Source organism: Anomaloglossus baeobatrachus, chromosome 9 (assembly GCF_048569485.1).
Source record: "Anomaloglossus baeobatrachus isolate aAnoBae1 chromosome 9, aAnoBae1.hap1, whole genome shotgun sequence".
Classification (NCBI taxonomy): Eukaryota; Metazoa; Chordata; class Amphibia; order Anura; family Aromobatidae; genus Anomaloglossus; species Anomaloglossus baeobatrachus.
This window is the reverse complement of record NC_134361.1, coordinates 36,152,175-36,296,353: the sequence shown is the minus strand read 5'-3', so window position 1 is coordinate 36,296,353 and position 144,179 is coordinate 36,152,175. Positions and strand designations below refer to the sequence as shown.

Sequence of the window (144,179 nt, the reverse complement as noted above, 5' to 3'; positions counted from 1 at the left end):
TAGCAGGTCAGCGCCCACATCACATTAGTATAACATTATAATGTGCTAGACCGCCAATAGACAACCGTCTTATCTGTAATTATTATAACTTTAATGTTCCTACAAGTAAATACACAAACTGGATGAAGTAGTTAGATGTGCACACACCTAGCAGTCAGCTACAGCCCAATGTACCAGGAATAGGTGTTAATTTAGTGTATACTCTTCATGGACAAATACCACCCATTGATCATATAAAATGGCTTATTCTTTAAGCTTTTATTTTAACCTATTTTCTGGTTGAGGCACGCTTGTGAGGGTTTTATTTTTGTGGTTGTACTTTAATGACTGTGGCACTTAGTCCTGATTTTCTGATGCCGTATTGGATACTTCGGGGTTAAATCTTGGATATTAGGAAGGTGTGTTGAAAGCACAAAAGTACAAAGAAGTACTGTACGTTCCGTAAAGCACTAAATTCCATCGCTGCTGCTCACAACGTTCAGAGATACGTGTTCCTGGTGACGTTTTGTGCATACATCTATAGAGTATGGGCGTCATACCGGGTGGTGGAATTTTTCCATTGCTACATTTAGGTACTCGTGTTTTGCATAAAAGGAAGACGACGTCCTTTCATTGGGAAAATCTATATGTTATTCTGTGATGGGAGCTTTTTTATTCCTAGAAGACTAGTCATGGTGTAGAGAGATTCCAACTTGTGTAACAGGGGCCCCCATACATACAGTATTAGGCTGTGTTCATACCTACACTCACTATTTGTGCTTTTTTCTCAGTTTTAGTTGTTACACTGGCATCGTTGCACTCCTCGGTTTCCCTCCTGCAGGGATGCGCTCTCACTCACTGCTGCATCCGGCTCTCTCCTCGCCGCCCGGCATCCCAACGGTCCCCTGCGTGGCTTCTCCCTACCCCTCCTGGGCCTGTGTGCGCGTCACAGGGGCTCTGGGAGTGATTCTAGGGAGTGCGCGAGCACCACAACCTTTCTCTTCAAGAGCTAGAGCGGCACTCCTAGGAAGTGCCTTTCAGGCTATTGCTGAGAGGCACTGGTTATTAAAGGCATGCACTCACAAGGGGAGGTGCCTGTTCAACACCTTCAGTTCTGTTAGTCAGTTGTTCTCTATCTAGCTAATTGTCAGGTCAACTGCCCATCCAGTCCTGTTAGCCCTGTCTGTCCTGTTCCTGCCAGTACCTGGTCCCAGCCCATCCTGTCCTGTTGGCACCTTGTTCCAGTCCTGTCTCTGCCTGTACCTGGTTCCATCCAGTCCTGCCCTATTAGCTGTTGCTACTAGTGACTGTGTCTGTCCTAGCCGTGCCATTTGCTCCAGCAACTCCGGTGGTCCCAGCCTTGCTAGTGACTCTGTCATTCCGTTCTACCTGTAACTGGCTACCAGTCTGTCCTGTCCTGTTGGTACCTGCTACCTTTCCGTCCTGCCCTGTTGGTGCTGGAGACTCTGGCTGTCCGTCTTGCCTGTGCTGTCTGCTCCTGTGTCTGCCCCTGACCTGGGGGTCAGCTGCTACAGTCCCGGTCTATACCTCACTTAGGGGTAGGTCCAGGATCTCCCTGTGGTCCAGTGGGTACACTTGTGCTCACCACAGTACCATATCCACCGGTGAGCGTTACATTAGGACACAGTACGGAATATACTGTATAAGACTATTGGCTAAGTGTAAATATAGATTTGGTTTTTTTTTTCACCTACATCACTCTCCACTCTTCTAGGAAGACCTCCTTTAACATTTTGGAGAGTTTTGGGCAATTTTGCACTTTCATAAGAGCATTTGTAAGGTTAGGGTTGGCTTGTAATAGGCATTGAGGTTCGGGTTCTGTGGAGCCTTAAACTCGTTCAGCAAATTCTCTACATTCCTGATCCCCAACCTGAAAAGTCCCAGTCAGCAATCAATGGACACCACAATATACCCTTCCTGTTCCTGTCTCTCTGGCTCGGACTCACTATAGCTATCACTTTGTCCTGGCGGCCAGTCACATATCGCGATCCACCCCCGCCTGCTCTGCCATCCGGCTCCCACCTCCTCAACTGAACTGTGCCCTATGGTCTAGAAACTTTTCACATCTTGACTTTATGGAATACTGCTAGAACAGGAAAGAACCTTCCCTGAACTTTTACCATAAGGTTGGAATTAACAATTGTGTTTGTTTGCCGAGCCCCTGCTGTGTTGTGATTCATTCTTCACAGCCATGTAATGCACTTGTGGAGCTTGTACAGTGACCTGTGTGAAAGAGGGAAGTAAGGCATGCTGGGAATATTTTTGGGCATCAAGAATATAGTATGCTGGTCCAAAAACTACAGGTCCCACCCACTGAAAACTGTTGTGGGAGACAAACAACCTGGACAGGTGAGACAAAGGGCGATTTGAGCCGGCAATATGAGACACAGAGCATTTATTTTGGTCACATATGCAAGTGCCATAGTTTTTTATTGCTTTTAACATTGAAAGAAAACACAAGCTCAACGAGTTCAACCTATATCCTAACACGTTGATCCACAGAAAGTTATAAACCCCATGAACCCGGCCTCGATATGTCACGGGCGGAGGAGGGGACGCTGCGCTCTCCCACTGCTCAACTCATCTGCCTGCTTTTCCCGCCTCCAGGACTGTGAACTCCTCGGTAGGCGGGGCCAACCGCCTGGCCCACCCCCCTGGTGTGAACATCAGCCCCTGGAGGAAGACAACAAGGGTTTTTGTCTGACTTTGGTGTGCCTGACCGGGAGTGTGGGGTGTGTAGGTGTTGTTACCTGTGGCCCCTGGCTTGTCCAGGGCGCCACATTCCCCCTTAGTAAAATGCAGACCGTCCGCGGGCTGCCCGTCCATCACCGGTTTTATTTTCACAAACTGGAAAAGATAAACAGTAAAACAGGTTACAATTATAATAACATCTTCCCACATCGGGAGGTACTCTTACTTAAACGTTGCAAAACGGTTACGGCTCCCGCTCTCTCCCACCCAAGTAACCTGGCCCTGATGCTGCCCCTAAGCAAACAGGCAGCACCCCTTGACCCCAGTCCAGCACAAGCTACCCGAGCGGGTTCTGTCCTTTTCAGGGGACCCACGTCCATGGGGAACCCCTAAAACCCCCGGAGGATCGCCACCGGTTGCGGTAGTGGCGGACCTGGGCCATCACTTCCCTCCAGGCCCATCCTCCAAATCAGCCTCTCCGGAGGCGGTAACGGTAAAGCCTTAAAACATATTTTTATTTACAAACCACAAGTTCGTGGTTGCCCTGCTAGTTCTCGGGCTTGTCCGTAGTAGTTTCTACGCATTTGGTAAAGGGGTCCCAGCGGGGACCACAGTGCTTCGTAGCCAACGGGCTACCACAAACAAAACTGTAGGGTCCCAACGGAGACTTGCCGTAGGGTCTCAACGGGGACTGTCAGCTGGGTCCCAGGGGCCATCCACAACACCTGGCTCCGGTACAGCTTCCTCCTGCAGCTTTCCCACAGTCCACCATCGAACAGCACGAGCCCCCAACGCCACCCTCACACAGGGGTGACACTGTCCCACAGGACTCCATTTTCAGCTGCCGATGATGCGGGTACGACTGCTCCTCCAACCGGACTCCTTAGCCTTGAGGGCCGTCTGGAATGTCAGCAGAGTCCCAATGGAAACCGACAGCAAGGTAACCGGGAACCACTACCATGCTCTAACTTTTCTTTCTTAATCAGCAATCCCGCGGCGCAACTGCCTTTGCTGCCGCTCCCGGTGCGGAGCACTTCCTGCTTGCTCCGGTTCAGGCGGTGTGGGGGATACGCCCAGCCAGAGTCCCTCCGTGCCGGCTACGACCGGTACCTTCAGTGATGAGGGACCCCGCTGTGACATGGCCTGCTCTGCCTCCTGGCAGCTGCATCCCCGCCGTGCCTCCGGTGCATCTTTGTTGACAGGCTCAGCCTTCGGCTTCTTCCATGGAAGCGGATCAGGGCGGTCACGGGCTTCGGCTGCAGGTCGGTCCGCCGGGGCGGATTGGCAGGGTACCGCTACCGGTGGTGGTAGCGGGCCTAGTGGCGGGGCAGCAGCAACCAACACGGGTAGCGGGGGAGGTAGCAGGGCGAGCGGGTATGGACCGGGTCCCTCGGCCGCGATGACCAACCCACTAGGGGTACAGGGGCGTGGGTCACTTACCCTCCCTTCCAAGGCTCCCTCCACCTCACGTCTCCGTATGGCCGCCACCACTTCCGCCATGTCGGCCTCCCACTCCTTCAGGAGGAGCTGCATGCGGACCTGCAGATGGCTGCTTAGCTGGACGGTCCGGACTTCCCCCACGCTGCGGTGCCAGGCGCGGGGACCACGGTGTTGTCGGTCGGACTCAGCATCTTTAGCAGTGGCTTCTTCCAGGAACCAGTAAATGGCCGCAGGGTCCTGGCATCCCTGCTTCCATAGCCGCGTGCTACATGCGGCCGGCCGCCATCAGTCCCCCTTAGTCTCTTTCCGGCTCCTCCTCTACAGGGGCGGGGTTTTGGCCTTCGCGCCTCCACTACTTGAGGAGACGCTCGAGCGGGAATTTTTCGCGCCCAAGATGGCGGCTTCTCCAATTTTTCGGCCGTACACCTCCGGCGGTAACAAGGCGCACCTCTGCCAGACGGCAGAGCGGTAAGATCCTGTTCGTGACGCCAAGTTGTCGCGGGCAGAGGAGGGGACGCTGCGTTCTCCCACTGCTCAACTCATCTGCCTGCTTTTCCCGCCTCCAGGACTGTGAACTCCTCGGTGGGCGGGGCCAACCGCCTGGCCCACCCCCCTGGTGTGAACATCAGCCCCTGGAGGAAGGCAACAAGGGTTTTTGTCTGACTTTGGTGTGCCTGACCGGGAGTGTGGGGTGTGTAGGTGTTGTTACCTGTGGCCCCTGGCTTGTCCAGGGCGTCACATATACTATAATATAACTTTTTTAAAAAAGGCATCCAAGGCCCCCTTCAGCTTGGTTAATGAGCCAGCCATTACAACATATTGTTCCAGAGAATTCTATAGTTTCAGTGCTTGTACAGTAAAGAATTCATAGTCTCACTGCTATAGTAAAGAATCAATAGTCTATTTACTTATATAGTAAAGAATCTATAGTCTCACTCATCATACAGTAAATAATTCAGTCTCGCTGCTTGTCAGTGCTTATTCTGAGGAAGAAGTGGGGGTTCACTTCGAAACAAGTTAATGAATCACTTATTCATTTACTAGACGGACTGGATCCTCTATTTATTCCACAGCAGCACAGATTTATTCATGCTTCTCCAGATTCCTTTTGATTTGCTTGTACAGTAAAGAATCTAGTCTCAATGCTCATACAGTAAATATTCCAGAACTTCACTGCTTGTACAGTAAAGAATCCATAGTATCACTGCTCATATAGTAAAGCATCCATAGTCTCACTGCTTATACAGTAAGGCAGGGGTGGGGAACCTCCGGCCCGCGGGCCGTATACGGCCCGTCACGACTTTTTATGCGGCCCCCAGGCACATTCCCAGGGACCGCTGTGCTCTGGCAGCAGCCGCGCTTTTCCCGGCTGCCGGCCCTTTAAATCTCACTGCCTGATGCCTTGAGGGTAGATGCTAGAATGTACGGGCTCTATCCAGATCCTGACTTCCAGGACCTGACTGCAGCCCATACATTCTAGGCTTAACCCCGGCCTGTGCTAGTGTGCTCTCTGCTCTGGTGGGCGGGGTAAGCAGCACGCTGCGATATGTCACGGAAGAGCTGCAGCAGATTTACCAGCCTCCCGGACCTGCTGTCTGCGTGACTCCTCCTCCCCCTCACTGTGAGTACGCAACCCATCGCTGCCGCCCCCCCCGCCTGCTAAGTGCTGTGTACTCCCTCGTGCTGTGTGTACCCCTCAATGCTGTGTACCCCCTCGTGCTGTGTACCCCCTAATGCTGTGTGTATCCCCTAATGCTGTGTGTACCCCCCAGTGCTGTGTGTACCCCCTAATGCTGTGTGTACCCCCTAATGCTGTGGTACCCCCTAATGCTGTGTGTACCCCCTACTGCAGTGTGTACCCCCTAATGTTGAGTACACCCCTAGTACAGTGTGTACCCCTTAGTACTGTGTGTGCTCCACTAGTAATGTCTGTACCCCTTGGGTGATGTCTATGCCCCCCCAGTGCTGTCCGCACCACCTAATGCTGTCCATGCTGCCACCAGTGCTGTCCATGCCACGGTCAGTGCTGTCTGTGCCCCCCTTATGCTGTCCGTGCTCCCCAGTGCTGTGTGCCACCCCTCAGTACTATGTACCCCCCAGTGCTCTGAACTTGCTACTGCTGTCTGTACCCTCCCACTGCTTTCTATGCCCCCCAGTCTGTGCCCTCCTGTTGATGTCTATGCTCCCCCAGACTTCTCTGTGTCTCCCTAGTGCTGCCACCTAGTGCAGTCCGTGCTGCCACCTAGTGCAGTCCGTGCAGCCACCTAGTGTAGTCCGTGCAGCCACCTAGTGCAGTCCGTGCAGCCACCTAGTGCTGTCTGTGCCCCCTTATGCTGTCCGTGCTCCCCAGTGCTGTGTGCCACCCCTCAGTACTATGTACCCCCCAGTGCTCTGAACTTGCTACTGCTGTCTGTACCCTCCCACTGCTTTTTATGCCCCCCAGTCTGTGCCCTCCTGTTGATGTCTATGCTCCCCCAGACTTCTCTCTGTCTCCCTAGTGATGCCACCTAGTGCAGTCCGTGCTGCCACCTAGTGCAGTCCGTGCTGCCACCTAGTGCAGTCCGTGCTGCCACCTAGTGCAGTCCGTGCTGCCACCTAGTGCAGTCTGTGCAGCCACCTAGTGCAGTCCGTGCAGCCACCTAGTGCTTGTCTGTGCCACAGCCAAGGCTGTCCATGCCCCCCTACTGATGTATATGCCCCAGCCCCCTCCTGTGATGCATATGCCCCAGCCCCTCCTGTGATGTGTACTCCCAGTGTCTCCTGTAATTTATGCACCCCAGCCCCTCCTGTGATGTATATGCCCCAGCCCCTCCTGTGATCTATATGCCCCCAGCATCTCCAGACCGAGACAAACCTGGAAAAGCAGCTGTGAGAAACAAGATGATCAATATCACCGAACACACAGTCACACCAAACAGAAGCAGCTCCTGCCTCCACAGTAAGGGTGAGTTAATTAATCGTTTGACCAAATTTTTCAAGTTGATAATGTTGTGCGGCCTCCAAAGGTTAGTAGGAAATTCCAAATGGCCCCCGGCAGTAAAAAGGTTCCCCACCCCTGCAGTAAGGGATCCAAAGTTTCACTACTCGTTCAGTAAAGAATCTATAGTCTCACTGCTTGTACAGTAAAGAATCCATAGTATCACTGCTCATATAGTAAAGCATCCATAGTTTCACTGCTTATACAGTAATGGATCCAAAGTTTCACTACTCGTTTAGTAAAGAATCTATAGTCTCACTGCTTGTACAGTAAAGAATCCATAGTCTCACTGCTTGTACAGTAAAAAATCCATAGTATCACTGCTCATACAGTAAAAAATGTAAAGTATCACTGCTCGTACAGTAAATAATCCATAGTCTCATTGCTCATATAGTAAAGAATCCATAGTCTCACTACTTGTACAGTAAATAATCCATAGTCTCACTGCTCATATGTGACGGCCTGGACCCCAGGGGTTACAGGTAATAACACCTACCACATTACACACACACCCCCACTCCCCTGTGAGGACACACCCGTCACCCGAAAGGGAGACCTGATGCCTCCCTCAGGGCCAGTAGGGCACACGAGGTGGGCGGAGTCAGGCGGAAAGGCACGCCCACCAAGGAGACTACTGCCCTGAGGCAGGAAATACAAAAAGAACGGTTTTGGAGTTGACAGTGAGTGGTAGTGGAGCAGCTGTCAGGGACCCGGGTAGGAGCCTGGGACCCTTGAAACGTCAGGCAGGCAGACGGTGGTGGCTGTCTGCAGGAGTACCGGTACAGCAACCGGCGGACCCGTAGGGACCGGGCCTGGGTTTTGAGCCCGCTGGTCCTGAACCGGGGAGTCAACCGTGTACCGGAGCACCAGAAACCGGGTACTCAGACCCCATCCTAGCTTAGAAGCCACTGAGTTTAGGCAAATTGACTGATTGCTGGCTGGACCTCACGGGTTCATCCACGCCTAAAGTCCCAAAAGAAGGCAAAAGCCCACCAATTCTGGGTGAGTGCCACCACCAAGGGCCAAACACCCGAGGGGCCAGCGCCTACGGGCAACAGAGGGTTCCTCCGGCAGCTCAACGCCGGGGAGCGGGCTACCACTGCCCAGGCAGGGGAGCCGAGAAACCACAACAGGAGGTGCAAGGAAAAGAGGCCACCATCAACCTCACAGGGGACACAAGCAGCCGGCTGCGGGACCCGACCATACCCGAACTTTGGTTTACCAGTGACTCTGAGTGTGAGTGCCATCCGGGCACGACACTGCACCGCAGCACGGCACCCTGCACCCCGACAACAACATCAGCGCTCCAGTCCCCCACCGGGCCCAGGGACACACCGCCCCTACCCACGGAGGGGCTAACATCTAGGCTGCGTCCGCAACACCGATCCCGGACGAGCCCGCCTTCACTCCAGCCGCAGCGGTGGTGCACCCCGTCACCACGACCCGTGGGTGGCGTCACGACCCGTTAGACGACCGCGCGGCCCTCCCCGGCTACGCACCTCCTCCCACCTCACCACCACCCCACTGCCTCCCCTTAACAAAGTGACGTAGCCCCTGGTCCGGAGGCGCTTGTGCCACCGACAACCCGAGCCCGGACCTCGAGCGGCTCGGCCCGAGCAGTGGAGAAAACGGCCGGGCCCCTCTCAGGGCGGTACACATCCAGTAAAACATCAATAGCCCCACTGCTTATAAAGTAAATAATTTATAGTCTCACTGCTCATACAGTAAATAATTGATAGCCTCACTGCTTATAAAGTAAAGAATCCATAGTGTTACTGCTCATACAGTAAATAATCCATAGTCTCATTGCTTGTACAGTAGAGAATCTATAGTCTCAATGTTCATACAGTAAAGAGGCCATACTCTCACTGTTCATACAGTAGAGGATCTCCATCTGTGATGATTATTAAATCCTTTTTTCCTTCTAGATGTAGAGGTTGGCCCTTTGCTGCCATTACTTACAGCAAGATGGACTTCAGTGTGTACATCGCCCAGGCCAAAAACTAGTACTCTACCAGGACAAAGCTAAACCCCCACTAAAGTGGAAGCGTCACAGGTGCAGGAGGAGCAAATCACACACACACCTCCATGGAATGGAGGGGGTCGATTGCTGGATGATAAAACTGCACACTAGTGGCTTGCATAGAGCGCTGTTCACACATGCAGATAACAGTCACAAATCCGCAGCCTATTAGGTGACGCCCATACTATTAGATCAGGCGGGAGCGCGTTTCATACATGTGACTTCCTCAGGGGGTGTGTGTGTGAGGTAAGCAATTCCTCTCCCCCTCCTGAATGCTGCGATCGCACAGATCGCACCATTTAGGGGGTTAAACTGCCGGGCACCGCTTCGGGCAGTGAGGGCTGGAGTACAGCTGTAACATCAGTCGGAGACCAGGCGGCCACCGTGAGGGCACAGCGCCTAAACCCCTGTGATCGCCATGAGTAAAACAAAAAAAAAAACACAAAAAAAGTATATGAAAAAACGTGCAAACTCAATAAAAAATGCACATTTTTTCTGTTGCGTTTTTCGTGCCACATAAAAAAGCAACGTGGGTACAAAAGGCTATCTTCTCTACTACTGTCCAAGATTTTTTTTTCACCAAAACAGCGCCACACCCCAGCGAGCAGTTTGTCTGTTTTTGGCGCTCGTCGTCCTTCCAGGGGGCTGATGCACCAGACCCGGCCCATGGGTGAGAGCGGCGCGGTCTCTATGACAGAACCTGCCCTCCATGTTGTTATTATCACGGGCGTGCCTATGTGTCCTTTCCATGATATTTCTATTGAGTATATCGCAGTCTCTGGGTCTGTGCATAACATAACAGCAGACGCAAGTGAAAGTAATGGAGGGGCGCTGTCTTCTCCCAGATGATTAATTATCACTTCGTCTCTGATTTTTTTGTTTTATGAGAACAAACATAAGAGAACGTTCTGCAATTATTTCCCAATTGCCATCATCCAACAAAGAGCGCATACATCATGGCACTTTATATTGCCTCATACAGGACAGTGCTGGCTCCAGGCCCGGCCGCTCTCCACCAAAGAGTAAACACCTTAAGCCACTGTGACTCTGCTCCTTTCTTTACTTATACTGGAATGCGCACCCTGAAAGTCACCCGAATTAAAGCTCCTCACAAGGCGGAGAGGAGCAGCCAGGTTTCCTTCTTAGGTTTTTTTCGCCTTATCAAAGTGAGCAAACTCCATTTGGAGACCTGAGTGACATCATTCCTGCCTAATACATGGATATTTGGGTCAATATTGACTCGGGTGGAGATAGTGAAGTTGTCCAGAGCTTTCTTCCCTCAGATCAGGTCAGTCCTCGGCGCCAGAGTCCTTCACAGATTGGAAAGGAACTTTCTCGACCTTGTTGGAGGAGCAGATAGACGTTTGATCTTGTTTATACAATTGTCGGATTAGTTGTGCAAACGGCACCCTTTCCTTGCTAGGTCAGCCTCCATATAACTGCACCACGGAGTAGAAATGGAGATCCTACCAAACTTCAAAGGAATATTAAAAAGTGAGATGCTCAACCAAAAGCTAAGGACTAAGGGTACCGTCACACTAAACGACGTACCAGCGATTCCGATCACGATACGACCTGGTTAGGATCGCTGGTACGTCACTACAGGGTCGATAGTGAGCTAACAGTCAGATCTTCCCAACGACGCAGAAACGATACGGCGGTCGCTGGGACCCTGTCACATAGCACGATTCAAATCTTGATTAGTAACATAGGCGTGCATCTACATTGCCTTTTTCGCGCCCCCTCTGCTCCGATTGGTGGTCGTAACTGCGTTGTGACTGGACGGCCTTGCCTTTAGAGAAGGCAACATAATAGCCCTTCCATCCTTCTCCATCCTTGTCCATCCTACAGTCCCGATGCAGAATGGACTGTATTACGATCTGCTGCTACACGCGGTCCGGGACAAGTGAATTCAACCCTCTGAAATGTACTGCAATCTACAAGCCAGAACAGAAGATGAAGCGGCCAATCCGAACGCAGTAGAGATCACCAATCGGGACAGAGAGGGCGCGGAAAACAACGAAGATGCACACCTACGTGAGTCGCGAACGAGGTCGTTGGGTAAGGTGTCAAACACATCCATGTGTGCTGCCCTGCGGGAGCCCGACGACCGAAAAATGAACCAGAGCAGTGTGTAACGATCAGTGATTTCACAGCAGGGGCCAGATCACTGCTTAGTGTCACACACAGCGAGATCGCTGAGGAGGTCACTGGTGCGTCACAAAACCTGGGACTCAGCAGCGATCTCGCTATGTGAGCAGTACCCCTAAGCCCGAGAATACATCCAATGTATGGAAACTGTGATCAGACAAACAAAGATGGCTGCAATGACTAGAATCGGACACATTATCCCTTGGGATTATTGAAGGAAATATGCCACATTTCCTATTAGAGTTGTACTATTATTACTAGTAGATGCTACAGAGATGGAGACTTGTCGATATGTGAATGCAATTGGTTCTGCTGAATGGCCAAGATGTCTTTTGTCTGAGAAACCTCCAATTATACATGTACAGTAGTAGACTATCTGGCATCCTATATTAAAGCTTCCCGATTGGCACTCTGGAGGGAAATATTAAAATAATTTGTATCAATGGTAATAAAACCCTACAAGATAAAAGGATCCTGGATCTCTCCCACATTGTGCAATATAAGATCCTGGATCTCCGCCACACTGTGCAATATAAGATCCTGGATCTCCTCCACACTATGCAATATAAGATCCTGGATCTCCTCCACACTATGCAATATGGGATCCTGGATCTCCTCCACACTATGCAATATAAGATCCTGGATCTGCTCCACACTATGCAATATGGGATCCTGGATCTCCTCCACACTATGCAATATAAGATCCTGGATCTGCTCCACACTATGCAATATGGGATCCTGGATCTCCTCCACACTATGCAATATAAGATCCTGGATCTGCTCCACACTATGCAATATGGGATCCTGGATCTCGTCCACACTATGCAATATAAGATCCTGGATCTTCTCCACACTATGCAATATGGGATCCTGGATCTCGTCCACACTATGCAATATAAGATCCTGGATCTGCTCCACACTATGCAATATGGGATCCTGGATCTCTTCCACACTATGCAATATAAGATCCTGGATCTTCTCCACACTATGCAATATGGGATCCTGGATTTCCCCCACATTGTGCAATACGATATCCTGAATCTCCCCCACACTGTGCAATGCGGGATCCTGGATCTCCTCCACACTGTGCAATGCGGGATCCTGGATCTCCTCCACACTGTGCAATGCGGGATCCTGGATCTCCTCCACACTGTGCAATGCGGGATCCTGGATCTCCTCCACACTGTGCAATATGGAATCCTGGATCTCCTCCACACTATGCAATATTGGATCCTGGGTGTCCTCCACACTGTGCAATATGGGATCCTGGACATCCCCCACATTGTGCAATACAAGATCCTTAAGCCTGCTTTACACGTTACGATTCTGCATACCATATCGTATGCAATCGTAACCGCCCCCATTGTATGTGTGGCACGTTCAATTTGTTGAATGTGCCGAACAAACGATTAACCCCGTCACATGTACTTACCCGTCCATACGACCTCGATGTGGGCGGCGAACGTCCACTTCCTGGAGTGGGAGGGACATTCGGCGTCAAATCGACGTCACACGGCAGCCGGCCAATAGAAGCGGAGGGGCAGAGATGAGTGGGACGTAAACATCCCGCCCACCCCCTTCCTTCCACATTGTCGGCGGGAGCCGCGGACGGAGGTAAGCTGTCGTTCAATGTTCCCGGGGTGTCACACACTGCGATGTGTGCTGCCTCGGGAACATTGCACAACTGCACATTCAATTTTTGAGATATGAACGAAGTGCATGCGATGAACGGATTTTCGTTCAATCGCAATTGCACGGAGGTTTTACACGCTACAATCATACTTACGATGCCGGATGTGCGTCACTTACGACGTGACCCCACCGACACATCGTAAGATTTATTGTAGCGTGTAAAGCGCCCTTTAATCTCCCCCATATTGTGTAGTACGAGATCCTAGATCTCACGCATATTGTGTAGTACAGGATCCTGGATCTCCCCCAGACTGTGCAATACGGGATCCTACATGTTCCCCACACTGTGCAATACATGATCTTGGATGTGTAGCGCCCCACGGGGCAGGTGTTTTAACCTACTCGTTGCCGGGGTTGCAGATCCTCTGCGTCATCACGGGGTGGCATGGCCCAGTTCTGTTGCCCCGAGGCGTACAGCAAGGGGAGGATGGCGGTGGACTGGAGGCAGGAGGGAGAATGAGGGTGGTAATGACAGTTATGAAAGTATTTTTTAAGATCGTGACGCCACCTGTGGTATGCGGCCAGGGATGGGCCGCCACTGCAGTTGCTGCTCTCCGGGGCTGATGGTAATAGTCGCAGCCGGGATGGTATCCCTCCCCACAGGCAGAGTGGGATTACCCCGGGGAGGATGACGGAGTAACGGACGGGGGTGGTGGTAGTCCCCGTTGGCGCCGCAGCGCTGGGCGACAGCGCCCGTAAAGGAGAGGCAGAGACAGGGGCTGCAGTTCCAGGTATTTTTACTCACAGGTAGTTCAGGCGCTGCCCCAGAGTACCGGTCTCTGGCACGATGGGCTCCAGCCGATCCCGGATCCATGAAAGGTCAACTCCGGTGTTTGTATCAGCCTGTGAGCCCTTTCCTGCTTTGCGCTAAGTATCGGACCCCCGTGGCTTGATGCACTTGGGGATCCCGGTGTCAGTAAAGTGTCCCGACCTGTATAGTGATAGCGCTGTTCCGTTGTGAGGCCGGTCCTCAACTCCGGATCATAAATACTATTTGGCTGCATACTTGGTGGGATAGGTCCGGTGACTGTTCTAGCCGTTCCCTGTGGCCCTTGCAGAATTGGTATATAACGTGAAGTATATCTATATCCCAACAGTGCCGGTCATTGTGGAAGCAGCCGCCTGCTTCTCATCAGTGACCATGTTGAACACCTTGGCCCACAGAGCTTCTCACGGCACGTCCGCTCTGCTCTGTGTCTTAAGCTGTTCTCTCCCAGTTTGCTGTAGTTATGTTATGTGTTCCGAGCTGTTGCCTCAGTCGCTGCCATCGGCTGGTTCACTACTCTCACTAGGTCAACCTGCTCTTCCCACTGTGTGCTCCTGACTCACCCTGGTGGTTGCTTCTCCCTGACCCTGAGTCCCCGGTTCCAGTGGATCGGGGGGCCCCTGGTGCGGTGGCGTCCTGTAAACCCACCGCTGTACTGACCCCCTTCTGTGACCCAACCCTGGCCCGGTCCCCATTGGGGAGGGCAACCCAGTGTTACTAGATGTTTATGTGAGTGGAAACCGGTACTGACCTTCCCTGGACCCAGGATAAGTACTACACCCTAATGGAGGTGCATCAGGGGTGCCACAGATGTCCCCCATATTGTGCAATACAGGATCCTGGACCTCCCCCACACTGTGCAATACAGGTTCCCAGATCTCCACAACACTCAGCAATATGGGATCCTGAATCTATACTACACTGTGCAATACGGGATCCTGGATCTCCCCCACACTGTGCAATACAGGGTTCTGGGTCTCCCCCACACTGTGCAATACAGGGTTCTGGGTCTCCCCCACACTGTGCAATACAGGATCCTGGATCCCCCACACTGTACAGTATGGGAATCCAATCTTCTTGACATTCCAATATTGGATCCAATCTCCTCCACGCTATACAATACAGGATCCTAAATTTCTCCAGACTGTACAATAGAGGGTCCACTTTCCTCCACACTGTAAATTAGAGGATCAGTTCTCCCTCACGATGAACAATAAAGGTTCCCGGTTCTCCCTTACTGTACAATACGGGATCTAATGCACATGATAAACATAAGCATTATCACTAACTACATAAACAAGAGTATTTAAAGGGAATCTGTCAGAAAGTTTTTGCGATGTAATCTGAAGACAACATGTTGTAGGGGTTACTACAGAGATTTCAACAATGTCTCTCTTGACACACTGTGTGCTGTTGTTTACCTGCAAAGTTTGTTTTAGCTTCAGAAGATTATCATGGTAGGACTAGGTCAGCTAGTCTGGCACGCCCACTGTTGTGATGAGCAGCTCACTGTCTATAGATATTGTATATAGAGAGCCTGGTGACAGCGGGGGCTAAATCTAAAAACACTGATTGTGTCAGAACAGGTGCACTCAGAAAACTAATACAGGATGGATTAAAGGGGCTCAACCACCAGGATTTTGCTATATGAAGTAAAGGCAGTGCCATACTGGAACAAGGATGCTGTATCCAAGCATACCTGTTGTAGAAAGATCGGATGCTTGGTTGCTTAAATATGTGTAATTAATGTTCCAGAAATACACTGCAGAGCCACTGCCCCCCTCTAGAGCTGTATACCCCCCATTGCTGTATATCCCTTTCCTCAGTATTATGTATGCCCCTCAGTAATGTGTACGTCCCCAACCTCTCCTGTGATGTATATACAGCAGTGTTAGTGTTTTCTATGTGCGGCCATGTCTGTTAGTCACTGCCACCAATTAGCGTGGCACCAACACATGCCCAGGAGGAGCTGGATGGACACAAGCGGGGAGGTGAATGAGGCTGTTGCCAACTTCCCAATATTAGAAATATCTCTAATGTGTCTGTGTGTGCATGTATGATGTGTATCTATGTATTTCAGTGTATATGACTGTGTCTAGATTTATGTCTATATATATGTGTTTTTGTGACTTTCTCTTTAAATATATATGTGTATGTGGCGCCCCTGACCTGGTCAGGCACCACTGAGTGCTGCACCCATGCTGGGGACAGTACAAAACAGGTAATCCAGAAGGCTGACCGGGGTGTGGAACACAGGCGCATAGTGATCAGGTCTCACACATGTACCCATGAGAGGACCCCTGGGGGTCCCAGGAGGGGGCAAAGCCTTGACCTTCACTGGAATAGTGGAGGGGGCCAAAAGCCTCCATCTCCTCTCAAGGGGTGTGGTAAGAGAGTCTGGTTGCTAGGTGGCGTAGGCAAGAACAGGAGAGGAGGAGCAGTGAGTCAGTTAGAGGAGAACTCCATAGGGCTCAGTGAGGAGCAGACCTGTGGGGTTGATGCTGTCTAACAGCGCCCGCGCAGTGGCTACTGACGGGGGAGAACGGTCAACTAGGAGTGCTACCTGAAAGCCAGCTTCAGCTAGAGAGAAAGCACGGAGTGGGAAGTAAGGAGACTGCTAGAGAGCACCAGGCCCAACCGGGCGGCAGATCCCGAAGCGAAGATAGATCCAGCTTTCTTCTGCTAAACCTGCCGGTGTGGGGCTCTCAAAGCCCACGCCACAACACCACAAAAGCCGCAGCCACGTAACCGCAGTGAGGGCCCATAGGTCACAGGAGGCAAGCAGCTGGAGTGGCCTGGTCCGGGGAACAAGCAAACGGCAAACAAAAAGGGGAGAGAGGCTGCAGCATCTTCCCTGGGTGACCCCCATAGGGACTCAAAGTCGGGGTCACCCCAAACCACCAAGGGCTAAGGAAGGCGAGTCAGTAGTCACCCTCATAAAGTCAGCCTGAAGGATACCTGGTTCCCACCTGGTTCATCTCAGCTACGCCCGGGCTACTCACCCTGCCATCAAATGTGAGTAAAGCCCTTGAAAGACATTCTGCCTGTGTGGAGTTATTCTGCGCCTTGTGGTACTACAAACCTACACAGGGCCCTGGGGCTTGCCTCACTCTCAGGAGGCTACTACATCCGACTGCACCCACCATCAGCCCCAGGCGTCCCCTAACCTGCAGTGGCGGTCCCCACTGACCGCAATACTGAGAGTGGCGTCACGATCAAAACCGAAGATTCCTACCTGTGACCAGCACCAGCTACGTGGAGTCCCTGAAGGTAATGCACCGACACTACACCTGTGGGGCTTCACATGTACATATGCCTGTATGTGTATGTATCTGTGCATGTTTATGTGTTGATGGGGCCCACTGAGACTCTTTCGCCCAGGTCCCACAAAAACCTGGAGCCGGCTTCCCACCGTGAAGCATGGTGGAGGAGGTGTGATGGTGTGGGGCTTTACTGGTGACACTGTTGGGGATTTATTCAAAATTGAAGGCATACTGAACCAGCATGGCTACCACAGCATCTTGCAGCGGCGTGCTATTCCATCCGGTTTGCGTTTAGTTGGACCATCATTTATTATTCAACAGGACAATGACCCCAAACACACCTCCAGGCTGTGTAAGGGCTATTTCACTTAGAAGGAGAGTGATGGGGTGCTACACCAGATGACCTGGCCTCCAGTCACCAGACTTGAACGAAATCGAGATGGTTTGGGGTGAGCTGGACCGCAGAGTGAATGCAAAAGGGGCCAACAAGTGCTAAGCATCTCTAGGAACTCCTTCAAGACTGTTAGAAAGCCATTTCCGGTGACTACCTCTGGAAGCTCATCAAGAGAATGCCAAGAGTGTGCAAAGCAGTAATCAAAGCAAAAGGTGGCTATTTTGAAGAACCTAGAATATAAGACATATTTTCAGTTATTTCATACTTTTTTGTTAAGTATTTCATTCCACATGTGCTAATTCATAGTTTTGATGCCTTCAATGTGAATCTACAATTTTCAGAGTCATGAAAATAAAGAAAACTCTTTGAATGAGAAGGTGTGTCCAAACTTTTGGTCTGTACTGTATATATATATATATATATATATATATATATATATATATATATAAATAAAAAACAAAAAAACATTGTTTCTTCAAATGTTTTTTGAACGTGGTGGGATGGTGTGGTTGACATCATACATACTGTGAATATATACACAAAATAAAAATGGAATGTGTGCGATGGGTGAAACATTAATGTATTAAATAAAAGTTGTGTGAATTTTTTTTTTATGATAAATTATATAGTGTTAGTGTAATGTAATACTAATATAAGTGAATGCATGTGCTAAAATAAGTGAGGAGATAATAGTGATGTATCCCAAAGGAATGAAGAGAAAAACTGTGTGGAAATGTGTGAAAGCTCCAAGAGGTCAAGTGAATACATTGTATAGCTAAGAAATCACAGCAAAGCATGTGTATGTGAATCCGGGTCAATGAGCGCACAGGGATCGCAGTTCAGCATATGTCATTTAGGCTATATGACCACGGGAGGAAACACCTGTGGATTTATCTGTGGAAAATCCGCGGATTTTCTGGATTTTCCAAGTACAGACACTCCCCATGTTATCCTATGGGACATGGGGAGTGCTGTGTCCATGCTGCGGATACGTGCGGCTGAGGAACATGCTGAGGATGTCCCGCAGCTGCATGTAATTGCATGTCAATTGTTTCTGCGGAAATACCTGCGGATTCCCCGCCTCTCCACTATGGAGACAGAGGCCGGGACTTCCGCAGGTAAGCCGAATGAATGTCCGCAGGTTTACCACAGATATTTCGCTGGAATCCGGCAGCAATGGATAGCTGCGGTTTCCGGGGAGCAGCTGCAGGAAACCTGCTGACGTACCTGCGGATATATCCACAGGTACAAACTCCCGTGGGCATATAGCCTTATATAATCTATTGTTCTGACTGCAATCTACAATACGTGGGGCGTACTTCTAGACCCCTACGTAGGAGGATTTCAGAGCATATCTATGACATTCAGGACAAGGCCACCTGGAGCCTCTCAGGAGCTTCACACCATTTTCTACGGATCCACTCAGGCTGTCAGCACATTAAGGCTATGTGCGCACAGTGCGTTTTTCGCGGCGTTTTTGCGCGTTTTTTGGGTGCGTTTTTGGCCTCAAAACTGCAGGACTTTGCTTCCCCAGCAAAGTCTATGAGTTTTCATTTTTGCTGTCCGCACACATCTGTTTTTTTACCTGCGTTTTTGAGTTAAAAAAAAAATGGACATGTCAGTTCTTTCCTGCGTTTTTCTGTGTTTTCCGCCCATGCAATGCATTTGAAAAATGCAGCAAAACGCAGAGATCAAAAACGCAGCAAAACGCAACCAAAAACGCACCAAATCGCGGCAAAAACACATGCGTTTTTTATGCGTTTTTTCGACGCAGGTGCGTTTTTGTGCGTTTTTAGCGGCCAAAAACGCAGCGTCAAAAAGACGCAGTGTGCGCACATGGCCTAAGAGTGATTGCATTGGAAAAAGTGAAAGCTCCTAAATGAGGACAGACTATAATCTCTTAAATATAGAGAAGCAAAGTGGATCTTTGAACTAGAATCCAGATCACCGGGAGGCTTGAATTAAATGTCAGATCTGTATTATATATCTTGATACTGTGCTTCTCTTTCCTAGTTATGCCTTCTGTATGTTTATTCTCATATAACAAGGTTTTTGTAATTTGCTCAGGTGATTTTTAATATTAATTCTAATAAAAATCTAATATTTTATCATATATACTTTTTTTGTCAATATTTATTTATGGTGATTTTTCCTACATCCTTTTTAAAGGATTTTTGATTCGTTATGTTTCCTTATAAGTGACCACATATGGAATTTTTGATTCTTCACTTATATCTGTCTCTGGCAAAGCTGAAACCAATATGACCACCATGGCTGTGTTGAGGATAAGAATTAAATAACCAAAATACTTAATTCAGTCATTTCATAGACTCAGGTATATAGTTTAGTAGATGTAAACTAACACACATATTTATGCATGCTTTTGTTTCTTACTAACATATATATATATATATATATATATATATATATATATATAGCATATTCAGTGTTTTTTTCCTTAATACAATATATATATGCATATGTAACTTAAAGATGGCTGCCACATCCTGTCTACACCCAAGATGATGAACAAAGGAGAATTCCTAAAGTTTGGACTGACCAATCCAGCAGAGGCTATGCAAATTCCTATACGTCTTGAGCCCTGACCTGCGATACTTGATTGGACTATACTTTTGTATACACCCTTACTATAAAGCCTTGTCCGAGAAGAATAAAGTTTCAGTTGGAGTGGCTTGCAGGTCGTGAGAGAGTCAAAATTGATTCAATTAATTGTTATTCTTTCTCGCTGTGCACACATGACATTATAATTTGGAACAGCAGAAAGATCCCGAGAGACCGCTTGAGTCTCATCCTCAACAGCTGATGTAACAGGTTGTCATCCAGCTTTTCCAATCTCACAGCAGATCTTCACAGCTCTGCTTCCTGTGCACATTTATTAGCATTACCTTATGGATAAATAAAGCCTCCTGATGTGTCCTTCAATTAGGAGGATGGACAAAACGCGTAGAGGCAGTTAGGGTTGCAGAGGAATCTAGGATCGTATTAGCAGCAGAAACCTGGTGAATGAATCGTGAAAAAATCTTATGAGACTAGGTGGTCACAGCAGTGATAACCATTGAATTAATCTGACAACAGAAAATAACATTGCTGTATTATTGAGTTATAAACAAGTTAGACAAATGTATGATGAAGACAAATAATATAAGCATTTAAAGGGATATGAATATACTACATCTCTGAGAAGTGGTGATAAATAGATATACTAGTGAGCAGGTGTGGAAATCTTACTGAGCCTCGGGAATTTTCTTAAGAAAATTCCTTTTTCAAGTGCCCACAGGGCCTTAGGGGAACTTTGTACGCTGCGACATTGCTAGCCGATGCTAGCGATGCCGAGCGCGATAGTCCCCTCCCCCATTGCTCATGCGATATCTTGTGATAGCTGCCGTAGCGAACATTATCGCTACGGCAGCTTCACACGCACTTACCTGCCCTGCGACGTCGCTCTGGCTGGCGACCCGTCTCCTTCCTAAGGGGGCGGGTCGTGCGGCGTCACTGCGACGTCACACGGCAGGCGGCCAATAGAAGCGGAGGGGCGGAGATGAGCGGGACGTAAACATCCCGCCCACCTCCTTCCTTCCACATGACGGGTGGAGGCAGGTAAGGAGATGTTCCTCGCTTCTGCGGCTTCATACACAGCGATGTGTGCTGCCGCAGGAACGAGGAGCAACATCGTATCTCCTATTGGTGCAACATTATGAAAATGACTGACACTACACAGATCACCGATTTACGACGCTTTTGCGATCATTTATCAGCGCATCTAGGCTTTACGCGTTGCGACGTCGTTACCGACGCTGGATGTGCGTCACTTTCGATTTGATCCCAACGATATCGCAGTAGCGATGTCGCAGAGTGCAAAGTACCCTTAACACTTCATTCAGTAGTTACAGGGGGTTCGGTATTTTACTTTATTCCATATTTTCATATGAAACACTGATTTTTACAGGCACCAATCAGAGCTCAGCTTTCATTTTGTAAACAGCTCTGGTAAAATGAAAGCTGTGCTGTAATTGGTTGCTGCGGGCAACAAAGAACATTTGCAGTTGTAGCTTAGGCCCAAAAAATGTCTTCATATTTAATATCTATAAAGTGAGACCGTACGTTATCGCGGCTGCTCATACTAAACACTATGTCATGGCGGGCTCATTGCTGTATACGGCCCTGCACAAGCTGCGGTTTGGAGCCATATTGTAATTTTATACAGATTTTTCCATATTATTTTGTCTTTTTTTGTCTCATTTTTTCTGGAAAATAATCTGCAGGTTCCCTCAGATGGAATAGGCCTGTGGAGCTTCATTATACGGGCACCATGTGGCGACACGAGCACCAGCTGGCAGCATACCCAGCTCTGCCATTACTTTTCATGTAAGAAACAACAGAAGTTTAAAGAAAAAAGTGAGTAAAGTTTATGGATTCACTTTTAAACCCTAAAAGCTACAAAAACAGAAGAGGCAAAACCCTCAACCTATTTCCTATAAAAGCAACTGCACACTGAACAGCAGCAAAATGGCGTCGTTCTCCTCAGCTTTCCATCTGGAATGTTTCATTCTCAAAGGAGGGGTTAACTGGAACAATCCATTTATCACATCTGCGTATTTCTTATTCTTGATAATGAGACACGTTATTGAAGAATATAATGTACATTCTAAATCGTATAACATACGGCTTCATTACATTTTTTACTGTATTTTTTTTTTCTGTGAGGTGTTGTTAGCACAAGTGTGGAATGGTAGAGTCCGAGTCTCCCCCCTCTTCTGCTGTGTGGTACAGTCCGTGCAGTGACTCATCTCTGTAAAGGAGGTCGGCAGGTGTTTCTGAGTGGTGCAGCTCCCCCTGGTGGTCAGTGGTGGCAGCTGCAGGCTGTATACAATGTCCTCTGCTCCTACTGAGACGGAATCACCTCTGCAATTAGATCCTGTTAGGCTATGTTCACATTTCGTTTGTTTAGGAACAGTAAAAATCCACCGCTCTGATAACGCAATCCGTTTTGGTGGATTCCGTTGTTTCCCATAGACTTGTATGAGCGTCGGATTGTGACTGATGACCCTGCGTTGCATCCGCTGCGCAACGCATCAGTCGTTTAGGCTACTTTCACACTTGCGTTGAACGGCATCCGTTGCATTGCGTTGTGTGACGCATGCAGCGGATGCGTTGCATATAGTGGCACAACGGATGCAACGGATCGTATAAAATAACGCAATCCGTTATAGGTTTTTTTCCTTGACTTTACTGAGCATGCGCAGTTGTGTAAAGATGGTTGCGTTAACGGAATCCATCAAATGACGGATTCTAACGGAATCTGCCACCATAGACGTCCATTATAAAAACAACGGACGCCGACGGAATCCTGCAGGTTGCGTTTTTTTGACACTCCGCCAAGCGCAGAAAAACGCTACATGCAGCGTTCCATCCGCCCGACGGATGCAACGCAGCGTCAGATAACGAATGCAACGCAAGGCCATCCGTTGCTATCTGTAGCTAATAGTAGTCTATGAGGAATCAAACGGTTTCCTGCAACGGTTACCGTAATTCCTCAAGGCGGTGGATAGCAACGGATGCCGTTCAACGCAAGTGTGAAAGTAGCTTTACTGACTGACCGTCGGGCAGGAGGGACGCAGCATGCAACGTTTATTGTTGCGGCAAAAAAAACGCACACAGCAGGATTCCGTTGGAATCCGTCAGGAGGCATAATGTAAGTCTATGATGGAGGATTCCATTATCCTGCGTCACGCAACGGATTCCAGTGCAGGAGCCGTCACGTTTTACTGAGCATGCCCAGCATGTCCAGCAGAACATCCAAATCATGTAAAATCAGTTCCCCTCCCCCCCAGGTTTTAAACTGAAATGATTTCCCGGCGGCCGGCTTTTCATTGCGGTCAGCTGATCTCCTGGTGGGCGGCATTTCAGAGCGATCAGCTGATCTCCCGGTGACTCGCCCACCCCAGGGCTATGGGACACCCGGTGCCGGGCCGGACTAGTCCGGTGATAGTCAGTGGTGGCTGGGCCCGGCTCCGTGGCCCTGGTGGGTGTCAGTAGAATATGTGGCTTGCTTATTAATGGTTGTGTTCGTGACGCCACCTGTGGTATGCGGCTATTAAGCCGCCGCCGCTGTGTGAGGCCTCCGGGATGGTGTTATGGCAGCAATGGTGGTACTGCTCCCCACAGGTGGAGCAATGCCCGGGGCACAGTTGGTGCTTGTGAATGTCTATGCAGCTGAAATAACAGAGACCACTTCAAGGGTGCAGTTCAAGTTCTTTACTCACAGTTCTTGTCACAGCTGTAGGGACCCTTGGACTGCTGGGACCACTGTCAGGGACCTCCGCCGTTTCTGGGTGGTTCTGAGAGTGAAAGCCGGTGCCCTTCTCTTAGTGTCTCTTTCTTCTGCTGTCTTCCTTAGCCTTGCCTTTGTTAGGATGGACCTGGCTTGGCCTCCACTACAGCCTCCAGGCTGGGGGGTCACCTGTCGGCTGATTACCCCTTTTCTGGAAGTCTGCTATGGGTTCTGGCCCTGGGAGTCTACAACGTTCCCTGGGCCTCGGTTTTTACTGTTTGGAGATTGTCTTTGCACTCCTCCAGTCTCTAGGGACCGTCCCCTGTCGCAGCTTGATCACTCCACCGATGTTAATGTGGAACAGGCCACCGCAGCCTACAACTACCCGTGGCGCCTCTAGGCCCTCTCTCCTTGGGACCTCTAGGACTGCTCGTGGTACCTCTAGGACTACCCGTGGCCCTGCGACTCCTTCTGTCCTCTGCGTGGTGTCACCTGGACCTCTGGGTCCCAGGGTCTTCACCAGGAAGCGTCTCCTTCAGTTTCTCTGCTCCTGCCTGACTTGGAGCTTTCTTTCCTTCTTTCTTGTCTTTCTTTTCTCCTCCTTGCCTGCCTCCAGCAGGCCTCCTCCTCCCTCCTGTCTCTCGTTCTTCTTCTCCAACTACATGCTCACTCTCTCACTCCCTGAGGTAACTGACTAAAGTTGACCTTCCTCTCTGTGTCTGCTCTCAGGTGGCTCCTCCCACCTCCCCAGTTGCTAAGCTACCACCCTATGGGAGCAGGGATGGGTCTTACAGCCCCTCTCAGCATGCAGCATGGGAGGGTTGCCTGCCACTTTCCCTGGTCCCAGTATGTACCTAACAATGGGTGTAGTGTGGATTTACCAGGGGACCGGAGTTCACTCTCTTCCTCTCTCAGAATGGGGCATCACACCGCTGGATGGGGTGCAATGACCTGTGGCGACGGAAGCCTCAGGGGCGCCACACTCCCCCACAGCAAATCCCAGCACGTCCTCGGGCTGAAAAACAACAAAAACATGTGAGAGAATTGCAAAACATTTTTGGTATGCAAAACATAAAACAATAAAACATTTCTTCCCTTTATGGGAGGCATAATCACTTTAACGTTGCAAACTTCTTATAAAGAAACTATGTGTGCACTTCCAGTTCATTGCACGGTTTGGGCACATCCCCCATAATTCTGGTAGGGGGCACAACAGGTGCAACTATATACATTGTTGGCTACAACAAGTCCAGTAGCCCGGTAGTTCGTTTCTTTCAATCAACAATGGGACATAATCAACCAGCCATTAAGTCCAATGGCCTGGTTACATAAGACACATACACATTCACCGGGGCCCACATTCCAGTTCAGTGGCCCGGTAACACATAAACATGGGGGTGACACCTTCGAAAAGCATGAGGGGCAGTACAGCAGGAAAAGGTGTCATCTTCGAAAAGAATATTGGGGTAAAACACAAGGGACATCTTCAAAAAGAATAAGGGGCAGACAGGGGCTATGTACAGTTCAGCATCTCTTCATCTTTACTCACGAGGGTAGATGCGAGGGTCCCACTCCGGCATTGCTCCTGGCAGTAGGTACGCTGACGATATCATCGTCTGGGTCCCCTGGGCGCTGGTCCCCGACCTTCTGCGCTGTTCTGCAGCCTGGATTGGAGTGGGACTGCTTGCAGACGTTGCACGGCGTTGCTGCAGAGGGCTGCTTGTCTGCAGGGGGCTGTTGCTGTGGTCTCTAGGGCCCTGCTTTGGCCGGGCTCCCTGCATCACACACGCCATGGAGATCCTGGTCTGCGTCTCCTGGGTGGCTGTCACAGGACCTCTGCTCAGTTCTGTGTCCTGGGTCTGCCTTGAGGCGGTGCTGCTGCCAGGGGAGATGCTGCGCTCTTGCACTGTGCGGCGCCACTCTGGCTCTTCTGGGGCCGCTTCTTCCCGCAGGATATGTACATGCAGCGCGTACCATCCACGGTCCCCCATCAGCCGTATATACTCCACCACATCATCCGTCTTGGCATCGCGCCCTGGGTGGCCTCTGGGCAGGTGCTCCTCGATGTCTCTTCGAGCTACAAACACATCCTTGCCCAGGCCGGGCTCCCTGATGAAGCCCCAGCCACCAACTTGTCTGAAGTCCACTACTAGGCCCCGTCGCACTGGGCCCTCGGATCCCTTCAGGGCCTTCCTGACTTCTTCTTTGGAGGCCAGATTAGCGACTTCTCAGCCCGGCGTTTCTCCTCCCGGAGTTCCCGCTCCCTCTGATACTCGATCACCAGCCTCTGGCACGTTAGTTCGTTGGCCAGGGGGGTCGCCTCAGGGTGCAGCGGCCGCTGCAGCCCCCTGCTTTCAATGGGCGCTGCGTCCCAATTCACTCCCGGGGATGCCATTCCCAGGAGGCTCACAGGGGGACTCGGTAGGGGGCCTGCTAGTTGTTCAGGGTTTACCCCTCCCCAGGCTCCATCTGCGGGGGTCTCAGGCAGGCCTCCGGTGCCCCACCGGGCGTCCGCGGGGTAGGCCAGGAAGGCCAGGGGGTCAGTGAAGGGGCTAAGCGGGGGCGCGTGGCGGGGCCCTGGGTCCGGACTGGACGGGGTGTCTGGTTGCTCACCCTGCTTCCGCTCCGCGGCATCCATCCACCGCTCCAGATCCTCCGGCACCCTCGGCGTTTCTTTCTGCCGCTCCGCTCCCACTTCCACGCTGCTCAGCCTCCGGGCCAGGACTCGCACTTCTTCTCTCAGTAGGTCCAGCTCGGGATCCACTCTTCCGGTCCCTGGTGCACCTTGCTGCAGCTCCTCCGCCATGCTACCGACCTGGGGAATGCTGCCTGGAACACTGCTCGGGTGCTCGACCACGCCACTCGGCTGCACCCTTTCCCTTCTTGGAGGCGGGGCCGGGGGCTGCACTAGCATCTGGCGCCAGACTGGCGCCCAGCCCATCACGACCGGCATCACTCCGTTTGCGATAAGGTACATTTTCTTTATCTGCTGGTCTGGCATTTAGACTCTCTCTGCCAGCCGGCCAGCTTATCTGGTCGCCATTTCTTCTTCTTCCGCCTTCTATGGCGGGCACTACTTCGCGCTCTTTTCTTGGACAAGGGGGCGGGGCTTCTCTTCGCGCCCTTTCTTCTTTCACGCCCCCCTTCTTCCCGCGCTCAGTGACTTCAATGGCGGCAGTTTCTCACAGTATAACACAGGCTATTTCACGATTCTTCAGGCGCACAGTACCCGGTGTGACCGGGCACGAAATCCTGTTCGTGACGCCAAAGTTGACTCGCCCACCGCAGGGCTATGGGACACCCGGTGCCGGGCCGGACTAGTCCGGTGATAGTCAGTGGTGGCTGGGCCCGGCTCCGTGGCCCTGGTGGGTGTCAGTAGAATATGTGGCTTGCTTATTAATGGTTGTGTTCGTGACGCCACCTGTGGTATGCGGCTATTAAGCCGCCGCTGCTGTGTGAGGCCTCCGGGATGGTGTTATGGCAGCAATGGTGGTACTGCTCCCCACAGGTGGAGCAATGCCCGGGGCACAGTTGGTGCTTGTGAATGTCTATGCAGCTGAAATAACAGAGACCACTTCAAGGGTGCAGTTCAAGTTCTTTACTCACAGTTCTTGTCACAGCTGTAGGGACCCTTGGACTGCTGGGACCACTGTCAGGGACCTCCGCCGTTTCTGGGTGGTTCTGAGAGTGAAAGCCGGTGCCCTTCTCTTAGTGTCTCTTTCTTCTGCTGTCTTCCTTAGCCTTGCCTTTGTTAGGATGGACCTGGCTTGGCCTCCACTACAGCCTCCAGGCTGGGGGGTCACCTGTCGGCTGATTACCCCTTTTCTGGAAGTCTGCTATGGGTTCTGGCCCTGGGAGTCTACAACGTTCCCTGGGCCTCGGTTTTTACTGTTTGGAGATTGTCTTTGCACTCCTCCAGTCTCTAGGGACCGTCCCCTGTCGCAGCTTGATCACTCCACCGATGTTAATGTGGAACAGGCCACCGCAGCCTACAACTACCCGTGGCGCCTCTAGGCCCTCTCTCCTTGGGACCTCTAGGACTGCTCGTGGTACCTCTAGGACTACCCGTGGCCCTGCGACTCCTTCTGTCCGCTGCGTGGTGTCACCTGGACCTCTGGGTCCCAGGGTCTTCACCAGGAAGCGTCTCCTTCAGTTTCTCTGCTCCTGCCTGACTTGGAGCTTTCTTTCCTTCTTTCTTGTCTTTCTTTTCTCCTCCTTGCCTGCCTCCAGCAGGCCTCCTCCTCCCTCCTGTCTCTCGTTCTTCTTCTCCAACTACATGCTCACTCTCTCACTCCCTGAGGTAACTGACTAAAGTTGACCTTCCTCTCTGTGTCTGCTCTCAGGTGGCTCCTCCCACCTCCCCAGTTGCTAAGCTACCACCCTATGGGAGCAGGGATGGGTCTTACAGCCCCTCTCAGCATGCAGCATGGGAGGGTTGCCTGCCACTTTCCCTGGTCCCAGTATGTACCTAACAATGGGTGTAGTGTGGATTTACCAGGGGACCGGAGTTCACTCTCTTCCTCTCTCAGAATGGGGCATCACACCGCTGGATGGGGTGCAATGACCTGTGGCGACGGAAGCCTCAGGGGCACCACACCGGCGGCCGGCTTTTCAGAGTGATCAGCTGATCACCCGGCGGCCGGCTTTTCAGAGTAATCAGCTGATCTCTCGGCGGCCGTCTTTTGAGAGCGATCAAGCTGATCTCCCGGCGGCCGGATTTTCAGAGCGATCAGCTGATCTCCCAGCGGCCGGCTTTTCAGAGCGATCAGCTGATCTCCCAGCAGCCGGCTTTTCAGAGCGATCAGCTGATCTCCTGGCGGCCGACTTTTCAGAGCGATCAGCTGATCTCCCGGCGGCCGACTTTTCAGAGCGATCAGCTGATCTCCCGGCGGCCGACTTTTCAGAGCGATCAGCTGATCACCCGGCGGCCGGCTTTTCATTGCGATCAACTGATCATTCTCTCTCTGAACAGAATCTACTTTCTCATGACAAGAAATTCCATTTCTTGTCACCCGTTGTTCAACGCATCAGTCACAAGCGTTAAGCAACGCAGGTGACTAAGGCAAAAAAACGGAAATGTGAACTTAGCCTTATTAAATAGGTTGCTCTGACATTAATGTGATTTCTGCATAAGACCTGCCAGCCCCCTCCCCCCCCCCCCGATATTGTAAAACAAGCATATTCACCACTAAGAAAAAAAAATTGCGAATGCACAATTGTTTTTTTAACTTTTTATTTACCATGTTCACTATATGGCAAAACTGACCAGGTATTATGATTCCCCAGGTCGGAACGAGTTCGTAGATACCAAACATGTATAGTTTTACTTCTATGTAAGTGGTGAAGAAAATTCATAAATTTCTAAAAAAAAAAAATAATTGTGCTTTTGTCGCCCTTTTCTGAGACCCGTAATGTTCTCATTTTTCAGGATCTATGGCTCAGTGACGGCTTATTTTTTGCGTCTGGAGCCGGATTTTAATTATACCATTTTTGGGTGGATGCGATGTTTTGATCGCCTTTACTACAATGTTGCAGCGACCCTCCCCACCCACCCCCCAAAAAAAAATTCTGGCGTTTTAAATATTTTTTCTCACTATGCCCTATACCCATTGGATTAATTTATTTTATATTTTGATAGATCGGGCAATTCTAAAAGCGGCGATACCAAATATGTTTATTTTTTATATATTTTTCTAATTGTTTTATTTTCAATGAGGATGATTTGAGCTTTTCTTTTTTGGGGGTTTTTATTTTGCTTTTAACGTCTTTTTTTTTTTCTTTTACTTTTTTTTTATTGATTTTACTAGTCCTCTTTGGGTACGTGCCCACGATTAGGAATATCAGCGTTTGGTCGCTGAGTGTTTTCGCAACAATTATAAGGCTGGGAGAGGTAGTGTGGAGATGCGATCAGGGGCGCCATGGTGTTTTCATGGTCGCGTGGGGTCAGCGGATGACCCTTGACGCTACCATGATGTATTTACTGTTAGAGCCGACAGAGCGCTGGCAGGAACGCTGCATTTTCATTGATCAGAGCAATGCTGCAGCATCGCTCTGATCAGCACAAGCAATCAGACTGCAGAGTCATAAAGTCAACAACTACTAACTTCAGCCAAAAGGTAGAAAAGGGGAGGAGTTTGAATATACAGAAAAAATTATATCAAATTAATATTTGATACTCTATATATCACCACAGTATAACGTATTAACACCAGTTGGTATAGAAACAACCAATAACAACCAACTCACTCAAAAAAACAACTCAAAAACTCAATAATAGTAGATTTTTATTAAGTATGTAAGGACAAAGGCCCTGTGCTGAAACGCGCGTAGGGAGCTGACGCCATACTAGCAGGCAATTATGTCTACAGGTCTGCCCACTATTTTGATTCATTTATTTTGATGCCCTTTCTATATATTATTTGAACTTCTGAGTGGACATATTTCCATATCCACAGGAATTTCTAGAGCAATTTTGAATTATTTTTGCCCATTTTTACACAATTGCTCTGTCTGTTTGTTACACAGCTATTCTTTGACCTGTTTTTTCCCGCCTGTGGATGTGCATCATCTTGTGTGCCATCAATGTCATTACACCTTAACTGTCCTTTATATACAGTACAGACCAAAAATTTGGACACACCTCCTCATTCAGAGAGTTTTCTTTATTTTCATGACTCTAAAAATTGTAGATTCACATTGAAGGCATCAAAACTATGAATTAACACATGTGGAATGAAATACTTAAATAAGTGTGAAGCAGCTGAAAATATGTCTTATATTCTAGGTTCTTTAAAGTAGCCACCTTTTGCTTTGATTACTGCTTTGCACACTCTTGGCATTCTTATTGATGAGCTTCAAGAGGTAGTCACCGGAAATGATTTTCCAACAGTATTGAAGGAGTTCCCAGAGATGCTTAGCACTTGTTGGCCCTTTTGCCTTCACTCTGCGGTCCAGCTCACCCCAAACCATCTCGATTGGGTTCAGGTCTGGTGACTGTGGAGACCAGGTCATCTGGCGTAGCACCCCATCACTCTCCTTCTTAGTCAAATAGCCCTTACACAGCCTGGAGGTGTGTTTGGGGTCATTTTCCTGTTGAAAAATAAATTATGGTCTAACTAAACGCAAATCGGATGGAATAGCACGCCGCTGCAAGATGCTGTGGTAGCCATGCTTGTTCTGTATGCCTTCAATTTTGAATAAATCCCCTAACTGCACACGATGCGTGAGAGAGGCACACACCATGGGACTGCATGCTGAACACCACTATGGGATGGCGAGGTGAACACCACCATGGGACAGCGAGCTGAACACCACCATGGGACGGCGAGCTGAACACCACCATGGGACGGCGAGCTGAACACCACCATGGGACGGCAAGCTGCACACCACCATAGAACTGAGAGCTGAACACCACCATGGGACGGCGAACCGCACACCACCATGGGACGGCGAGCCGCACACCACCATGGGACGGCGAGCCGCACACCACCATGGGACGGCGAGCCGCACACCACCATGGGATGGCGAGCCGCACACCACCATGGGACAGCGAGCCGCACACCACCATGGGACGGAGAACCGCACACCACCATGGGATGGAGAGCCGCACACCACCATGGGATGGAGAGCCGCACACATGGGACGGCAAGCTGCACACCAAGATGTTTTGTCAATCCTTTACCCATCCTATGTACCCTTGCTTAACCTTAGTTTTCCCTCTTTTTTTTTTTTTTTTTACCTTATTTTACTTTTCCCTTCCTTTATATTTTGTTTCCTCATATTTATCAAAAATTTCAATAAAAACTAGTTGACCAATAAAATTAAAAAATTCAATATATTTTCCAAAGTAGTACTGAGATATGGCCACTAGATGGCGCAAATGTGCAAATAAAATGGAAAGTTCACATCTAGATAAAAAGGATAATTATGCAATGTACAGCTGCATAAAAAAAAAAAGCATGGATGTAAAGTATCAATATGACAAGAGGTTTAGAGGTGATGAAAGAAATAAAGGCATCATCATGGTAAAGAGGCAAGTGCTTTCCCATAAAGTTCAGTGTCCAAATGTGTCAGTAGCTTGATGTGTTTTGCGAAGCCTTCATTGGGTGCATTGACTGTGTGCAAGGCATCGAAAAATCTGAAGATTACCAAAGGATTTTGGGTGGCAATGTAGTGCCCAGTGTCAGAAAGCTGGGGTTGTGTCCTGGGTCAGGGGTCTTCCAGCAGGAAAATGACCCCAAACACTTCAAGAAGCCCCAGAAATGGAGGAAACAAAGCACTAGAGAATTCTGAAGTTTCAGCAATAAGTCCGTCTCTACATCCCATTGACACCTGTGGAGAGATCTTAAAATTGCTGCTGGGAGAAGAGAAGACGCCTTCAAATATGAGAGACCTGGGGCAGATTATAAAGAAGAGTCCAAAATTCCAGATGAGAGGAGGAAGAAGCTTGTGGACGGTTAGGCTTAAGACACACGGCATGAAAATCGGTGCGAGTGGAGTGCGATAAAACATCCCAGTCCACTCGGACCAATATTACTCTATGTGTCAGTGCACATGAGCGATTATTTTCTTGGCCCCAATCGGACCGAGAAAACAATCGCAGCATGCTGCGGGTGTAATGCGAGACTCTTTCTCTCGCACCCATTCAAGTCTATCGGGCGAGAGAAAGATCGCACTGCACTCGCGGTACACCGGTGTACTGCTAGTGCAGGGCGAGAATGGCAATAGCCGGCTACGGAGGAGAGAGGGAGATAAATCCCTCCCTCTCCTCCGCAGCGCCGGCCCGCCCCCTCCTCAGAGCCGGCCCGCCCCCTCCTCAGAGTCGGCTCTCCCCTACTCAGCGCCGGCCCGCCCCTACTCAGCGCCAGCCCGCCCCTACTCAGCGCCGGCCCGTCCCTACTCAGCGCCGGCCCGCCCCTACTCAGCGCCGGCCCGCCTCTACTCAGAGGCGGCCCACCCCTGCTCAGACCGGCCCGCCCCTGCTCAGCACCAGCCCGCCCCTCCTCAGAGCCGACCCCCCCTCCACAGCGCCGGCCTGCCCCTCCTCAGTGCCGGCTCGCCCCTCCTCAGAGCCGGCCCGCCCCTCCTCAGAGCCGACCCTCCGCAGAGCCGGCCCTCCTCAAAACCGGCCCTCCCCTCCTCAGAGCCGGCCCTCCTCTCCTCAGATCCGGCCCGCCCCCTCCTCAGAGCCGGCCCTCCCCTCCGCAGTGCCGGCCTGCCCCTCCTCAGAGCCGACCCTCCCCTCCGCAGCGCCGGCCCGCCCCTCCTCAGAGCCGGCCCTCCCCTCCTCAGAGCCGGCCCTCCTCTCCTTAGAGCCGCCCCGCCCCCTCCTCAGAGCCGACCCTCCCCTCCTCAGCGCCGACACCTCCCCTCCTCAGAGCCGACACCTCCCCTCCTCAGAGCCGGCCCGCCCCTCCTCAGAACCGGCCCACCCCTCCTCAGAGCCGGCCCATCCCCCGCAGCTGGTCTAAATTAACATTTTTGTAGGAAAAAGTTCAATTTTCATTTTTCCTTCCACAATGCTTTAATTCCTGAGAAGCACCTAAAGAGTTAATAAACATCTTGGATGTAGATTTGAGCAGTTTGAGGGGTGCAGTTTTTAGGATCACTTTTGATATTTTCTGTCACATAGGCCCCTCAAAGTCACTTGATATGTAATGTGGTCCCTAAAAAAAAATGGCTTTGTAAATATTGTTGGAAAAACGAGAAATTGGTAATAAATTTCTAACCCTTACAACTTCCTAGAAAAAAAAAATATGTCGCGGGCGGGGAGGGGACGCTGCGTTCACCACGCTCGGGTCCGGCGCTGCTGCTGCTGCTTCGTTTGCTGCTCGGTGGCTTGAGCGGTGGGCTGGATCCGGGGACTCGAGCGGCGCTCATCGCCCGTGAGTGAAAAGGGGAATGGTTTTGGGGATATTGTCCGTGACGCCACCCACGGTTGTGGTGAGGTTGTGACACCACCGCTGCTCTGGACGGGGATCCCGGGAGCGATGACAGGGAGCAGCTTGGATGTTGTTTTTCCCCTCCGTGGGTAGGGGGGTTGGTTGTCCCGGGGCCCGGTGAGGGAGGAATGGCAGGCGGGTTACGGGGCCTGGTGAGGTGCAGGGTCGCGGGGGCAGCGCGGTGCCGCATGGCACAGTGGTACTCACTCAGCCAATGATGTATGCAAAGTCTCCGGTAAAACAAACGGCTGGATGGACGGGTCCCATAGACGGCTGCGGTGGTTCTACTCCCGGTAGGTTGGCGGTGACTGCCTTTCCCTGCACCTGTGTTATGTTCTCGGTTCTGGTGGCTTCCAACTGGTAACCCGCTCCCCAGCTTGGATGGATGCTGAGGGAGCCCCTTTTGCCCGCAGGCTCTGGCCCTGGGAACTGTAGCCTTGGCGGTGACTGTATTTCCCTTCACGGTTTGAGCTGTCGCCTTCAATCGGATCTTGACTGCTGGGAAACCCCGAAGGTTCCCTTCGCTAACGGATTTGACCGGTTTTACGGCGACTCCAAGCCTGGTCGGGGTCCGTAGGCCCTGCCAAAAGATGCTGGCTTCTCTTCCGTCCCCGCTCCTTACGGTTCACGTCAATCAGCCCCTCCTGCAGACGGTCACCACCGTCTGCCAACCTTGCTGTTTGTGCCCGGGCCACGCACCCGGACACCGTCAGTCTGCTCCGCTACCACTTCACTCCTCAACTCCTCAAACTACACTCTCCACTGCACTGACTTCCTTTTCCTGCCTCCAGGACTGTGAACTCCTCGGTGGGTGGATTAAAGAGAAGGGAGAGACATTGCATATGACGCACAACCCACAATAAAGTATACAAAAACCTTTATTAACAGTGCACAAGTGCAATTTAAAAACAATTAAAACATTGTAGAAAAGACAAGATCCTGTACCCACAAGTATACAATAATTATAATAATTCAACAAGGTACAATAATAAAGCCCCGCCACAAGGATCAAGTAAATTGCAAACTAGTGAGGCACCTGCAGGAGTCATAGGGGCTATGACGCCCCTATGACTACACGTGGGTCTACACTGCGTGTCCTGAGGTATTATGGCGTGGTTTAGCCCTATATAAAGCTATCTAAATTGCATGGTACCTGGCTATTGTTTTCCAGGTGTTGATTGTTGTCATTTTTACATCTTTACTGCATGTGATACCCCTGGACCATTTGTCTCCTGCAGGTGCCTCACTAGTTTGCAATTTACTTGATGCTTGTGGCGGGGCTTTATTATTGTACCTTGTTGAATTATTATAATTATTGTATACTTGTGGGTACAGGATCTTGTCTTTTCTACAATGTTTTAATTGTTTTTAAATTGCACTTGTGCACTGTTAATAAAGGTTTTTGTATACTTTATTGTGGGTTGTGCGTCATATGCAATGTCTCTCCCTTCTCTTTAATCCATTACGTGTTCCATTGCATTATCAGCACCCCCCTTTGGTTTATTTTGCTATTGTGGTGCATTCTCTCTCCTTGCTGCTCCTCGGTGGGTGGGGCCAACCGCCTGGCTCCACCCCCTGGTGTGGACATCAGCCCCTGGAGGGAGGCAACAAGGATTTTTGTTTGACCTAGATGTGCCTAGTCGGGGTGTGGGGTGTGTTGTTGCAGTACCTGTGACGTCCTGGCTTGTGTGCACACATAGCCTAACAGCCACATTTACGATGATGAGATTATGTTGTCATGGTAGCCATAGACCTACTGAAGACCCCCGTGTCTGCCATGCTTGTATACCTGAAGCCCAGCTTGAATGTACCTCTGATTGGGCTTTATAAAAGAACAATAATTTTACAATATATACAAAATTACAATATTGCAGTGATGACAAGTCTAAATTAACTATTAAGAGTGTATATATATATAGCTTTGGCAAAAATTAAGAGACCACTGCAAAATGTTCAGTTTTTCAGATTTTTCTCTTTATATTTTTGAGTAAAATGTAAATTGTTCTTTTATTCTATAAACTACTGACGTCTCCGTATTTCCGAATTTATTTTCTGAAAATGAGAAATAGTCAAAATAACAAAAAAATGCATTGCTTTCACACCTCAAATAATGCAAAGAAAACAAGTTCATAATCATTTAGACACAACAATACTAATAATGTTTTACCTCAGGAAGAGTTCAGCAATCAATATTTTGTAGAATAACCATGATTATTAATCCCAGCTTTCATGCGTCTTGGCTGCTTTCCACCAGTCTGTCACACTGCTTTTTGGATGACCTGATGCCACTCCTGGTGCAAAAATGTAAGCAGTTCTTCTTTGTTTGATGGCTTGTGAATATCCATCTTCCTCTTGATTCCAATCCAGAGGTTTTCAATGGGGTCCAGGTCTGGAGATTGGGCTGGCCATGACAGGGTTTTCATGTGGTGGTCCTTCATCCACACATTGATTGACCTAGCTGTGTGGCATGGCGCATTGTCCTGCTGGAAAAAAACAGTCCTCAGAGTTGGGGAACATTGCCTGAGCAGAAGGAAGTAACTGTTTTTCCAGGATAACCTTGTATGCGACTAGATTCATACATCCTTTGCAAAGTTTAATCTGCCCAATTCCAGCCTTGCTGAAGCATCCCCAGATCATCACCGATCCTCCACCAAAGTCATCAGGGCCAGGACAGGAGACAGGGCTACGTTGGAGGCTCGACCCTGACTACCATCTAGTCTACTACCGGTATAAGGGACACCTCAGGGTCCCTAGACTTAGGGTCAGCCTAGAAGCCCTTGAACTATCCATACTACCCTGTGACATGTGTCCAGTTTTGGTCCCCAAGATATAAGAAGGACATAGGTGAACTAGAGCGGGTGCAGAGAAGAGAGACTCAAAGATCCCCACAAACTGGTATCATTTTGTCATCGCTCCCTCCCAAAAAAAACCCAAAAGCCATCACACAGCTCAATCAACAGGAAAATAAGAAAAGCTGTATATACAAAAACTTCTGAATCATTTTTCACCTGGTAAGTGAAAATAATCTATGCAGTATTGGTATCACCGTAATTGTGCTGATCTAGAGGATCATGTTTCTGGGTTATTGTTATCACAGAATAAACGCTGTAAAATCAAAACCCAGAAAAAAATGATGGAATTACATTTCGTCATCATTTCATCCCACTCGGAATTTTTTTTCCAGTACATTGTATTGGAAAATGAATGGTGTGATTGCAAACTAGAACTCAAAAATCAAGCCCTCATTTGACAGGATTGTATGATTTCCTGGTGTGACACAGATGAGTTCCTTGCATTATAGACCATGGATATGTCATTTTCCCAGCACAACTCACAACCATTTTAAACACCTCCCCCCCCCTCCCCCGCGTTGACAATGAGCTCCTCCACGATGATATCAATGATATATCTGTCAGAGATTTCCCTCAGGACCTCAGTACCTGTGATCAGAAGAGAGATCACAGGGAATAATATCATCCCACATCCCACCCACCCGCTGACTACCAGCCTTTAACTCATACTTGGCTGGGACAAGGTACAAGCGGGAGCGAGGATGTACGAGCCTAAGGAGACACTAAATCTTGTGTGATGTATGGAGCGAGCAAGTGTATTATAATAAGTGAGATTCTGTACAGGAGGAATTATAGCTTATACTGGGCAAAGGATAAATGCATTATTAGATTAAGAGCGAGGGAGAGAGGAAGACATATAGCTGGGTGATAGAAGACGTTTACATGAGATGGAAGCAGCAGGAATTTCTTGGTGAAATTTCAAAACTATCATAAACAAATATAGTATAGTATCCCAGTAATAAGACAATATTGTACCCCAACAACAACCACAGTAATCCAATAACAACCTCAATCATAGCACTAAAAACAACAGCCAGTTACAGTACCCCTATAATATAGCCACAGCACCCAAACACAGCCTGCCATAGTACCCCCATAGCACCTCAATAACACTACCACCCACAGTACCCCTATATTATAGCCACAGTACCCAAACACAGCCAGCCATAGTACCCCCATAGCACCTCAATAACACTGCCAGCTACAGTACTCCTATAATATAGCCACAGCCCCCAAACACAGCCAGCCATAGTACCCCCATAGCACCTCAATAACACTGCCGGCTACAGTACTCCTATAATATAGCCACAGCATCTAAACACAGCCAGCCATAGTACCCCCATAGCACATCAATAACACTGCCGGCTACAGTACTCCTATAATATAGCCACAGCATCTAAACACAGCCAGCCATAGTACCCCCATAGCACATCAATAACACTGCCGGCTACAGTACTCCTATCATATAGACACAGCATCTAAACACAGCCAGCCATAGTACCCCCATAGCACATCAATAGTACTGCCAGCCACAGTAACCTTATCATATAGCCAAAACACCCAAACACAGCCAACCATAGTACCCCTATAGCACCTCAATAACACTGCCAGCTACAGTACCCCTATGGTATAGCCACAGCCCCCAAACACAGCCAGCCATAGTACCCCCATAGCACCTCAATAACACTGCCAGCTACAGTACCCCTATGGTATAGCCACAGCCCCCAAACACAGCCAACCATAGTACCCCCATAGCACCTCAATAACACTGCCAGCTACAGTACTCCTATAATATAGCCACAGCATCTAAACACAGCCAGCCATAGTACCCCCATAGCACATCAATAGTACTGCCAGCCACAGTAACCTTATCATATAGCTAAAACACCCAAACACAGCCAACCATAGTACCCCTATAGCACCTCAATAACACTGCCAGCTACAGTACCCCTATGGTATAGCCACAGCCCCCAAACACAGCCAGCCATAGTACCCCCATAGCACCTCAATAACACTGCCAGCTACAGTACCCCTATGGTATAGCCACAGCCCCCAAACACAGCCAGCCATAGTACTCCCATAGCACCTCAATAACACTACCAGCCACAGTACCCCAGCACAGCCAGCTGCTGCACTTCAATAAAACAGCCACATTACCCCAATAATGCAGCCAGCCACTGTACCCTATAATACAGCCATTATACTATCATAAAAAGCCACATTAGCTCAATAATGCAGCCAGCCACTGTACCCCTATAATACAGCCACTACACTACCATAACGTAGCCAGAGTACCCCAATAACACAGCCTACCACTGTACCCCTAAAATACAGCCACTATACTACCATAACACAGCTATAGTACCCCAATAACACAGGCTGCCACTGAACCCCTATAATACAGCCACTATACTACCATAACACAGCCCCAGTACTCCAATAACATGGTCACCCACTGGACCCTAGAAGTGTCGCGGGCGGAGGGGTTGGGAACGCCGCTCGCCTAGGGAATGGCTGGCACTCGGGTCCGGTGCTTTCTGCTCCTCGGTGGCTCGAGCACGGGGCCGGACCCGGGGCTCGAACAGCGCCTCCTCGCCCACGAGGGAAAAGGGGATGTTTGGTGGGATGTCGGTTGTGACGCCACCCACGGGTTGTGGTGATGGTGGGCACCACCGCTGCTGGTGACGGGGGTTCCCGGGAGCGATGGTGGAGAGCAGCTGAGGTGTTAGCCCCTCCGTGGGTAGGGGCTGTTGGTCCCGGGGCCCCGGTTGGGGAGTGGGGAGGAGGTATAGGTGCAGGTGCCGATGCGGGGAGGCAGCGTGGGCGCGGGTGCAATGTTGCGATGCAGCGCGGTGCCGGATGGCACTGTTGTACTCACTCAGACACAGAAGGACAGAGTCTCTGGTAAACCAAACGGCTGGATGGACGGGGCCCACAGTCGGCTGCGGTGTTCTCACTCTCCCCAGACGGGTTGATGGTGGCTGTCGTTTCCTGCACCTATGTATGTGTATTTGACTCCTATGGCTTCCCACGGGTAGTCCGCTCCCCGGTGTGTACGTGTCGGGAGAGCCCGGTTGCCCGCAGGCGCTGGCCCTTGGATCTCTGGCCTTTAGCGGTGGCTCTTATCCGGATGGGTTGGGCTGTTGCCTTCTGACGGGACTTGGTTGGGAATGAACCCCTGAGGTCCAAACCGCAATCAGAGAATTTGACATTTTCGGCGGCTCCTAGCCTAGTCGGGGTCTGAGTACCCTACCCTCTGCCGACCTTGCTGATTGTGCCTGGGCTCCAACCCAGACACACACAGTCTTTACTCCTCTCACTTCCACTCTCAACTCCTGAACTCCACTCAACTCCACTTAACTAACTGCTTTTTCCCGCCTCCAAGCCTGTGAACTCCTCGGTGGGTGGGGTCAACCGCCTGGCTCCACCCCACCTGGTGTGGACATCAAGCCTGGAGGGTGGCAACAAGGAATTTGTTTGACTGGTGTCACCTAACCAGGGGAGGGTGTGTGTGTATGTGGTGTTATTCTGTGACCCCTGGGGGTCCAGGGCGTCACAGAAGCACAGCCAGCCACTGTCTCTTTACTAGTGAAAATTCTGTAACTCAGTATCCTCATAACACTATCATCCATAGCGTACCCATAATAATGATACTGCATGTCCTCCAAAACAGCCAGGCACAATACCACCATAACATTGCCAAGTTTAGTAGCTCTATATTGCATCTACTTCCACACAGTACTCCCCATATCTTTGCCCACTATTTGGTTCCATAACATTAGGCTACAATACCCCGATAACTTATCCACCCACAGTATCCCTAGACGCTATAACAGTGTCAGACACAGTATTCCCATACCACAGCAACCTCGTAACAGTAACTACAGTGCCCTTTAACACACCCTCCCACAAAATCCCTATAGCACAACCAACCGCCACAGTACCCCTATAAAAGAGCCAACCACAGACCCTACATAATACAGTCCGCAATAGTACCCCATGACAAAGCAATGCACTTTTCTTCATAAATATCAGTGCCAGCCACATTATCAGCCTCTATCACATTTTGTTGCAGTGTCCCCATAATGAATTCACCCTTAGTACCCCCTTAAGCCAACCACCGAGCTTCACAGGTTACAGTGCCAAACACAAAACCCCACTATAACACAGCCATTCACTTTGCTCTGTACAAGGCTGTAGAAACAAAAGAGCTGATAAAATCGACCCAACTACCCTGCCCCTAGAATAGCGCTCCCTATAGTGCTGCCATGATGCAGGTTTTTACTGATTTTTTTTAATTCACTTTTCTTGTCTTTCTTTTTTTTTTTGTTTCATATTTTGATTTTTTTTTAGCAATAAATTATTAAAAATATCCAACGTGGTTCATGAATTTAACGCAAAATCAAAAATGCCCTTTAACCTTTTTAGCGCAAAAAGTCACAAAATCCACTAAAATGTCGCAATACATTTCATACAGCAAAATTTAAGATATTCATACAATCACTCCAGGGGGACATTTGTGTAAAAATTAATCAGCTGTCAACATCTGAAAAACAAGAAACCACTATGACGAACACAAAAAAAGAAAAAAATGCAATCACAAAAAAGAATTTTGGCGCAATTCAAAAATAAGCAAAAAAAATAGACAAAAATTAACGCTTAATGATCTAATAAATCGAACCCTATGTTTTCAGTTCAGATCCACCACCTATGCCCATATAATATGAAGATCATGGGCACTGTGCATATTGATGTGATGATATGGTATACACTCGGGAATCAGGTTTTTGTTTGTTAATGGTGACAATCAGAGCAAATTCTGATAAGTTGGATTCCAACCAAAAAACAGACTTCACTGCTAAAATCCTCCTTTATTAATCTCTCTCTGGATGCAGCCGAATCAGCTTTGGCATTGTGACAAGAGAGGAAGAATTGCTACCGTAGTTTGGTACTAAAATTAGAAAGAATCTTTAAAAAGTCTCCTCCTCGCTTCGACCGATCTCCGCCATTATTTATATCCCAGGAAGGTTTAGCAAGAGAAATACTTTCTTTTTAGCACAAAGGAAAAGAGATCTGTTGACCTTGGGATGACAGCGGTGTAAATCATTCCCCAAAAATAGAGAGAAATATCACAGGATTTAACCTTTTGTAGGACAGAATAGATTCTACACTGTGTGCAGAATTATTAGGCAAATGAGTATTTTGATCACATGATGCTTTTTATACATGTTGTCCTACTCCAAGCTGTATAGGCTGAGAGCCAACTACCAATTAAGTAAATCAGGTGATGTGTATCTCTGTAATGATGTAATGACATCAACACCCTATATAAGGTGTGTTTAATTATTAGGCAACTTCCTTTCCTTTGGCAAAATGGGTCAGAAGAGAGATTTGACGGGCTCTGAAAAGTCCAAAATTGTGCGATGTCTTGCAGAGGGATGCAGCAGTCTTGAAGTTGCCAAACTTTTGAAGCGTGATCACCGAACAATCAAGCGTTTCACGGCAAATAGCCAACAGGGTCGCAAGAAGCGTGATGGGCAAAAAAGGCGCAAAATAACTGCCCTCGAATTGAGGAAAATCAAGCGTGAAGCTGCCAAGATGCCATTGGCCACCAGTTTGGCCATATTTCAGAGCTGCAACGTTACTGGAGTATGAAAAAGCACAAGGTGTGCCATACTCAGGGACATGGCCAAGGTAAGGAAGGCTGAAAAACCACCACCTCTGAACAAGAAACATAAGATAAAACGTCAAGACTGGGCCAAGAAATATCTTAAGACTGATTTTTTTTCAAAGGTTTTATGGACTGATGAAATGAGAGTGACTCTTGATGGGCCAGATGGATGGGCCAGAGGCTAGATCAGTAAAGGGCAGAGCGCTCCACTCCGAATCAGACGCCAGAAAGGTGGAGGTGGGGTACTGGTATGGGCTGGGATCATCAAAGATCAACTTGTGGGACCTTTTCGGGTTGAGGATGGAATGAATAGGATTTTCATGCAGGACAATGCTCCATCACATGCATCCAACTACTCCACAGCGTGGCTGGTCAGTAAAGGTCTAAAAGATGAAAAAATAATGACATGGCCCCGTTGTTCACCTGATCTGAACCCCATAGAGAACCTGTGGTCCCTCATAAAATGTGAGATCTACAGGGAGGGAAAACAGTGCACCTCTGGGAACAGTGTCTGGAGACTGTGGTGGCTGCTGTACGCAATGTGGATCGTAAACAGATCAAGCAACTGACAGAATCTATGGATGGTCGGCTGCTGAGTGTCATCAGAAAGAAAGGTGGCTATATCGGTCACTCATTTTTTGGGGTTTTGTTTTTGCATGTCAGAAATGTTTATTTCTAAAATTTGTGCAGTTATATTGGTTTACCTGGTGAAATTAAACAAGTGAGATGGGAATATATTTGTTTTTTATTAAGTTGCCTAATAATTCTGCACAGTAATAGTTACCTGCACAAACAGATACAGTCAGGGCCAGAAATATTTGGACAGTGACACAAGTTTTGTTATTTTAGCTGTTTACAAAAACATGTTCAGAAATACAATTATATATATAATATGGGCTGAAAGTGCACACTCCCAGCTGCAATATGAGAGTTTTCACATCCAAATCGGAGAAAGGGTTTAGGAATCATAGCTCTGTAATGCATAGCCTCCTCTTTTTCAAGGGACCAAAAGTAATTGGACAAGGGACTCTAAGGGCTGCAATTAACTCTGAAGGCGTCTCCCTCGTTAACCTGTAATCAATGAAGTAGTTAAAAGGTCTGGGGTTGATTACAGGTGTGTGGTTTTGCATTTGGAAGCTGTTGCTGTGACCAGACAACATGCGGTCTAAGGAACTCTCAATTGAGGTGAAGCAGAACATCCTGAGGCTGAAAAAAAAAGAAAAAATCCATCAGAGAGATAGCAGACATGCTTGGAGTAGCAAAATCAACAGTCGGGTACATTCTGAGAAAAAAGGAATTGACTGGTGAGCTTGGGAACTCAAAAAGGCCTGGGCGTCCACGGATGACAACAGTGGTGGATGATCGCCGCATACTTTCTTTGGTGAAGAAGAACCCGTTCACAACATCAACTGAAGTCCAGAACACTCTCAGTGAAGTAGGTGTATCTGTCTCTAAGTCAACAGTAAAGAGAAGACTCCATGAAAGTAAATACAAAGGGTTCACATCTAGATGCAAACCATTCATCAATTCCAAAAATAGACAGGCCAGAGTTAAATTTGCTGAAAAACACCTCATGAAGCCAGCTCAGTTCTGGAAAAGTATTCTATGGACAGATGAGACAAAGATCAACCTGTACCAGAATGATGGGAAGAAAAAAGTTTGGAGAAGAAAGGGAACGGCACATGATCCAAGGCACACCACATCCTCTGTAAAACATGTTGGAGGCAACGTGATGGCATGGGCATGCATGGCTTTCAATGGCACTGGGTCACTTGTGTTTATTGATGACATAATAGCAGACAAGAGTAGCCGGATGAATTCTGAAGTGTACCGGGATATACTTTCAGCCCAGATTCAGCCAAATGCCGCAAAGTTGATCAGACGGCGCTTCATAGTACAGATGGACAATGACCCCAAGCATACAGCCAAAGCTACCCAGGAGTTCATGAGTGCAAAAAAGTGGAACATTCTGCAATGGCCAAGTCAATCACCAGATCTTAACCCAATTGAGCATGCATTTCACTTACTCAAATTCAGACTTAAGATGGAAAGACCCACAAACAAGCAAGACCTGAAGGCTGCGGCTGTAAAGGCCTGGCAAAGCATTAAGAAGGAGGAAACCCAGCGTTTGGTGATGTCCATGGGTAGCAGACTTAAGGCAGTGATTGCCTCCAAAGGATTCGCAACAAAATATTGAAAATAAAAATATTTTGTTTGGGTTTGGTTTATTTGTCCAATTACTTTTGACCTCCTAAAATGTGGAGTGTTTGTAAAGAAATGTGTACAATTCCTACAATTTCTATCAGATATTTCTGTTCAAACCTTCAAATTAAACGTTACAATCTGCACTTGAATTCTGTTGTAGAGGTTTCATTTCAAATCCAATGTGGTGGCATGCAGAGCCCAACTCGCGAAAATTGTGTCACTGTCCAAATATTTCTGGACCTAACTGTATCCTCCTAAGATAGCCAAATCTAAAAAACCCCACTCCAACTTCCAAAAATATTAAGCTTTGATATTTGTGTCTTGTGGGTTGATTGAGAACATAGTTGTTGATCAATAATAAAAAAAATCTTCTAAAATACAACTTGCCTAATAATTCTGCACACGGTGTACTTCTAAATTGTTGAAAATCTTACCCTTTTAGTGTCTGTTCATTCTTGATTTGTAGTTTCTATTCAGAATGCAAGAAAAGATGCAAAATACCATGGATATCACCAAAGCCTGATGGACACCAATGGATCCCGTCATGATATATACTGTATGTTTTTGATGGTAAGAGCCGGTCTGCATGCAATGCTATTTTTCCCATACAAATCCTTTAACATGCAGTGTGTCCACCCATATCCTGTCCACCACCATTAACTTGAGAACGGTGGCAGCTATAGGCATAGAAGTGGTGTCTAGGTATAGTAAAGTAGCCATGCGCTACGCAATGATACCACCTATAGCGCCACCTGGTGGAAAACAACAAAATTAGCATTTTTATCTCGAAAATGTACCGAGATAGAAAAAATAGTGAATTACAAAGTTGCAGGGCATTATCAATTCAATACGAATCGACACCTTTCATACAGAAATGCTATGATATGAAACCCATGACCCCCCCCCCCCCCCAAAACATTGAATGCTGGTCACGCATATGGCGCTCATTTAACTTTGCTGCTCAAAGTGGCCCCCGTCAGCTGCAATGCACATCTGGACTCTGCACAGCATACTGTAGCTTGCTGCACGTTGTGCAATATGGTAGGTGACACGTTTGCACAAGCATCTGTGATACGTCGTCGTAGGTCCTGCAATGTTGGTGGAGGGGTCGCATACACCTGCTGTTTGATGTGACCTCACAGAAAGAAGTCCAATGGGGTCAGGTCAGGTGAGCGTGGAGGCCACTCCACACAGCCACCATACCCAATGACTTGTAGGAAGGTCTCCATGAGGTATCGCTTCACGTCCGCAGCCTTGTGAGTTTTACACGTTCTAATCATAGCATTTCTCCATGGAAGGTGTCGATTCGTAGGGAATTCATGATGCCTTACAACTTTGTAATTCACTTTTTTTTCTCTATCTCGTTCCGTTTTCAAAATAAAAAATGCTAACTCCGTTGTTTTCCACCAGGTGGCACTATGGGTGGTTTCATTGCGTAGCGCAAGGCTACTTTACTATACCTAGACACCACTTCTATGCCTATAGCTGCCGCTGTTCTCAAGTTAATGGCGGTGGATAGGATATGGGTGGATACACTGTGTACATAGACATAGCTTATCTCTCAATATCAAACTAATGCCTCTCTTTGGGTTAAAAAAAAAACTACAATTTGTCATGACTCACTCAAAGCTCTGCTCCTGCAGAGCTAATGTATGCGTTTGTTTTTCTGCTTTCGGTATCCTCCAGGGGTTAAATCATTTGGGAGAAGCCTATTCTGTTCTGCCTCGTTCCGGGGGTCATGCTGGTTTATCTTGGAGTTGTTTCTCTTGGAATGCCACCAGTAATGGTTCCTGCTTTGCTGTGTGCACTTCCTGGTCTCCGTGAATTTGTTCTCATCTTGTCCCACTACCCAGTACTCCTTCCCCTGACCTCTGTCCGTCCCATCTTCTTTGACTCCCCTTACTCCCTACCCTCTCTCCACTTCTTATCCTCATTCCACTCCCTCCTGTATACTTACTTGTCCTCTCAGCTTCTGACCCTGGTTTGTGGTTTGACTATGGCTCTGCTTCTCTTTGGCTCTTGACGTGACCTCCTGGCTTCTGACCCTCAGCTCTCACCTGACTTCGGCTTTGCTTGTTCCTCTGTTCAGATGTGACATCCCGGCATTGAACTTCGGCTTATCGACCACTCTATTACATCCCTGCACTGGTGCTAGTGACCTCTTGTGAGCTTGCGCTAAACTGCACTTAGGAGCACTACATCCTCCCTATGTTCCTGCGCTCCCTAGTGGTAGCATCACACAATTTATGGGCGGACAGGAACCTGCAAATGAAGAATTGAAATCGCCTAAGGCTGAAGAGCAGGAGATAGGGACTCGGCAAAAAGAAGTTGCCTTGTCGTTGGCTGTTGGGTTCACATACACCTAGCCAATTTTCTGTCATAAGTATTTAATTTTTATATGCTTTTCATGTCTATATTCCTATATTCATTGTTACACATACGGTATCTTGGCACTACAGAGTGCAACTGTCTCCTTTTTGTAACTGTTTCATGTTTGGTTTGCACCTTTTTGTTAACAGTGGCCAGTAACCCACACAGTGCGCCGTAAATTATAAAATTACACATTTTAAGTATATTGCAAAATTCCTGTTTTTTTAGAAGCACTTTGCATTTTATCCATTTACCATCATGAGACAACACCTTTAGTGTTGTTCACAATTCAGAACTTTAGACCCAGTAAACACTGATACATTGAAACTGATATTTGCCCATAAACCGGAAATTAAAGAATGTACGTCTGGAACTCCATGGTGTGAGTAAGGTGCAAGACTCAAAAACATACAACTATACAATAGCCTGGGTTAATAACTGCTGTTAACAAAATAGAATGTATTAACAAAAATGTATTCTGCACACAAAAACCACAAAACAAATAGACATAAATGTAATTATAATGTCTGTCTCCCCCTCTGTATATATCTCTGTCTCTCTCTCTCTCATTCTCTTTGTCTGTCTGTCTCTTTCCCTGTCTGTCTCTGACTCTCTCTTTCTCCGTCTGTCTCAATCTCTTTCCCTGTCTGTCTATCTCTGTCACTTTCCCTGTCTGTCTCTTTCCCTCTCTTTCCCTGTCTGTCTCTTTCCCTCTGTCTCTTTCTCTGTGTCTGTCTCTTTGTCTCTTTACCTGTCTTTGTCTGTCTCTTACCCTGTCTGTCTCTTTCCCTCTCTTCCCCTGTCTGTCTGTTTCCCTGTCTCTGTCTCTTTGTCTGTGTCTGTCTCTTTACCTGTCTGTGTCTGTCTCTTAACCTGTCTCTCTTTCCCTGTCTATCTCTTTCCCTGTCAGTCTGTCTCATTGTCTGTGTCTGTCTCTTTGTGTCTGTCTCTTACCCTGTCTGTAACTGCCTCTTTCACTGTCTGTGTCTGTGTCGCGGGCGGAGGAGGGGACGCTGCGCTCTCCCACTGCTCGGGTCTGGCTGCTGCTGCTCGGTGGTGGCTCGAGCGGTGGGCCGGATCCCGGGGACTCGAGCAGCGTTCCTCGCCCGTGAGTGAAAAGGGGGGATTGATTGTGGGGATTTTAGATATTGTCCGTGACGCCACCCACAGTTGTGGTGAGATTGTTGACACCACCGCTGTTCTGGACGGGGATCCCGGGAGCGATGACAGGGAGCAGCCTAGATGTTAGTTCTCCCCTCCGTGGGTAGGGGTTAGGTTGTCCCAGGGCCCGGTGATAGGGGTAGGGATGGATGGCAGGCAGTTTACGGGGCCTGGTGAGGTGCAGGGTCGCGGGGGCAGCGCTGTGCCGCATGGCACGGTGGTACTCACTCAGCCAATGATGAGGACACAGTTCTCGGTAAAACACACGGCTGGATGGACGGGTCCCACAGACGGCTGCGGTGTTGTTTTCTCCCGGCAGGTTGATGGTGACTGCCTTTCCCTGCACTTATGTACGGTAGATGGTTCCAATGGGTTCCCACCGGTAACCCGCTCCCCAGCTTGGATATGGGCTGGAGGAGCCCCTTTTGCCCGCAGGCTCTGGCCCTGGGAAACGGTTGCCTTGGCGGTGGCGGCGTCTCCCTCACTTGGTTGGACTGTTGCCTTCTGTCGGGACTTGGCTGTTGGGAAACCCAGGAGGTTCCCTTCACTAACGAATTCGGCAAATTCACGGCGACTCCTAGCCTTGCCGGGGTCCGTAAGCCCCTGCCAGATGGTGCTGGCTTCTCTTTGCATACCGGTCCGGTACCGCCGGGCCACCGCCCGTCCACGGTCCTTACGGTAGACTCCAATCAGCCACTCTTGCAAACAGTCACCACCGTCTGCCAACCTTGCTGTACCGCCCGAGCCACACACCGGGACGCTGTCAGTTAGTTGCTCCACTACCACTTCTCTTCCTCTCACTTTCACCTCCAAAGCTAATCTGCCTGGTTTTTCCGCCTCCAGGACTGTGAACTCCTCGGTGGGCGGGACCAACCACCTGGCCCACCCCCTGGTGTGGACATCAGCCCCTGGAGGAAGGCAACAAGGGTTTTGTGTCTGACCTCGGTGTGCCTGCTGGGAGTGTGGAGTGTGTTGGTGTTGTTCTCTGTGGCCCCTGGCTTGTCCAGGGCGCCACATTCCCCCTTAGTTAAATACAGACCGTCCGCGGGCTGCCCGTCCATCACCGGTTTTATTTTCACAAACTGAAAAATATAGAAAAAACGGTAAAACACAGATTACATTTATAATAACATCTTCTCACATCGGGAGGTACTCTTACTTAAACGTTACGGTTACGGCTTCCTCTCTCTCCCACCCAAGCAACCTGGCCCTGATGCTGCCCCTAAGCAAACAGGCAGCACCCCTTGACCCCAGTCCTGCACAAGTTGCCCGAGTGGGTTCTGTCCTTTTCAGGGGACCCACGTCCATGGGGAACCCCTGAAACCCCCAGAGGATCGCCACCGGTTCCGGTGGTGGCTGGGCCCCAGCTTGCTCCACTGCGGGCCCTTCCTCCAATCTGCCTCTCCGGAGGCGGTCACGGTAAAAGCCATAAAACATATTTTATTTACATGCCACAAGTTTGTGGTTGCCTTGCTAGTTCTCGGGCCTGTTCATAAGGAGTTCCTTATGCAAAATGGTGAAGGGGGTCCCAACGGGGACCAGTTGCCGGCAACGACCGGTTCAAATCACGTTGACAATCAGGTGCAAATCAGGTGACATCATCGGTAGATTATTCTTTTTCATTCTTTTTAACTTTAAACACTGGTGGTCCCAACGGGGACAAGGACAATGGTATTCCGCTGCCATCACTCTGAGTCCTCGGTATCACTTGGGGGAAGGAGCGCGGTGCACACACGGGCCTCCTGGCTGCCCCTCAACTTCGCATCCAGCGCAAACCACCCCCTCTCCCCGCAGTGCCGGGTGTATTGCACCAGGTCCCCTGGCATCAAGTTGCGGCCTGGGTGCTCTTCTGGCAGGTGGGCGTTAACGTCCCGCCGGGCTATGAAGATCTCGGCCTCCAGGCCTGGCTCATATATGAAGCCATAGCCCCGGCGGACATCAAACCGCCTCACCTGCCCTTCATACAGGGGGCCCCGGACACGGAAGGTCGCTTGTTTCAGGCTCTCCTTCTCCCTGATTGTACGGGCCACCATCTCTGCCTTCTTCTCCCGTTCTACGAGCTCCGGACCCAACGGTACCGGCTCCCTATCCCAGTACGGTGCTGCTGCGAGCTCCGGCGCACGGGTCGGGCCCCGCGAGACCTTCCGGACACTGCCCACCACTGGTGATCTGGGTGGAAGGTCCCGCGGTGACTTGGCCTGGGGTGCTGCTTTGCAGCTACAACCCGGCGCAACCTCAGCCGAGGTGTGGGGGATGGGCACAGGGGCTTTCTTCCGCTGGGCCTTCTGCACGGAGCAGCCTGTCGGCTCCGGCTCGGGGGAAGTCGCTGTAAATGCCTCCATCTCAGGCTTCTGGGCTTTCCAAGGGAGCACCTCCGGTCGGCTACGGGCTCCGGCTACAGGTTGGTCCGCCTGGGCGGACATGCGGGGTATCGCTACCGGTTGCGGGGGTAGCGGGCCTAGTGGCGGGGTCACGGCAGCCGGGACGGGTAGCGAGGGAGGCAGCAGGGCGAGCGGGTTCAGACCGGGTCCCGCAGCCGCGATGACCGACCCACTAGGGGTATCGGGGCGTGGGTCACTCACCCTCCCTTCCGCAACTTCCTCCTCGCATCTCCGCACGGTCGCTATGACCTCCGTCATGTCGGTCTCCCACTCCTCCAAGAGGAGCTGCATTTTGACCTGCAGCCTCTGTTGGAGCTGCGCGGTCCGGATCTCCACCCACGCCGCGGTTCCAGGCGCGGGGGCTACGGTGCTACGGGACGGCATGTACATCTTGCTGGCGGCCTCTCCTAGGAACAAGATGGCCGCAGGGTCCTGGCGTCCCTGCTTTTATAGCCGCGGGCTACATGCGGCCAGACGCCATCAGTCCCCCTTAGTCTCTTTCCGGCTCCTCCTCTACAGGGGCGGGGTTTTGGCCTTCGCGCCTCTACTACTCGAGGAGACGCTCGAGCGGGAATTCTTCGCGCCCAAGATGGCGGCTTTTCAAATTTTCCGGCCGGACACCTTCGGCGGTCACACAAGGCGCATTTCCACCAGTCGGTAGAACGGTAGGATCCTGTTCGTGACGCCAAGTTGTCGTGGGCAGAGGAGGGGACGCTGCGCTCTCCCACTGCTCGGGTCCGGCTGCTGCTGCTGCTCGGTGGTGGCTCGAGCGGTGGGCCGGATCCCGGGGACTCGAGCGGCGCTCCTCGCCCGTGAGTGAAAAGGGGGGATTGATTGTGGGGATTTTAGATATTGTCCGTGACGCCACCCACGGTTGTGGTGAGATTGTTGACACCACCGCTGCTCTGGACGGGGATCCCGTGAGCGATGACAGGGAGCAGCCTAGATGTTAGTTCTCCCCTCCGTGGATAGGGGGTAGGTTGTCCCGGGGCCCGGTGATGGGGGTAGGGATGGATGGCAGGCAGGTTACGGGGCCTGGTGAGGTGCAGGGTCGCGGGGGCAGCGCTGTGCCGCACGGCACGGTGGTACTCACTCAGCCAATGATGAGGACACAGTTCTCGGTAAAACACACGGCTGGATGGACGGGTCCCACAGACGGCTGCGGTGTTGTTTTCTCCCGGCAGGTTGATGGTGACTGCCTTTCCCTGCACCTATGTACGGTAGATGGTTCCAATGGGTTCCCACCGGTAACCCGCTCCCCAGCTTGGATATGGGCTGGAGGAGCCCCTTTTGCCCGCAGGCTCTGGCCCTGGGAAACGGTTGCCTTGGCGGTGGCGGCGTCTCCCTCACTTGGTTGGACTGTTGCCTTCTGTCGGGACTTGGCTGTTGGGAAACCCAGGAGGTTCCCTTCACTAACGAATTTGGCAAATTCACGGCGACGCCTAGCCTTGCCGGGGTCTGTAAGCCCCTGTCAGATGGTGCTGGCTTCTCTTTGCGTACCGGTCCGGTACCGCCGGGCCACCGCCCGTCCACGGTCCTTACGGTAGACTCCAATCAGCCACTCCTGCAGACGGTCACCACCGTCTGCCAACCTTGCTGTACCGCCCGAGCCACACACCCGAATGCTGTCATTTAGTTGCTCCACTACCACTTCTCTTCCTCTCACTTTCACCTCCAAAGCTAATCTGCCTGGTTTTCCCGCCTGCAGGACTGTGAACTCCTCGGTGGGCGAGACCAACCGCCTGGCCCACCCCCTGGTGTGGACATCAGCCCCTGGAGGAAGGCAACAAGGGTTTTGTGTCTGACCTCGGGGTGCCTGCTGGGAGTGTGGGGTGTGTTGGTGTTGTTCTCTGTGGCCCCTGGCTTGTCCAGGGCGCCACATATGCCTTTTTCCCTGGCTGCATTGTGACACGCCAACATTCCATTTAAGGGCGTGGCTGCGCATTCTTCTGCAGTTCTGGCTGCACTGTGGCTCCCAGCTCCATTCGCTTTAACAGAGGCAGGTGTTTTGGTGAATAACTGTAAAGCGCAGGGTTAAAATTTCCTTTCAAAACATAGTCTATGATGCTCTCGGGGTCCAGAAGTGTCAGTGTGCAAAATTTTGTGGCTGTAGCTGCGACGGTGCAGATGCCAATCCTGGACACACACACACACACACATACACACACATACACACACATACACACACATACACATACACAGCTTTCTATGTTAGATATGTTTAGCCATTGTATTGATGAATGCAAAAGAGCCTCAAAACCACGCCAAGGTAATCTCTATTTTTGGGGTCCCTAACCTATGTGTAACCTCACCTGCAGTTAAAAAACTTGCTCTGTATGGGAAGCAAAGGACCAAGCTATATATGTGAAATAAAACGCATGGCTATGGGTGGGGCAGGGTTCTCAGACAGTGCATACTAACTAAAGAATGTAGGTCTGGAACACCAATGGTGTAAACAAGGTGCTGGACTCAAAAACATAACTATACAATAGGATAAAGAGTTGCACACAAGTCACAATGTATAGGGGAATAATGAAAAGCAGAACTGCTATGGGAATACTAGACTGAAAAATACAATGAACTATCTAAAAAAAATGAAAAACATGAAAATGGAATATGCATAACTGCTATGAATAATAGGAATATAAGAGATGTTTAGCCATTGTATTGATCAATGCAAAAGAGCCCCAAAACCACAGGTGAGGTTACACATAGGTTAGGGACCCCAAAAATAGAGATTACCTTGGTGTGGTTTGGAGCTCTTTTGCATTGATCAATACAAAGGCTAAACATCTCTTATATTCCTATTATTCATAGCAGTTATGCATATTCCATTTTCATGTTTTTCATTTTTTTTAGATAGTCCATTGTATTTTTCAGTCTAGTATTCCCATAGCAGTTCTGCTTTTCATTATTCCCCTATACATTGTGACTAGTGTGCAACTCTTTATCTTATTGCATACACCGGAAATAGCTTGTAAATAAATCCTTGTTACAGTTATTATTTCTGACTTTTCCATATACCGTACATATTTGTGTTTTCGCATGAGGTTGCAAGAAAAAGCTGCTGCCAAAAACTTCTGGCAGCAGCTTATCTCTTGTGGAAACTAAGGGCTACTTTACACGCTGCGACATCGCTGACGATATATCGTCGGGGTCACGTCGTTAGTGACGCACATCCGGCGCCGGTAGCGACATCGCAGCGTGTAAAACAAATGAGCGACGATCAACGAGGCGCAAAAACGTGCAACATCGTTGCTCGTTGACACGTCGCTCATCTCCATGATATCGGTGCTGTTACAGTAACGATGTTGTTTGCCGTTCCTGCGGCAGCACACATCGCTGTGTGTGACGCCACTGGAACGACAAACATCTCCTTACCTCCATCCACCGAAAAAGGAGGAAGGAAGCAGGTGGGCGGCATGTTCCGGCCGATCATCTCCTCCCCTCCTTTTCTATTGGGCGGCGGTTCAGTGACGCTGCTGCGACGTCGCTGTGAGGCTGAACTAACCGCCCCCTTAGAAAGGAGGCGGATTGCCGGTCACAGCGACGTCGCAGAGCAGGTATGTGCATGTGACGCTGCCGTAGCGATAATGTTCGCTACGGCAGCGATCACCACATATCGGCCGTGTGACGGGGGCGGGTGCTATCGCGCTTGACATCGCTAGCAATTGCTAGCGATGTTGCAGCGTGTAAAGCCCGTCTAAGGATCGAGTATGTTGATCCTTCTTGACCCAAACATCTGCCATGGAGTGTGGAGGGAGACCCCCATACACATTGTAAAATCTGACCGAAATTGGGCCAGGTACAGTTTATATAACATAAATTCACATGGGATTTAAATTGAGTAAAAAAAAAAATATTTGCCTTAAATTGTATCGCTAGCTGACAGATTTTAAATTTCATTTTATGCTTGCCTAAGGGTGGAAATCTGCAGCATAAATTAACGTGCTGGGGATTTAATTGTTTTTGTCAAATGTTACATTTTTTCCAAAGGATGTTGATGAGATTTGGTAAATCTTAGCCACTTTGCTGGTGCTGTAATATGCAGAAAATATAGACTGGGAATTTTTACTTTTATCTGCCTGAAACAACTGCAGAAGAAAGAAAATACCTAATTCTGAGAAACTATTTTAAAATTGGAAGAATAATTTATGTTTTTCTCCCTATATCCCCAGGACATGAATCCTCCTAACCTATTGTTCTTTGTACTTCTATATTACACAGGTCGGTGACTCTCATCCGATTCTCTTTTGGGTCTCATTGAATCATTTGGTGCAAATTAAGGCATACAAAAATAGTGATACCGTGTGGCTGCTATAGGGCACTTGGACCAACTAAGGCTTAGCCCCCTCTCTCCATCTCTTGGCTAGAACCTTTGCCTCTCCGTGCAGCTGCTATAGGGCACATGGAGAGAGGGAAATAAGCCTTAGTTGGGCCATTGCTTGTCTAGAACCTTTGCCTCTCCGTGCAGCTGCTATAGGGCACTTGGAGAGAGGGAAATAAGCCTTAGTTGGGCCATTGCTTGGCTAGAACCTTTGCCTCTTTGTGAGGCTACTATAGGGCACTTGGAAAGAGGTGGCTAAGGCTTAGTTGGCCCATCACTTGGATAGAACCTTTGCCTCTCCGTGCAGCTGCTATAGGGCACTTAGAGAGAGGGAGATAAGCCTTAGTTGGGCCATCTCTTGGCTAGACCCTTTGCCTCTCCATGCAGCTGCTTTAGGGCACATGGAGAGTTGGGCCATCTCTTGGCTAGAACCTTTTCTTCTTCATGTGGCTTCTTTAGGGCACATGGAGCGAGGGAGATAAGCCTTAGTTGGGCCATCGCTTGGCTAGAAGCTTTGCCTCTCTGTGCGGCTGCTTTAGGGCAAATGGAGAGAGGGAGCTAAGCCTTAGTTGGGCCATCTCTTGGCTAGAACCTTTACCTCTCCATGTGGCTGCTATAGGGCACTTTGAAAGAGGGGGCTAAGCCTTACTTGGGCCATCTATTGGCTAAAACCTTTGCCTCTTTGTGAGGCTACTATAGGGCACTTGGAAAGAGGGGGCTAAGCGTTAGTTAGGTCATCTCTTGGATAGAACCTTTGCCTCTCCATGCAGCTGCTATAGGGCACTTGGAGAGAGGGAGATAAGCCTTAGTTGGGTCATCTCTTGGCTAGACCCTTTGCCTCTTTGTGAGGCTACTATAGGGCACTTTGAAAGAGGGGGCTAAGCCTTAGTTGGGCCATCTGTTAGATAGAACCTTTGCCTCTCCGTTCAGTTTCTATAGGGCACTTGGAGAGAGGGAGATAAGCCTTAGTTGGGCCATCTCTTGGCTACAAGCTTTGTCTCTCCAACATTTGTTAGCACACAAGAAGGTTGGAAATTGTCCCAAAAGACATGAAAAGGTTCTAGAGGGGGAAGCTATCATCCGAGACTTCTCACAGTTGTGGGCAAAGTCTGGCTTAATAATGAGGTCCCATTAAATGCTTAGTTATGTGGTCCCCTCTCATATACTGTACGTACTCCCTGGGTGCAACTGGAGCAAAGAATATTACAAATATCTGCTCTTCATAGGCTTGCCCATATTTGCTATTCAAAGAGGACAAGAAAAATAACATTAATATTTTCTTCCCGTAGGATCCATGAATGATCAGCTATAAAGAACTTGATTTCAAGACCCATTTTGAAGACCTCATGGAGCCATTAGTGATTATGTTTTCGTAACAGACAATAATGACTCTTCCTAAAACTCTTCTTTTTTTTTTGCATGATGGACAACACGGTCTATAAATCAATCTATTGACCTGAACTTATTAAGCTCTGGGAGGTTCCTCTATAAAACTTATAGTTGCCCAAACTCTGCTCACCTTCCATATTTCATTCTGGTCATGTTCCCTACAAATATTATTTTATGTATTGTACAGTGTGTATCATCTTGATAGAGCTGGAGACATTCATAAAAGATTCATAACCAGGAGCGTGGGTGGTATTCTCAAGACACATTTACTAATTAATAGAAATTTGCCAATTAACATGTAAACAAAGAATAACCACAGAAAAAAACAAGAACATCAACCATATATTTTATAACTATTTAGTCATTTTTGACCAGAATTGCAGAATAACAAGATAAGCAGAAAAAAAGTGTAGTTTAGATCACCTTTGATTGAGGATTATTCTCAGGATAATAAGATAGTAAGGTTTTTCGTATCCAAAGAAAAAGGAATGACTTACTGATAGCTAGAGGTCTGACTACGGGGACCCTCAGAGATCCCTAGAATAGGGCTCTGGAACCAGGTTCTTCAGAGCCTCGGTTGAATTGTGCATGCTCAACCTCCTCTGTACTCAGCTTTCTCAAGTAGTCCCATATACATTGAATGGCGCAGAGGTTGAGCATGCGCAGCCAGTGGTCCATTCCAAATGGGCATTTCAGAGCTCTGTTCTCAGGTTTAGTGGAGGTCTCAGCAGTTCGCCATTACAATTCTGATCATATTGCCATGAGCGTATCCTACTCTGGGTAGACCTCTGGCGAGTCTAGGATCAGAAGGTCTCAACGCTTTATTGCTCGCAGATCCACTACTTGTATTTGAGTGAAATCTACTTGCTTTTAGTGCTGTAGGGGTTAAGGGCTCTCTGCTATCTGGCTATCCTTTGTAGCCTTAATCCCAGGTGCAGCCCTTTTGTGACCACTTGACTTCGCTATAAAAAGTTATGGGTCTTACCTTCGGACTCCGGTTATAGACTCTTTATTCTTATGCTGACCACTTTGGAAGAAGCTAAGGAGTCGTGACAGTTGCAGTTGAGGTGTTTAGCTGCATTGGAGGAGCTTGGAGTGTTTTACTTTTGTGGCTATTATCCCTCTGTCTTTCTCCCTTCCCTTTTGTTGTATTATTGCAGTGGTGAGATTAGTCCTCTTGCCGGCCTTCTCACTAGCCAGAGTGAGTTCAGGGCAAGCAAGGGCCTAGGCACATGGTCAGCAATGGGGGGGGGGAGAACCCATACAAGGACGTTAAGGAGTGGATGGATCAGACTCAGGTGAGTGGCAGGAGGTGACCCCGCTCTCCTCTTGCTGGTGCTAGGGCTCACCATTGTATTGTGTTCCCTGTGTACCCTATATGTTGGGGCGTGAGCCGGGAGTTCACATATAACTAGCAGGACCCCGATAGTCACTGTATGACAAATATAACATGACCATATTAACGTAGGGAGCAAATGTACCAACCCATAGTTCTGGCTTCTGGAAAATGCTAGAAAATAGTGTGTGTACTGGCATATAACCGGGGACACCTATTCTCTAGTTATACTTTGCATTTTACATTTTTCTTCTATGTTTTTCTTAAAACTATTGTGTTCGTTCTTTAGAATGACCTAGTAGGAGATTTACCAACCCTAGGTTGGCATATAAAGGAAAATGGTCCCCATGGCAAAGATGAAAAGGACTAAAATGGGACCTATGGTTCTGATTGTCACCTTAACACCGCTTTACAAAAATCTTTTTGCACCCCGTTTCCGTTCCTGGGTCGGCAGGCTAACCCCTACCTACACCTATCTATGCTATTATTTTAGGGTTCTGGGAAGGGGCATCCGTGCACCAGATCTGACCATCTATTGAAGCAGGCAGCCGCATGATCTAGGATTTAGGTATTTATGCCTCTAATGATATTATAAGACAACCTTATTCTTCATAGTTTATAGCAGAGGCATTACATTACAGCCATTGGAACAGACTATGCGGACGCACAACACTGCTGAGCTTAGCTCATAAACTACAATATAAATCCCATCCAGACTGTATCTGACTGTGCCTGGTAAGCGAAAATCATATTCTTATCAATAATTAACATGCAATCGTTTCTAATTAAAAACACAAAATGGGCTTCCATCCATCGACGTGTAACTGGTAATCTTTCTGTTTTCCCATCTACATAAGAAATTACAGATTTAATTAACTAAACCATTCACCTTCTGATATGAGTCTATCAGTCTGATCATGTAATTTAGGTACTACGTGAAATAAACATCTATATTATAGGAGTATAGCAAGGGTTGAGGATTACCAAAGGTCCCAACACGCTGCTATGGCCAAGACACTTCTGCTTGTTTTAGTGAATCGGTGTATTACCTATAGTATAATTATTCCGGAGCATCTTTCCTTAAGGCCCCTTCACACGCAGCGACGTATCTAGCGATATATCGCCGGGGTCACGGATTCCGTGATGCACATCCGGCATCGTTAGCGACGTCGTTGCGTGTGACACCAACGAGCGACCGTTAACGATGGAAAATACTTACCAAATCGTCCATCGTTGACACGTCGTTCCTTTTTGAAAAATCATTGATTGTTGAGCACGCAGGTTGTTCGTCATTCCCGAGGCAGCACACATCGCTACGTGTGACACCCCGGGAGCGACAAAGTACAGCTTACCTAAGGCCGCTGGCAATGCGGAAGGAAGGAAGTGGGCGGGATATTACGTCCCGCTCATCTCCGCCCCTCCGCTTCTATTGGGCGGGCGCTTAGTGATGCCGCACGAACCGTCCCCTTAGAAAGGAGGCAGTTAGCCGGCAACAGCAACATCGCTAGGCAGGTAAATCCGTGTGACGGCTCCTAACGATATTGTGCACCACAGGCAGTAATTTGCCCGTGACACACAAACAATGGGGGGGCTTTCACCAACGACATCGCTAACGATATCACTACGTGTAACACCCCCTTTAGACCTCTGCATTGCAATGTTACCCTGTTATTCCTCCTGGAAAGGTATAAATACAATCTGATTTAACCAATGCTGACAATAATTAATTATCTATTTAACTCACTTATATAGCGCTATCAATTCCATAGCGCTTTACAGACTCGATCATCGCTGTCCCCATTGGGCTTCGCAATCTGATTTCCATTTCATTATGCCTTTGGAATGTGGAAGGAAACAGGAGAACCTGGAGGAAACCCACACAAACACAGGGAGAACCTACAAACTCCTTGCAGATGTTGTCCTTCGTAGGATTTGAAGATTTGAACCCAGGACCCCAGCGCTACAAGACTGCAGTGCTAATGTGACGCCCTGGGCAAGCCAGGGGTCACAGGTCATAACACCACCACACCCTACACCCCAGTTAGGAACACCAAGGCTAACCTAAAATCCTTGTTGCCTTCCTCCAGGGGCTGATGTCCACACCAGGGGGTGGGCCAGGTGGTTGGCTCCGCCCACCGAGGAGTTCACAGCCCTGGAGGCGGGGAAACCAGGCAGTCAAGCTAGGGAGGAGGAAGGAGAAGGAAGTGGTTGAGGAGCTTGAGTGAAGGAGTAAAAAGTGACAGTTAAGAAAGCCTGAAGCTGGTCCGGGTGTGTGCCCCGGACTGAGAGACAGCAAGGTCAGCAGACGGCGGTGACTGTCTGCAGGGGTGACTGTTTGGAGGTTGCTGGAAGGACCGAGGACCGGTGGTGGCCCGGCGGTACCGGAGCGGTATACGAAGAACAGTCAGCACCAGTGGCAGGGGCCTTTCGGATCCCGGTAAGGCTAGGAGTTGCCGTGAATTTGCCAAATCCGTTAGTGAAGGGGACCTCTGGGTCTCCCAACAAGCAAGTCCCGATTGAAGGCAACAGTCCAACCGTTACAGAGAAACACCGCCACCGCCAGGGCACCAGTTTCTCAGGGCCAGCGCCTGCGGGCAAAGTAGGGCTCCTCCGGCCCATATCCAAGCCAGGGAGCGGGTTACCGGTGGGAACCCATCGCAACCATCATCATCTTAGGTGCAGGAAAAGGGACCGTCACCGTCAACTACTGGGGAAATCAAGTGCAGCCATCCGTGGGAACCGTCTTTCCAGCCGTGTGTTTTACCGAGAACTGTGTTATCGTCTCAGGCTGAGTGAGTACCACAGTGCCGCAAGGCACAGCGCTGCCCCCGCGTCCCTGCACCCCGCCAAGCCCTACATCACCCACCTCATCACTGGGCCCCGGGACAACTACAACTACCCCCTACCCACGGAGGGGAGGACTAACATCTAGCTGCTCCATACCATCACTCCCGGGATTCCCATACAGAGCAGCGGTGGTGTCAACAAATCACCACAACCGTGGGTGGCGTCACGGATAATAAACTATCCCTAATCCCAATCCCCTTTCACTCACAGGCGAGGAGCGCCGCTCGAGTCCCCGGGATCCGGCCCATCGCTCGAGCCACCGAGAAGCAGCAGCAGGCCGCAGCAGCCGCAGCGGCAGCCGGACCCGAGCAGTGGGAGAGCGCGGCGTCCCCTCCTCCGCCCGCGACAACTTGGCGTCACGAACAGGATCTTACCGCTCTGCCGTTGGGTAGAGGTGCGCCTTGTGATCGCCGGAGGTATCCGGCCGGAAAATTTCAGAAGTCGCCATCTTTGGCGCGAAAAGTTCCCGCTCGAGCGTCTTCTCGAATAGTAGAGGCGCGAAGGCCAAAACCCCGCCCCGATAGAGGAGGGGCCGAAAAGAGGCTAAGAGAGACGGAATGGCGGCTAGCTGCATGTGAGCGTGGCTATGGAAGCAGGGACGCCAGGACCCTGCGGCCATTTACTGGTTCCTGGAAGAGGCCGCTGCTAAAGATGCTGAGTCCGACCAGCAACACCGTGGTCCCCGCGCCTGGCACTGCAGCGCGGGTGGAAGTCCGGACCATCCAGCTAAGCAGTCGTCTGCAGGTCCGCATGCAGCTCCTCCTGGAGGAGTGGGAGGCCGACATGGCGGAAGTGGTGGCGGCCATACGGAGACGCGAGGTGGAGGGAGTCTTGGAAGGGAGGGTAAGTGACCCACGCCCCTGTACCCCTAGTGGGTCGGTCATCGCGGCTGAGGAACCCGGTCCATACCCGCTCGCCCTGCTACCTCCCCCGCTACCCGTGTTGGCTGCTGCTGCCCCGCCATTAGGCCCGCCACCACCACCATCAGTAGCGGTACCCCGCCAATCCGCCCCGGCGGACCGACCTGCAGCAGAAGCTCGTGACCGCCCTGATCCGCTTTCATGGAAGATGCCGAAGGCTGAGGCCGTCAGCAAAGATGCACCGGAGGCACGGCGGGGATGCAGCTGCCAGGAGGCAGAGCAGGCCATGTCACAGCGGGGTCCCTCATTACTGAAGGTGCCGGTCGTCGCCGACACGGAGGGACTCTGGCTGGATCCGTCCCCCGCACACGCTGAACCGGAGCAAACAGAAAGTGCTCCCGGCTGGGAGCGGCGGCAACAGCAGCCTCGCAGGGAGATCGATGCCCGAGAGGGGTGTAGAGCGGATGTGCATGCCTGCATGTATATGGAAGAAGATCGCCTGCAGCGAGCTACCATTGGGGTCCAGAGCGGTGCACCATGTGAAGGTGGCACTAGAGCCCCACGAGTGAGAATGGACTGTTGAGCCGCAAAAGGCAGCGGAGTGCCGCTGCACAGTCCCCGTTGGGACCACCTATGTATGTTTAAAAGTTTGAAAAGTTGTGAAAATGAGAGTGATAACCGAAGATTTACCTGATTAACTGTGATTGGAAACCGGCCGTTGCCGGCACCGTTGTCCCCGTGGGGACCGCTTGAAAAGTTGTTTGCATAGAAACTTCTATGGACAAGCCCGTGAACTTGCAGGGCAACCACAAACGTTAAGTGGGTTGTAAATAAAAATCTGTTGTTGCAGCTAACCGTTACCGCCTCCGGAGAGGCAGGTTGGAGGGAGGGCCCGCAGTGGAGCAGGCTTGGGCCCAGCCACTACAGGAACCGGTGGCTACCCTCTGGAGGGGAAGGACAGATCCCGCTCGGGTAACTTGTGCAGGACTGGGGTAAAGGGGTGCTGCCTGGGTTTTAGGGGCAGCATCAGGGCCAGGTTACTTGGGTGGGAGAGAGCGGCAGCCGCAACCGTTTAAAATGTTTGCAACGTTTAAGTACCGAACCTCCCGATGTGGGATGATGTCATAAGTTGTATTATGTTTACCTTTTTTTATATATTTTCAGAAAATAAAACCGGTGTTGGACGGGCAGCCCGCGGACGGTCTGCATTTTGCTAGGGGGGAATGGGACGCCCTGGGCAAGCCAGGGGTCACAGGTCATAACACCACCACACCCTACACCCCAGTTAGGAACACCAAGGCTAACCTAAAATCCTTGTTGCCTTCCTCCAGGGGCTGATGTCCACACCAGGGGGTGGGCCAGGTGGTTGGCTCTGCCCACCGAGGAGTTCACAGTCCTGGAGGCGGGGAAACCAGGCAGTCAAGCTAGGGAGGAGGAAGGAGAAGGAAGTGGTAGAGGAGCTTGAGTGAAGGAGTAAAAAGTGACAGTTAAGAAAGCCTGAAGCTGGTCCGGGTGTGTGCCCCGGACTGAGAGACAGCAAGGTCAGCAGACTGCGGTGACTGTCTGCAGGGGTGACTGTTTGGAGGTTGCTGGAAGGACCGCGGACGGGTGGTGGCCCGGCGGTACCGGAGCGGTATATGAAGAACAGTCAGCACCAGTGGCAGGGGCCTTTCGGATCCCGGCAAGGCTAGGAGTTGCCGTGAATTTGCCAAATCCGTTAGTGAAAGGGACCTCTGGGTCTCCCAACAAGCAAGTCCCGATTGAAGGCAACAGTCCAACCGTTACAGAGAAACACCGCCACCGCCAGGGCACCAGTTTCTCAGGGCCAGCGCCTGCGGGCAAAGTAGGGCTCCTCCGGCCCATATCCAAGCCGGGGAGCGGGTTACCGGTGGGAACCCATCGCAACCATCATCATCTTAGGTGCAGGAAAAGGGACCGTCACCGTCAACTACTGGGGAAAGCAAGTGCAGCCGTCCGTGGGAACCGTCTTTCCAGCCGTGTGTTTTACCGAGAACTGTGTCATCGTCTCAGGCTGAGTGAGTACCACAGTGCCGCAAGGCACAGCACTGCCCCCGCGTCCCTGCACCCCGCCAAGCCCTGCATCACCCACCTCATCACTGGGCCCCGGGACAACTACCCCCTACCCACGGAGGGGAGGACTAACATCTAGCTGCTCCCTGTCATCAGTCCCCGGGATCCCCATACAGAGCAGCGGTGGTGTCAACAAATCACCACAACCATGGGTGGCGTCACGGACAATAAACTATCCCAAATCCCAATCCCCTTTCACTCACGGGCGAGGAGCGCCGCTCGAGTCCCCGGGATCCGGCCCATCGCTCGAGCCACCGAGCAGCAGCAGCAGGCCGCAGCAGCCGCAGCGGCAGCCGGACCCGAGCAGTGGGAGAGCGTGGCGTCCCCTCCTCCGCCCGCGACACTAACCACTGTTGACAATGTATTCATACCTTTCCAAGATGAATAGTAGAGAAACAAGACAATCAGAGGCAGAATGATCGTGGTCATGGGGATCACAACCACGACCGGGCCCTGGGGTGCAGAAGGCCCGCCGGCCCCAGCCCCTGCTTCTGCTGGATGCGCGTCCAAGGCTGCACATCCAGCTGAAATGCATCATGTTGCATAGACCCGTCAGGTCCCTGTACTTTAATACACACTGCCGGTCAAACAGAAGCTGGCAGCTTTCATCTGTGTCCCGGTGACTGAGGGCGGTACATGGCAATGATGTCATGCATTGCAATAGCACCGACACTGATGAAAGCTACTGGCCACTGTGCGCTGGCTACACAGGAGAAGGATGCGCAACGTGGGAGCCAGAGACGGTGAGTACAATGTTGTTGTTGTTTGCATTAGTCAGAACGGAGACATATTTACCAGGATGGGGACATATATACCAGGAAGGGGACAAAAGATACCAGAAGGGGAAAGTATATACCAGAAGGTGTATAGTATATACCAGGAGGGGCCCAGCAGGGGGACCGTATACACCAAGAAGGGGACAGTATATACCAGGAGGGCCACAGCAGGGAGACAGTAGATACCAGGACGGGGACAGGATATACTAGGGGGGCCCAGCATGGGGACATACAAGTGCATCTCAATAAATTACACTTGAAATAGATCACTCTGCTTCTAATGACTCTATATAATATATGTGTTTCCCTTTTTGGATTGAATTACTGAAATAAATTAATTTTTGATGATTTTCTATTTTATTTACTGTGTATGGGGACATTTTTACCTGGAGAGGGTTATATGTACCAGGATGTGGGCTAGAATGGGGAACATATATACTAGGATGGATGACATATATGCCATGATGGGGGACGTACTTACCTGGATGGGGGACATATTTACAAGGAAGGAGCCCAGAATTAGAACAGGGTGGGGGACATTACTACATAATGGAGGGAGGGGTAACTCGTATGTCTTTATAGGATTTAGAATACTAAATGTATACATACATACATATACATACAACTGACCAACATAAGGGGGTCCATGGTCCAAATTTTGCACCAGGGCCCATCGAACTCTAGTTATGTCACTGAATACAATGCAGAGTTAAAAAAGTGCTCCAAAATTAGTATTTTATCATTAAAGGAAACCTGTTATGTTGAAAATAGTATCTGATCTTCAGGCGGGATGTTATATGGCAGGAGGAGCTGATCAGACTGATTTACATTTTTTTGTGGGAAGTGTCAGTTATACTTGTGTGACGCCCTGGACTAGCCAGGTAGTCACAGTTAGGGCCCCGCACAACACCAGTCCCACACAAGGTAACACCAGCCAAACCATAAACCCTAGTCACCTCCCTCAGTGCTTGATGGACACACCAGGGGGGAGGAGCCAGGCGGTTGGCACGCCCACCCACCAAGGAGTTCAGAGGGCCTGAGGCAGGAAACAGATCAGTTTGAGTGTTGAGCAGTGAGGAGGTCAGGCCTGTAGTACAGGCCTGTGACAGACTGACAGATGCCGGGGTCGGAGCCCTGGTACCTTGGCTAGGCGGCATACGGTGGGCTAGCCTGTAGGAGCCGGGAAGACGGGTCGGCGGAACCGTGGTGGACCGGGACAGGGTAGTGGCCCACCAGTACCGACCCGGGGAACCGACTCGGAAACCGGAGCACACAGGGGGGTACTCAGACCCTGAAACGAGGTCCAGAATCCACTGGACTGAGTTAATTCACTGATTGCGGTCTGGACTATAGTTCCTTTCCCACCCAAGTCCCGACTGAAGACAACAGCCCACCGAGGGGGATAGAAAGCCACCGCACAGGCAGAGAGATCCCACAGGCCAGCGTCTGCAGGCAAACGGGCTCCTCCGACATATACAAAGCCGGGGAGCGGACTCCCATCGCTGAAGCGCAGGCAGTCTACACATACACTACACGGTGCAGGAGAAAGGTAAAGACCACGGAACCGGGTGGGGGACCAGACGTAGCCAGCTGCGGGTACCGACCACCATCAACTTTGTTTACCAGAGACTTGTGTGTGTCAATAACAGTGAGTACAACAGTGCCATCCGGCCGCGCACCGCCCTGCACCGCCCAGCTACTCTCCCCAATGGGTCCCGGGGCCATCATTCCTGCCCACGGAGGGGTTAACATCTTGCTGCATGATCATCTCCCCCGGGTGCCCCGTAACCGTAGCGGTGGTGTCTACACCTTCACCACATCCCGTGGGTGGCGTCATGAACTCAAACACGGCTCTGGCCATACACCTACCTACCAACCCCCTAAGTAGCGCCAGCACCCTTTCAGAGCGAAGTGACCCTGGGTCCGGAGGCGCTTGAGCCACCCACCAACGAGCCCGGATCTGAGCGGCTTGGCTGCAGCCGAGCGCGGGGCGGTACACTTGCATTTTATTCATTGAAATCCTTGGTTTTTGTATGTATGTTAGAGAAGATTCAGACTATGAGTCCAGTGGGCGGTCCTTCTATTGATTGACAGACCGCCCACTGGACCCATAGTCTGTTTTTTTGCATGAAACCTATATATCATTCTGCTCGGATTCCCCTTCTCTATACCGGGCTACCCACAGATCAGACCAGGGGTGGACATATCATTGGTGCAACCTGAGCAGCCACACAGGGGCCCAAGAGGTTGGGGGGCCCATTTCTACCTCCAAAGCAGGTGGAATTGTGTATTTTTATGAGCTATTGGACTGAATAGGGCCCTATATACTGTTTTTGCACAGGGGCCCTTATCTGTCTGTGTCCGCCAGTGGATCAGACAACATATACAGCATGACAGGTTCAGTGTAAAAGAAAGAGCTGTCAGGAGAGGTGATGGATCTTGTTTCGGTATAGGACTAGGGTAACAGTGATTTTTTGCCCTGGGTGCAGCTAGTGACCTCTGATTTACCCTCTATTATTTGCTATGTACTCATAGAATCAGGACAATAGATCTAAACCCATTAGGGCAATTTAGCAACGATGGTATAAAGCTGCAAAAAGGGACGGGAAAGGAAAGGGTGCGGAGGACGTAGAGTGACAGTGATAAAATGGAGACACGGGAGTGAGAGGGTGATGTAAATGCAGAAGAAAGGGTGAGGGGCAGCTACTAAACCAAGCAACAAAAGGATGGATTAATGCAAATTGTAAGACAAAGGAGAAGGTGCAAAGACAATGGGTGCAAAAGATGATCAACCGGAGGAGAGGATGACACATGAGACCTCCGGCCAACATCATCATCATATCAGAGACAGCCACAAATCAATCACTCGCCTACATTCCTACACACAAGCCATACCAAAGACTGGGGAAAGATGCAGGATGAAATCAGCTTATAATATGGCAGAAAATCTCCTCCCATCCAATAGAGAAAGAGTCATTTATCCGGATTAACCGAGACAGCGGCATGTGGGAGAGAGACAGTGAGAGGGAGAGAGGGACAAGACGGAGGCTAGAGAGAGAGAGAGCGTGCATGCAGGGGAAAGTGACAGAGAGAGATCACAGCGTGGAAGATTCGGGAGGGGAGGGATCTACAACAAGGAGTGAGGGGGAGACAAAGAGAGAAGAGGCGAAAGGGAGGGCAGAGAAAGGTAGAAGGCAGAGGGATGCAATGACACAAGGAGAGGAGGGGAGACAGCAGGTAGGATGGTGGGCAGGGGCCGAGAAGGTGACAGAAGAAGACGAGATGGCAGAGAGGGAGAGATAACCTGGTACTGATGCTGATCACTGGCTGCAAACAAAAAATCATCTCTTCTGGAACAGTACCAATTTCAGCACTGGACAGCGACCTGGCTCCGGAAGGTAGAAGATGCCAACGTAGAGGGGTCTCGCACAAGAAGAGATGCTACTTCTTTAACTCATTAAACAGGTGCCTGTTAAGCATTGGCTGCTTACCCAAGAGACCATCATTTATTACCATTGGAGAGTTATCGATCCTAGCCGTAGAAAGAGGCGTACATTTTCCATGTAGGCGGAATCACCAGCCATCTCCTAGAATAGGTGACCAGTATCAAGGAAATGCTACTACCTGCCCCATGTAAAAGATTTGGGGTGAGCTGAGGACAGGACTTTAGGCAGCAAAGGAGGAGAGAGAGCCGTGCCTCTCCTCATCTCCCAACCGAGGATGCTTCGCAGGAGCCATCGGTAAAATTAGGTTGGAAATCCGTAGTGGGAAAAGGCGGTTGGAGAGTGGGGCCAGCTCGATCCTCCCCGGTGTGTCGGAGCTGAGCACAGCAGGGCAAGAGGCGGACGTGATGGGCGAGTGGACCATACTGGAGCGCCTGCTGGAGGCTGCAGTACAGCAGCACTCCACCATGATAGGGAGGTAAGCTGATGGACTGCAATGGAGGGGTGGGATGGGGTCCAATGGTTTAGAAACATGGAAGTATTTCATTCAATTATTCTGCATGCCATACATTATATCTGCACCTTCACATGTTAATATTCCGTAATTCGGGGCCTATAATACTCCTAATTACACCGGGTTAACGAGTGGGTGTGGTGAGTGGTTTGCCTGTGTATAACTTGATATCATATGCATATTTTGGACGTGAAATGGTTAAAATAATCTATATGATCGAGAAGTTCGGGCTGATATATGTATTGCTTAATATGCATTCGGCATGAATAGGCTAAAAAAATGGGAACCTTTTCCTTTTAACCCCTAGAAGCCTGGAGCAGAGATGTGAATGTACTAGGTGTGTCTGTCGGGATTCTCACTATTTACTATGTGCATTACATGTTGCTAGGTCGCCGCCGGATTGCTGGTGTAACCATGCAAACCTGTCACTGTGTGATGGATATATGGATACCACACTGGATTTCCGTGTATACACATTAATTACTAACTCATAAAGATCACCAGTTCCCCCCCAGTCTTTTCTCGTTCCCCGCCGGAAATGTCACACTGGATTTGCCCGTTTTCTTTTACCGTTTCGTAACCCTTCTTGGTCTGATTTTCTAAATGTGGAATCTTCTTTTTTTCCCCTGTAAATCAAAGACAACAGAGCATACATCACTCTTTGGTGTGGGTTTCGGTGCGGCGTTCCTCGCTCATTTCTTATCTGATACGTATGCGAACCTCAATACTCGTTATTTGAGTCTCTATGTATATCTGATATACTGCTGCTTAGTTGTGTGCTCCATCTTGCTGGATATAAAGTTGGTCTCAACAGTGAATGTACAATATGTTTCCTTATTCTCAGCATTAGGCCTAAGGATTCTTAAAAATGGCCGCCAATTGGCCGGATTACAATGTAGGCCCTGAAGATGACCAACCATCAGGCACGGAGCAGTCTGCTGCCGATTAGAGGCACAAATCATGCTCGCTAAGGCTTTCTATTGAGTGATCTTGATCTATATGTTCGTTTTGTATATTGTATGTCCACAATCTGCTCAGTCATGTGTGGTTTTCAGTGTAATGTTTCATAGATCCAAGTCATGGTGGCCTTACATCCTCAATAACTGTCGACTGAACAGATATTTTTCCTGACTTCAAGTCCAGATTGGCCATACATCAATGAGGAGTGGACAGTGCCCTGCCAGATACATCTGGTGGTAGTTTATCTCCATGGGAATAGAAGGATCAGGTGTTGAGATTCAACATGGCCGATCCTTCAAAAACATCCATTTTACTCATCCGTCTTGTGCCCTTTAATTGATTTGAGATCTCCATATGCATTAGATGGTTTCTTGTCCCATTGAAATCTTGGGATTGGCTAACAATAATCTAAAGGCCCCCGTACATATTTGTCTATATTCGACCAAACCCTCCAATATCAAGAGATTCGGACTTTAGTCTAAAGTGAACAAGGGCCTCCTTACAGGCCTGCAACAGATGATGTCAGGGGTCAGAAGACTAACGTCTTATTTCAGGCTGCCAATCCTATTATTCTGGGTGAGGTAAGTCGCCATCAGAGGCGTCTGGTAACGTCTGTCTCGGAAGAGTGAGCAATCCTGTGTATGGAGGAGTCAGGAGAGGTAGCTGCCGGAGGAACCATCATTTGCCGACAGCCATCTATTGTGAATGTGACCCTTTACTAAAGTGGTTAGTTTTAAAACCTCTAGGTACTAACACCACTTTTCCTAGGTTTAATGAAATGATATTAGATTGTAATCTAGAGAGATTATAAATAAAATGAAAATCCAGGAGCAGGAGGACTAATCCTTAAAGGGAACCAACCAGCAGGATTTTCATATATAAAGTAAAGCCAGTGCTATACTGGGGTTAGGATGCTGAATGCAAGCATAGATTTTGTTCTGAGATTGGATGTTTTATTTCAGAAATATATGCAAGTAAAGTTACAGCAATGCATTGCTATTTGATTGACAGGTGCAACAGGAAGACAATATGTGGGTCGGGTCTTGCAATATCTTAACGCTCCTGTCTGCCTGCCTGGCCTTTCTCTCTCTGTCGCATCATATACGTTAATTCCAATGCAGGCAGACAGACAGGGGTGGGAATAGATAGCAAGACACAACCCACATATTTCCTTCCTGTTGCACCTGTCAATCAAATATCAGTGCATTGCTAGATCCTTACTTGCACATATTTCTGAAATAAAACATCCAATCTCTGAACAAAACGTATGGATACATTCAGCATCCTAGCCCCAGTATAGGACTGGCTTTACTTTATACATGAAAATCCTGCTGGTTGGTTCCCTTTAAAGCACCACTCCAGCATTTTTTTGTCCCACCACTGGAGTGCTCTTAAGGCCCCGTTACATGCTACGATTTATCTGACGATCTCGTTAGCGATGTGACACGCTCAGATCGTAGCTACGATTTGCCGAGATCGCTCATAGGTCGTTTGTTAGCGGTCACACGTACACATCTCACAAACGACGCTAAATTGTTCAGCGATAAATTGTTTGACCAAGGCAATCGTGTGGATATTGTTCGTCGTTGGCAGGGTGTCAAACGTAGCAATATGTCTGCTGTGTTCCAAACGACGAACAATATTATGAAACTGAACGACGTGTCAACGATCAACGATTTTCACCATATTTGCGATCGTTCGGAGTCGTTCGTAGGTGTCACACGCAACGACGTTGCTAACGATGCCGGATGTGCGTCACGGAATCCGGAACCCCGACGACATATCGTCAGATAAATCGTAGCGCGTAAAGCAGCCTTTATACACACCCTCAGGCATCTTCTTCTGTTATCAGCGCCGCTCCCGTCAGTCTACATTAGTTTGTGACCTGCCGACTGTTCCAGTGTTTCATACAAGTCTATGAGAGCCTCGTTCTGGCTTCGATCTGGCTCTCATAGACTTGTACTGAGAGCTTGTGTTGTAACTTCTGACTTCTGGACAGTCAAAAGTTAAGGGCACAAGATGGCACCACAAAACCAGAGGGGCGCCGGTAAACGTTGAAGACGCTGGAGGATATATATATTTAAGTAAGGGCAGACACCTTAGATTAAAAGCCCCACTCCAGCACTAACAAAAAACCCCGCTGGAATGGGGCTTTAACCTATTAATGACCAATGTTGATAATGCATGTCATTGAAGCTAGTTCCGGCACTTTTGTCATATTGATTGCATGGGTTCCATTAGTGCACCCACTGGATTACTGCTGTAGTATACAGTTCTGCTCCAACTCCCACGATCAGACAATACATATCCTGGCAGTTTAAATCCTTAGTAAATTGCAATAGCGGCATTTAATTTTTTCGACAGCGGTCTCCTCCTGTCAGTCCAACTGCACCTACATCATAATTGCAGGATGCCAGTGCCTCGCCAATGCAACTGGGGTCCTAACAAAGACCCGCGGGCTTGTGCCTAATTAAGTGTTCTTCTCAGCGGTGCACTTGGTTATTTCGGCTACATGCTCGACTACGACCCCATTCTGACTCCTCCTCACTGCCGCCATGTAATACTACATTTTCCCTTGAGCGACTGCTGCTTCGCTTGGCAAAGTAAGCTGTGTGCTGGAAGCGAGACCTGAGGCAATCATCTAATTGCCCTAACATTTGCATTTCAAAAGCTGATATCCCTTGAATTTTTGCAATTTGTTATTTAATATGGGGAATAGAAAAAAATAAAGTACTCCAGTCTTACACAGGTAACATTTTTTGCAGATCTCCCCAATGCTAGCTAGAACTAAATCTGATTACACTCAGTCTCATGTCACGAACAGCCTACCTGCAGCCACCACAAGGGGGAGCTCACTGCAAATAGAGCTGTTTGCAGTGAGCTCCCCCTTGTGGTGGCTGCATATAGCCAAAATGTTATTATTCAGAAAAACAGATCTCTCTATTTATAAAATGTATAAGACTAGAGTATATCACAAAAGTGAATTCACATTTTTTTGTAAAAATTTTATTATATCTTTTCATGGGACAGCACTGAAGATCTGACCTTGTGATACAATGTACAGTGTCATTGCGTAGCTTGTATAACAGTGTAAATTTGGTGTCCACTAAATAGCTCAACATACAGCCTAATGTCTAAACTGCTGGCAACAAAAGTGAGTGCACCCCTAAGTGAAAATGTCAGAATTGTGCCCAATTAGCTATTTTCCCTCTCCGGTGTCATGTAACTCATTAGTGTTTATAAGGTCTCAGATGTAAATGGGGAGCAGGTGAGTTATATTTGGTGTTCTCGATCACACACTTTCTCATACTGGTCACTGGATGTTCAACATGGCTCCTCATGGCAAAGAATTGTCTGAGAGTCTGAAAAAAAATAATTGTTTCTCTAGATCAGGGGTCTCAAACTCGGCTGGGTGTATGGGCCGCACCAAGGAAAAAATAATTTGGGGGGCCGCATTCTTTGCAGGACAAAGTGACATTTTTATTGGTACCATATATATTTTTTTACACACCTTTGGATGACTGATTTTCAACATTTTTTTACTTGTTTATTATAACAAATGTGCACATTCTTTGGTTAAATCTAAAAAAAAAAAAATTTGATGTTAAAAAAAAGTCATGCCTTATTTTGTTTTTTTTTTTTTACATTTTATCCCTTTCTTGTAACTGTGTTACAATTATCACTATATAGAAATTTTGGCCAACATCTTTTAGTAATGTTCCCTATCCTATAGTAATGTTCCCACCTTGTCCCCATCCTGTAGTAATGTGCCCACCTTGTCCCCATCCTATAGACATGTGCCCACCTTGTCACCATCCTGTAGTAATGTGCCCACCTTGTCCCCATCCTATAGTCATGTGCCCACCTTGTCCCCATCCTATAGACATGTGCCCACCTTGTCCCCATCCTATAGACATGTGCCCACCTTGTCCCCATCCTATAGACATGTGCCCACCTTGTCCCTATTCTATAGACATGTGCCCACCTTGTCCTCATCCTGTAGTAATGTGCCCACCTTGTCCCCATCCTATAGTCATGTGCCCACCTTGTACCCATCCTGTAGTAATGTTCCCACCTTGTCCCCATCCTATAGACATGTGCCCACCTTGTCCCCATCCTATAGTCATGTGCCCACCTTGTCCCCATCCTATAGTCATGTGCCCACCTTGTCCCCATCCTATAGTCATGTGCCCACCTTGTCCCCATCCTATAGTCATGTGCCCACCTTGTCCCTATTCTATAGTAATGTCCCCATCCTGTAGTAATGGGGGGGGCAGTGGCGGCGGCGGGTGAAAGGGGGCGCTATAATTTACCGATCGCTCTCGGACTCCTTCCACCCACAGACGCTTGAGTGAAGTTGAGGGGGGTGGTCTCTGGCCCCAGATCCACAGTGATTGGACAGATCGGTCACAAGGCCGGTCTCTCCAATCAGAGCTGGGGGCGGGTGAAACACAGGTCACCCAGCTCCAGCCAATGATCGGTGCTACAGCTGCACTGATCATGGCTGTATTTCAATGTTACAGCCATTTTCAATGGCTGGAACATTACAGTGGCTGTGATTGGCTGACGAACGCCGCACAGCCAATCACAGCCTCCGTAGGTCCGGGGAGGAGACCACCCCACCTGAGGTCCCCTCCTCCCCGAATCTAAGGTATTTGCTATTTGCAATGCAAACAGCGATCGCAGCTACAGGGGCTGCGATTTCACCATGACGTACTGGGTATGTCATGGATCCTTAAGTACCAGGGAGCCATAACGTACCCAGTACGTCATAGGTCGCTAAGGGGTTAATGTGCCTTCCTTCATATACACAAAAAATAAAAAAACACCATTCTCCTCACCTGTCCCGCGTTCCCTCAGCTCCTCACCTCTGCTTCTCGCTATCTGCAGGCCGTGTCCCGGTGACTATCGCGGCCGGTGCAGGTGCCGCAGCCCCTGGCAGTAATTTCTGTCAGATCAGATGGTTGTTTTGCCGGCGCTGCGCGCGCACAGTCCTTGCCTCCTGAGAACGCAGCGCCGGCAAAACACTCATCTAACAAAGTACAGACAGTGGCTGCGGCCCCTGCACCGGCCGCGATAGTGAACAGGGGCACGGGCCTGGGGGCCGCACAAAGCAGCTTGACGGGCCGCATGCGGCCCGCGGGCCGCGTGTTTGAGACCCCTGCTCTAGATAAAGACGACCGAGGCTATAAGAAAATTACCAACACCCTGAAACTAAGCTACAGCACGATGGCCAAAACCATACAGCGGTTTAACAAGACAGGATCCACTCAGAACACGTCGATCCCATGGTCAACCAAAGAAGCTGTTATTTTTTTCAAAATAGATGTATGAGTGCTGCTAGCATTGCTGCAGAGGTTACAGGGGTGGGGTGTCCTCCAGTCAGTGCACAGACCATACGCCACACACTGCATCATATTGATCTACATGGCTCCTAGAAGGAAGCCTCTTCTAAAGATGATGCACAAGAAAGCTCTCAAACAGTTTGCTGAAGACAAGCAGACTAAGGACATGGATTACCGGAACCATGTCCTGTGGTCTACCTAGGCCAAAATAAACTTATTTGGTTTAGAAGGTGTCAAGTGTGTATGGCGGCAAACAGGTGAGGAGTACAAAGACAAGTGTGTCTTGCCTACAGTCAGGCATGGTGGTGGCAGTGTCATGGTTTGGGACTGCATGAGTGCTGCCGGCTGTGGGGAGATACAGTTCATTGAGGGAACCATGAATGCCAACATGTACTGTGACATACTGTAGCAGAGCATGATCCCCTCCCTTCATATTCCAACCTGATAACGACCGCAAACACCTCCAAGACAACCACTGCCTTGCTAAAGAAACTAAAGGTAAAGTGCTTTACTCTTCAAACATTTCTCTAGACCTATACTCTATGGCGCATCTGTGGGACCTCCTCACACACGCTGGAGGAGCGTAAGGTCTCTAGCATCCACCGGCTCCGTGATGTCATCATGGAAGTTGGAAGAGGATCCAGCGGCTCCTGTGAAGCTCTAGTGACCTCCAGGCCCAAGAGAGTTAAGGCAATGCTGGAAAATAATGGTGGCCACACAAAATATTAACACTCTGGGCACAATTTAGCCATTTTCACTTAGGGGTGTACTCACTTTTGCTGCCAGCGGTTTAGACATTAATGGCTGTGTAAGTTATTTAAAGGGCACCCTATTTATCCTGTTATACAAGCTGCACACTGACACTGCACATTGTATCACAGGGTCAGATCTTCAGTGTTGTCCCATCAAAAGATACAATAAAATAATTAGAAAAATGTGAGGGGTGTACTCACTTTTGGGATATACTGTAAATCGCATTATTTTGGACCTAAATTTAGATTTTATCCCTGAATTAGGTTGAGTTTTGTGCAACAATTACAGGTTAAAGGCTGTTGGTTTTTTTCTCATAGGTATGAGTATTTATCACCTTGTGGTGGCACGATATTCGAGAGGACTCTCAATGATGGAAATTCAGAATAAAGAGCGCACATTGTATCTTCACTTTTAATTCACACAACTGCTCAATTTAAGAAAAGATACCCTTGAAAACAAGATTATGAAATTCCAAAAATCCCATTTATGCTTCTCGTCTGCGAGGACCATAAGTGACCTTTAGTGTCTACCTTCAACCAGCTCAATCAAAGCCACGAGCTTTACATAAATAATCCACGGCGTGTCTTTTGTGTGCGCTAACTTTAAGCTTGCATATCGCGCCGCTCACTTGTCTGCTTCCACTTTATGTTTCAGCTGATAAGCCGAAAGCTTCTGTCTATAATTAAAGCTTGATATTGGACTTCCACAATATTTTACTATTATTTTCTTCCTTAAGGGCACTTTACACGTTGCGATATCACTATCGATATCGCTGCCGATCGCACCCACCCCTGTCGGTTGTGCGTCACGGGCAAATCGCTGCCCATGGCGCACAACCTCGCTTACACCCGTCACACGGACTTACCTTCCCTGCGACGTCGCTCTGGCCGGCGAACCGCCTCCTTTCTAAGGGGGCTATTCGTGCAGCGTCACAGCGACGTCACACGGCAGCCGTCCAATAGAAGCGGAAGGGCGGAGATGAGCGGGCGGAATATCCCGCCCACCTCTTTCCTTCCTCATTGTCGGTGGACGCAGGTAAGGAGATGTTCGTCGTTCCTGCGGTGTCACACACAGCGATGTCACTAACGACGCCGGATGTGCGACACAAACACTGTGACCCCGACGATATATCATTAGCGATCTCGCAGCGTGTAAAGCACCCTTTAGAGTTTAGCAACTCCCCAGCAATGCCAGTCAATAAGAAATCAGATCACGACTTCCCATACACACAGAATATACAGACTGGGAAGAACAAAACTTTTACTCCTTAGAGGCAATTGGCTTGGCGGTTACAATAAGACACAGTTCCAGGCAATTTAAGAATATATAGAGACAATTTGCTGGGTGTTTACAATAAGGCACAGTTCTTGGCAGTTGAGAATATATATATATTCTTAGAGGCAATAGGCTTGGTGGTTACAATAAGGCACAGTTCTTGGCAGTTGCGGAATATATGTATTCTTATAGGCAATTTACTGGTTGTTACAATAAGGCACAGTTATTGGCATTTGTGGAATATATGTATTCTTAGAGGCAATTTACTGGTTGTTACAATAAGGCATAGTTATTGGCATTTGTGGAATATATGTATTCTTAGAGGCAATGGGCTTGGTGGTTGCAATAATGCACAGTTATTGGCAGTTGTGGAATATATGTATTCTTAGATGTAATGGGCTTGGTGGTTACAATAAGGCACAGTTCTTGGCGGTTGCGGAATATATGTATTCTTAGAGGCAATGGGCTTGGTGGTTACAATAAGGCATAGATCTTGGCGGTTGCGGAATATATGTATTCTTAGAGGCAATTTACTGGTTGTTACAATAAGGCACAGTTCTTGGCAGTTGCGGAATATATGTATTCTTAGAGGCAATTTACTGGTTGTTACAATAAGGCATAGTTATTGGCATTTGTGGAATATATGTATTCTTAGATGTAATGGGCTTGGTGGTTACAATAAGGCATAGTTCTTGGCAGTTGCGGAATATATGTATTCTTAGAGGCAATTTACTGGTTGTTACAATAAGGCACAGTTCTTGGCAGTTGCGGAATATATGTATTCTTAGAGGCAATTTACTGGTTGTTACAATAAGGCATAGTTATTGGCATTTGTGGAATATATATATTCTTAGAGGCAATGGGCTTGGTGGTTGCAATAATGCATAGTTATTGGCAGTTGTGGAATATATGTATACTTAGATGTAATGGGCTTGGTGGTTACAATAAGGCATAGTTCTTGGCGGTTGCGGAATATATGTATTCTTAGATGTAATGGGCTTGGTGGTTACAATAAGGCATAGTTCTTGGCGGTTGCGGAATATATGTATTCTTAGATGTAATGGGCTTGGTGGTTACAGTAAGGCATAGTTCTTGGCGGTTGCGGAATATATGTATTCTTAGATGTAATGGGCTTGGTGGTTACAATAAGGCATAGTTCTTGGCGGTTGCGGAATATATGTATTCTTAGAGGCAATGGGCTTGGTGGTTACAATAAGGCACAGTTCTTGGCAGTTGCAGAATACATGTATTCTTAGAGGTAATTTCCTGGTGGTTACAATAAGGCACAGTTCTTAGCAGTTGTGGAATATATGTATTCTTAGAGGCAATGGGCTTGGTGGTTGCAATAAGGCACAGTTCTTGGTAGTTGCGGAATATATGTATTCTTAGAGGTAATTTGCTGGGTGGTTACAATAAGGCACAATTCTTGGCAGTCGCGAAATATAGAGTCAATGGGCTTGGTGGTTGCAATAATGCACAGTTATTGGCAGTTGTGGAATATATGTATTCTTAGAGGCAATGGGCTTGGTGGTTACAATAAGGCACAGTTCTTGGCAGATGTGGAATATATATTCTAAGAGGCAATGGGCTTGGTGGTTACAATATGGCACAGTTCTTGGCACTTGCAGAATATATGTATTCTTAGAGACAATTTGCCCCCATTATACTGTCGGTTGATCCGGTCATTATCAGCGAGTTCAGACGACCTCAGTTTAATGTGTATGGGGGCTTAAGTCTAATGCAATTCACCTTTATCTTTCATAGAATACTTCCATTAACTGCAGGGATTTATTTGATATGCTAAACTATTGTAAAGTAGGAAAGGGAAACCAGGCATTCATTGAAAAGAGTGAGTCACGGAGTATGACTCAGAGGTTAACTCCAATGAAATGTTTATATCTATAGAATCACCAGGAAAATATCTAATAAAATCTGTGTGAAGGACTTGTTGATGCGTCATTATACAAACCGCGGGGTAGTAAGACAGCTCTCAACCCCTAAACTGGAACCGGTGTCACTGTGGTGACATCACCAAGTATGACTAACCAACCAATCAAACTGGCAATGAAGCTATGAGATCACGGTGTTAGGTGTCATGATCTACATGGTATTATATGTTACACACCAAAGTTTCTATTACAGGGGACCTTTAACTGGATTTTTACATTTAAGGGTGAGGGAAGGCAGAGATCTAGACTTTACGACAGGGAAGTTGTAGTGATGGGTCATTCTTGACCGATCTGGCACAAAAAGCCAACTCCCTCCAGTAAATGAGAGCCGCTTGCAATCTCTAAATGGCTCTCATTGGAGGTAATATCAGAGTTTTTGAATGCCGAAAATAAAAGCCCACCCACTTGCCCTTGAACATGCTATGAAATAGGCTGGCTATAGGTTGGTAGAGGTTTGATGGCCTCAGAATATGTTGATTTTACAATACATCAAATTTGGATCCAGAAGAGCGGGCTCTTTTCGGTGTTAAATGATCCAACTTACCAAACCATCACTAGTAAGCTGACAAAGCCCCCATCCCCAGTACACTTTCCTATATAGTAACAGTGATTTGTTCAACCCAATGACCCACTTTTAAAGAGGCAGACAGGTTGGTTCACCCCTGCAACAGCAGCCTCATAGATCCAAACAATAACCCAATCACTGCCCATTGCAACCGAACTTCAGTTTCCCCCATGATGGCCACATCGTAGGTCAAACAATGACCCAGTCAGCTATCATCACTACGCTAAAGGCCCCGTCACACTAAGCAACATCGCTAGCAACATCGCTGCTAACGAACAACTTTTGTGATGTTGATAGCGATGTTGCTTAGTGTGACATCCAGCAACAACCCGGCCCCTGCTGTGAGGTCGTTGGTTGTTGCTGAATGTCCTGGGCCATTTTTTAGTTGTTGCTGTCCCGCTGTGAAGCACAGATCGCTGTGTGTGACAGCGGGACAGCAACAACTAATGTGCAGGCAGCAGGAGCCGGCTTCTGCGGAGGCTGGTAACCACAGTAAACATCGGGTAACCAAGAAGCCCTGTCCTTGGTTACCCGATATTTACCTTTGTTACCAGCCTCCGCTGCTCTCACTGTCAGTGCCGGCTCCTGCTCTGTGCACATGTAGCTGCAGGACACATCGGGTTAATTAACCCGATGTGTGCTGTAGCTAGGAGAGCAAGGAGCCAGCGCTAAGCGGTGTGCGCTGCTCCCTGCTCTGTGCACATTTAGCTGCAGCACACATCGGGTAATTAACCCGATGTGTGCTGTAACTAGGAGAGCAGGGAGCCAGCGCTCAGTGTGCGCTGCTCCCTGCTCTCTGCACGTGTAGCTGCGTGCGCTGGTAACTAAGGTAAATATCGGGTTGGTTACCCGATATTTACCTTAGTTACCAAGCGCAGCATCTTCCACGCGGCGCTGCTGGCTGAGGGCTGGACACTGGTTGCTGGTGAGCTCACCAGCAACTTGTGTAGCGACGCTCCAGCGATCCCTGCCAGGTCAGGTTGCTGGTGGGATCGCTGGAGCGTCGCAGTGTGACATCTCACCAGCAACCTCCTAGCAACTTACCAGCGATCCCTATCGTTGTTGGGATCGCTGGTAAGTTGTTTAGTGTGACTGGACCTTTACTCCACTCTGCCCAACAACAAAATTGTCTGGAGGAGATAACAGGGATTCGCCTGAGGTGTCCAATAATCCCATGTGGATCCCTCCATGTTATCTGGGATTCTCCAATGAAATATATGAGGAGCCTATAAACCTCCTTATTTCCTAGACCAATGATCCTACTGCTCAGCTCAGCTAAATCTTTTGATCAATACAATAGCTAAAGTAGGTAGATGGGGGTTGGAATTATTAATTTAGGATTCTCTAATAGGGTATTTTCAATTTTATTGGAAATAGGCTTTTTTTCTGAGTGCCTACAAAAAGAACCTGACCATTCTGAGTATTACATGACAGTCCTATGATTTCAGTTGGCACCATGTAATGCTTTTGACGTGCCCACGGGCTCTCTGGGGTTACTCGTCACCGGGCTGGTGTCAGTTTGGGATGTCACAGTGGCCTGGCCTGGTTTTGTGACCCCTCCGGTGTCAATAAAGATGGGGATGGGGATGATGGGAGTAGTTATTCATGACGCCACCTGTGGTATGCAGCTAATATGGGAGCTGCCGCTGCGGGAAGTCTCTCTCTTCTGGGGCGGATCGTAACGCAGCTCAGATGTTGCAGCTCTCCACAGGTAGAGCTAGGCCCCAGGGATGATGATGGTGGTAGTAGTAGTATATAGCACTGGAGCGTAGGGGCAAGGGCACCGGTAGAGATGGGACGACACAGAGGTTGAAGTTCCAGGTCTTTACACACTGTAAGGTCGTCACCCTTGAAGCGCCGGTCCCCGCTTTGATGGGCTTCAGCCAATCCCGGATAGGTCAGAGGCCAGAACAGATGCGGTGGATTGTGAGCCTTTCCTCCTTGCGCTTTGTTTGGAGAGTCCCTGCGGCTTGAAGCTACGCTGGGACCCCGTGTCTTGTTAGCTTTCCCATTCCGTATAGCAGGCAGCGCGAGTCCGTTGTTGGGCCGTTCCTTGGACACGACACCTGGCTCTATTTGCTGCTTTGCCCCGGGCGCTTGTGGTGGACCAGGAGACTTGTAGTTTTCTGCCTGGCAGATTCTACTGGCGGGACTTGAAGTTCCCATCAGCCTAGGACTCCGCACCCCATCTGTTGCGCCGGTGCTGAGGGAGTTATCAAGCTCTCCCCTCAGCGACCATGTAACTCCTGCGTCTCACATCTTCCCTGTCTGTGACTGTTCTCTCTGAGTGTGTGTCTCTGTCACCTATATCCCCCTAGGTCTCGCTCCTCCCTCCCGGGACCCTGGACTAGTCGGGGGGAGGCCCCATATGTTTTGGTGACCATCCTAATGACCCTACCATAACCGACTCCCCAGTGGAAGGGCAACTAACTGCATGTTGTGATGAATGGTGTGGTTACCGGCAATGACCTCCTTCCTATCCGGGACGAGTGTCACACCACGGTGCAGTACCCTGTGACGCCTGAAGCCTCAGGGGTGCCACACTTTGGCCTCCCTGTGGGGAGCATTGTAGGGAAACTAAAAACTTTTTGATGGGTTCTGTTGACAATTAGAGTTGAACATTCGGGATTCCAGCACATCTATTTTTACAAATTAATCAATTTTATAAGGGTTATCAAAAAGATACCTTACCACTTTCGATCAGAACTGCTACCTGGTACCATCTCAGCATGTATTGTGTATCTAAATTTTCCTTTCACGAATATATTAATAGATTTCAACGCATGATCCATTTGAGTGGGGTGAAATGTGAACTATGGATCCCAACTTTGTGATTATAATCCGAGCCCTCTAATATTATATTACCCAACCCGTGATAGACGGCTTCATTATACTGACAGCTGAACGCTCCACAAAACATAAGCAGTTTTTCCTCACCTTCCGCCCATCAATCACAGATACATCACATGCAATTAGTACGATCACTGACTATTGAATTAGGTTGATGGAAGAAGTCTACGGAAAATAATAGTATAGATGCCTAGTCTATTGTACCTCTGTCTCGTATAATCATCATAAGTGAGAGAAGAACACAGGCATATCTCCAAAAGTACTAAATTGGGGTTTGTGCATATATTAAGTATTTCCTGCAGTCATTTCTACATCAAAAATGTGTCTTGGCAGGAAAAAGGCTGCATTTTTTATGCGTTTTTTTCCCCCCATTCATTTGAATGGGTGAAAATGCTGCAAAAACGCATAAAGAATTGGCCTGCAGCAGATACGAAACTGCATCAAATCTGTAAGGAAAAAATAAGCAGCGTGTGTGTAAGATTCATAAAATCTCATTCACTTTACTGAGACAGTAAAATGTTCAGTTTTTCACGGAAAAATTGTGATGTGTGAATATACCCTTATGATCCAGAGATCTCACTACATATTATCTCTTTGTCTATCTAGAATCCAAAAAACCCCAATACTCCAGAAATTATTTACAAAAATGATGGTCTTTATTGGGTCATATGTGATGACATTTGGCTCAAAAAAATAATGAACATTTTTCTATCTATCTATCTATTTATCTATCTATCTATCTATCTATCTATCTATCCCTCTATCTATCCCTCTATCTATCTATCTATCTATCTATCTATCTATCCCTCTATCTATCCCTCTATCCCTCTATCTATCCATCTATCCCTCTATCTATCTATCTATCTATCCATCTATCTATCCCTCTATCTATCTATCTATCTATCCCTCTATCTATCCCTCTATCCCTCTATCTATCCATCTATCCCTCTATCTATCTATCTATCTATCTATCCATCTATCTATCCCTCTATCCCTCTATCTATCCCTCTATCCCTCTATCTATCCATCTATCCCTCTATCTATACATCTATCCCTCTATCTATCCCTCTATCTATCCATCTATCTATCTATCCCTTATCTGTCAATTTCCACACAAAAAATGGATACGCACAAGCAAAAGTATAGGTATAGATGCCAGCCAATATGTTGTAACCCACCAACCTATGGGCATAAAAAAACAAAAAACAAGTGGAAAACACTCAATTGCAAAATCCATGCAAAAAAAGCCCCTGGTGTATTTGTTATGTAGTAAAAATCATAGAATGGTAGAGTTGGAAGGGACCTCAAGGGCTATCGGGTCCAATTCACTGCGAGTGTAGGTTTTCTTAAATCACCCCAGCTATATGTTTATCCAGTTTCCGCTTGAATATTTCTATTGATGGAGAGCTCACTACCTCCTATGGTCACCTGTTCCACTCTCTGACTGCCCTCACTACCTCTCGTGGTAGCCTGTTCCACGCTCTGACTGCCCTCACTACCTCCCGTCATAGCCTGTTCCACTCTCTGACTGTCCTCACTGTCACCCGTAGTAGCCTGTTCAACTCTCTCACTACCCTCACTACCTCCCGTCATAGCCTGTTCCCCTCTCTGACTGCCCTCACTACCTCCCGTCATAGCCTGTTCCACTCTCTGACTGTCCTCACTGCCACCCGTAGTAGCCTGTTCCACTCTCTGACTGACCTCACTACCTCCCGTCATAGCCTGTTCCACTCTCTGACTGCCCTCACTACCTCCCGTGGTCGCCTGTTCCACTCTCTGACCCCCCTCACTGTCAGAAAGTTGTTCCTACTGTCTAATCTGAATCTCCTTCCTTTTAGTTTCATCCCATTTCTTCTTGTACTTCCTTGTCCTAATGAGAATAGGGTGGTTCCCTCTGCACTGTGACCGCCTTTCAGATATTTGTAGATCGCTATTAAGTCTCTTCTCAGCCTTCTCTTTTGCAAACTAAACATCCCTAGTTCTTTTAGCCAGTCTTCATAGGATATGGTTTGCAGACCTTCTACCATCTTGGTTACTCTTCTCTGGACTTTCTCCAATATATTGATGTCTTTCTTGAATTCGGGCGCCCAGAATTGTACACAATATTCCAGGAGTGGTCTGACCAGGGAAGAGTATAGGGGAATAATTACCAACCTTTATCGAGACTCAATGGTTGACTTGATACATCCCAGAATTTTTTTGGCCCCTTTGAATTGGTGGCAACATTTCAACTGAAGAGCAAGTGAGCCTTTGCATGGAAATTAAGTGCTGCCCACTTTTTGCTTATCTATCCTATATTCAGCTACCTATCTATCCCATTTTTAGCCCCTATGGCAACGTTTCGGCTCAGTGTAACATATCCTTCCTCAAGGTACCGGTATATACAAGTTGTACTAATAGCACATAAATAGATGCATCATTAAAAAATAATTATTATAGGATCAGTATGCAACTAATATAAAAATCCATAACACATGATCAATATTCATATATAAAATATACCATAATATATACAAAGCAGTGTCCCATATAACTGGACATAATTCATACCACATATATTCCCAATAATACAAAGTGCTAGAGCATTAATAAGGTGTAATTGTGCTCAAGTGCTTGAATAATTAAACTTAATGGCTCAACTACGGCACAACAGCAGTTATCGCCCGCATGGATGTAATGTACAGAACCAGGTACCGGCATTCTCAAGATCTATGACTTATGCTTATGCTCCAACAAACAATTATAGTGCGGAAAAATAAACTACAAAGTCATCTACTACTGTGCAGATCCGGCGCAGAGCTCTAACGAGGCTATCAGCTCCATGAAGTGTTGCGGTGGCAGGCGCCATTGATCTACTGGCGAGCTGCGGGCTGCTTTGAATCGCCTTAGGATGACAGGATTGACTTCAAGTAAATGGCCGCAGAGGCCAATTGGCACATGCGCTGCCTCCGTGGCCATTTTCTTGAAGTCCATCGCGTTATTTGCCACAACACCCCACGAGCCCGCAGTATCGCCGACCCCCCGCTGCCGCACACTGACCCCTTTGAGCCACGACACCCCCTCTTCTGAGCCCACCAGCAGATCAATAGTGCTTGCTGCCTCAACACTCCACGAGCCCGCAGCATCGCCGAACCTCCTGAGCCACGACACCCCTCCTCCGAGCCTACCTTTCCTCCAGTGACCTTCCTGAGCTGCTCCACCACCACCGCTCCCCCCTGGTGAGCTAATATAAGATACACTAGGATTATATGACGGACCCTCATTTTAACAGTAAAAGTTAGTTTTTTCCTATTTTCCTCCTTCAAATTTGGGGTTCATCTTATAATCCAGTGTGTCTTATAAAACGAAAAATATGGTATTTGGGAAAGGATTTCTACAAGATTTTGGAGGTGTGTGTGTTCATCCAGAAGAGCATTTCTGAGGTCGGACACTGAAGTAGGGGAGAGGACCAGGCTCCCAATTTTAATTCTAGTTCATCCAAAATTTATTGGATAGGGGTTGAGGTTGAGGTCAGGACTTTATGCAGTCGGTCATGTTCTTTATGGACCTTACCACCCACCTCCTCCACCAATCTTTACAGTTTGCACAATGCAATTACACCACTCCATCCAACAATCCACATTGTGCTTGGTGATGTAAGGTTGCATACAGCTGATCTGTCATGAAGCTCCTGGTGGACTGTTTTTGCTGATGTTAATTCCACACTCTGCAGTTATGGAATCAGCAGAGGGTTGGTGACTTTTCTGTTCCCTGTTCCTCAGCACAAGGTGACCAAGATTTGTAACTTTTCATGGTTTCCACTTCATTGCTGAGTTGCAGCGATTTCTTCCACTTCTCAATAATTACACTCACCGGTGATAGCGGAATATTTAAGATTGAAGACATGTCATGAACTTACTTGTTACACTAGTGGTTCCTATTTCAGGAACGTGCTTGTATCAGTGAGCTCTTAAATCATAGAATCCTAGAATGGTAGAGCTGGAAGGGACCTCAAGGGCCATCGGGTCCAACCCCCTGCGAGTGCAGGTTTTCCTAAATCATCCCAGCGATATATTTATCGAGTTTGCGCATGAAGATTTCCATTGATGGAGAGCTCACTACCTCCCGTGGTCGCCTGTTCCATTCTCTGACTGCCCTGTTAGAAAGTTTTTCCTAATGTCTAATCTGAATCTCCTTCCTTTTAGTTTCATCCCATTGTTTCTTGTACTTTCTTGTGCTAATGAGAATAGGGTAGCTCCCTCTGCACTGTGACTACCTTTCAGATATTTGGAGACCGCTATTAAGTCTCCTCTCAGATATTTGGAGACCGCTATTAAGTCTCCTCTCAGCATTCTCTTTTGTGTTCCTAGTTCTTTTAGCCGATCTACATAGGACATGGTTTACAGACCTTCTACCATCTTGAGTGCTCTTCTCTGGACTTGCTTCAATATATTGATGTCTTTCTTTGCCATTGCTAACAGTTGTAGAAGAATGGCTAGTGGTAAACTGCATTGTGAAGGTCTGAATGTCATACCCCGGTCAAAGTGTGTCACAGGTATACTGTTTGTGGCAGCCTGGCCGCTGTTAATAGGGCTTACACAAGAAATTCTATAGCCATATCCTAGGTGTTGAATGGGTCTTCACTCTTTAACAGCTGTACATGACAGGGATTTGGACTTATACAGGGACCATAGGCTGGGGCCACGTAGTTAGCTGCTAACTGGTGGAGTAAGTTGGTAGCATGAGGTGTCATCATGCGAGGTTGATACAAAGTGGTCACGTTTGGTACAAAATCAGAAATAAATTGGGTGGTCAAAATGCAAGCTGAAATCAGAAAATTAGATAAACAAGGTAGCTCAACAGAAGCTATGGATAAGAAGGACCAGGTCCAGATAAAATAAGTAACTGGCAGCAAGAGTATGTCTGCTGCAGTTTATAGAAAAAGGATCCCGCCCATAGCTCCCAGCAAAGAGATAATTACGTTACCAGGTCACTGCAGCAAAATTTAGGACAGGAAAGGAACAACTTGTCTCAGCAATCTAACAGCTAAACAGCCACACTCCTCAGTGCTAGTGAGGCGCCACCTAGTTATCAGTGCAAAGGTAGCAGCAGCATTTTCAAAAACACATGTATACGTCGTATATTGGGGGTGGGTGGATTCTTAAGGATACAGCGAGAAATCCGACTCCAACACCAATCCCCTCAATAAATATACTTAAGTTACATGAATGCATGTGCCCAGAAAATGAAGAAAATGCTCAAAATACTTCACAAACACTTAGCTGGGAGGCTAAGACCCTTGTGCTGCACAACTGAGCACCACAGCAGTGTGTACCAACTATGTATGCTATAAATTTACCTACTGAGTAAATTGATACACACGGCACTTTTGTGCCACATAGACAGTGGTGGACCGCGACATATCCAGTTACACCGTTTGCCAATATGCTATACTTTCTGAGGACCCTCGGCATGCACACTGATGAAGGTTTTTGACCGAAACATCTGTGCTTGTGCTGGTCCTACAAGTTCTTCACAATAAAAAACACTGTTCACATAGATCTTGAGTGCCATGTTCTACATAAATATATCTACTAGCAAGCTTGTATAATCCAGCTGCTGGTTACCTACTGACCTCCTATATATGAAACAATTATATGTATGTGAAGTACGGGCTCGCCTGCGGTGCAGCACAAAAGTTCACAAACTTACATTCAATTACATATAGACCCTAACCAAAAACTTCCTCACCCCAAGATTACTTCTAGAAATTCAGAGAAATATTTCTTTCTCAACTACACCAAGTATACCTAGTAAACAACTGGACAAATGCAGCAGCTGTCAAGCTGGAAACAAAGTTTAAAAAACTTAAGCAATTATTCTGCACTAAAATGTCTTTCAGTAACTTGCTCCTGGAAAAGTTCAGCTATGGCCCGAAGTCCTTTGCGTGCCTTCGCAGCACATAAGTGTGGGTATTTAGTCCTTCATAGCAGCAAGAAAATATGGAACGTGGCAGCGGCACCGCAGGATCCGGTCCGTGATCCTGGCAACGTTATTCCTGAACCAGTCAATATACCAATCTAACTACAAGTTCTGACTCAATCTCGAGCATTTTGGTGCCAAAAGGTATAGTTTTGCGGCACGGTTACTCACTGCGGTGGCCTTAGTTGTCTTAATGACCCAGGTTTGTTCTAGACAGATAAATGATGGATGCAGATAGATAAGAATTCTCTTTGACAGGTGAATTGCGGCACCGATAGTGATGGTTCAGCTTCCTCACGATGTCTAATGTGGCACGTGCTGGGCCAAGTCTTTTCCTGTCTTCTAGCGGCGTCCATGGCTGTCATCTTCTCCTGTCTTCCGCAGATCTGGTCCTGGACATGATCAGCTCTTGCTGATCCACATGGAAAAGTATCTCTATGGGACCAGAGCTACAGCTAGCTCTGGTCCCATAGAGATACTTTTCCATGTGGATGACACTGGATCGATCTCCTGCACATCTTGCCTCTTTCTGTCTGTGGGTTTGACGAAAAAATATGGTTGTTAATTTATGTTTATCAAGAGTAACTGATACATCAAGAAATTGTATGTTTCTAATACAAGTCAACAGTGTTAACTTCACCTCAAGATTTAATGGTTCAGAAACCCATGAAAATGCCATAATGCCCCTCCTTAGGGAGAAAACATCATAGAAGTATCACTACTACTTCAAGAAAATGGTGAAATGGCAGCATACATAACAAAGTTCCCTGCATATCACCTAAACCTATGTTAGCACACTCAGGCGTCATTTTGGTACCCATGGCGGTCCCACACAGCTGAACTTAAAAATAATTTATTTATTTTTTAAAACCAATTGTAAAAAAATCAACAATAAAGGTTATACTCTCAGTGGAATATTCATTAACCTTATTTTTTATTGATGACATATACCTCCCTTCAGTCCGTGGTGGTATTCAAAGCTATCTGGCTTCATAATCACTTATAAATCTCATATCTATCTATCTTATATCTGTCTACATTTGCTGTGGGTTACCTTCTAATAAGATTGCACTTGCATTAGATTATTTTTTCCGCTAATGCCACCATAAAGTGAATAACGATGGCATTTTCATACCCCTGACATTATGCATGACCTACATAATCCATCAAAGCCTAGCAGCTAGTTATGGTAAAATATGCAGTGCTATCTGTGAAGACTATTTAGCATACACAGTCAGAAACCAGGTAATTTTTTACATTAGCTGATTCATATAGATAATATTCATCATGTCATACAGAATATTACAATAAACGGTATAGATACCACGCAAAGTCCATTTCATGCCTTTTCTTACCATCTTTATTATGTAGGGTGTAGTTCTACAGAAGTAGCCTATGCACCAAGGTACTAGCATATAAGTGACCCTTTACATAAGCAGATGAATTGCTTGTAATGAGCAACAATGAAAATAAAATAGGAAAACTTGTCTTTAGATATTACCATACCAATGTATTTGAGGTTTATATTGTTTACAGGCGATCATCTATCTTTTCTTTGCGAACAGAAGGAATTTACAGCCATTTTTATGTCAGCCTTAAAGATGCAATCAACAAAAACAAGTTAATTATTGCATGTCGATCGATTGCTGGACATGTTTACACTTGACAATAAATGGGAAAAATCATCCAGGCAATTATCACCTTGTGTAGGACTCGGAGGCCTTTTAATGGTCCCAAGGCCACTCTGCTATAGGAGGACACACCGGGCAAAAGGGAGGTGGACAGTCACTGTTGTTTTGGAGTCCAGGAGCTTCAAGTTACATCTCCGGTAACATACAGCCACCATGTCCTGAGATGATGTCCCCCAATATGAACTTTATTTTGCCAATTTAGACCTTTTTTTGGCATATCCACAATCTGTTTCCATACACACGCCGGCCACATTTGATTTAGTCTCAGCCTGTATAAAGCAGTTACCTCTTTTGAGGGTCTTTTTTTCTCCCAATAGTCTCCTCTTAAATGAGATTGTGTCGCCCCTGAGGCTTCAGTCGCCACAGGGTACTGCAGATTATTTAAGCTGCAGTATTCATCTCGGGTAAGGAGGGGGTTAATCACCGGTGTTCCACATTCCACATTACATACAGTCCAGTAGCTTTCCCACTGGGGACTGGATTAGGGTAGATAGGTGGCTGGCCATGAAAAAGCATGGAACTTTCCCAGTCACTAGTACAACCACCTGGGGCACGGGCACCACTTGGGGTAGAAGTAGGAGCAACCTTTACACAATCTTCAGTAAAGTCGGGACTTCAGTTCTGGCGACACGACACCACTTTCTTCTTCTCTTCTTTCACGGGGCCTGAGGCTTGCAGCGAGACGCTCAGCCTGGGTTCCTCACTCCTGGAGGGACAACTCTTAGAATGGACACTTTCAAAATACCAGTGGTTACCTCTAACTTAACCGGGATTAGCTGGAGCCCACCACGGCGGTGACCGGTACCTCCCGGGCAATCTAAAGACAGTGAATAAAACACCTGGAACCGCAGCAGCTGACTCAGCTTTTTGAGTGCCGGTGCCAGCGCCCCGCGCTTCGGCGACCCATGGCCACCACTCCCCTCATCATCCTCCTCGGGACTCGCTAAACCTGTGGGGAGCAGAACCATCTTGGCTGCTACGATCACCCATGCCATAGGACAGCAATAGCAGCGGCGGCTAATTCCCTGGCCATGTACCGCAGGTGGCGTCATGAGACAATCATTCTCCTCCCCCTCATCCAATACTACCCTCATCCTCTCCATCCCTGTCATCTCCAAGCCCGTTTTATTGTATACCTCGGGGCCACGAAGCCGGGCAGAGCCACCCGTGACATCCCTGGACCCGACATCACCAGCCCGGCGACGAGTACCATTTAACCCCTGCCCCGTGGGTGCTACACGATCACCTTGAACTCCCCCCCTCTCCGATATTTAGGGAATATTCTTTCTGTACAATGTTGTGAGGGATTTTAAGCATAATGCTGGCCATCAATGTTCAGTGCAGAAATACCGTACTTTATTTTCCAGATTATAAGATGCACTTTTTAAATGGGAGCTCGTCTTATAATTCGGATATGGCTTACCGGAGCAGTGGTGGTGGAGGGGGGGTAACAGGATTGTCGGCGATACTGAAGATTCAGAAGAGGGGGTATCACTGCAGTGAAGCGGCTCAGGAGGGTTACAGGACGTTGGGTCAGCGATGCGGCGGGTGCCATTGATCTGATAGTAGGCTGCGGGCTCCATTGAATCACCCGCGGATGACGCAATGATCTTCAAGAAAATGGCTTTTAACTGTATCAGCATTCAAGATGCCAACACAGTTGAAAGTGCTGTGTGAGGCGGGGTGAATACCATAGGTGCTAGTATAGAGGGCCAAATATAATCAGCCTGCAGGTCAGATCTGGCTTGCAGGCCATAGTTTGACATGTATGTAAGGCGCCTGTCATTGCGCCTTATGATGCAACTGAACAATGGAATAAAAACTATGCTGATGTGAACATAGCCTCAGTTGTTAAAGGGCTTTTCCTCTACCCTTATATTGAAAACCTATCCTTAATGCCTGCTTTACACAAGTCGATCTATCGTGCGATAGCACGAGCGATCGTACCCGCCTCCGTCGTTTTTGCGTCACGGGCAAATCGCTGCCCGTGGCACACAAACTCGTTTAACCCCCGTCACACGTACTTACCTTCCGGACGACCTCGCTGTGGGCGACGAACTTCCTGAAGTGGGAGGGACGTTAGGCATCACAGCGACGTCACACGGCAGCCGGCCAATAGAAGCGGAGGGGCGGAGATGAGCGGGATGTGAACATCCCGCCCACCTCCTTCCTTCCACATAGCCGGTGGGTGCCGCGGGACGCAGGTAAGCTGTGTTCATCGTTCCCGTGGTGTCATACGGAGCAACGTGTGCTGCCACGGAAACGATAAACAACCGGCGCCATAAATAATAAACGATATTTTGAAAGTAAACGACGAGTACATGACTCACAATTTGTGAGCGATACTGCGTCGCTCAGAGTTGTCAAACGAGACGACGTCGTGCGCTATGCCGAATGTGCGTCACGAAAACCGTGACCCCCGACGACACATCGCACGATAGCTCATCTCGTGTAAAGCAGGCATAAGACACCTGGCACCACCACCAATCAGCTAGTATACTCAATAGTAAGTCAGTATGCAGTGTGCTCCCCCTAGTGGTGGCTGAAGGCAGCTTTTTACCATGTAATCTTCGCGCAATATCAAACAAATAGACCTCACACTACTATAGCGGAATATGAAGAAATGAATGGATGTGACATTGTGTTAACATTTGACATTCATTGTGCAGTAAAATGATATAGATAAAAGTCACCCTGTCAATGTACATTTTATATTGATTCGGTTCGGCGCACCCCATCCATGTGTAAACCTATTATAGCATATTGTAGACAGAGTATAAAGCATTGTGTGTGGCTTCTCTACACATCCTCAGTTTTAATTTCTGCATTTTCTGAGCTCACATCTAGCTTCACTGGTAATTAATCATTGCACATGCCAATACCAGACCGTCCAATTAGTGCAAACCATTAAGGAAACTTAATTAAGAAAAAAAATGATTACACGGTAGAGGTAAATGCGGCATAACAATGCCGAGGATGAGGGAAAAGTCACATTGATGATTCTGCTCTAACGGCTTCACCTGTCTCACAAATCTATAGAAAATCCCATCATATTTCCATTGGCAAAGTCACGCACATCGGTTAGATTATTGTCTCCGGATGACTAATCACAGTGCACTAAAGGGGACATGGTGGGATGTAGCAGAGGCGAAGGTGAATGATTACTATCGCGCTGCTACAGCCTACATACTGGGTGACGCTGCAGAGCATGACAGATGATGGACTATTGCGCCCATTGTACTAAATGCCCATGTCCATCCGGAGGCCACAGAAGTAGAACTTAGAGCCACCTGGGTGTCATCTTATCGTCTACAACAGCACCATTTTCTCACTATGGATCATATGTAATATGGTGCATTCATATGTAGGAGAGGGGTCCGGGTGCAACTGATGCTAAGCCTAAGCTATGGCTGCGAAGCTCGTCAAAACATCACTTTTGTTGGTCTGAGCAAAATCGTTACTGTAGGTAAGGAATTATAAGGGTTGTAACTGTAGCACCCAGGGATATGGGATACTTGGTCCCGGGCAGTGTCTCTTTTGGGGAAGTCACGGTGGTGGCCGTTGCCTGGTTCCGTGACCTGGGTCTTTTTTATAATGGGGATATTTACAGGGGAGAATAAAATAATGTTCACTTGTGACGCCACTTGTGTGGGGAGCTGCCGCTGCAGAATGTCTCTACTGGGGCTCGTGGTATTGGCAGCTAGAATGGTAGTCCCTCCGCAAGTAGGGTTTTGCCCCAGGGGGTGTATGGTGCAGTGGGCATCGGAAGAAGGTAGTCCACACAGGTGTTCAGTGCAACTGGTTTATTCACTGCTGGTAGATGTTGACTGGTTGCCTGAGGCCGGCTGGTTTCGCCTCCAGGTCCCCTTCGTCCCAGTGCCAGTTTGGTTCTCTGGTACCTTCTTCTCCTGCACCTGTCTCTGGTAAGTGGGTCCCCGTGGTATAGAAAAACTGGGGGTCCCCGTTCTGTGGTTTGTCCACTTCTGTCTGCCTGACGGTAGCGTGAACCCTGTGGGGTTGGAGTCTCTGGTCCTGTCCCCGGTTCTCCCTTTGCTACTGATTCTTCGGATTCTTTAGGGTCAGCAAGGTCCCTGATGGTCACCTTGCTGTGCAGGTGTTAACGGTCGGCTTGAAGCTCTTTCCTGTCCTAGGGTCCTGTATCCCGTTGGTGCGTAGTTCCGGGAGTACCCCACCGTACTCCACCCGAAACCACTTCTCCTGGGTACCAGGTCACTGTTAACCCGAGTCAGGAGGTCACTTTGCTTCCAGCTTCACTCCTCGCCTGTCTCACACTTTCTACTCTCTGTCCACAGTCTGCCCCTCCCACCTGGTCAACTAGTGGACTGGATTGGCTCCACTTCTAGGCGGCCATCCATTGGTCTCACTCTAGCTAGGTACCATTGTTTGGGGGATTGTTGGGGAAAAACTGGGATTACCTGGGTTTTGTTGGTACCGGTACTCTGGTTTTTGGTCACCAAAGGGATAGATAGGCACTGCATCCTTGTGGGGATGCAGAACCTTGTAGCAACCTGAGGGTTTCAGGGGCGCTATATACAGGTAACAGTCACATCTGTTGCCAGCTGCTCAGAATGGGTCAAAAAAATACCAGGATTATGATCAGTAGGTGTTACATTAGGGACCCTGCTATTGGCGCCCAGGAGCCTCTGGACAGACCCCTTTTTCTTTAGCGTCCATATAATGCTACTGTCTTGCGATATTCGGCTCTGCACATACCTGCTGGCACGGTGGTGTCAGACTCTGTTCACCCTACAGAGTCTGACAAGCAACCTGAGGCTTCTGCATTTTTCAGCCAGAGCCGGGTGTCGGCTGCTTCAGGTTCACTGATCTGCAGCCCTGCAGGAGTTAATTCCTTTAGACTGGCGAACAGGACCTAAATGCTCTGGTTGCTGATTACCAAGTGCAGCTTTCTCCTCCCTACATTAAGCATGGCTTCCTTCCTGTATCTGCCAATGATAGCTTCTGCGATCCCATTCTTGGTGTTTCTCCTGTTTATGGTGATCCATGCTATGCTTCTGAGTGGTGTGAGTGTTCCCCTGATGTGCTTTACTTCCCCCTTTTTTCATTACCCCCAAGTACACATATTGTCTCTCCTGTGTGTGTTGAGTGCTGTGTGTACGAGTTTCAGTTCTCCTTTATCCCTGTCGTTTTGTGGGCTTTCATCTTTGTGTTTCCCGGCCTGCCCCGAGGGTAAAGGAGAGGGGGAGTAAAATCAGGGTCCGGACAGGAGTTAGGGCCACACTGGAGGCTCACACCTGGTTACCATCAAACCTACCTCCAAGATAAGGGACAGCACAGGGTTGCAAGTCTGAGGGCCAGTTTAGGAGCCCCTGTCCTATCTCCATATTCCCTGTGACAGCTACATCTGTAAGTACACCTGTCCCCAATATTACTATTGGCAAAAAAATACATTAAAATCACAATAAAATGGCATTACAAATGCCCCTAACCTTGACAAGGCCACCTATTTTGGAAAGGGTTTACATCATAAAATTATGTCCTGGAACACTGGCGGACCCAGACAGAAAAGTGTCAATATATGGGACCTTTTCAGTAGAAAAACTTCACAATTCCACCTGTTGTGGAAATAGTAATGGGCCCACCAACCTCTTGGGCCCATGCACAGGTTGCACCAACAATATGTCCGCCTCTGTCCTAGGACCTCCTTGAGTTTTAGGATTGGATGTGTGGGGCCCCGAGGCTCGGTGTCGGTGCAGCGGCGCATTACCTTCAGGGACTCCACGCGGCTGGATCTTGTCACAGGTAGGAAATCCTCTATTTTGATTGTCGTGACGCCACTCTCAGAATTGCGGTCAGTGGAGACCGCCACTGCAGGTTAGGGGTGCCTGGGGCTGATAGTAGGTGCAGTCAGTTGTAATAGCCTCCTGAGAGTGAGGCATGCCCCAGGGTCCCGTGTAGGTGTGCGGAACTACAAGTCGCAGAATGACTCACACGCACAAGCAGGATGTCTTTCAGGGGTTTTTACTCACTGATGGTGGCAGGGTGAGTAACCCGGGCGTAGCTGGGATGAACCAGGCTGGAACCAGGTGTCCTTCAGGCTGACTGGTGAGGGTGGCTACCAACTCGCCTTCCTTAGCCCGTTGTGTTTTGGGGTAACCCCTGCTTGAAGCCCTGCTGGGGTCGCCCAGGGAAGTTGCTGGTGCCTCTCTCCCCTTCTTTTTGGCCCGTTTGCTTGTAGCCTGGACCAGGTCACTCCGGCTGCTTGCCTCCTGTGAGCTATGGGCCCTCACTTTGGCTACGTGGCTGCGGACTCTGTGGTGTTGTCTTGGGGGTGTAAAGTGCCCCCTCATGCAGGTTTGACAAAGGACAGGTGGATCTATCCCCGCACCGGGACCTGTTACCCGTTTGGGCCTGGTATCTCCCTGACAGTCTCCTTACTTTCCACTCCGTTGCTCTCTCTTTAGCCGTGTGTGGATTTCGGGCAGCACTACCAGGTGACCGTTCTCCCCCGTCGGTAGTCACTGCGCGTACGTTGTCAGAATTGTGTAGAGCTACAGGGTCTGCTTCTGCCCTCCCTGAACTTCACCACTCAACTGTCTTCGGCTCACTCTTCCCTCCTCTCCTGTTCTTGCCTACGTCACCTAGCAACCAGGCTCTCTACCACACCCCTCGAGTGGAGATGGAGGCTTCGCCCCCTCCTGGGATACCCAGGGGTCCTCTCAAAGGCAAATGTGTGAGACCTGATCACTATGCGCCTGTGTAGTCACACCTCGGTCAGCCTTCTGGATTACCTGTTTTGCACTGTCCCCAGCATGGGTGCAGTACTCAGTGGTGCCTGACCAGGTCAGGGGCGCCACATTTCCAAGGCAGTTGGCAAATTTGGTAATCATGGCCTCTGAGATCTATTCGGCAGTGTAGTATTACACACCCGAGACATAGTGCCATTCTTAGAAGAAAAGCAGAATTGAATCCAAATATCGTACCTACAGCATTTGGCACAATAATTTTGGCACTCCACCATCACCACGGGTGCAGTCTACATTTTTTGTAGAGATCTCATGTGCCAGTCATGAGAAATCTAGCGTAGAAGCCATCTGCTAAACAGGTTGGCAGTGCACTGGGGGCGTCAGTGCATTGGAAGAAGCTTACCTGCCCCCTGAGCACTGCTAGACTGATTTGCATATGGCTTCAAGGATAGATTTCTCATCAAAAGCACATTGGAGCTCTACAAAAAAATGTATAATTTTTTATTGGACGATAAGTATCTTAACCACCATACCACTAGATAAATATAATAACAGAATGATAGAGAGAAACTTTTCTCTAGTGAAAGCAGCATTAGAAGATTTTGCTTCTTCCCTAGTTCCCGGGGTCCCTAGTATTAAGGAGGTGGTAGCACTTGCTAACAATAGCTTTCAGCTCATTAACACCTTGAAGGTGCCGCATCCAGCTACTGCTAGAAGTCTCACCACGTGCTGGCACCTTTATCAAGATGTTGAGGATGACCCAGTGTCAGCTTATGCCATTCCCATGTTTAACCCTTTATTAGGATATACTAGTTGTATGTAGAATCTCTGTTTATTGACTAGCAAGGTGTTTGGTTTTTTTTTTATTATTATTATTATTATTGCGTCATTAATTCCATGGCGCTTTACAAGTGAAAAAAGCATAAAAAATAGTACAACAATCATTAACAGTACAAAACAGACTGGTACAGGAGGAGAGAGGACCCTGCCCGCGAGGGCTCACAGTCTACAGGGAATGGGTGAGGGTACAATAGGTGAGGACAGAGCTGGTTGCGCAGTGGTCTACTGGACTGAGGGCTGTTGTAGGTTATAGGCTTGTCGGAAGAGGTGGGTCTTCAGGTTCCTCTTGAAGCTTTTCACGGTAGGAGAGAGTCTGATATGCTGGGGTAGAGCGTTCCAGAGTATGGGAGTGGCACGGGAGAAATCTTGTATGCGATTGTGGGCAGAGGAGATAACAGAGGAGTAGATAAGGAGATCTTGTGATCGGAAGTTGCGTGCAGGTAGGTACCGGGAGACTAGATTACAGATGTAAGGAGAAGACAGTTTTAAGTATGCAAACTATTTGGTCAGAAATATACCATACAATCCCATTGACCGGACGTCGTGAGCCCAGCATATTCCTTACAATCTCAAACAATGGTTGCTATCAAAAATTCCTGGTTACCAGTCGATTGTATTGTTAATCTCAGGATGACCTGCTGGCACTAAATCATGGGACTAATTAATAAACTGGTGGTTTAGGAGGAACAATTTTTTGAGTGAGAATATTGCCTGGAGCTAATGCTTCAGATCTACAGATCTCCTCAACGATTACCTAGGGAGACGAAGGACATAACAATAACCTCAGCTAAACTGGGGGACCTGGTCCAAGTCCTCACATTGAGATTTACAGAAGATTTCGGAGGGAGCTTTAACATTCTTAGTACTAGGTCTAAATGTTACCCACAAAATCTAACCAGAAAGAGAATGAAATCCATCTGGCTTGTCTAGGATTCAGCCTTAGATTCTAAATAAGATGTTTGTGGTCAGTGATAACCGATAACAATGAGTTTATGTGTGGCACCTTCGAGGAAGTTGTACAATTCCTCAAATGTAAACAATTCACCATTACTGGTATCATAATTCCTCTGGTCAGATGAAAATTTTCATGAAAAGAAGGCGCCTGGACGACGTTGAGTGAGACACGGGGTTCCTGTGCGATGGTTCTGCTCCAACTCCACTAAAAAAAACAATACAGGGTCTAATGAGAAGTGCTCTTCAGTGAAGGCATGGATTGCCTCAGGCTTCAAGTTGTCACATCAGCCCCTTTCTTGGTTGAATCAGTTAATGATTTGGCAATCTTGGAGTTTTTTTTAATACATTTATGATAATAATAGTAATTTTTATTTATATAGGGCCATCATACTCCACAGCACTTTACAATTCAAAGGGGACATATAGAGACAATATCAGACATTACAGAATAACACAATTCAACAGATACCACGTGGAGTGAGGTTCTTGCTCACAATGTACAATCTATGAGGAAATATGGGGGGCACAAAAGGTAAATGGTAAAAAGGGCTTGAATCGTATGGTCCGGCCACTTATATAATAAATAGGGATTTTGTCATGATCCAAGACCGGTATTCACCGCTCCAGAGTTTCCCAGACCCGGCCTGGTCATGTCAGAGGTTAACTCCCATCGACCTTGTTTCGGTTTCAGGAGACACATTATCTGGGCGCTGCACCAGCATTCCAGTGCTAGTTATAGTTTTGCTCTGCAGCCTGTGACTGGCTGTGGTGAGATTTCCTGTTTGATCTGACTCCTAGTTACCATGCCCTGACCTCTACCCTCTTCCATTCGTCCGTCTGTCCCAGTCTCAGACTTTCCGCTCCTGTCAGTTGTTTACCCATCCTGGTTCATCCGTGTTTGTGTCTCCTCACCCTCCAGTCTTGTCTTCTGTTCCCTGTGCCCTTTGTGTTCTGCATACCTAATCTGCCAGCATCCGACCTTGGTTCTGTTTTCTGACCTGATCTTGATCATCCCTCTGCATTGACTTGACTTCCCAGCTAGACCCTGACTGCTTGACTACTCTATTTCCCCCTGGTGGTTCGCCTGTGAACTGCCTGCTGAAGTTACTCTGCTGCACTTTAGCTCCCCTTCTGTTAGTGTTAGTTTGACTCTCCTTCACTACATTGCTGCCACCTAGTGGAGAATACATTGTACTACTTCTCACCAGTCCTATGTACAGCATGACAGATTTCATTCATCGCTGCATGAAAGGGTCACCGGTATGTGTACAAGTACAGGTACAGAGTGCTATTAAATGCATTGAGGATGTAAACAGATGATACAAGGGACCAGATTTTGAAAAAAATATTGTAAGGGAAAAACAGGAATAATTAGATGAGTGAGGTGATAGGCCAATCTAAAGAAATTCGGTTTTAGGGCAGGCTTAAAACTGTGGGTATTGTGAATTAATTGAATTATTCTTGGTAGTGCATTCCAGAGAATTGGCGCAGCTCTCGAGAAGTCTTGGAGATTGAAGTGGGAAGTTTGGATTATAAAGGATGCCAGTCTTAGGTCATTAGCAGAACGGATGGCATGGGTGGGGTGATAGACAGAGATGAGGGAGGAGACTGCGGATCTGTGTAGAGCTTTGTGGGTGAGAGGAATAAGTTTATATTGGACTCTGCAGCGGATGGGTAACAAGTGCAATGACTGGAACAGAGTGGAGGCATCAGTGTAGCGTTTGGAGAGGAATATGATTCTGGCTGCTGAATTCAGCATGGATTGGGGAGGGGAGAGTTTAGTAAGAGGGTTACTGATTAGTAAAGAATTGCAATAGGCCAAACGAGAATGAATAAAAGCGACAGTAAGAGTTCTAGCAGAGTTAAAGGTAAGGAAAGGTCAAATTATACAGATGTTTTCTGAAGTGGAAGTGACATGAGCGAGTGAGTGATAGGATGTAGGGAGTGAAGGAGAGATCTGAGGCAAATATCATCCCAAGACAGGGAGCGTGCTGTTGGGGAATAATGGTCAAACCCCACACTGAAATAGTAATATTGGGTTTAGAAAGGTTAGTAGGGGGAGGAAAGATGAGAAGTTCAGTTTTTGACAGATTCAGTTTTAGACAGAGGAAGGACATGATGTTGGTGACAGCAGACAATCACTGGTTATTTGTAGCAATGCAGGGGTGATGTCAGATGATGTATATAACTGGGTGTCATCAGTATAGAGATGGTGCTGAAAACCAAATCTATTAATGGTTTGTCCAATAGGGGCAGTGTATAGAGAGAAAAGGAGGGGACCTAGAACTGAACCCCGAGGAACCCCAACTTCAAGGGAAAGAGGAGTGCAATAAAAAACGTCAAAATATACAGTAAAGAAGCGGTCAAAAAGGAAGGAGGAGAAAAAAGGTGAGAGCGGTGTCCTTGAGCCCGATAGAGCGGAGCATAGTGAGGAAGAGCTGGTGATCCACAGTGTTGTATGCAGCAGAGAGATCCAGGAGAATCAGCAGGGAGTAGTGACCGTTAGTTTTAGCTGTTAGTAGATCATTAGAGACTTGCGTAAGAGCAGTTTCCGTAGAGTGTAAAGAGTGAAAAACGGATTGTAAATGGTCAAGAAGAGAGATATCTGGAAGACAGCAGATTAGACGGGACTGGACCAAGCGTTCCAGAGGTTTAGAGATGAAAGTAGGTTAGAGACAGGTATATACTTAGAAGCGTAATTTTTGTGTTTTAGTAATAGGTGTATGTGACTCGCCCACCCCAGGGCTCTGGGACACCCAGTGTCGGGCCGGACTAGTCTGGGGGTAGTCAGTGGTGGCGGGGCCCGACTCTGTGACCCTGGCGGGTCAACTAATATGGCAGTTGTGGGGGTGGTAACTTTAATTAAAGTTTGTGGAAATTATTCGTGACGCCACCTGTGGTTTGCAAATATGGAGCCACCGCTGCTAGATGGGGCCTCCAGGGCTGATGTAATGGCAGCTGGGATGGTTCTGCTCCCCACAGGTGGAGCGGTACCCCGGGGCAACCGTTGGTGCTTATTAAAGTCTATGGTGCTTTGGAAATGGTGCGGTGCAGGGCGCAATAAAGGAGGCAACACCAGGGGGTGCAGTTTCAAGTTCTTTACTCACTGTTGCCAGAGCTGCAGCAGACTGGTTGCCTTTGGAGTGCTGAAATTCACTGTCAGGGACCTCCGCCGATCCCAGGTAGTTCTTAAGGTAAATGCCGGTGCACCCTTGTTTGTGTCTCCTTCCTCGACTGAATTCAGAGCTTTGACCTTTATAGATAAACTTGTCTCGGCCTCTACCATAGAGTCTGGTCAAGAGGGCTTGCCTGACTGAAAACTTGCCCTCTTCCCAGGGGATCTACGGCAGGTTGTGGCCCTGGGCGTTTGCAGCCACCCTGGGCCTCGGTGTCACTTTATGAGGAAATGTCTTTCTTCCCTCTGTCTGGGGACCGTCCCCGAATGCAGCCAGATCCCTCCACCCGATCTTCTTAGTGGAACAGGCCACGAGCTAATAAGCCTTTCAGTGACCCTGGAATCCTTTCTTCTCTGTCTGTGGTGTCACCTGGGCCTACCTGGTCCCCAGGGTCTCCACCAGGAAACTTCTCTTTCAGTCACTTTCTCTCCACTCTGCTGAGGTAACTACCTCCCTCTCCTTCTCCCTCTCACTACTCACTGCACTTCAACTTCCTGTCTCTATTCTTTCTTTCTGTTGGCTCCTCCCACTTTCCCTGTTGCTAGGCCCCACCCTATGGGAGAAGAGATGGGTCTTACGGCCCCCCAGCATGCAGCATGGGGGTAGCTGCCACTATCTCCGGTCCCAAAATATGCTTGACAATAGGTGTAGTGTGAATTTGCCTGTGAACCGGCATGTACCCTTGTCCTTACCTAGGAGGGGACATCACACCTCTGGCTGAGGTGCAATGTCTCTGTGGCGACGGAAGCCTCAGGGGCGCCACATATGCTGGTGAGTTTGAAGGAAGAGGGAAAGACACCAGATAAGAGAGAGCTTAAATATTTTAGTTAGGTGAGTGGTGACAGCCGGGAAGACGGACTGAAGGAGATGTGAGGGATTAGGGTCACTGGTGCAGGTGCTAGGGCGAGAAGATGCAAGGCGCCTGGTAACTCCTTTTTCTGTTACCGCTAAGAATACAGAAAATGATCTAGATGAATTTGCAGGAGGGAAGAGAATGCAAGGTATTAGGAGAGGGGAGGAGAGAGGGATTGATATAGATGGAGAATGTGAGCTGTACATGGGTGAGGGGAGGAGAGAGGGACTGATATAGATGGAGAATGTGAGCTGTACATAGGAGAGGGGAGGAGAGAGGACTGATATAGATGGATAATGTGAGTTGTACATGGGAGAGAGGAGGAGAGAGGACTGATATAGATGGAGAATGTGAGCTGTACATGGGAGAGAGGAGGAGAGAGGGACTGATATAGATGGAGAATGTGAGCTGTACATGGGAGAGAGGAGGAGAGAGGACTGATATAGATGGAGAATGTGAGCTGTACATGAGAGAGAGGAGCAGAGAGGACTGATATAGATGGAGAATGTGAGCTGTACATGGGAGAGAGGAGGAGAGAGGACTGATATAGATGGAGAATGTGAGCTGTACATGGGAGAGAGGAGGAGAGAGGACTGATATAGATGGAGAATGTGAGCTGTACATGGGAGAGGGGAGGAGAGAGGGACTGATATAGATGGAGAATGTGAGCTGTACATGGGAGAGAGGAGGAGAGAGGGACTGATATAGATGGAGAATGTGAGCTGTACATGGGAGAGAGGAGGAGAGAGGACTGATATAGATGGAGAATGTGAGCTGTACATGGGAGAGAGGAGGAGAGAGGGACTGATATAGATGGAGAATGTGAGCTGTACATGGGAGAGAGGAGGAGAGAGGACTGATATAGATGGAGAATGTGAGCTGTACATGAGAGAGAGGAGCAGAGAGGACTGATATAGATGGAGAATGTGAGCTGTACATGGGAGAGAGGAGGAGAGAGGGACTATATAGATGGAGAATGTGAGCTGTACATGGGAACGAGGAGGAGAGAGGGACTGATATAGATGGAGAATGTGAGCTGTACATGGGAGAGAGGAGGAGAGAGGACTGATATAGATGGAGAATGTGAGCTGTACATGGGAGAGGGGAGGAGAGAGGACTGATATAGATGGAGAATGTGAGCTGTACATGGGAGAGAGGAGGAGAGAGGGACTGATATAGATGGAGAATGTGAGCTGTACATGGGAGAGAGGAGGAGAGAGGGACTGATATAGATGGAGAATGTGAGCTGTACATGGGAGAGAGGAGGAGAGAGGGACTGATATAGATGGAGTGCACAGAGTGTGTGAAAGAGCGGTAGATATGAAGGGTTGAAGTAAACGGCACATAAAAGATACAAATACTTATGGTGAAAACAATTTGCAGCATAAATGAATTAGGAAGAAGTGTGTTTGATTGCCTTGATTGACTTAATCTACTGCCCTGTTTAACTGCCATGTGTAACTGCTGGGCACTTCTAAAAATCTGGCACTTACATAAAATCTGTACAAGTGCCTCCCTGCATGAGTGCCTTCCCATTAGCTGTGTCTAAATATATAGGGAGTTTTGTACTTAGATCCATGTCTAATTTAACTCGCTAACAATCGACTTAAGACAGAAGAAGTTAATGAGATGCAAAGACAGACACACAGCTCGCAGGCCAACAAGGATCATAAAATCTTTCAACAAGTGAGATGACAATACAGCAACAGGGAACAAACATAATTAGATGATGAGTATATACCTGTATGAAGAGAAGAGAAATGAGTGTTAAGGCCGCTTTACACGCTACGACATTGCTAGCAATTGCTAGCAATGTCGAGCGCTAAAGCACCCGCCCCCATCGTACATGCGATATCGTGTGATCGCTGTCGTAGCGAACATTATCGCTACGACAGCGTCACACGCACATACCTGCTCTGCGACGTCGCTGTGACCGGTGAACCGCCTCCTTTCTAAGGGGGCGGTTCATACAGCGTCACAGTGACGTCACAGCAGCGTCACTGAACCGCCACCCAATAGAAGCGGAGATGAGCGGGACGTAACATCCCGCCCACCTCCTTCCTTCCGCATTGCGGGCGGCAGCAGATAAGGTGAGGTTCCTCGTTCCTGCGGCGTCACACATAGCGATGTGTGCTGCCGCAGGAGCGACGAACTACATCGTACACCGAGCAGCAGCGATAATCGAGAATAGGGGGGCATGTCACCGATGAGCGATTTTGACCGTTTTTGCGACGATTCAAAATTGCTCATAGGTGTCACACGCAAAGACATCGCTAAAGCGACCAGATGTGCGTCACAAATTTCGTGACCCCAACGAGATTGCTTGAGCGATGTCGCAGCGTGTAAAGCGGCCTTTAGATATCATTATTTATGATAGTAATAAGCAAACCCAAGAAAGGGCTGCATAGCTTTCAGAGACTTGGGTTACACCCAATCTTTTATGGCTTGGACCTTAGAGGGGTCCATAAGGAATCCTTTGGCAAACAAAATATTATCTAGGAAATGTACTTCTTAAACTAGAAACACATTTTCCAAGTTTAGTCATTGGCTCACAGTACATACATGTTGGATATGTGACTTGAAGTTGCCAAAATATACAAAGATGGCATCCAGATAGACAACCACATATTGACTACTTAAATCTCTGAATATGTCATTGACACCAGGGCGTTACTGAGTACAAAAGGCATCATAAGATTCTCATGGTGACCCTCAGGGGTGATTAATGCTGTCTTTCACAAATTTTCTTACAGATAAGATTATATGCACCCTTAGGGGTGCTTCACACACAGAGAGCTCGCTGCCGAGATCGCTGCTGAGTCACGCTTTTTGTGACGCAGCAGTGACCTCATTAGCGATCTCGCTGTGTGTGACACTGAGCAGCGATCTGGCTGCGAGATCGCTGCTCGTTACACACAGCCCTGGTTCATTTTCTTCAAAGGCGCTCTCCCACTGTGACACACAGATCGCTGTGTGTGACAGCGAGAGAGCGACAAATGAAGCGAGCAGGGAGCAGGAGCCAGCGTCTGGCAGCTGCGGTAAGCTGTAACCAAGATAAACATCGGGTAACCAAGGTGGTTACCCGATATTTACCTTAGTTACCAGCCTCCGCAGCTCTCACGCTGCCTGTGCTGCCGACTCCGGCTCTCTGCACATGTAGCTGCTGTACACATCGGGTTAATTAACCCGATGTGTACTGTAGCTAGGAGAGCAAGGAGCCAGCGCTAAGCAGTGTGCGTGGCTCTCTGCACATGTAGCTGCATTACACATCGGGTTAATTAACCCGATGTGTACTGTAGCTAGGAGAGCAAGGAGCCAGCGCTAAGCTAAGCGGTGTGCGCTGGTAACTAATGTAAACATCGGGTAACCATACCCGATGTTTACCTTAGTTACCAGTGTCCGCAGCTTCCAGACGCCGGCTCCGTGCAAGCGACGCTGCTGGCTGGGGGCTGGTCACTGGTCGCTGGTGAGATCTGCCTGTTTGACAGCTCACCAGCGACCATGTAGCGATGCAGCAGCGATCCTGACCAGGTCAGATCGCTGGTCGGATCGCTGCTGCATCGCTAAAGTGTGAAGGTACACTTAAGATCAAGTTTGGTGACCAATGGACTCCCAACAGCTGATTGTAGAGATCGGGGATAAGTGGCAGAGGATACTGATTGTTTGGTCAGTACATTCTGTAGGACCACCATCTTTTTTACCAACAAAAAAAGAAATCTGCACCTACTTGTGATGTAGATGGTCTGATGAAGACTGTTTGCTTTCTGGATCAGAAAGATCAGAAAGATTAAAAAATGTACCCTCGAGGACTTGGGAGTTTAGTACCAGACTAATGCGACAATCAAATTTTCTGTTCTGGTACGTTTTAGGGTCGGGAACAGAAAATATATCAGAAACATTTCTGAGTATTTCAGATAAACCTTATAAACCACTGGGTATTACTTTAGACAGATTCACAAATAAAGATGTAATTTTTTTCTGACAATCCATCTGGGTTACCAAACGTCCAGAAATTCCAGGACAGTCAGTAAAAAATAGGGCACTTTTTTCCCATGTTTGTAAAAAAATATAAGGCGTTCGTGATATTTTTGACAAAGATCAAACTTATACAGATTATTTTGACTGGAATTCTAACCAGTTTACAGTGAATGCAGCTGAAGTCTTCATTAGAGATGGGTGAACACGCAGATGTTCGGGTTAGCCGGGTCCAGCCAAACTTAAAAGAAAAGTCCGGTTCGGGACCAGACTTGAACCCAAACTTGAGCCTGGACCGTGATCCCCGTATACATTTTTGGGGACCCAAACTTGTGTGTTGTAAAATTGTGTAAGGGCTGGGGATCTGCAAAATGGGAATTTAAACAAGACAGTTATACTTACCAAGTCTTCGCACGGCTGTCACACTTCTTACGGGTCTCCTCATTAAAATTTATGAATATTCACTGCTTCCCCCGCCCACCCTCTGTTACAGCGTCTGTGATTGCTTGCAGTCAGCCAGCCAGCTTGGGTGGCCGAACCCGAACCGAGAAGTCCGTGTTCAGGGTCGATGTACGGACCCCAAACTTCAAGGTTTGGGTTCGCCCATCACTAGTCTGCATATCAGAACGATGGGCTGCAGTAGATATGGATCACTAATAATCATAAGGGTTTATTATGGTTGTCCGTAAAAAATATTGTCTGTCCAATTTTTTTTATATAAGTTGTTCAGAAAAAAAATAAAGAGTCAAGTTGGCAATCCGGGCTCCAGTGACAATATCACCCTAGTGCCAGTCAATATCCGGGTTAAGTCTACATAACCAAGGAATGCCCAACACCATGGCTGTGGAAAGGTTTTCAAGACAAAACATTGAGATTCAAAAGCAGGGACACCTCTTCGTGAGGTTTTTCACCACAATCTGGCTGAGAGACGTATCATGAATGACAATTTTAGCAATGGTTGATCAAGACATTTTGCCATTTTGGTATCAACAAAATTTGCTGAATAGCTGCAATAAGTAAAGGCCTCAAGCCTCACAGATATTTATAGTTAATATAAACAAACAGGGAGCAATAATTTAGAAAAATCATAAGAAAATACCTGTGCACCTGGATGGACATCACCATACTAGGCGCTAGTGCTTTTATGGCAGTAGTTTTCGTGAGCAGCTATCTGATGTCCAGACTCTCCACAGATGCTATCAATATTAATTTTTTGTTGCTTGGCCACTTGTTATTGTTGGGTGTGAGTCACCCCAATCTGCATAGATTTCTCAATTAGGGTAATTAAGTGCACAAGTCTTAGGGGTGCTTCACACATAGCGAGATCGCTACTGAAATCGCTGCTACGGCACGGTTTTGGTGACGCAACAGTAACCTCATTAGCGATCTCGCTGTGTGTGACACTGAGCAGCGATCTGGCCCCTGCTGCGAGATCGCTGCTCGTTACACACAGCCCTGGTTCGTTTTCTTCAAAGGCGCTCTCCCACTGTGACACACAGATCGCTGTGTGTGACAGCGAGAGAGCGACGAAATGAAGCGAGCAGGGAGCAGGAGCCGGCATCTGGCAGCTGTGGTAAGCTGTAACCAGGGTAAACATCGGGTAACCAAGGTGGCTACCCGATATTTACCTTAGTTACCAGCCTCCGCAGCTCTCACGCTGCCTGTGCTGCCGGCTCCGGCTCTCTGCACATATAGCTGCAGTACACATCGGGTTACTTAACCCGATGTGTACTGTAGCTAGGAGAGCAGGGAGCCAGCGCTAAGCAGTGTGCGCGGCTCCCTGCTCTCTGCACATGTAGCTGCAGTACACATCGGGTTAATTAACCCGATGTGTACTGTAGCTAGGAGAGCAAGGAGCCAGCGCTAAGCAGTGTGCGCGGCTCCCTGCTCTCGCGGTTATGATCGCTGCTTCGGCTGCTGTGTTTGACAGCTAAGCAGCAATCATAACAGCGACTTACAAGGTCGCTGTTACGTCACAGAAAATGGTGACGTAACAGCGACCTCGTTGTCGCTGTCGCTTAAACCAGCCCTTAGGTGGAGATACAGAGTCAGCAGTGTGTCTGCATTTGTGCAACCACCTATACAGACGGATTGGAGTCAAGGTAGTCAAGAGAAGGGAACTAATATGTACTTGATTTTATCGGAAAGTTTAGAATGGCCTGGTCATTCCATTGTGATTCAGTGGCCCAGTGCCAAAACTTTATACAGTAATCTTCAGCGGTACAACACCCGTGCCAGAGGACTGTTTACTTTCTGCAAAAGTAATCTGGTCAAGGTCATCAGAAAAGGGGTCAACTGTACAGAGTTATGGACCATCAGGAGTAGAAAAAGGCTTAAATCTGGCGTCACCCTTCATTGGGGAACTGATGAATCCCAGAAGCTGGCCTTTAGAACCAGATGCATGTGAGCAGAGCCTGAAATACAGGTGACAGTTTTCCATAATGGAAAAAAATACTACAGTCAATGGAAAATTGGTCAGGTAGGTCAACTTTGGATTCAAAAAAAGGTCATGGGAGGTGATACAGTGCCTTGGGCCAGAGTGGTCTCATGATCCTGAAACCTTTCTGCAAGAACCTGGACAAACTGGGATGCAGTTGATACACCACCGCTTAGAGGGAATCCATAGTTTGGTGGGCTAGTTATTCTGTTACTGTGGCACTGTTCATGGTACTCTAGCAGATGTTAATATGGCTATCACAGACAGGCTTAGCACAAACCACTCTGTTTACCAGATATTAAGGGTTGCCCTGGCCTTCACCCTTTAACGCTATACAGGGGCCATAGAGTAAGCTGCTGACCAGTGGAGCAAGCTGGCGGCAAGAAGGATCGTCACTTGGGTTTGACACCAAGAGATCAGGTCAGGGACAAAATTGGAAAGCTAGCTGGTCAGAATACAAGTCACAATGGCTCAGCGTTTTAACCATGTCTAGTTTGACTGAGTAACTGGCCGTCAGAGACTGCCTGCTCGAGATTATATAGAAGGGGTCCCGCCTATGGCTCCCAGTAGAGAGCTGATTACATACCGGCTCACTGCAGCAATATACAAGTGGACAGGAAAGGCAGGACTAGTTTCTGCAAACTTAAAGCTAAACAGCCACACATTAATGTTCCCAACCAGTATATGAAATCAAAATGCTAGAATTGACTCTTTTCAGTCACCACAACTCCACAAAAAATTTAATAATAAGCAATCCAAATGTTGCATCTACCCCCAAATGGTATCAATAAAACGTAATCATCAACGTAAAATTTAAGGTGTTACAGGTCTCGGAAACTACCATATTTTTTTTTTTCAGCAATTAAATTTAAAAAAGAAAAACAAAAAAAACCCCAAACTATATAAATTTGGTATCATCATAATCATATTAACGTATAGAATTATGTTGATAAGTTATTTTTATTACACAATGAATGCTGTCAAAATAAAACCCCAAAAAACAGTTGCAGAATGGCGTTTTGTTTTGAGTTTTCTTACACAATTTCACCGCACTTGGATTTTTTCCCATTGTCCAATGGTAAAACGAATGTTATTGATCAAAACTATTAGTTGTTCCGCAATAAACAAGCCTGTATATGGTTTGTATTGACAAAACGATTTAAAAGTTATGGCTCTTGGAAGCAGGGGAAGATAAAATGAAAGCCCAAAAAGCTAAAATCACTTGATTGGAAAAGTTGGAAAAGTTTAAGATGTGCGTCATCCAAAAAGCCAGTAGTCTTCAATCGGGGCACATGTGATAAAAGAAAACAGGGGGCTTTAGAGGTACAGTTTCTCCTTCTGGAAGATGCCAAGTTAGCATAAGGAGATTTATAGGTCATGCAACAATGTAGAGGTCCAGCACCAACCGCTTAACCATTAACTCCACTAAGCAACAATGATTCTGATGCATGGAAAAATAGGATTATTTTAGTAGTGCGCTGCACAAAGTAGATACTCAAAATGATACAAAAAGCAATTGAAGCAGCAGCACTCACCGGTTGTGTCCAAGTGTCCTTTATTGTAGATCCATAAATTCACTAAAATGATGGGGTGCAGGGAAGGAGGAGTGAGGAACTTCTACACAATGACCGTTTTGCGTGTGTTAAGCTGCGACGTTCCTCACTCCTCTTTCCCTACACCCCATCATTTGGTAAATTTATGGATCTACAATTGGACACAAACGGTGAGTGCTGCTGCTTCAATTATTTTTTTGGTATCATTTTGAGACTTATACCTCATGTAATACTCCTCTAAGACTTTAAAAATGCAAATATCCTTTTCAGAGAGAGAAAGAAAACCGGAATCTTATGCGGGCGTCACACGAGACGAGCTATCGCGCGATGCATCGTCGGGGGGTCACGGTTTTCGTGACGCACATCCGGCATCGTTTGCGACGTTGTTTCGTGTGACACCTCCGAGCGACGCTGAATCGCTCACAAATCGTGAGTCGTGTAATCGTCGCTTATTTTTAAAAAATTGTTTATTTTTAATGGCGCCGGTTGTTCATTGTACCCGGGGCAGCACACATTGCTCCGTGTGACACCCCGGGAACGATGAACACAGCTTACCTGCGTCCCGCGGTTCTCACCGGCAATGCGGAAGGAATGAGGTGGGCGGGATGTTCATCTCCGCCCCTCCACTTCTATTGGGCGGCCGCACGATAGATCATACCGTGTGAAGCCCGCATTAGTGTCACCTCTTGCGGGGTAGCAATCCTAAAAGTCAATATCAACCCTTTAAAAGGACCTTGTCACATAACTTAGGAAAAGAAGCCAAACTAGAGACTCCATTTGCAGACATGTGTTTTGGGATGTTTTGCCTCTCTTCAGCGCAGAGCAGGAAAGCTGGTTTAGCTGGGTGACAGGCTTTTAACAGGTGATTTAAGGGGTAAAGTTTCTGCTTGTGGAGAGTACCAAACTGGTGTAAGGAGATTCTTTACCTCTCACCCAGACAAGCCAGTTCTCCTGCTTTGCACTGTTGAAGGGCAAAAACCCAGGAACAGGTGTCTGCAAATAGAGTTTCTGGTTAGGCTTATTATCCAGTCATGTGGCAAGGTTCATGAAAGGGTCGATATTGTCTTGTACGATTGCTATGTCCAATAGTTTACTGTAGAGTTCCTGTACTCTCTCTCTTTCTGAAGAGGCTATTTGTGTACTAAAGAAAGCAGGCACCCTTAGATCAGACATCGATATGCACACCCTTAGATCAGACATCGATATGCGCATCCTTAGATCAGACATCGATATGCGCACCCTTAGATCAGACATAGATATGCGCACCCTTAAATCAGACATCGATATGCGCACCCTTAGATCAGACATCGATATGAGCACCTTTAGGTCAGACATTGATATGCGCATCCTTAGATCAGACATCGATATGTGCATCCTTAGATCAGACATCGATATGCGCACCCTTAGATCAGACATCGATATGCGCACCCTTCGGTCAGACATCGATATGCGCACCCTTAGATCAGACATCGATATGCGCATCCTTAGATCAGACATCGATGTGCACACCCTTAGGTCAGACATCGATATAAGCACCCTTAGATCAGACATCGATATGCGCACCCTTAGATCAGACATCGATATGCGCACCCTTCGGTCAGACATCGATATGCGCACCCTTAGATAAGACATTGATATGCGCATCCTTAGATCAGACATCGATGTGCACACCCTTAGGTCAGACATCGATATAAGCACCCTTAGATCAGACATCGATATGCGCACCCTTAGATCAGACATCGATATGCGCACCCTTAGATCAGACATCGATATGCGCACCCTTAGGTCAGACATCGATATAAGCACCCTTAGGTCAGACATCGATATGCGCACCCTTAGATCAGACATCGATATGCGCACCCTTAGGTCAGACATAGATATGCGCACCCTTAGATCAGACAGACGTTCTCACATATGCAAACTGTATACATGCATGCTCCCTTATGTACATTTTCTACATACATTCAATACACACCAGCAGGCACACACACCTTCACTACACATGCACTCTCATCCATGTTTGCACAAATAATATATGGATGATTGCATACATTTGCAAAGATACAGCATAAGCACTCATTAACTTAAAAAAATTGTAATAATAAAGAGCACACTTGCCTCCTAAATTCTGCTACCCTAGGCACCCACCCTTGGATGCTCAAAGATAGGACCAACAGTGATAAAGTCACATTGGCCAGACCTAACTATCATATTTTTAATACATGCCTAATTATCTTTCTGATCAAGAAGAAGTCATTGTTGACACTATCCCTAATATCCGATCCCGGAGGTTAATGCCAGCACAGAATTCTGCATAACTCCAGTTATTACATTTAAGAGTGAAATATATTCAATCCATTATAATCTATGTGTTCAGCTCTAATCTGTTTCCACCAATTATGTAATCCATCAGATAAGCCCTGTCTTGTTTATTAGGTCAAGGGCCGTCCTGTATTATGACTGCAAATGACCCAATTGCTCCAGGCCCGGGGGGACATTTATCAAAATTTCATTCCCGTATGGGAATAAGAAACGATGGAAGATTCTTTGTGCTTTACCCTAAAGGAAGGCGAAAAATCCAGTAACGACTCCTCCAGGTTGGATTTCACCTCTGGATCAGTTATAGCTGAATGTATATTTATTGTGTACGGATTCAGTGACACTTGGGTGAATAGGAATCGCTTGCGCTTCGTCTTAAGATCTTGTTTTTTGCTGTGGTTGGCAAAGTGTTGTTGGAAATCTGATGCCTCTTCCTTCCCGTACTGTGCTACTCAGCAATGCGGCAACTGGAAGCTCCTACACCTAGAAAAAAAACACCATGAAGGTCTCCCATCTATCTTGAGCATTCAGTCCCATTATGATCTGCTGGGAATCGAGGGGAGACCGTGCATGGTCGGCTCTTTCTATCCAGAAAATGCACACTTGTTTTGCAATTTTCAGAACACCTATACAAGGGACCGGAAAGATATCCGTCTGTCTAGTCCTCATACTGTAGACGTCATGCCGTTCTGGATTATATACGCCGGATGGTTCTCCTTTTCCTTTTGTAAACCTCAATATCCTAGAAGAAAACATGTTGGGAAATGTGACCTTCAAAGAATAGGTCAACCCAGGGGCGGACATATCGTTGGTGCAGCCCCAAGTGGTTGGGGGGCCCATTTCTACCTTCAAAGTAGGAGAAATTGATCTTTTTGATGAGCTTTTAGGCTGCGAAGAGCCCATATATTGTTCTTGCACAGGGGCCCTTTTCTGTCTGTCTCCGCCAGTGGGTCAACCATAGGTCAATGGGAGCATTCATTCTGACTTCTAGTATAGGGCTACTTTCTTTTATCAAAATTTTTGTGTATGTGCAATTAATATTTTTTCACTTTCTGTAATGCACCTTTGTATTCTAGCCTTTAGGGTGATAACGGGTTCAGTCCACATTGAGTGGGGTACCACATTGCTTACGTTTAAGCCCCCCATACACCTTAGAAGGCTGTTGGACGATCGTTTGTCTATTTCGCCAGACCCTGCAATAGAGAAAGTGTTCTTCATAAGAGAGCCGGTTCCAGACATCTCTGAAGGCAACTTATTTCGTAGAGAAGAAAAGGATCGGCAATTCGATATCAGACATGTCAGAAACTTGGAAGAAAGAGGTGAAACCAGCTCACTGTGGTCTTTCACTCAAGTTGAATTCTGGAGCACGGGTCTAGACGTGCATTAGTATAGACGAGAGAGGCCACCTCGACAGACTTGCAAACCTGTTTAGAAGAAAAATTCTTTGATGTACATGTCGCGGGCGGAGGAGGGGACGCTGCGCTCTCCCACTGCTCGGGTCCGGCTGCCGCTGCTGCCACGGCCTCTGCTGCCCGGTGGCTCGAGCGATGAGCCGGATCCCGGGGACTCGAGCGGCGCTCCTCGCCCGTGAGTGAAAAGGGGATTGGTTTTGGGGATTTATTGTCCGTGACGCCACCCACGGTTGTGGTGATTGTGTGGACACCACCGCTGCTCTGTATGGGGATCCCGGGAGCGGTGACAGGGAGCAGCTTTGTTGTTATTTCTCCCCTCCGTGGGTAGGGGGTTGGTTGTCCCGGGGCCCGGTGATGGGGTAGGGATGGATGGCAGGCCGGGTGCGGGGCCTGGTGAGGTGCAGGGTCGCGGGGGCAGCGCTGTGCCGCACGGCACGGTGGTACTCACTCAGCCTGAGACGTTGACACAGTTCTCGGTAAAACACACGGCTGGAAAGACGGTTCCCACGGACGGCTGCTGTTGCTTTTCCCCGGTAGTTGACGGTGACGGTCTCTGTCCCTGCACCTAGTGAAATGTTGGTAGCGATGGGTTCCCACCGGTAACCCGCTCCCCGGCTTGGATATGGGCCGGAGGAGCCCCTCTTTGCCCGCAGGCGCTGGCCCTGAGAAACTGGTGCCTTGGCGGTGGCGGTGTCTCTCTCCTACGGTTGGACTGTTGCCTTCAATCGGGACTTAGTTGTTGGGAGACCCGGAGGTCCCCTTCACTGATGGATTTGGCAAATTCATGGCGACTCCTAGCCTTGCCGGGATCCGAAAGGCCCCTGCCAATGGTGCTGGCTTCTCTTCGTATACCGGTCCGGTACCGCCGAGCCACCACCCGTCCATGGTCCTTTCGGCAACCTCCGATCAGCCTCTCCTGCAGACGGTCACCGCCGTCTGCTAACCTTGCTGTCTCAGTCCGGGGCACACACCCGGACCAACTTCAGGCTTTCCAAACTGTCACTTTCTCTTCCACTTTAACTCCTTTCCTCCTTCCACTTCCTCCTCCAAACTCTATCTGCCTGTGTTTTCCCTCCTCCAGAACTGTGAACTCCTTGGTGGGCGGAGCCAACCGCCTGGCCCACCCCCTGGTGTGGACATCAGCCCCTGGAGGAAGGCAACAAGGGTTTCTGGTTTAGCTTTGGTGTACCTATCCGGGGTGTAGGGTGTGGTGGTGTTATTACCTGTGACCCCTGGCTTGCCCAGGGCGTCACATACAGCATTGCCCAAAATTTGTTCCTCTACGTGTTTCGGCATCCTTATTGGTGGGGACATAATGGAATGAACCTTAACACCAACATCGCCTGCCCGGCGCCCCCACACACATTAGACTGTTGGCTGAACCCATCGATGTTGGCAGTTTGAGCTGTTATTATAAGGGTATGTGCCCATGATCCATCCTGGACGCAGCGAGTCCTGATCTGCACGGCTGCAAGTCTCCTACAAAGGAGACGGCAGTTGCCCATGCCTACGATCATGGTTTGAGGCGCTGCGGTCTCTCGCTCGTGTTCTTCCTATGGAGGGCGCATACGATTCCACAGCAAACAACTGACATGCTGCGGCTCAGGAAAGCCGCACCGCAGGTCAGTTTTTGCTGCGAGCCGCACACGCAGAGTGGGCAGGAGATTTCTAGAAATATCATCCACTATACTTGTACTGTACATCACAGCATTTTGGAAGCAGCCGGAGGATGCTGCGTCCAAAATGCTGCTAACACTGATTGTGGGCACATACCCTAATACGTATAGTGGTCTTACAGTGCCATCCTCCCCCGCAAGGTAGGATTTTTTTAACTGACAACTGATAAAGTGATTATTTTAGGGCTTTGACATAGATTCGGGTCAATGTTGGCACCAACAACCATCATAGATTCATGGTATATTATGAGATACACAAGATGAGGCTATAAATTCTTTGTACAAAGTACAATTCCTGGCTCCATTCAGAGTCCTGTTTTCTGGAACATGGGGGTCCCAGTGGTGAGACCCCCATTGTTTGGAAAGGTACATGATGGGTGATAGCTAAAGCGTGGGGGAGATTTATTACATTAAATTGCTATAATTCTGGCACAAACTCTAATAAAAAAAACACCTGCAAATGCCGAGCACCAGATTTGTCCTGTGTATTAATACCCTTTTGCTTCACACGAGTCACTTGGCAATGGGCATGGCTAAACGCAGTCCAAAAATTTTCCACTTTTAACACAAAATGCCGATTTAAAGAAAGGCATTGTCACAATTCCTCTGTGCCGAGCATCTTGCACTCAGGTGATGCTCTGCTGCACTATAGAGTCGGTAGTGACATTATTCCTCTGTGCAGAGCATTTTGCATATTTGGAGATGTTCTGCTGTGTTTGTTTGAGCACAAGCTGACAGGTTGTTTGATAGCACTAGTTTCCATGCAGGTTCTGGGAGGTGCTGATTACTCAGGTGTTCCACCTTCCTGGTAATTACTCTGTTTCATTACTGACCATGCTCTCCCAGAACTTCGCCAGTCTTACTTCCTGGTTGTGCAGTTGTGTTTGTGCTTGTGTTGTGATCTAAGTTTCTTGACCCCCGACTGCTTTCTGACCACGTCTCTGCCCACTCCCTGTTTTTGTGGTGACCTCCTGGCTTTGGACCTCGGACCGTTACCTGACCACGTCTCTGTCTGCTCCCTGAATCTAACACGTGCTCTCCTGGAATTCTGATCCTCGGCCTGTGACTTGACTTTGCTTCTGTTTACTTCCTGTGTCCTGACGTGTCCTCCTGTTTCCTGACCCCGGCTTGTTTGACTGCCCTTCCGTCTATACTATTTGTAAGTAGTGACTAGCATCACAGGAATCCAAATGGTGGTGTAAAGCGTCTACCATGGAGCATGCAAAAAGGCATAAACTTATTAGACTTTTTATTAGATTGATTTCCTGAGTCAATCACAAGACTTAGTAGAGTTATTATTTGCACAAATCCTGTAGAGAAGAAACCCTATTAGACATCAGATGTTCACTGCATCTTTGTGCAAGTTTCCGAAAGCCTGTAGAAGAAGAGCGGAACATTTCACTAGGGCATTGTGCTCTCAGTGCCATTGTGTGCGTGATTGCATGTCTCGAGCCCTGTGGTGCAGTCTGGCACATGTGCGACCTGCCTTTCCATCTGCTCCTAGCTGCACGCAGGGCATTGCTCTCTGCATGATAGAACTGCAGATCAAGGCCTCATGTTCTGGATATTTTATTATATATGAGGCAGGCACATCAAAGCTCCATCTGTTGTGTACTGTCTGAACTTTAGGTTGTAAGCGGTGTAGGCTCGCAGCTATGGCGTATATCCTACTAACAGCAAATAAAGACATTCGACATAAGTGTGCAACATGCAAGCAATGCATATCCTATATAGCACGCTGAAGTATACCGCGTCTTTAGAAAGCCATCCATAGATACCTGGCCTGATATTGGGCACTGACTAAATCTGCCTGTGGGTGAAATAACATTATAATTAGTGATAAGCGAGCACTACCATGCTCGGGTGCTCAGTACTCCTAACTAGTGGTGAGTGGGCACTACCATGCTCGGGTGCGCGGTACTCATAACTAGTGATGAGCAGGCACTACCATGCTCGGGTGGTCGGTACTCATAACTAGTGATGAGCGGGCACTACCATGCTCGGGTGGTCGGTACTCATAACTAGTGATGAGCGGGCACTACCATGCTCGGGTGCTCTGTACTCGTAACTAGTGATGAGCGAGCACTACCATGCTCGGGTGCTCAGTACCCGTAATTAGTAATGAGCGGGCACTACCATGCTCGGGTGCTCGGTACTCATAACTAGTGATGAGCGGACACTACCATGCTCGGGTGCTCGGTACTCGTAACTAGTGATGAGCGAGCACTACCATGCTCGGGTGGTCGGTACTTGTAACTAGTGGTGAGCGGGCACTACCATGCTCGGGTGCTCAATACTGGTAACTAGTGATGTGCGGGCACTACCATGTTCGGGTGATCTGTACTCGTAACTGGTGATAAGCAAGTATTACCATGCTCGGGTGCTCGGTACTCGTAACTAGTGATGAGCAGGCAGTACCATGCTCGGGTGCTCGGTACTCATAACTAGTGATGAGCGGGCACTACCATGCCCCAGGTGCCCAGTACTCATAACTAGTGATGAGTGAGCACTACCATGCTCAGGTGCTCAGTACTCGTAACTAATGATGAGCGGGCACTACCATGCTCGGGTGCTCAGTACTCGTAACTAGTGATGAGCAAGCACTACCATGCTCGGGTGCTCAGTACTCGTAACTAGTGATGAGCGGGCACTACCATGCTCGGGTGCTCGGTACTCGTAACTAGTGATGAGCAAGCACTACCATGCTCGGGTGCTCAGTACTCGTAACTAGTGATGAGCGGGCACTACCATGCCCCAGGTGCTCAGTACTTGTAACTAGTGATGAGCGAGCACTACCATGCTCGGGGGCTCTGTACTCGTAACTAGTGATGAGCGGGCACTACCATGCTCGGGTGTTCAGTACTCGTAACTGGTGATAAGTGAGCACTACCATGCTCGAGTGCTCAGTACTCGTAACTAGTGATGAGCGAGCACTACCATGCTCAGGTGCTCAGTACTGGTAACTAGTGATGAGTGAGCACTACCATGCTCAGGGGCTCAGTACTCATTAAGAGCAGTTGGAGGCTCGGATGGGCACGGCTTGTGTACCGAGTATAATGAAAGTCAATGGGGGACTCCAGCATCTTCTGGAAGATTGCCTGAGTTCCCCACTGACTGCCATTATAGTAGGGTGCTCGAGTCGCGTCCATCCGAACCGCCAACTGCTCTTAATGAGTACCGAGCACCCAAGCATGGAATTAGACCAATTGTTCACATCCATCTCTTACCGCTTTCACTAGAACAAATCTTCATATGATCTTCTGACTCATTTCATTAGAACAAATCTTCAGATCCTCCTCTGACTCCTTTTATCAGAACAATTCTTCACATCCTCCTCTGACTGCTCATTGAAGGGTAGTTTCCATACACAGGCTTCCATTTGCTGGATGTTTACCCTCGATCACATTATTCTCGGTATACTACTGACACCCTTTTACAGGAACACTCCTCAAGGTTGTCAGTTCTTTAAATACTAGTCCCTGGCCCCTATATCTAATATAGTGGCCAGTTTTTTTCTGTAGTTTTTTTCTGTTGCTTTGACAAGAAGTGACATTTCAGGAGCTAATCATCAGCCACTCAAATGTAGCTTTTCTTCCTGCCAATCTCTGCAACCATGTGTTATGTTTTTCAATAGTGCCAGAAATCGAGGACCGTATGCTGCTACTATTGTGCTGTTTCTATTTGTTTTAGTTAACACTGTTATTTAATGTTTTTCATGCTTGTCTCTGCTGCCATCTACTGGTCAGACCTTTCGGCTCCTCTGTTTCTTTTGTCCAGCCCATGGGAGTGTCTGATGACCCTCTTACATCACATCCTGGTATGTGCATTCCAAACCAGAGTTTGTGAGAACAACATCCCTTATTGGATTGGAGCTACTAGGAGCAAAGTCTTCTGACCACGTAGTAGCTTCAGAGGCAAGCATCACTGGACAATTACAATGCCAAGTACTTGGATTACTGCACTCTGCATGTCCTAACCTTTGGAGAAAATAAACCACCATTGTTTCATCTCAGCATGTGCATGTTTCACTCTGGAGCGCTCTGGTCCTGTCTGCCCCACCTATAGGAAAAACGAAGGTAAGATTCTCACAACCTCTCACAACTACGCACCTTCCATCGCCTTTAAGTAGGGACAGAACAACTATTACTCTATTCACCATTTACATGACATACATAAACATTTGTTTATTTAGACATTTGTTGCCTGAATCAACCACCAGGGGGAGCTCCTGGCAGACAGAATTATCCATTCTCCCCTAAGTTGAGTGTGTGCTCTATATGTATGTGTGCTTCTACCTCCCCCTAGTGGTGTCTGCATGCAGCAAGAATTATATAATTTATCAACTTGATCAAGTTTATCTATACATATTATTAACCAGCAATTAATCTGACTGACCCTCAGATTTCCAGTTTTATCTACCCCAGATCCCCATGCTAATTACCATTGTTCAATGGGGCAAATCCAGTTGTGGCCTCCACTGGTCTGCCTGTACAGAATCCTCCTCGTTATCTGACCTATCACATATTTTGTATTTGCAACACGGATTAGAAATAAACACAATAAGAAAATCATCAAACTACTGCTATACTATACACATACCGTATATAACTAAATTCTGTACTCACATATAATACTGCTATATACACACATCACTATATACTGTATTCACATATACGACTGCTATATACACATCACTATATGCTGTACTCATAATACTGCTGTATGCACACATCCATCACTATATACTGTACTCACATATACTACTGCTATGTGCACAACACTATACGGTGTACTCATAATACTGCTATATACACACATCCATCACTATATACTGTACTCACATATAATACTGCTATATACACACATCACTATATAATGTACTCACATATAATACTGCTATATACACAGATCACTATATAATGTACTCACATATAATACTGCTATATACACACATCACTATATGCTGTACTGACATATAATACTGCAATATACACACATCACTATATACTGTACTCACATATACTACTGCTATATACACATCACTATATGCTGTACTCATATAATACTGCTATATACACATATCCCTATATACTGTATTGACATATAATACTATAATATACACACATCACTATATGCTGTACTCACATATAATACTGCTATATACACATCACTATATACTGTACTCACATATACTACTGCTATATACACATCACTATATGCTGTACTCATATAATACTGCTATATACACATATCACTATATACTGTATTGACATATAATACTATAATATACACACATCACTATATGCTGTACTCACATATAATACTGCTATATACACACATCACTATATACTGTACTCACATATAATACTGCAATATACACACATCACTATATACTGTACTCACATATACTACTGCTATATACACATCACTATATGCTGTACTCATATAATACTGCTATATACACATATCACTATATACTGTATTGACATATAATACTATATTATACACACCACTATCTGCTGTACTCACATATAATACTGTTATATACTATACACATATATCACTATGTACTGTACTCATATAATACTGCTATATACACATCACTATATGCTGTACTCATATAATACTGCTATATACACATATCACTATATACTGTATTGACATATAATACTATAATATACACACCACTATCTGCTGTACTCACATATAATACTGTTATATACTATACACATATATCACTATGTACTGTACTTACAGTGGGGATAATAAGTATTTGATCCTCTGTCGCTTTTACAAGTTTTCCCACCTACAAAGAATGGAAAGGTCTGTATTTTTTTAACTTCACTGTGACAGACAGGATAAAAAATCCAAAAATCCAGAAAATCACATTGCATATGTTTTTAATGATTAATTCGCATTTTATTTTATGAAATAAATATTTGACACAATAGAAAAACAAAACACTTAAAGAGGTATTGCCATCTCCAAGATCCTATCCTAATATGTAGTAGCTGAAATAATGATAATAATATTAGCTCATTACCTCATGTTCAGGGCATCGCAGGACCTTAGGTATCCATGGTTACGACCACGCATATAGTCCTAGTTAGTTGCTTGTGGTCGTAACCATGGATACCTAAGGTCTTGCAATGCCCTGAACATGAGGTAATCAGTGAATTAGGAGAACTATACTACATTTGTAATAGGAGGTGTTTGCTGATATTATTATTATTACACATACTACATATTGGGATAGGATCTTGGATTATGACATTATGATGACTCAAAGAATAGGTGCCCTGTTATTGATTGCTGGGTGTACAAGCTCTTGGACCCCTACCGACCCAAAAATGAGGCCCTGAAATGCCCTATCAGAAAGAAGTGCTCGTATTTAGTGTTTATGGGACTGCCAGATATAGACGAGTCTTGTACTCGCATCCCATGGAAAATGAATGGAGCGGTGACCCGGGGTATTTCAGAGCCTCCGTTCTCCAGAGCAGCGCTCATCTTTAGGACCACAGTACCCCTTTAAATTTGGGTTAAGTTTCCCTTTATGGCTAGGTTCACATTTCCGTTAAATTGTATCAGTCACAATCCGCGTCTCTCGTAAACAACGGAATCCGTTTGGTGGATTCCGTTGTTTCCCATAGACTTGTATTAGTGGCGGATTGCGACTGATTACCTTGCGTTGCATCCGCTGCGCCGCGGTCAGTCGTTTTTGGACTGACCGCCGGGCGGAAACAACGCAGAATGTAACTTTTTTGGGCCGTGAAATTAACGCAACGCGCAGGAATCCGTCACAATCCGTCAAGCTTGTAATGTTTGTCTATGGTGCTGGATTCCGTCATAATCCATCTTACGACGGAATCCAGCGCTGGATTCCATCATGCTCTACTGAGCATGCCCGGCATGTTTGGCACGCCCACTGGGCTGTCCCAAACACAAACGGATCATGACGGATCTGTCAAAAAACGGACGCACAGCGGATGTAACTGATGCGACGGATCAGTTTTTTCACAGGATTCCTGTTAACGGAATCCTGTGAAAAACACATCCGTTGCGTCAGTTGACTTGTAAAAAACGACGGATCCATCGCTGACGGACCTGACTGATTTAAAACAACAGAAATGTGAACCTAGCCTATAGGATAATTTATTACATACTCTACATATAAGAGCTGGGCTCAATATAGAGACGTCTATTGTTTCATCTCGGGTCCTGTAAATCATCATAGCGGCAATTTTTACATCAGTCGGATTAAAAGGTACGTAATGTGACAACCGCGTTATCACGGGTGAGATAGCGGAAAGCACTGGCAGCTTGTCCTCCGGCTGCGGGAGCATCACAAGCTGTCAGCAAGTGTTACAGTGTCGGGGAACGTCATCCTCCGGCAGCGCACACTGTCCGCACTGGATTAGTCTAGCGGGCGATCAAGGGTTAATAAAGCAATCCCCTGCTGTTACCGCTATAGAAAGGGAAAGGAAGGAGGTAATGATATAAGCTCATTTGTTTTAAGACATAGACGTCTGGATAAATCGTGTTCATTTTCAATATGCCGGAGCGGTTTTATTCTAGGGATTATTTGAAGATTTAATCAAATTAACAATTATAATGACAAAGCGACTCTGCGGTACACAGCGCTCCTCACAAGGAGGTATGAGGGCGCATGATAATCACACATTGCCTCCAAATGGGGTCACCACGCAACTTCTTAATTCAGATCTAGACGTTCAGTTGTCTTATTCCTACACAGGAGACATATGCATAACGTACCTTCCACTTAAAGGGAACCTGTCACCACTTTTTTGGCGTATAAGCTGCGGCCACCACCACCGGGCTCTTATATACAGCATTCTAACATGCTGTATATAAGAGCCCAGGCCGCTGTGTACAACATAAAAACACTTTATAATACTTACCTAACAGTCGCGCTGTGGGCCTTATTGGCGTCTCCGTTGTCCGGTGCTGGCACCTCCTCTTTCGGCCATCTTCATCCTCTTTCTGAAGCCTGGGTGCATGACGCGGCTGCGTCATTCACACTCGCCGGTCCTGCGCATGCGCGCTACAATACTTTGACCTGCCCTGCTCAGGACCTGAATGCCTGCGAGTGTGTATGACGTCGGACCCGTCATGCACCGCGGCTAGAGAAGACAAAGCACAAAGATGGACAAAGAGGCGCCCATAAGGCCCACCGCGCGACCGTTAGGTAAGTACTATAAAGTGTTTTTTATGTTATACCCCCGGCCTGGGCCCTTATATACACCATGTTAGAATGCTATATATAACAGCCCGGTGAAGGTGGCCGCAGCTTATAGGCCAAAAAAGTGGTGACAGGTTCCCTTTAACCCCTTCACTCCTCGGCGTTTTTTCATTTTCATATTTTTCCTCCCCTCCTTCGAAGAGCCATAACATTTTTTTATATTTCCTTCAATATAGCTGTATGAGGGCTTGTTTATTGTGGGACAAGTTGTACTTTTGAATGACGAGTTGTACTTTTGAAAGATGAGTTGTACTTTTGAATGACGAGTTGTACTTTTGAAAGATGAGTTGTACTTTTGAATGACAAGTTGTACAATTGAATGACACTGTTTATTTTACCATATAACTGGAACACAGGAAAAAATAAATCAAACTGCGGTGCAAGTGCAAAAAAAAGTGCAATTTTACAAAATATTTTTTTAATTATTATTTATTATGTTCAACATATGCTAAAACTATTCTGTCATTATGATTCCCCAGGCCAGTACGAGTACGTAGATATCAAATACGTATAGGTTTTTTTATTTATTTTAGTGGTGAAAAAAACCCTGAAATTTGTGAATAAAAAATATAGTTTGCTTGTGTCGCCATTTTACGTGACCTGTTACATTTTCATTTTTCGTGATCTGGGGCTTAGTTTTTGCACCCTTAGGCCCCCTTCACACGTCAGTGAAAAACACACACGTGATACAGGTGCGTATGTCCCTCCATGTGCCGTGATTTTGGCACACGTGTGATCTCCGTGTGCTATCTGTCTGATCCGTGTGATCAGGGACTTATACTCACCTATCAACACCGCTGCTCTCCATGGTGCTGAAGTCTCCTGTGATGCTGTGTACGGCCGCCGCTGTCTCCCCTCTGCTGTTACTTCCGGGTCAACTATGCAGTGAATATGCATGAGCATAATTAGCCGGCCTGGAAGCAGGAGACAGCAGCGGCCGGAGACAGCAGGACTGAAGATGGGTGAGTTTAAAAAGTTTTTTGTTTTTTTTTTAAATTTGTGTTTTTTCTGGTTGCTATTTCACGGATCACACCATAATGTGATCCGTGGGACATCAGTAATGCCAGAAATAAGTGAACTTCTCTCCATGCAGAAGGCACGGACACGCGTGTGCACCGCACAGAAACACATCAGTGAGAAATCACTGATGTGTGTGCACAGACCAATTGATTTTAATGGGTCTGCGTATGTCCATGATTCTGGTACGTACAAAAACTGTCACATACAGTATGTACCAGAATCATTGACTTATGAAGGGGCTTCAGCTAATGTTTTTACTTATACGATTTTGGGAACGATATGATGTTCTGATCGCCCCTTATTACATTTTATTGCAATAAAAAAAATGTAATTCTAGCTTTTTGATTTTATTTTTCTCATTACCCCGTTCACTGGTCAGATTAATTAATTAATTTATTTTATGCTTTGATAGATCAAACATTTCTGAACAAAGCAATATCAATTTTTTTTTTAATTATTATTGTTATTATTTATTTATTTTTAATTGTTTTATCATGGGACAAAAGGGATTACTTGAACTTTTGTGTTTTTTTTGTTCATATTTTTAATAATTTTTTTTAAACTTTTAACTGCATTTATTAGACCTCCCAAGTACACCCCTAAATATTTTTAGGCACATACTCTTGGAATTAGTGTTTTCCATGTCTTTCATATTTTACATAAAGCCACTCCATAATCACACTTGAAACAAAGAAGAAAAAAAAGGAGATTTAAAGGTTTAAGAAGGTATTAGATAGATTTGTATTGATAGAAAAAAGATGACATAAAACACACATCCAAAATACAACAATACAATTACAATATCAGAAGGTGCTTGTTGATGGTTTAAAAAAGAAGGGGATAGACACCCACAGCTAAATGCTCTTATGGATACAATCATCAGCAGAAGTGCGTGGGTGAAATTCCTTCTCAAACTCCTTAAAGTGCAGTCTTATGTCACTAATTTCAATATCTACCTGAAGGGTACAAAGAAAAAAGTTTTTTGCCCAAAGGCTTACCCATGAGGGAAATGGATCCCACTCAGCAGTAGCACGTTGCGGTCATCAACTCCAACACGCGTTTTGCGTTTAAAATTTGCTGCTTCTTTATCTTTAACTAGCTGTAGTACCCGGTGTTGCCCGGGATAGTAACTAAGTGTCTCTCTCACTCATACTCTCTGCCACTCTCTCACTCTCTCTTTCTCACTGTCTGACTCTCTCTTTGACTGTCTCTATATGTCTTTGTGTGTCTGTCTCTGTGTGTCTCTGTCTCTGTGTGTCTCTATGCGTCTCTTTGCATCTCTGTGTGTGTCTGTCTCTGTGTCTCTGTGCGTCTGTTTCTGTGTGTCTCTGTGTTTCTCTGTGTATGTCTCTGTGTTTCTGTGTGTCTCTGTGTGTCTCTGTCTATGTGTGTTCCTGTGTTTGTCTCTGTCTCTGTGTTTGTCTCTACTGATATATTACCTCACACATAAGCTTCTTATACTAAGAATGTTCTTCATTGCCTATAGCAACCAATCACAGCTCCTATTAATGACCTGTAGCTCCCAGCTTCATTGACTTTAATGGAGGCAGGTTTTTTGGGGAATAACTGTAAAGCGCGGGTTTAAATTTTCCTCTCAAAACATAAGCCCGCTTTACATGCTGCAATGTATCATACAATGTGTCGGTGGGGTCACGTTGTAAGTGACGCACATCCGGCATCGTAAGGTACATTGTAGCGCGTGACAGCTACGTGCGATTGCGAATGAACGGTAAAACGTTCATCGCATGCACGTCGTTCATTCCTCATGAATTGAACGTCAGATTGTTCATTGTACCCGGGGTAGCACACATCGCAGTGTGTGACACCCCGGGGACGATGAACAGATCTTACCTGCGTCCTGCGGCTCCCGGTCAGCAATGCGGAAGCAAGGAGATGGGCGGGATGTTTACGTCCCGCTCAGCTCCTCCCCTCCGCTTCTATTGGCTGGCTGCCGCATGACATTGATGTAACGCCGAACGTCCCTCCCACTCCAGGAAGTGGACGGTCGCCGCCCACATCGAGGTCGTATGGAAGGGTAAGTACGTGTGACGGGGGTTACTCGTTTGTGCGGCACATTCAACAAATTGAACATGCCGCACATACGATGGGGGCGTTGCAAATCGCATACGATATCGTATGCGAAATTGCAACGTGCAAAGCAGGCTATAGTCTATGATATTCCCTGAGTCATATGATGCAGCTGTGCAAAATTTCATGATTGTAAATGCGACTGTGCTGATTCCTTTAGCATACACACACACACATACATACATACATACATACATACATACACACACACACACACACATATACATACATACATAGATACACACACCTACACACACATATACATACACACACATATACATACATACACGCACATACACACACATATAAATAAATGACAGTGCCTTGCAAAAGTATTCGGCCCCTTGAATTATTCAACCTTTTCTCACATTTCAGGCTTCAAACATAAAGATAAAAATGTTAATGTTCTGGTGAAGAATCAACAACAAGTGGGCACAATTGTGAAGTTGAACGATATTTATTGCTTACTTTAAACTTTCGTAAAAAAGAATAAACTGAAAATTGGGGCGTGCAATATTATTCATCCCCTTTACTTTCAGTGCAGCAAACTCACTCCAGAAGTTGATTGAGGCTCTTTGAATGATCCAATGTTGTCCTAAATGACTGATGATGATAAACATAAGCCCCTGTGTGTAATCAAGTCTCCGTATAAATGCCCCTGCTCTGTGATAGTCTCAGTGTTCTGTTTAAAGTGCAGATAGCATCATGGAGACCAAGGAACACAACAGGCAGGTCCGTGATACTGTTGTGGAGAAGTTTAAAGCCGGATTTGGTTACAAAAATATTTCCAAAACTTTAAACATCCAAGAATCACTGTGCAAGCGATCATATTGAAATGGAAGGAGTATCATACCACTGCAAATCCACCAAGACCCGGCCGTCCATCCAAACTATCATCTCACACAAGGAGAAGACTGATCAGAGATGCAGCCAAGAGGCCCATGATCACTCTGGATGAACTGCAGAGATCTACAGCTGAGGTGGGAGAGTCTGTCCATAGGACAACAATCAGTCGCACACTGCACAAATCTGGCCTTTATGGAAGAGTGGCAAGAAGAAAGCCATTTCTCAAAGATATCCATAAAAAGTGTTGTTTAAAGTTTGCCACAACCCACCTGGAGACACCAAACATGTGGAAGAAGGTGCTCTCGTCAGATGAAACCAAAATCAAACTTTTTGGGCACAATGCTAAATGATATGTTTGACGTAAAAGCAACACAGCTCATCACCGTGAACACACCATCCCCACTGTCGAACATGGTGGTGGCAGCAGCATGGTTTGGGCCTGCTTTTCTTCAGCAGGGACAGGGAAGATGGTTAAAATTGATGGGAAGATGGATGGAGGCAAATACAGGACCATTCTTGAAGAAAACCTGTTAGAGTTTACAAAAGACCAAAGACTGTGACGGAGATTTGTCTTCCAACAAGACAATGATCGAAAACATAAAGCAAAATCTACAATGGAATGGTTCACAAATAAACATATCCAGGTGTTAGAATGGCCAAGTCACAGTCCAGACCTGAACCCAATCGAGAATCTGTGGAAAGAGCTGAAAACTGCTGTTCACAAACGCCTCCATCCAACCTCACTCAGCTCCAGCTGTTTACAAAGGAAGAATGGGAGAGAATTTCAGCCTCTCCATGTGCAAAACTGATAGAGACAGACCCCAAGAGACTGCAGCTGTAATCGCAACAAAAGGGGGCGCTACAAAGGATTAACTTAAAGGGGATGAATAATATTGCACACCCCAATTTTCAGTTATTTATTTTTTTTTAAAAAAAGTTTAAAATAAGCAATACATTTTGTTCTACTCCACAATTGTGTCACTTGTTGTTGATTCTTCACCAGAACATTAACATTTTTATCTTTATGTTTGAAGCCTGAAATGTGGGAAAAGGTTGAAAAATTCAAGGGGGCTGAATACTTTCTCAAGACACTGTACACACACACACACACATACACTCTCGCACACACACACACACACACACACACACACACACACTCTCGCACACACACACACACACACACACACACACACACACACACACACACTCTCGCACACACACACACACACACACACACACTCAGCTTTATATATTAGATGGGGCAAAAGAGATGATTTGAACTTTTGCGTTTTTATCGCCTTCATATTTTTAATAACTTTTTTATTTTTAAACTTTTAACTATATTTACTTGTCCCCTTAGGAGACTTGAAGCTGCTATCGCCTGATTGCCTGTGCATCAGTATCAGCAGAGATCACAAGCCGCATTCACAGGAGAAACATACTGACAGTGACAGGGGTAATCAGTTGACCCCCAGCTGTCATGACAATCCATCGGCGCCCCATGATCACATTATGGATGGGGGCGGGAAATGACACGCTTCTCTCCGATGCGTGTTAATGCCCCTGTCAGAGATTCACAGCGGGATTTAACTGGTTAACAGCTGCAGACGGATCTCCAATCCAACCTTGACTGTTAATGGCTCATGATGGCCATTAAATTAGCTGAAATGTGCGAAAAATGATGCGGGCTCGACGTGTGAGCCCGCATCAAAGGCAGGGACACAACTTTTGACGTACATGTACATCAAAAGTCATGAAGGGGTTGAAGGGAATGTATAATTAGAAAAAAATAGTTTTTTAAATTGTTTTTAATTGAATTTAAAAAAAAAATATAAAAATATTCCATATTACTTAATAAAAAAAACTAAAAAAAAATGTACATACTATTAGGCCTAAGACTCATAAATCCTTTTCTGTTAAGAACACTGTGTAACAGACTCATTATTATGACAGACAATGAAAGGTGAAAGGTCACAGCTCTATATATAGTGCATAACACAGCATCTACTAATCACAATAGGTTATGTCATAGCTCGCCTCCCCCCTCCTGTACAATGACCGATAACACCTTTATATAGAGTACATAACAGGATCCATCATTCACAGTAGGTGATATCACAGCTCACCTCCTCCTCCTGTACAATGACTGATAACATCTCTATATACAGTAGATAAACAGGATCCACCAATTACAATAGTTGATATCACAGCTGACCTCCTCCTCCTGTACAATGCCTGATAGCACCTCTATATACAGCAGATAACATAGTATCCACCATTCACAATAGGTGATGTCACAGCTCACCTCCTCCTCCTAAGCAATGACTGATAACACCTCTAACACCTCTATATACAGTAGATAAACAGGATCCACCATTCACAATAGGTGATATCACAGCTCACCTTCCCCTCCTGTACAATGACTGATAACACCTCCTATATACAGTAAATAACACAGGATTAACAATTTACAATGTGTTGTCAGGGCTCGCCAGTCACAACCTTCCCTGCTGTTCACAATGTTCTTGACCCTTACTAAAGTTTTGTGGTTTGTTGACATGCAACTTTGCAAAGTTTCCATATAGTGGAAGCTCCTTATCATCAGAGGCAGGATTACAATGGCAGATAACACCTGGGCCCAAAAATCAGAATAGGAGATATCACAGCTCCCCTCCCCCCTCTCCCTTTTCAATGTCCTCTGCACACACTCATTAGATGCTTCAAAACAAAACATAGGGTCGGAGTCCGTTCATTGTGGCTAATGTACATGTGTTGTTTCCTACAACAACAGGAAGTTAGAGACTAAAAAAGCCCCAGTGGCCAGTGTGAGAATTGCAGGACTTCTATTATTTAGTTGTAATACAGATTGTAATATAGAAAACAAAATTGACAAAAATGTTAAAAAAAATACATTTCACACAAAAAATAGGTTAATTTCTGATGACACAGGAGAAGCTGTAAGTCTATATGACCATCTATGATTCTATCCAGTAGCCGATACACCACACAGTTCTGATTTCCTTTAACTCTTGCACTGCTGACACTCAATGACTTTAGGTAAAGTGATTGCGGTAGAAGGCGACATCTCGTTCTGCAGATGATCGCCTGCTGGGATCTATTTGGGTCAACATCCTCAGACTTCCCATAATCCTCTCCTGGATGACAGCAACAACAATGGATCAGGTGTTTGTCTATTTTCTTGCTTTGGCCAGGGATCCTTAACTGTGTCATCTTCCACCAAACCATTTCGCTGGAATGGGAAATTGGAAATTGCGCAAAAGAGTTATGTGTTTCTGTGACTGTGTGTACATTGATCTCCACCAGAGGCATACATGGAAATCATGGGGCCCCATAGCAGAATTTTGGGTCACAGAAGAGCATGTTTCACAACTTTGCAGCCCTTACCAAGTCATTTTCCACCTATTGAAGCCCATAGATTCCCCTTTCCTTGCAACCATAAAGCATGATGCACCGAAAACACTGTATGATCCCCCACAGTGAATTCCTTTACTGTACCCTCTCTAGACCCAATATGATGACGCTACTGTACCCTTCTCAACAACCCTGGCAAAGTATGATCCCCAATTGTGACCTCCACAAAACCCTCCATACAGTATAATGGCCCCCACACCACTTCACACTGTGTAATGGGTCTCACATAGCCCTCCATACAGTATAATGGCCCCCACACAGCCCTCATTACAGAATAATGGGCTCCACATAGTCCTCCATACAGAATAATGGGCTCCACATAGTCCTCCATACAGTATAAAGGCCCCACATAGCCCTCCATACAGTATAAAGGCCCCACATAGCCCTCCATACAGTATAATGGCCCCCACACAGCCCTCATTACAGAATAATGGGCTCCACATAGTCCTCTATACAGTATAAAGGCCCCACATAGCCCTCCATACAGAATCAGGGGCCTCACATATCACTCCATACAGAATAATGGGCCTCACATAGTCCTCCATACAGTAGAATGGCCCCACATAGCCCTCCATTCAGAATAATGGGCCCCGCACAGCCCTCATAACAGAATAATGGGCGCCACATAGACAGTACAATGGCCCTCAAATAGCCCTCCATAAAGTATAAAGGCTTCCTCATAGGACTCCAAATATCATAATGACCCCCATAAAGAGCTCCAAATGGTATCCTGGCCTCCACATGGCGATTCAGATACAGTTGAAAGTGCGATGATGGGCGGGAGGCCTGGTGCAGGCACTGGCACTGGGCCCTTTAACTCACGGGCCCCATAGCGGCTGCATGGTCTGCTGTCATTGGCAGTACACCACTGGTCTCCACTGACCCAATGTGTCACGTTGGACATACTGTACATACCACTGAAAAACATCCGACTGTTAAGATGGAGGCAATGTGCTTCATTCATTTCTTAACCATGCCATACACATTAGATGATTGTTGACCAAACGATGGTTCAGCCGACAGCCATCTCAGATGTTTCTCCCATACACAGGACTAATCGTTCAGCCATGCTTTCACATGTTCTCTATGAGAGCTGCCACTAGACATGTTTGGTGGTGGCTTATCTCTGAGAGAAAAGGATCGGCAGTCCAAAATTGAAGAGTTGTCCAGGGCCCCATAAACATGTTAGACTGTTGGCCGAACCTATCAATATCGGGGAGTTCGGCCATTACTACACTGCTCTGGTAGAATGAATGCAAAGCGTTGTTTGATTGATATGGGCAACAAAGATCGTTCTAATGGTTTGTAAAAGTCATCTTCTATAAACCACATAAAGGAAACAGTGGGCTGGTTTTCAACCCATATAACATATATTGGCTCATAGTAATCACTTGTTAAATATTTCCAAGGTGTAAAGTTTATAGATTTTTTGCTTGTTGGGTATCTTTTTGTCCGTTGCAAACTAAAGAGGCTAAATTGATGACAGAGGGGTAAACTAGGCTTTGTTTAACCTGTGGCTAAAATTTCCTACCACAAGCCCCGTATCTAGATACCCTATAGACAAGGAAAATTCATTAGTTGGCACGTCGCTGGTCCTCAGAGATCATGAAACATGCCCCTTCATTATTTAGGCTGCAGTCTACTTCTTGACATGACTTATAACCTATTGCGATCCTCCAAAATTGTAAAAACTTCTTGACATGACTTGTTTGTTGCAGACTTTGGATATGCCATCTTATATGTGTAGAGTATTCATTATCTTCTTTTTCTTCCCGGCAGGATCCTGCTGACTGTAGTGGTCATTTTCCGCATATTAATTGTGGCAATCGTTGGGGAGACGGTCTATGAGGACGAGCAGACGATGTTCATGTGCAACACTCTTCAGCCTGGCTGTAACCAAGCCTGCTACGATCGAGCTTTCCCAATTTCCCACATCCGATACTGGGTCTTCCAGATAATCCTTGTGTGCACCCCAAGCCTGTGCTTCATTACGTACTCTGTCCATCAGTCCGCGAAGCAGAAAGACCGCAGATACTCCTTTCTATACCCTCTGCTAGAGAAGGAACTGCCGCGAGAAAACAGGAGAATGAAAAATATCAATGGGATCTTAATGCAAAACCCAGACCTGTCCTCCAAGGATGAACCAGACTGCTTGGAAGTAAAAGAGATCCCAAACACACCCAAGAAAGCAGCGAAAAGCCCCAAGGTGAAACGTCAAGAGGGCATATCCCGCTTCTACATCATTCAGGTCTTTTTTAGGAATGCTTTAGAGATTGGATTCCTGGCTGGACAATACTTCCTTTATGGCTTCAGTGTGCCACCCATCTTTGAGTGTGACCGCTACCCTTGCGTAAAGGAGGTAGAGTGCTATGTGTCTCGGCCAACCGAGAAGACAGTCTTCCTGGTCTTCATGTTTGCTGTCAGTGGCATCTGTGTCCTTCTTAACTTAGCTGAGCTAAACCACCTTGGGTGGCGAAAGATCAAGACGGCCATGAGGGGAGTACAGGCTCGCAGAAAGTCAGTTTGTGAGGTGCGTAAAAAGGAGCCATCCACCTTGGCTCAAGTGCCAACGTTGGGGAGGACACAGTCCAGTGAGTCAGCTTACGTTTGACCCCATGTGTGGTCATGCCTACGGTTTCTAGATTTCCTCCATGCTTTAGAGAATGTATGGGAACGCAAATATGGCAGAGAATGGCGCCAGTCTTCCAACCAACAGTGGAGACCCTCAAAACTTTATTAGCGGCCTGTCGACCATTATGGCTGCCGGCTTTTATGGGAAGCAAAGCTTGGATTTAGCGGGGGAGGATGGGGTGGGAGATGAAAATATGGACAACTGCTTCTTTTTTTTACCACAACTTTGGGCCTGTAAATTGAAGAGTTTTGCTCGGTATTATATTCTGCAACTTATCTTGTTTTTATAATGTCAGCCACGGACCGATGATGACGGAGAGTGGTATACATGTATCCTCCAGGGTGTGTTAAAAATATAGAAAATCTGCACTAACTTATAAGAAGCCATAACGACAAGCAGGGAGGTCAAATAAAAGATAAACATAAGGGGTTCTTTAAGAGAGGACTTTATAAAACAAAAATAAAAACCTCTCACGACTGTTATATACCTCTCACCTCCCACTCACTGCAAACTCCCTCCGATAAAATCCTCATTCACACCTCACCTGCTCCCGAAACAGAATTGCCAATTACAAAACCTGCTAAGGAGCCAGGAATTTCTAATTTATTTTTTTTCTTATTTCTCTTCTCTTTATCTCACACGTATCATTAATTAAGACATGGAAGGGCACAAGAACATCCAGCGGGCACGGTACGAGAACACGGCAGGCAAACGGGGTCAGGGGAACATTGCGACACAAAGAGAGCGAAGAAAAAACAAAAGTGCAACAGGTTCGATGGTAAAAGAGTAGAACGAGAAGGTAGAACCAGCGAAAATCCAATAAAGGATAGCCCAGAAGATGATAGGAGGAACACCCAAAGCCAAGGAGACATCTAAAGGAACCTCATAAACTAGACGTTCAGGGTAAATGACACTACTTCCAATGGGCATGTATGGAAACACCTCAACGTCTACCACGGTGGTTTCATTTATGAAGGGTATATGGTTTTCACAAACTCAGGGGTTCATCAAGTGATCAGAAGTGATGGAGGGGAGGAAGATATTAGGGACATTTGTAAGTAAGGGCCCTTTGACACAGATTGATTGTGTATAAATGCTAAGTGATCAGCCTAAAAGATGTTCATTTATTATGCAACCTGAAAAAGATAGCCATCCCCTGTCACAGGTGTGTCACAGGTGACAGTCATGTGGTTTCTGGCTATAGAAGGTCACAGCGTTTGGTTGCGCAGAATGATTCCTGACTTTCTGTTGCTCCTGCTGTCAGTATTCATTGATATATGTAGCTTTCCTGTGGATTTTCAGCTCTCGACTTTTGGACCCAACAGAAGCTCGCCTTCCACCCAGCTGCTGATCATCAGCATTATCTTGGTGCTTAAATATCCCTTCCTTCCTTGGACTGGTGCTGGTGATATTATTCTGTTCATTCTAGCTCTGGTTGCAAGCAGGTGGTATGCTCTCATATGTAGCAACTTTGCTGAAGAATTTTTGTTTTCTCCTACGTGTGCCCACCTTGTGTCTTCATTTCATTTCATTTTCATTTCGTGGGGTTGATGAACAGCTCATCCCACCCGTTCCCTATTTAGGGTCCAGCACTAGGGATACCTAGGGTCAGGTATGCGGCTCAGCGCATAGATGCGGAATCTATCTAGGTTGGTGAGGAACCCCATGGCCCAGCTGTAGGTTTGGTCAGGGGTCATCATCCCCCCTTCTCTAGATGCAAGGTTCCCCTTACCTTACCTTTCGCCACTCACTTGGTACTTCCCCATATCGAGCGTGACATTATCACCAGCGCCAGTCCAGGGAAGATGTGCGTATTTAAGCACCAAGAGAATACTGATAATCAGCAGCTGGGTGGAAGGCGAGGTCCTGCTGGGTCCAAAAGGGGGAGAGATGATTCCAGCAGGGAAGTTCCCTATACCAATGAATACTGACAGCAAGAACAATAGAAAGTCAGGGAGCATTCTGCACAACCAAATACTGTGACCTTCTATGGCCAGAAACCACATGACTGTCTGTCACCCGTGAAACACCCGTGACATACCCTCGTGTAAATCCGAGGACAAAAACGATCATATTTACAACAGATGAAAAACAAGAGCTAATCAGCCTGATGATTGGACCAAGTTCAGGCAGTGTGTGCAAAAGGACCCTTAGTGCTTCGGGTCAACCATCATGGACCTGTTATGGTACGTCTGTATTTTTTTGTGTCATTGGGTAGCTGATGGCATCAGATCTAGATACAACCGCAACCTCTGCACCCGTGATATTGAGCAGTATCCCTTGATAGGTTGTCGTTCATACGGGCGCAGGGTTCTTGCCGACTTCAGCATTCGCGGATGTGACTAGGTCGGTCTCAGCACAAAGGTACCTGACATTACATATACTGTTCTTGCCCATAAAACGGGTTAGAATAGCGCATGCTGCAATTTTTTTTCCCACAAAAGCAAAAATTGACCTTGTGCACAAGCATACAGTCTGACATTGGGCACTGCGCTGTCCGTATGCGGTCCGTTGCACACACGAACCGAAAACATGGCCATGTGAACACAGCCTAAGGGTCTTTTTGCATGGATCAACGCTACAGCATGTCAGTGCTCATATAGTTACGTCGAGCAGTCATCGGCACGGCGTGCTACCGAGAGATCGTTAGTGCGATTGTTCATTCGCATTCAGATCCATTCTTGTCGGCGGCACATCCCCGGATTACACCCGGTGCCATGCTCCCGAAGGAGGATGATTCTGATCTTCACATAAAAGAGGTAATCAAATGAAAAGGAGCGAGGAACATTTTCACACCCAACACGTAGACAAAGGGGGCTCTAAAAAAAAGCTCAAGATCTTACAAAACACATCATTCAACCAATAAAGTCAATACAACAGAATGAGGATACATACGCAGGCACAATGAGGGAGCACCAAAACACCAAGCTGTTGAGATGCAAGGCTTCGGGGCAGATTTCATGTAATGGCGGACAGTACGAGAAGCATGACTATTGACAATTAAAATCTACTCAACCTGATTTTTTTAAGAATTTTGCATGTTAAAGATAAATATTAAGATTTGCTATGTGCAAGATGAGATGATGCCTCCAAGGACATGAATGTCTTGCTTGGGTAAATGAGGATTGCATTTAGTGGTTGTAAATTTGGCATGTTGTGGTGCTATCTTCATGCTCATTCAATATCTATATTAATTGCCATCTATATAGAAATGATCTGCATCTTCAATCGATAAGAAATTGTCACAGTAACTGGAACAGGGTTGTGGGCACCAGGACTTTCATCCATAGGTAGGGATTCCCAGCCGACTCTATACCTGGGAGACTGGTTTTAGAAGACTCATTTTTATATACCCTATCGGGTCATTTTAACTTAATGGAAGGTAGCCCACCACTTACGACCTGCACCTATTAAGAGTGGATACAAAGGTTGGCTATCTTTCTGGATGATCTGGCATATCTGTCTATTACATGGCCAGCCGGTGATTTTTTTTAGGCACCATGTAATACTTTATTTGTCCTGCGGAGGTGCTGCAGGGAAAATGAACACTTGCCGCCAGTCTTCCTGAAGATCGCATCCGATCCCTACTAATCTTACTTGTAACCCTTCTTACAAAATTGTCCAAAGCTGATGACGTTTATAAAGTTGCCACCTTCTCTAAATATACTAATTTTCAGGAAGGCTTTAAAACACTTTAAAGGGAACCTGTCACCAGGTTTTTCCCTTATGATCTGTGGCCACCACCAGTGAGCCCTTATATACAGCATTCCAGAATACTGTATATTAAAGCTCAGGCCAATGTGTAGAACGTAAAAAACACTTTTATAATACTCACCTAGGAGGTAGTCCGGTGCGATGGGTGTCGCTGGTCTCCGGTCCAAAGCCTCCCCTCTGCTGCGATGGCCGTCCTCGTTCTTCACAGACCGGTGTGCATGACGCGTCCTATGTCATCCACACTAGCCGGCATTGAGGTCCTATGCAGGCGCACTTTGATCTGATCAAAGTATTGTAGTGCGCATGCGTGGGTGGTCTTTAACCTTTCCACGCGCATGCGCATTACAATACTTTGATCTGCCCTCAGCATGACAGAGCAAAGTGCGCCTGCGCAGGACCGCATTGCCACCTAGTGTGGATGACATAGGACATGTCATCCATACTGGGCTTGATAGAAGGAGGACGGAGATCGCAACAGAGGAGGCGCAGGACTGAAGAGCCGCAATACCCATCGGACTGGACCACCCCCTAGGTGAGTGTTATAAAAGTGTTTTTTACGTTCTACACCGCGGCCTAGGCTCTTATCTACAGTATTCTCGAATGCTGTTATAAGGGTTCACTGGTGGTGGCCACAGCTTATAGTCGCCAAATCTGGTGAAGCTTCCCTTTAAGGAACTATTAAATGAGTTGATCCCTATATAAAAATACCACTACTGTTTAAAGGTTTCCAGTCCATAGGCACTTGGCCAAATTTGGGGGAGGAAAAAAAATAGGTACTAAGAGTAATATATCGCCAGCTATGACTAGGGTGTGCCACCACTTTAAAATCAGTGAGGGTCCAAACTATGGGACCACCACTGCTCCAAAGAATGAAATGGATGAAGGAAGGGTAAAGCTGTTCCCTGGAGCAGTGCCGCCATGCAAAAAAATAAGGAATGGGGATCCACCGGCGTTGAGTTGTGCCCGTTTCATATTTTGGTTTGGTGGGGTTCCCAGAGGTTGGACCTCCGCTGATCATAAAGTAATGACATATCCTGAAAGGTGATGGAAAACCCTTTAGATTTCCAGTAGCCAGATTCTATTGGAAAGAGCCTAAATATTCATAGATAGAGTTCAAGCTAATAAATTATATCAATATACCCCAAATGCTACAATCGATCAATGTGCTGTATTTCGAGAACAAAGGGCTTAAATAATTTTCTGGGAGGCTTTAAGAAATAAAAAAATACCATCCCACTTAGACGCCCCTCACTTTTTCTAGGGTACCTTCCATTCTAGTGATGTATTAATGAAAAAATCTCAGTTTGCTACTAAAATCTCCAAAGGACCAAACAACGAGATTTGGCGTAGCTTAAAATTTACTAAAAAATAAAAAAAAAAGCTGAATAAATAAAAAAGTTGACCAAAAAGGCCGGGACATACGGTGACCCAGTGGCCACCATCTGGTAGCAATTGTTCTAATATGCCTTCTGTGCTAATGCGATCGAATGACTTGCCGATTTGTTATAGCAAATCCTTTCTACTTTTTTTCAAAGCACTTTTTTGTACAGTCTCCAAATAATATGTAGCCCACGTAACGTGGTAACCTCCTGAACTAATACATGTAACTCTGGTGCTAATACTCACTGTAGGGGTTAAGGGGGGTAAACACAGGCTGTTCCGCAAGTTAGATCGATGATGCTTAATTTTTGGGTAGGTGCGTAAGAGGGGGTAGAGTACCATATATCATAAGAGCACTCATCAGTGAAATATATAGTGAGGTACCAATGGGGATCACTCCAGGGAAGGACTGATGATGGAAGATTTGGGTAAATTTAATTAAGGAGCATTTTGTGCAACCAAGAAATCACCCCTCTAACGTGATGCCAAGGATCAGAATTGATGCTCCACTGCGGGAAGGAGTGTGACTGGAGTAACGCTCGAATATGTGTTACCACTCCATTCAAGAGTTCCGGGTATGACATAAATAGCCGAATACGTGAGGAACCCCTAGAAATGTCTATTGATGGATCACTCTTTTAAGGAGCACTTTAATTAAGGATCTTTTGGACCCCACTGGACATGAGCCCATTGGCATACAGGTGGGTCTACTCCTGGACTCTGCTGAAGGATATATAGTTTTTATTATTCGAAGCCAAATTTGTATGTAAAGAAATTATTAACTGCTTACCCAGCCCACACAAAGTGATTGACAGGTTTTCTCTATGAGTGGGTGGGGGAACCAGGACTCACAGGCTCTCTCTATGAGTTGGTGGGGGAACCAGGACTCACAGGCTTCCTCTATGAGTGGGTGGGGGAAGCAGGACTCACAGGCTCTCTCTATGAGTGGGTGGGGGAAGCAGGAAACACAGGCTTTCTCTATGAAAGGGTGGGGGAAGCAGGACTCACAGGCTCTCTCTATGAGTGGGTGGGGGAAGCAGGACTCACAGGCTTTCTCTATGAGTGGGTGGGGGAAGCAGGACTCACAGGCTTTCTCTATGAGTGGGTGGGGGAAGCAGGACTCACAGGCTCTCTCTATGAGTGGGTGGGGGAAGCAGGACTCACAGGCTTTCTCTATGAGTGGGTGGGAAAAGCAGGAAACAGGCTTTCTCTATGAGTGGGCAGATGAAGCAGAACTCACAGGCTCTCTCTATGAGTGGGTGGGGGAAGCAGGAAACACAGGCTTTCTCTATGAAAGGGTGGGGGAAGCAGGACTCACAGGCTCTCTCTATGAGTGGGTGGGGGAAGCAGGACTCACAGGCTTTCTCTATGAGTGGGTGGGGGAAGCAGGACTCACAGGCTTTCTCTATGAGTGGGTGGGGGAAGCAGGACTCACAGGCTTTCTCTATGAGTGGGTGGGGGAAGCAGGACTCACAGGCTTTCTCTATGAGTGGGTGGGGGAAGCAGGACTCACAGGCTCTCTCTATGAGTGGGTGGGGGAAGCAGGACTCACAGGCTTTCTCTATGAGTGGGTGGGAAAAGCAGGAAACAGGCTTTCTCTATGAGTGGGCAGATGAAGCAGAACTCACAGGCTCTCTCTATGAGTGGGTAAGGAGAAGCAGGACTCACAGGCTTTCTCTATGAGTGGGCAGAGGAAGCAGTACTCACAGGCTTTCTCTATGAGTGGGTGAGGAGAAGCAAGACTCACAAGCTTTCTGTATGAGTGGATGGGAGGAGGACTCACAGGCTTTCTCTCTGAGTGGGCGGGGTAAGCAGGACTTATAGGCTTTCTCTATGAGTTGGCAGGGGAAGCAGGACTTACAGGCTTTCTCTATGAGTGGGTGAGGAGAAGCAAGACTCACAGGCTTCTTCTATGAGTGAGCAGGACTCACAGGCTTTCTCTATGAGTGAGCAGGACTCACAGGCTTTCTCTATGAGTGGGCGGGGGAAGCAGGATTCACAGGCTCTCTCTATGAGTGGGCGGGGGAAGCAGGACTCACAGGCTTTCTCTATGAGTGGGCGGGGGAAGCAGCACAAATTATAAAAAACTATATATTTCCAAACTCAGCGTCTCCTCCTATATATTTCGCTGCCTTAGATAAGAAACCGGAGGCTGTATCCACACTTTTTGTCTATTGTGTAGCCCGAAAATCACAAATGACTGCTGCTCAATCCACTTTCATGTTTAATAGCCATGCAGGGAATTGCATACCTACATGCCCCTAGAGATGACCAAATTGAACCATAGGACCCTGATCCATCCCGCCGGTTTTCCCGGCTTCTCTTCTGATTAGCTGGCTTGGCGCAAAGTCCTGTGTGCCTCACGCTGCAATGGTGACGACGCACTGTTCCTACAAATCAGAAGGGACGCCGGGGATGCCGGCAGGTAGGAGTCGATTGGCAGGGAACCCAAAATACTGACGTGACCACTGGACCAGGGTCCTACGAATCGATTTGCTCATCTCTACATGGCCATTATCAGCAAAGGTGATTTTAGCGGGATTCATTTGCAATCTGTGCCGATGTGCAGGTCAGTACGATTTTTTTTTCCCACAAGGTGTGAACGCAGCCTTACAGATCCATTTTAATCGAGGTCATGTATAAGATGACCAGTAGCATCGCTTCACTTAGTCTTTACATATGGGACTGTAGCTGCTTGGATTTGGACAATTCATTTTAAGTATGTGCCCCCCCGACACGTCATAGTCATATGTTGGTATGTACGCATGTGTTTAATACCTCCTGTATACAGCCTGATATTTTTTCTATAAAAAAAAAAAAAAGTGGAGTATTGTACTAGAATGTTATATTACCGATTTGATGATTCATGCAGATTCATGCATGATTTTGCAGATCAGCAATTGGGAAATCCAAAGGGTTTTTTATTCTTTAAATTGATGTTTATTTCCCTTTAAAGGAATCACTGCCTCCATTTAGCAAATTCTTCCTCAAGAGAGACAAGTGAATGGACATCTTTTACTAACCGATCTGTAGGTAACTCTCCGCGAAGAGTCAACTCAACGCTCGACGCTACGCCCACTTTCACCTGCGGGCAGCGCCGTCTTCACGGTGCTGTCACCCGGCATCAGACTCAGGATACAGTCACAATGGAAGAAACTCAACGGTGCTTGTATCAACCAAATGTACAGAAATAAACAACCGTTCCGGACATTGACTTTCTATCATCGCATTTCTGGCACAGGGTCATGGGGTGGGGTGAACCGATGATGCAATGCAGAATTCAGCTGTAATACAGGTGCAATATTCCGAGAACAAGTCTCAGGAATTCTATGGAGAATCTATGAATATAATAAATGCTGATATGTGTCTTCTTAATGTTACTGCTATATGGGGGACACTGTAGGGTGGTCTCAGCTTCTGTTAGTCCTTTCCATTATTTGGTTTCTCATGCTTTTTAGTTTTTTTTTTTAAGGCAAAGTTTAGGACAGATCCTCCAATCTTGACCATCGTCAGCCATAGTTTAGGACAGATCCTCTGATCTTTCGTCAGCCATAGTTTAGGACAGATCCTCCGATCTTGACCATCGTCAGCAATAGTTTAGGACAGATCCTCCGATCTTGACCATCGTCAGCCATAGTTTAGGACAGATCCTCCGATCTTGACCATCGTCAGCCATAGTTTAGGACAGATCCTCCGATCTTGACCATCGTCAGCCATAGTTTAGGACAGATCCTCCGATCTTGACCATCGTCAGCTATAGTTTAGGACAGATCCTCCGATCTTGACCATCGTCAGCCATAGTTTAGGACAGATCCTCCGATCTTGACCATCGTCAGCCATAGTTTAGGACAGATCCTCCGATCTTGACCATCGTCAGCCATAGTTTAGGACAGATCTTCCGATCTTGACCATCGTCAGCCATAGTTTAGGACAGATCCTCCGATCTTGACCATCGTCAGCCATAGTTTAGGACAGATCCTCCGATCTTGACCATCGTCAGCCATAGTTTAGGACAGATCCTCCGATCTTGACCATCGTCAGCCATAGTTTAGGACAGATCCTCCGATATTGACCTTCATCAGCCATAGTTTAGGACAGATCCTCCAATCTTGACCATCATCAGCCATAGTTTAGGACAGATCCTCTAATCTTGACGATTGTCAGCTATAGTTTAGGACAGATCCTCCAATCTTGACAATTGTCAGCCATAGTTTAGGACAGATCCTCAGATCTTGACCATCGTCAGCCATAGTCTAGGACAGATCCTCCAATCTTGACCATCATCAGCCATAGCTTAGGACAGATCCTCCAATCTTGACCATCATCAGCCATAGTTTAGGACAAATCCTCCAATCTTCACGATTGTCAGCCATAGTTTAGGACAAATCCTCCAATCTTGACGATTGTCAACCACAGTTTAGGACAGATCCTCCAATCTTGACGATTGTCAGCCATGTCCTCCTAGATAGGTTTTCCGATTTAAAGGGGGTCTTCCCATCTTACAGTGACGTCATATATTGCTCGCAGCAGATTTCACCTAAATTATTCTAGGACCACCCAATGATCTGGAGAAAAAAGGGTGCTGCAGATTTCATTTTAAAAAGTATTCGTAACCATGAAGTCTAGATTGTGTGTAAACTGCAGAGGATGTCACAGTATATAGCCCCTCATGGAAAAGTCAAAGACCCTTGCAGGCTCCAAGCATCTCAAATAGTTTTTGTCCAGTACCTGAGATTCTCCATCCCTTGCAAAACTACAACTCCCAGCATGCTCAGACAGCTTTCATTTAAAAGATAAGGCCATTTTATTTTTCTTAAAAGGGATATTCCCATTTCCAAGATCCAATCCCAATATGTACCGTAGTAGGTGTTATGATAATATTAGCAAATACCTCCAATTAGAAATGTAGAATAGTTATCCTGATACACTATGTTGCTTACCTCATGTGCAGGGCATTGCAGGACCTTGGGGATCCATTGTTATGATCACGCATCTAGTCACAGTTAGTTGCTTGTAGTGGATACCAAAAAGGTCCTGTAGTGCCCTGCACATGAGGCAAGACATAGAAATGTAGTATAGTTCTCCTGACTGTTGCTTACCTCATATCTAGAGCATTGCAGGGCCTTGGGTATCCACGGTTATGGCTACGAGCAACTGACTATATATGTGGTCGTAACCATGGATACCTAAGGCAATGTCCTAAACATGAGGAAAGCGACAGGTAATCATGAGAACTAAACTACATTTCTATGTCACGTCTCTCATGTGCAGGGCATTGCTGGAACTTGGGTATCCATGGTTATGACCACATAGTCACAGTTAGTTATACATGGTTATGACAACGAGCAACCAACTGACTATATGCGTGGTTGTAACCATGGATACCAAAGGTCCTGCAAATGAAGTAAGTGGCATAGAAATGTAGTAAAGTTCTTCTGAGTGTTGCTTACCTCATGTGCAGGGTATTGCAAGACCTTAAGTATCCATTGTTATGACTACAAGCAACTAACTGACTATATGCGTGGTCATAACCATGGATACCTAAGGTCCTGCAATGCCCTGCACATGAGGTAAGCGACAGTGAATCAGAAGAACTATACCACATGTCTAATTGGAGGTATTTGCTAATATTATTACACCTACTACATATGAGGATAGGATCTTGGTGATGGGAATAACTGCTTT

At 47.3% G+C, this 144,179-nt stretch overlaps 1 protein-coding gene and 2 long non-coding RNA genes across 3 annotated transcripts; 2 read left to right on the top strand and 1 right to left on the bottom strand.

Moving 5' to 3' along the window:
* The first annotated feature begins 66,799 nt into the window (after positions 1–66,799).
* On the top strand, positions 66,800–135,223 carry LOC142250389 (gap junction delta-2 protein-like). Its single transcript, XM_075322548.1, has 2 exons — positions 66,800–67,817; positions 132,548–135,223. Exons 1-2 carry the CDS (start codon positions 67,747–67,749, stop codon positions 133,377–133,379), a joined length of 903 nt encoding a protein of 300 aa, XP_075178663.1. The 5' UTR covers positions 66,800–67,746; the 3' UTR covers positions 133,380–135,223.
* On the bottom strand, positions 113,383–120,915 carry LOC142250601 (uncharacterized). Its single transcript, XR_012725231.1, has 3 exons — positions 120,878–120,915; positions 119,100–119,181; positions 113,383–113,458 (listed from the first exon to the last, which is right to left on the bottom strand). It is a non-coding gene; the product is annotated as an uncharacterized LOC142250601 (long non-coding RNA).
* A 4,735-nt stretch (positions 135,224–139,958) lies between the features above and the next one.
* LOC142250388 (uncharacterized) lies at positions 139,959–141,907 on the top strand. Its single transcript, XR_012725180.1, has 2 exons — positions 139,959–140,164; positions 140,204–141,907. It is a non-coding gene; the product is annotated as an uncharacterized LOC142250388 (long non-coding RNA).
* The last annotated feature ends 2,272 nt before the right edge of the window (positions 141,908–144,179 follow it).

Bases quoted from the DNA above. Each gene is read 5' to 3' on its own strand.
- LOC142250389 (XM_075322548.1), top strand. From the start codon at position 67,747: ATGGGCGAGTGGACCATACTGGAGCGCCTGCTGGAGGCTGCAGTACAG. The intron at 67,818-132,547 runs GTAAGCTGATGG...TCTTCCCGGCAG, and splicing joins CACTCCACCATGATAGGGAG to GATCCTGCTGACTGTAGTGG.